General features: G+C 39.4%; 10 protein-coding genes across 11 annotated transcripts in view; 6 read left to right on the top strand and 4 right to left on the bottom strand.

Annotated features, from left to right (window-relative positions):
- The first annotated feature begins 4,462 nt into the window (after positions 1-4,462).
- On the top strand, positions 4,463-9,193 carry vip (vasoactive intestinal peptide). The gene is made up of 6 exons (XM_080869193.1): positions 4,463-4,592; positions 5,457-5,561; positions 6,080-6,184; positions 6,931-7,056; positions 7,811-7,916; positions 8,318-9,193. Coding segments are annotated over exons 1-6 (453 nt in total). The 5' UTR covers positions 4,463-4,590; the 3' UTR covers positions 8,327-9,193.
- A 13,865-nt stretch (positions 9,194-23,058) lies between these two features.
- On the bottom strand, positions 23,059-26,366 carry fbxo5 (F-box protein 5). Its single transcript, XM_080869545.1, has 6 exons — positions 26,130-26,366; positions 25,031-25,596; positions 24,769-24,939; positions 24,519-24,609; positions 23,942-24,163; positions 23,059-23,777 (listed from the first exon to the last, which is right to left on the bottom strand). The coding sequence occupies exons 2-6, from the start codon at positions 25,579-25,581 to the stop codon at positions 23,532-23,534; spliced, it is 1,281 nt and encodes a 426-aa protein (XP_080725671.1). The 5' UTR covers positions 25,582-25,596; positions 26,130-26,366; the 3' UTR covers positions 23,059-23,531.
- Positions 26,367-30,858: 4,492 nt separating this feature from the next.
- Positions 30,859-35,353, top strand: mtrf1l (mitochondrial translational release factor 1-like). Its single transcript, XM_080869544.1, has 8 exons — positions 30,859-31,920; positions 32,034-32,113; positions 32,287-32,391; positions 32,578-32,656; positions 33,720-33,883; positions 34,069-34,186; positions 34,565-34,701; positions 34,930-35,353. Exons 1-8 carry the CDS (start codon positions 31,521-31,523, stop codon positions 35,140-35,142), a joined length of 1,296 nt encoding a protein of 431 aa, XP_080725670.1. The 5' UTR covers positions 30,859-31,520; the 3' UTR covers positions 35,143-35,353.
- Positions 35,354-39,493: 4,140 nt separating this feature from the next.
- desi2 (desumoylating isopeptidase 2) lies at positions 39,494-65,120 on the top strand. The gene is made up of 5 exons (XM_080869423.1): positions 39,494-40,064; positions 54,330-54,402; positions 54,629-54,722; positions 57,106-57,247; positions 62,059-65,120. Exons 1-5 carry the CDS (start codon positions 40,026-40,028, stop codon positions 62,332-62,334), a joined length of 624 nt encoding a protein of 207 aa, XP_080725549.1. The 5' UTR covers positions 39,494-40,025; the 3' UTR covers positions 62,335-65,120.
- An 853-nt stretch (positions 65,121-65,973) lies between these two features.
- Positions 65,974-78,319, top strand: LOC308388687 (cytochrome P450 3A40-like). The gene is made up of 13 exons (XM_080869541.1): positions 65,974-66,119; positions 66,233-66,326; positions 66,498-66,550; positions 67,959-68,058; positions 73,179-73,295; positions 74,072-74,157; positions 74,249-74,391; positions 74,472-74,596; positions 74,703-74,787; positions 76,235-76,395; positions 76,494-76,720; positions 76,899-77,061; positions 77,143-78,319. Exons 1-13 carry the CDS (start codon positions 66,070-66,072, stop codon positions 77,215-77,217), a joined length of 1,479 nt encoding a protein of 492 aa, XP_080725667.1. The 5' UTR covers positions 65,974-66,069; the 3' UTR covers positions 77,218-78,319.
- Positions 78,320-79,155: 836 nt separating this feature from the next.
- LOC308388688 (cytochrome P450 3A40-like) lies at positions 79,156-85,119 on the bottom strand (the record flags this gene model as incomplete). Its single annotated transcript, XM_080869542.1, has 13 exons — positions 79,156-79,291; positions 79,384-79,546; positions 79,938-80,164; positions 80,267-80,427; positions 81,556-81,640; positions 82,438-82,562; positions 82,645-82,787; positions 82,880-82,965; positions 83,195-83,311; positions 84,096-84,195; positions 84,580-84,632; positions 84,805-84,898; positions 85,052-85,119. 13 exons carry the CDS (start codon positions 85,117-85,119, stop codon positions 79,217-79,219), a joined length of 1,497 nt encoding a protein of 498 aa, XP_080725668.1. The 3' UTR covers positions 79,156-79,216.
- A 2,415-nt stretch (positions 85,120-87,534) lies between these two features.
- On the bottom strand, positions 87,535-99,164 carry LOC308388689 (cytochrome P450 3A40-like). The gene is made up of 13 exons (XM_080869543.1): positions 98,842-99,164; positions 98,595-98,688; positions 98,344-98,396; positions 98,014-98,113; positions 92,362-92,478; positions 91,847-91,932; positions 91,612-91,754; positions 91,366-91,490; positions 90,985-91,069; positions 88,447-88,598; positions 88,116-88,342; positions 87,710-87,872; positions 87,535-87,620 (listed from the first exon to the last, which is right to left on the bottom strand). Exons 1-13 carry the CDS (start codon positions 98,907-98,909, stop codon positions 87,546-87,548), a joined length of 1,488 nt encoding a protein of 495 aa, XP_080725669.1. The 5' UTR covers positions 98,910-99,164; the 3' UTR covers positions 87,535-87,545.
- Positions 99,165-112,574: 13,410 nt separating this feature from the next.
- LOC308388794 (uncharacterized protein) lies at positions 112,575-132,344 on the bottom strand (the record flags this gene model as incomplete). The annotated part of the gene is made up of 27 exons (XM_080869721.1): positions 132,298-132,344; positions 131,233-131,409; positions 131,019-131,112; positions 130,817-130,869; positions 130,481-130,580; positions 129,799-129,915; positions 129,486-129,571; positions 129,254-129,396; positions 129,032-129,156; positions 128,522-128,606; positions 128,135-128,295; positions 127,811-128,037; positions 125,497-125,659; positions 125,337-125,407; positions 118,768-118,941; positions 118,521-118,614; positions 118,269-118,321; positions 117,927-118,026; positions 116,814-116,930; positions 115,548-115,633; positions 115,313-115,455; positions 115,068-115,192; positions 114,478-114,562; positions 113,764-113,924; positions 113,434-113,660; positions 112,738-112,900; positions 112,575-112,649 (listed from the first exon to the last, which is right to left on the bottom strand). The coding sequence occupies exons 1-27, from the start codon at positions 132,327-132,329 to the stop codon at positions 112,575-112,577; spliced, it is 3,237 nt and encodes a 1,078-aa protein (XP_080725847.1). The 5' UTR covers positions 132,330-132,344.
- On the top strand, positions 131,778-134,175 carry mrpl57 (mitochondrial ribosomal protein L57). Its single transcript, XM_080869546.1, has 2 exons — positions 131,778-131,935; positions 133,589-134,175. Exon 2 carries the CDS (start codon positions 133,604-133,606, stop codon positions 133,913-133,915), a length of 312 nt encoding a protein of 103 aa, XP_080725672.1. The 5' UTR covers positions 131,778-131,935; positions 133,589-133,603; the 3' UTR covers positions 133,916-134,175.
- Positions 134,176-138,048: 3,873 nt separating this feature from the next.
- The window catches only part of kcnh1a (potassium voltage-gated channel, subfamily H (eag-related), member 1a), a 57,978-nt gene continuing 52,551 nt past the window's right edge, over positions 138,049-143,475 (top strand). The window contains exons 1-3 of one of the 2 annotated variants that reach the window (XM_080868926.1): positions 138,049-138,205; positions 141,519-141,545; positions 143,126-143,249. In XM_080868926.1, coding sequence (XP_080725052.1) covers positions 138,133-138,205; positions 141,519-141,545; positions 143,126-143,249 — 224 coding nt within the window. In that variant the 5' untranslated portion in view covers positions 138,049-138,132. The remainder of the gene's footprint in view (positions 138,206-141,518; positions 141,546-143,125; positions 143,250-143,475) is intronic. The other variant, XM_080868927.1, reaches the window with a different exon arrangement.

The raw sequence follows: 143,475 nt of genomic DNA, 5'->3' as shown, positions 1-143,475 counted from the left end.
ATGAGGCGATATCAAGGACCAGATAGGGGCCAGAGACTTTCTTGTCACAAAGAGGTAAATAAAATTTGCAGTGATCATCAGGTGAACAACCGTAAATGCAAACAAAAATGAATCATATTTTTCACATTTTCCATTCAGACACACTCAGCAAAAATCATGAACCACTCCTTATTTTTTTATATCTTGCTGGGAAAACATGTAAACACACATAAAAATACACCACAAGTCACAAAAACAGAGGTTTTAGAATTCTAACAAGCTTGAAAGTCAACATTTGGTATAATTGCCTTTTATTCTTCATGATAGTGAATTCTTCGAATAGTCTTCAGGAATAGCTCTTCGGGCTTCCAGGAGGGCATAGAAAGATCTTCTTTGAATGCTGGGTGCCTTTATACTGACATTGTCTCTTTATGTGTTTCTCTATCCATGTGTGTTTTTACTGCATTGGCAGTGTACTTATGATTATTCTGATGCTGATCCACAATATCACTGACTGAAATTTTGAGCAGTCAAATTTAGATAATCTCAGAAAAGCACTATATAAATACAGTCCATTTAGGAGGATATGATGATGTAGAACATGTGGTGAAGTAAACAGTGAAGTAAATGCAAAACCATGTATTAAACATTCAATGTCACTCACTGCTAATATAAGTGATGGAAGTTTTATTTTTTTAATACGATAAGATAAATATATAAGAAAAGATCTAATGCTGGGAGTGTCACAATATGCAGAAGCAGACTGTATGTATTGTGAATACTGGACCCAAATGCAGACACAAAGGAATGTGAAACAAAACTTAAATTAACAAAAAGCGAGCCGTTTAACATGACTGATGGAGAAATACAAAGCATAAGGCAAACAAAGACAAGAATAAACAATACCCTAAATTGGGGAAACTAAAAATAAACATGAAAAACCCGAAACGTGAAACTTGGCATGGAGACATGGCGCAAAAGACAAGATCCAGAATGGTGCAAGGGAGAGATGCACAGTGGCCATTAGTGAGCCAAATCTGAACCCCCAATAAGAAACACATGTTTATTTTTGGCATTTCCCCGATTAAATTCTGTTTTGCTTCTGTTCTGCATGTATTTAATGTAATAGGTTGCAGGATTTTCACTCCACTTAACAGTTGGCCCTCAAATCTTTTATATATTTTTTGTGAAATTGAATGCACAGTACCTGTTTTGTGCAACAGATTGTAAACTGAAAACACTCTTATGGCATACTGATTAATAAAACAAGAACTGCACTGTTTTTGATTCATTCCTCAGAGAGTTGATAACTTTAAGTCTCAAAGTTAAACACAGATCATGGAATATGTACAGTAGGACATCATCCAGTCTACTGTTCTGTGACCTGCCCTTGCCTCCTGCCAAATCTGGAGCAGCCACCAATATTTAGCCTTCTCCAAAGATCAGCCTCAGGCCTAAGTTGTTTCTTTTCATTCTTCTGTCATCTTCATTATCAATAACTGTTTATTTGTATTGTGGCTGTGCCCAGATCAAGTTACAGACTCCTGGGCACAAATGTTTGATGGACCCTAACCAACTTGTTTTGATGACTGGGCTTTTTCACCCCTCTCTTTCATAAACTTGTGTCTCTTGAGAACACCAGAGACCTGCTTCTGAATAAGTGCTGAAACAATGAAGCAGAGCTCATTGCATTTTTAGATGTGTCTACTTAGGAAATATAAATCAATAATAATAATATTAATAATGCAAGTAAAATAGAAATAATCCCTGGATTATCCCTGGACCCTTTATAACAACACAGGATGGGAACATATACAAAAATATACAATTATATATACATAAATATCAGCATAAATTACAATTTATTGGCAATTTAAATCAAATGCTAAAAACTGGGAAATATGTTAAACTTTTGAAAGTTATAAGCAAGAAGACATTGAGCGATTTCAGGCACAGGTAAATATTCAACTGCAGGTAAATTCTGAATAAAATTTCTGAGGGCAAAAAGGGTAAAACAAAAAAGGTGAATACTTAAATATTAAAAAGATTTGTTTTTAACATTATTAAAGTTTTTTTAAAAAAAAAAGTAATTAGTCAAACACATTAACTATGAAGAGTCAGTTCAAAGTTGGACTAGGAGCGACGAACAAAGACCAGGGACAAAGTAACACACCGGCCAGAACTATGGAGACTAACAGAGACTATTTGTAGAGTTAGGGCTGATAAGGAACAGACATGGAACAAAACACAACTGAAAGTGATCAAGATGATCAGAAGACCTTTAAATAAGAGCCTAGAAAGAGCCATCTATCAAAGTGAAATAGAAAGCAACCCAGAAGACCCATTACTGAACACAGAGACAAAAAGACTCATGCCAAACATAAAGACAGAGACAAGGGAATACTGGAGGATAAACGTATAAACACAGGAAAACAAGAAAGAGGAAAGAGCAGACGGAAACACAGAGGGAAGCAAATGCATGAGGAATTCATCAAAACAGAAGCTAAATAAACACCAAGTATTCAAAACTATGTCCATAGACTAAACAGCTTGTCCCTGTTTCTACAGCCTGCATTTGGATCCTAATTCTATGCTTCATGACAACAAGAATTAATGCTCAAGATCCCTAAAATGAAAAAAAAAACAAAACAAAAACCTTAGTCTAAATATAATCAAAAACTTAAAAGCTAGACAGCGAAATCAAACAGAATGCACAGAATATTAAATATGAATCCACAAAATGACAAAACCCTAGAGCCAAAACCAGGAGCCATGACACAGATCGAATATTTCATATCTTCAAAACATCTATAAAATTTGTGAAAGTTGACACACAATTGTAACAGGATTGTGTTTATCTGTTTAATTCAACAACAATCCTGTGTATTGTTTCCGTGCTTATTTTTTCAGCTCTACACTCTCACCTAAAGGCAGCACACAGTCACGCTTTCTCTCTCTGTTTCCCATGTCTGAGCCAATCATCTTTTCCCTCTCCGGTGATATTGGCTAAATGGTTCACACTCATTTGGATGGACGGAAAGATGGATGGATGAGGTGCCAGCTGACGTCACAGCTATTTCACTGTGCAATTCCAGCAGAACAAATCAGACTCATCAGGGACACTGTGGGTGGACTCAGGAACACTTCAGTCCTGTATGCTATTCTTTTGTTTAAAGCCCAATACAACCTGAAATAGAAAGCAGCATCACTACTTTGCAAACATCCTGTAACTTTTTTTAGTTTATTGGAGGTGTAATCTGCAATATCCACGGTATTTTCTTTTCAGCACTATCAATGATGCTCAGCACTCACTTTAGATTTAAACAAGAAGGTATAAATAGCAGCGATAGAGGATTTTTTTGGTAGCATTGTTGTGGAATTACTGTTTGTGTCAATGATTAAATAAATGGAAATAAAAATAAGCAAGAACACGTCTTCTTCTTCTACACTTTGCATACATTTATAACTTTTGAACACTTTTAAACTCTGGTTGACAGAGATGGAACGGTAAAACCTCGGATATGCTGAATAAAAGTGAAGAAAACATTTGGCTATCACATGCACATGTATACACTAATTAAAATGATTTATTATCAGAGTGTCTCAACATTCAAAGGCCAATGGAAATTGTGTAAAACATCCCATGTCACACTCCACTAGTTATCAGAAATTTTCATCAGACAATGAAATGCACACTGAAATGTTTGAGAGATGTGTTGGCATTAAAATAAATATGAAGAACATGATGAATGTTTTTAATTATTTTTAATTAAATATTTTAGTTGCTGCAGTGGCTCCATGTTGCATTTTTACTGTTAAATCTACTTTGGTGACATTGTTTCTGAAACCAGGAAGCTTTTAAAAAGCAGCTCATTAAAAGAAAAAAGGTATTAAACAAAAGAGTTCTTGATTTTTTTTAAGGTGTGGCTTAATTTTTGTTCTATATTGACCTTTCGCATGAACGTTTTTATGCTCCAGAAGTTCATGATTTATATTCATCCACAGCTAAAATAATCAAGTCTTTTTAAACTCCATTGCTAATGCACTGTTCAAATGCCCATTTTCAGGATGACAACGAAGGGCTACTATACAATAACATTTATAAAATCATGCTAACATTTGAAATTCACAGCTGTTTTATTCTTATTCTAGTTTCCATCCAGGTCTCAGAGCTTTCGGTTTCATTTCCAGTCCAATTTCCAGTTTTCCCTGACCTGCACTATAGTTTTGCACGATGAGGAGCTCATGGGGAAATGATCAGATGAGTCAACATCAACCCTGGCATATAAGTTAGTTATTCCTGCGTTTAATCAGAAGAAACAGAATAACACTCCCCACTAATTCCACCATAGGCCTCTTTGGTTCCGTGAGCAACACCAATGACGAAAGCAGCGACCCACTGACGTCTCAGGCCCCTGATGAGTCTGATGCTTCTTGAGGAATATCCAGGTGTATAAAACGGCAGCAGAGCTGAAGGTAAACAGAAAGACAAAGGAGAACGAGAGTGAGGAAACATCGGAGCAGCAGTGTGGACATAAAGAAGCGACTCAAGATCAGGAGTCTGGGCAGCACAGCAGAGAGAACCAAACCAGACAACTTTCTCTACCGCACATGTAAGATTTTCATTTGTATCATAGTAATTCTGGGGTTCCTTTGAGAATTTGTGTTTGTTTTCGTATTTGGTGGGGTTTTAGTTTTGGTGTTATGCCCGCTTCCATCGGCTTTTGGAAACGCTTTACTAATAACTGAAAGTTGAGTTTTACATTGAATAAACTACTTGTTTTGGTTTAAACAGCAATTAGAGGCATTACACTTCTTGACGAAGGGTAATAAGACTCCTCGACATATCCGCGCTGTGCACAATTACGCATGGGACCGCGCCAGATGTTTTTCTTTCCTGACAAAAGTAACAGTGTTTCGTAACGGTTATATCCCTGACAGCCTTTCGAAGATAAACGCTTTTATTTCGTTTCTTCAGTCAACATCGAACTCTCACTGCACTGAGAGTCACGGAACTGAGTAGTTAAAAAGAAATTTTGAAGCAGAAAGTTACTGATAAAGATATTTAGACTTCCGGTGATAAATTTACTCGTGGTATTTTGATGGAGATCGCAAGCGTTTTCTCAATAACTCTTTTGAATTATACATTTCAATACCACGTCAGATTGTGCCAACACAGTCAAAGTATGTGGTATGTGGAATTATATCTTTAGTCCTACCCTGTGACGGCGACGCGCGCAATTGCGCATTGGATTCCGATGGCTTCTTGTCTTCTCTATGTCAAGATCGGCACCAAAGGGGAAATTAGTTAGAGTTCGTTCCACAAATAGTCCTCTCTTCTCTGCATTTGCCTCGAGAAACTGAACTGGACTGTTGCGCGTAATTCCGGATAAAGGATATCCTTCCCCTGTTGGCACGATCAGATATACTTTCTGTGTTCCAGAATGAGCATAACCCTTCACCATTTCCATCTTCAGGTATAAAGCGATGGTACAACGAACCGGCCCCCACCTGCTTCTCCTAATAGCCCTGTGCAGTGTGTTGTACTCCCGGACCCTAAGTCTACCGCACACAACCATAAGGTAAGGGCAAACACGTGTTATTTACAAAAAAAAAAAAAATGTATAGAGAAGGAAATGTACCCAACACTGTATGGTAGGACGAACAGCTTTGTCTTTCGACTCTGGAGCCGAAACTTTTATGTTCTTGAGTAAATTGTTTAACTTATTGGTTTTGCTGAGCGCAGATGACATGGATATGAAACTGAAAGAGTGGGGAAAGTTTCCTCGGTAATAAATACAATGAGGTATGCGATTAACTGCATTAGCTGAATGAACCGTTCATTAAATGTAAGCATCGGACTTCTACAATAGCGACCACTTTGGAACTATTTAAGAAACTTGTTGGGGGTAAAATCTGAGATATTTGATCATTATTTATCATTACACTATCATATTACTGAGAAACTTACATGATTTGTCATACGGCAAAAGCAATAAAAGATTCTGTTACAATCATAAGCACAATGGGTATGTCTCCGGTTTAGTTTGGATTAAAAGTATCCGGGTTTTTAATGTGAATGCCTTGTGAATCTGTGCAGAGCGACGAGACACGCAGACGGTCTGTTTACCAGCGGATATAGCAAACTCCTGGGACAGCTATCAGCACGGAGGTACCTGGAGTCTCTGATTGGAAAGCGGGTCAGGTAGGTGAAATAATCCCCCAAAAAGCATGCTAAATTTCGCTTTTGAGAAAGCAGTGGTTCTTTCTTATGCCCAACCCTGTTCTTTTTATTAAATGTATATAATGATTCGTGTTTAGGCTTAATAAACTCGTGTGTAACTCTGTCAATCCAGACATGAGAAGTATTTAGAGGCGTTTAAAATATTTTCGGATTATATAGAAATGTTAAGTTTTCAGAAAATTCTAAATAAATGAATACATAAACAAAGCTTATTATCTGTAGAAAATTTCTTTGTTCATTGACCAAAACCACAGTCAAGGACCAGTTGTTGACCATAAACCATCAAAATATGGGTGCTAAGGAAAGTAAAGTACAGTTTGTTTGTTTTTTACCTTAAAGCTATAAATTAGGTTGAAAGTTGATTTTTCTCCAAACCCCCAAAGTTCATATTTTATTTCATCGAAAACATTTAGTCATATAATCAAATTAGATACAAATAAAAGAAATGAGTCCAAGAAGACTTCATAGAAATGTTATATTTACTTATATTTACAATTGAAAGAGTTCATGCTTTTTGTAATTGCACATATATTTTAAAGGTTAATCAGTGACATCACATCATGTTTTTTATATATTCTAGAGGAACACACACCCATGCACACACACATGACAACATGAGTCACAGACCATGAGCTGCACTGAGTTTGCATTAAGACCTGCTGCCCTCTGAGCTATGGTATCACTCTGCTGTCATCTCTTCTGTTCAGTGATGAGCTGATGGACGAGCCAGCAAAGCGTCACACAGACGCTATCTTTACAGACAACTACAGCCGCTTCCGCAAACAGATGGCTGTCAAGAAGTACCTGAACTCTGTCTTATCAGGAAAGAGAAGGTAGGAATCAGTCCTTGTGTTCACTTTTTATCTCACTGTATACACAGATAGCTTTCTTAGTTTCTGAAGCTGCTTATGGATGAACAGAAGAATACATTAAGAAAATAATGGAGCTAAAAGCACATTTACTTTGATTACTTCACTCCATTTTGATGGATGCTGGTTTTATTTGATGTATAAATGAGCTTGATGGTTGCAAATCACAATAACCAGTTGGTAAATTGATAAAGTGGCTCTGCTCAAATGTATTTATACATTTTTTATTTGGGTATTGAGTAAAGCAAATTTGCTGAATATTGTGCAAAACATGCAGCATTTGCTTTAAGAAATCCTCATTTTAAGGTTCATTGACTAGACTGTTTGAATTACCTGGACATGTATTTGTAAAGCTACTTTTCTACAAAAACAATAAATACAGAGTCCGTCGGATTCATAAGGGTGATAATTTGTACATTTGATTATGTGAAGAAAAAGACCTTTAGAACCTCAAACGGAATAAAATCAACTTTGGTTAATATATATGTTTGTGCATCTTCAAAACTTTGTCACTTCAATCACTTAATACACAAATAAAAATAGTACACTCATCTAACTAGAAGAAAATACACTGAACAATTGTTATGGTTTGTGAAGAAATATGGAAAGGGATAATGACAAGTCTTTCAGATTATTTAGACCTGTCAGGTGTTTATTTAAAAAAAAAAGTGTGGATCTTGAAACCCTCTTTCCTCCCCGATGTCCTTACACCACACAGCCTAGAAGATCCTGTAACCAGCGAGGAGTCCAGGGATGAACCCAAAACCTTCCAGGAGAGCTACGACGACATAAACGTAGACCATCTCCTAAACAACTATCAGCTGGTAAGTACAGACACATATGCACACTAATACACAGTTACTTGCAGGGGAGAGAGAGCATCAACATCAATGACACCTATTGGTTTCTTTTGACTCAGAATTTTGGAGCCTTAAAACGTGAGGCATGCTAATGCCAGCAAGCGTAGTTAACAGCCTACATTCATAAACTGTACAGCTGCAATGCACAGACATATTACCTGAGAGTCAGTGCTAATTAATTAAAAAGTGCTAAAAGCCACCAAAAGCACAAACAATGTTAAAAGGTCCAGTTTTATGACAAGTATGAAGCTAAATTTCTGAAGTAACTTTTCACACAATTAGTACCTGACTATTAGTCAATGCTGTGTTATGTATTGCAGCTTTTAACCTTCCTCTCTGCCTGTTCTTTGCTGTTCTTTTTGCAGGCACTTTGAGGAGAAGTCCATGCTCGAGTGAATACCTCAAGTCATCCTCATGAAACCATTCATTCAGAAAAAACAACACCGTATTAATCCAAAGGACATTCAAAAGTCAACCAACAATGATGTGTTCTCCAGTGTGGTTATCTAGCTATCTGTTCATCTACACAGTACACATTTTCACTGTATATATACCACATATATATGCACAATGCTAATCGCAAAAGAATTTTCGGGCCGCACTGAGCAACATGCATGTGTCAACAAATGGCAGCAGTGGATAAAAAGGAGGTCGCTCTTGTTCTATTAACCATTTCTGGGGAACAACAGCAGTGTTAAATTTAAGAGAATTGTGTCCCATGAACTTTCAGTTGAAAATTTGAGCCATTGACTATTGATAGAAAAGTGTGTTTTTTTTAATAGCATACCGGTTGATTTACAGTGGATATACTGGCTTTACTGGCCAATATCAAACATTCATTGGAAGATAAACATGATTAATCTGTCACAAACCTTAATTTGTCAGAAAAAGGTTTAACTTCCAGTGGAAAAAAAACAATCCAAAATTTTATCTAAGGATCTTTGGCCCTATCCGCTTTTGGGATTTTAAATGACCCAGTCAAGTTAAACTAAAATAATAACACTCAATCCAATTTCATTTGCACAGAGAACATTCCCAGTAAATTTCATATTCATGACATATTAACTTTGGTTTTAACTAGCCAGCACTTGTCAAATTAACTTTAAATGGAGCATTCAAATCTATGTAATTAAATTCAGACTCATTTCATTAACTGTCAGTGGAGCATTGGTACAGCTGATCTTCAGTGGAACATAAACAGTGTTAACTTTTAGTGAAATTACAGCTTTATGCAAATTTCATCAGGCTACTTGTCACATTTTGATTTTGTGATTACTTTTTTTTTAAATTAATTTTCAATGGATAATTTCCCCTGATTATTCCTAATGGTATAACTTTTCCATTAAATTTAATCAATTAATTGACATGTTGAATGTTAATAAAAACTCCATTGTTTTTAATGTCTTCATTTTTCATTTCAGGGTATCTGTAATCCTCTCAAATTTAAGTAAAGCATTTGTCCACTCAAACTATAAATGAAATGTGATTTATTTGGTTTCCAGCCAGAGGTACCATTTGTAAATTTGTTTATTTAGAAATGTTCAGTTGACCCATTTAATGTCAACAGAACAATAGTCATAAGATTGACAGTGGAAGATTTGATTGATTTCCTTTCAACAGGATAGATAAATTTATTGCTCTTTAATGTACGGTTGTGTTAAATTAAAGTGTTGTCCCAATCATTTTCAGTATTGCAGTCATGATCTGTGCGCACACCAAGTTGTCAGAGAATTCATAAATGTTCTTTTCATGGGGGATTCACAGGCGAGGAGGACACACATTGAATGGACACAGATGCATATAATCACTTTACATTATTCAGTATGTAGAGCAAAGAAGTTATAACTGTGCATAGACCTGCCTTTAGTGTATTTAGTGATGTAAACCAGTCACCAAATAAAAGATTTTGGTTTATTTTTCAAAGCTGATGTGTTTTGTCTGCCTGATTGTTTGATGAGTAGAGAGCTCATTGCCTTCTACACCCAGCTGATTGTAAGTTTGAGGACAAAAGTTTGTTTAGTGGGAATCTAAAGAAAAGTTGGCAAAAGGTTGGGTTTGTTTGTTTGTTTGTTTGTTTGTTTGTTTGTTTGTTTGTTTGTTTGTTTGTTTGTTTGTTTGTTTGTTTGTTTGTTTGTTTGTTTGTTTTTTCATTCTTAAATGTGTTTCAGACAAGGAGGCAAATGTTTTGGGGTCAAAATCAGCATGTGAGTTGTTTTTCCTGAAAGCTGAACATTAAAACAGAATGCTATCTCTCTTACACAATCCTTTTTTCCCCATCAGATTTTAACTGTTTTAAAATATTATTGCTACTCTGGGACAACCAATCTGAATTTCTCAAAACACCATGAACATAACATGTAGATGATAACATGTCGACACATATGAGCATGAAGCACCAAGCGGCCTTTACTTTATCCCTGTGGGTTTCATCTGATTGACATAAAGATTTGTGACAGTGACATAAACAAACTGGATATACCCTGAGTGCATTTCTTTTGCCTCAACCATTTTCGGTGCCCAGAGAAGCAGGTGTTTCTGTGTGGGGATCCTATCAGGATCTGTTTTTAACAAAAGGCAATATGTTGCCAATGGCGATCCACACATCATGTCTCTTTCAGGACAATTATGCCATTTATTTAGAGTCACGGTCGGTCAACCGGAAAACATCTATAGCTTAAAAAAAAAAATTAATAAATCAGTCAGTCAGTAAAAAATACAGACCATGTTGAGATGATCATAAAGAAAACAAAATGAGCATGCCCCCTGTGAAAAATATGTTGACCACACCACATTAAAGAAGTTCAGTCACAAGTTAAAATGAATGTGGCGCATTATAACCTGTGATTCCTCAGTTGTTGTTTCTAAATTACTGTCGGACTACTTATCACATAGAGTCTTGAACTTGTACATTTTCTAGGGGAGAAGAAGATTTGGCAATAAGTAACTCAATTTATTGCTTAAAGACCCTTGGAGACCCTAGAAAACAATAAGGAGGAATTTCAGCACCATGGACAGTGACACTGGGATATTATGAGTTTTACATCTTTTTGTTTTTATTTTATTTTCTGATGTGGTTTTTCCAAATGTTTGCACTGGGAAGGGGCTGGATCCTTGTTTTTTTGTCTTTTGTTATGTCTATTGATATTTTGTATTATTGCATTTGCGGCATTTGGAGTTTTGTATTCTTAATTCTTATCCCTACTTTTATTTTTTTCCATGTCTATTTAAGTGCTATTTATGACACTATGTTTGCACTGAAGCACCGCAGCAATTTCCTAATGTTGTAAACCTGCTCAACATTTGGCAATAAACCCCATTCTGATTCTGATTCTGATCTCTGATTGTAGAATGGGAGGGAGAGCTTTCAGTTTTCAGGCCCCTCTTCTGTGGAACCAGTTTCCAGTTTGGATTCGGGAGACAGACACTATCTCTACTTTTAAGATTAGGCTTAAAACTTTCCTTTTTGCTAAAGCATATAGTTAGGGCTGGATCAGGTGACCCTGAATCCTCCCTTAGTTATGCTGCAATAGACGTAGGTTGCCGGGGGATTCCCATGATGCATTGAGTTTTTCCTTTCCAGTCACCTTTCTCACTCACTATGTGTTAATAGACCTCTCTGCATTGAATCATATCTGTTATTAACCTCTGTCTCTCTTCCACAGCAGGTCTTCTATCCTGTCTCCCCTGGCCCCGCCCCTCCCTGAGCCTGGTTCTGCCGGAGGTTTCTTCCTGTTAAAAGGGAGTTTTTCCTTCCCACTGTCGCCAAAGTGCTTGCTCATAGGGGGTCATATGATTGTTGGGCTTTTCTCTGTATCTATGAAGCGCCTTGAGGTGACTTTTGTTGTGATTTGGCGCTATATAAATAAAATTGAATTGAATTTTACTTTCAGCAGTTATTTGTGGTTGGTTTCTTTATGTTAATATTCTCAGCTTTTTCGGTCTTCTCTTAGCTTTTTCTGTCTTGCCATTTTCTTTATTTTGATAGTCATCTGTCTCTGTTCCCATGTCTTAGTTTATAATTCCCCATGTCATATTTTCGGATTTAGTTCTGCATTGTCTCCCAGGTGTCTCCATTCTGCCCCTATCACCCCTCTGTGCGTTTATAGTCACTGTCTCCCTTTGTTCTTTGTCAGATTGTCATTTACATACTTTACATACTTTACTTAATTACTTTACCCAGTGTTGTGTTCTGTTTCTGTATCTACTTCAAGGTTCAAGGTTGGCTGTAACAAGGTTGTGATGAGGGGTTATTTGAGTTACTGCTGCCATCCTATCAGCTTAAAGCAGTCTAGTCATAGCAAAAAAGGGTGATGATGTGTCTTTCCACTCACTTGAGGCAACACTGAAGATGACACAGGCTTGAAAAGAAAAGCTAAAACCACCTGTAGAGAGGAGAGGAAGGTGTTTGCAACAAGATTGCAATACTAAATGCTGCCCTTTCAAAAGAATTTGCATTCAAGAAGCTGTAACAGAAGAACACGTGATTGTCAGATGTGTTTGTCTCCCTTTATCTTAGTGGATGATACTTTTTTGTTTTTAGAAAGAAAATAAAGAAAAATTTGGTTTAGTAATAGTATAAAATAATTGCTCGAAACTAAAGTTAGTTTGGAAACAAAAATAATATTAAACAATGTCAACTTGATCTCAAATCTTTCTTGACAATAAACCTGATTGGTATGTTTCTTATCATGCTGTAAAGCTAAATCAGGGTTTTCAGTTACACTTGTGTAAACAAACAAACAAACAAACAAACAAAAAACATCTTCTTTCAGCTCTAAGGTTTTGCAAAATTAGGGCATAAAGTAATAAATCTTGTCTTTAACAGGTCTCACCACGTGGTAAATGCAAATGAAATGAAAACACAAAAGTAGTGTTGAATTTTTACTCCAAAAAAGTAATTTACTACAGATTCCTTGTTATTATTCTTAAATGCAATCTAGCATGTTACTTCATTAACTGCCTGAGAAAATAATTTATTACTCTACTCGTTGCATTAGTTTTACATTACTCTGTAACACAGCCTGAAATACATTCTCACATAATTTCCAGTTAACAAAATAAAGCTGAGGTTATAGTCCCGCCCACTGACACAAATCCTAATGAGAACATACAAGATCTTTGTTTTAGTGTTTACCTACACAAACCCGATAACAAAAAGAACATTTTAAAACCCGTTCAAAGAGCCTTTAAAGCCATTCTAGGAACATACAGTTAAAAATGAAGGCTACAATGCTGCAAGCTGTACTGCTCGTCACCACCTTCATTAGCAGATGAAGAAGTAATTAAGGCGTCACTCTGGGTTCTCAGTTATGAATGAATACTTGGAAACCTCAATGTTCATGAGCACTATTGTCAAGAAGAGTGGCCCAAAATTTTTCCACAACAACGCAAGAGATTCATAAACAACAAGATGACAGTTACTTCAGGTTATTGCTGCAGTATGAGGTACAGGTTGGGGCTCCGTAATTCTGCAGTTTGGTTTAGCTTTTGTTAAATAACCAATGTTACAATGCAAAATGTGATGTGCTGTTGCTTATCAGGGGTTGCGTGTAAATAGTTTTAGAAACTGGCAAGTTCAAGATGATTTTTTATTATGTTCAGATACATAAAACCTTGGCATTGACAGATGTGTGTGGTGTACTTTGGTTTTGTTTAGCTTTGTTTTTTACCATGAATGTATGTTTTCAGAAGGAATCAATAAGATTTGGACTGGGTGCTACATAAAGAGCTGATTAGTGGAAAAACCTAAGATGATATGATTTTTTTTTCTTTTTCTTCTTTTTTTTACAAGAAAAAGTCAAAATAGCAGTGCTAATGGCTCACAGACTCGTAACGTCACTCCACAACCACAAATGAATGCATCTTGTTCAGTTGTATAGTTTGCCTATTATAGTTTATTAACACAATTTCTGATATAATCACAATTCAGCTTTTAGAAGTAAGTAAATAAGTATGTTACACCTTTGATTCCTATTTAGTTGGTCTTCACAGTTTTAATGTAAGTGTGTCGCACTAGATAATGGACTGCAGGTCTGTTGTGTCATGTCTAAATGATTGTATCATGACTAAAGGTCTAAATGTAGCTGTGCTTTTATCCATGTCGTCATTCTTCATGCCATTTAGGAGACGTCTCAGTTATCCCACTGTGAGTTTCCACAGCTTTGCTGTGTAATGACTCCCACTGTGGGAGAGAAAGGTTCCCTGAGATGAAGTTCGCGAAGCTTTCTCATTGGTAGCTTTCTCACTGATCAGCAAAGCATCAACTCGGGAATCAAGTAAAGGATCATCACATAAAGATTTCTTTGTTTTTTTACTATAATGTGTTTTGTTTTGTTTTTAACAAACTCTCCGTTTTCCTCTTTCCTCTTGCTAAACTTTTGGCTCTTGAAAGGCTCATCCATGGAGTTTCACAGGCTCCAGTTTTCCCAAAAGCATACTTCTTGATAATTCGGACAAGTTCCAATCATAGTGTCAACCTATGAGGGTAAAAAACCAAGCCCAAGCTGAAGCTCAAGTTTGCTTCTAAATATAAATAGTTTCACCAGTGTTTAGGCACTTGTGATAACTACCCCCAGATTGTATCCCTAAGTGGCTATGTCCATCATTTATGTACAGTCTCTCCTTTGCATGCACAAACCTGTCACGTCTACCTGAAGTAACAACATTTTACACTTTGATATGTAAGTTTTGTTGTCACCATCTGCTGACAAGGAAAGGAAAAAGCTACTGGTTTTCTAGCAATTTTCTTTTGTGATAACTGTCGACTGTTGAGATTGTCTGTGATGTTAGAATTTCTCTAAATCAAGCTGACGAATCAACATGACCTTAGTGGAGAAGAACAAGCTGTCTTTGTTCATGTGTAACAGATAACTCAAAATACTCTGGTTAAATCGAAGGTTAACAGTGAACATGTTAAACAACTCTTCTTCATAGCTCAATGCTAATCTATATTTTGGATTTCTCTTTTAACTGATAATTATGTTATGATTAATTTTTACTGTCCTTTGCCATTTTTACTATAAAGTCCTTAAATAATCCAAAAGGTAAACCATTCTTGCCCCCAAATGACTGAATTCTGGTGTTAGGTAAAAATGTAATTGCTTGCTTTCAGTTGTGACTCACTTTGTTTACAGGTGTCAAAATGGCAGCAGATATTTGACTCATAAATGTCATAAGCAACGTTCTGCAGGGTCGACCCACATGCAACGATCTTATAATTAGCAGGTGTTACTTGTTGTGGGTGAAAAACTTAAATTACTTCGCTGATTCAGTAAAACCAATCACCAATGTCAAACTGTGCTTGTACAGTAACACTTTGAGCTAAATGCTCACAGTGACGATGTTGACATGCTGATGCTTAGCACTCCTTACCATTTTCACTATCGTAGCTCAGTGAGTTAGCCTTGCTAACATTTGTTAATTAATCTGTCATCTTCTGCCACGTTGCCAACCAGAACTGCCTGCAGAGATCATAGAATTAGTTTTTCCTTTAGGAACACATGACAGGAAGTAAAGCAAAAAACATCAGGGATAATGAATTCACTCATTGTCCAGTGCAGTCTTGAAAAAAGACTACTACTCATACCTGCTATCCTCCATTACAACTATCAGTGTGGTCAGTTTACATACAGTCATCATGGGCATGAACCTTCAATGAATGAACAGTCCCAAATACCCAGCAAAATTGGTTTTGGAATGGATAAAGCACACTAGGTTTATGGAATGTGCCAGGAAACCAACTAGTTTAAAGGAAGTCTACCAGTTATGCGCAGATGACTGGTAGACAGATAGAATTATGCCAGAAGTTGCTATAAAAGTGTCTGGTTGAGATGTTGCTTGCTCAGGGACATTTAACCAAATATTAGTAGAGTGGTGTATAGTTCGGCCTACTGGTATACTTTAAACTACGTGTGATTTAAAGTAAATCCAAAATAAATTCAAACCTCTTGCTTTTTAATTTCTTTAGAAAAAATAATGCCACTGTAAATAGAAAAGTCCACTCAAAAGATACACAAGTAACTATGTCCTCTTTTAAGCATGGCAGTAGTGTATACCTTATATACTTTATACAAATATATACATAAAGTTTTTAAAGTGTGCATGGTTTTAAACACATGCAATAGCTTACACATCAATATTGTGAGGATATGTGATTGTGTGTGTGTGTCTGTGATTACTGCCTGCTTTGTCGAGGGGCTTCACTCATTAACTATCATCACTGCTGATCTTAATGGACCAAAACAGAGTAAAAATAGACGGAGAGATAGGGCTGCAGCCTTTTAACACCGAGCACTGTGGGTGGGTGTTTGCGTCCTTGTGAACGTGTGCGCTTGCTAAAGCTCAACTGCTCCTTCTACGATTCTGCTGAGGACACTCGTGCATCCACAGAGTCATAAATCCAGCATGCTGCTCAACTTCGCACCTTGTTGTTGTTTTTTTTCTCTCAGCACTGTTGACTGATAACACAAGACTTGGTTGCAAACCTTTAGTAAGTTCATGTTGTCTCCACTTAGCTCATACAACAAACAGCAGAAATTATTTAATATCAGCTCGTTAGGCGAAAAGGCAGCTTTGCACACAAAACCTGGGTCAAACAGAAATGAAAGCCCTTTTGATATTTGTACAGGTCCATTTATCAGCTGCCCTGGAGCTTTTGAAATTGATTTTGCAGTCTAGTCTCACAGCAATTTTTGCAACGGTGGGTTTCACAAACTGTTTGCGTGCACAGACACATTTGCAAGGCTATCAAAAATGAAACAAACAAAATCAGAAAACCCCAAAACAAATGTAGATGAAGTAAATTCCCTGTGGTATCCAATTTCTAATGTTTCCAGCGTTAATTCTCCGTCATCATGTTTAGTGTTAGTCTTCATGCAACAGTTTTACTTTTTCTCATGTGCTCTTATTCCTTTCACCCGCTTGTGTTTAGTATTTTCTCAATTCTCTAATGTGTGCCTCTTAAGATAAGATATCTTATCTTGTCTCCTCTGTCATCTTTCATCAGTTGCATTTTAGGAAATGAGACAACCTTCAGCATGGCATACTGAGAAGGATTTTAGGGTCAGAGACAGGAGAGAAGAGGTTTACCAGAGGAAATATAATTGATGCACAGGTGTATCCTTTGTGAGAATATTCCTTCAGTGTATAAAAGAGGTGTGACACTGTTGGAATATGCACCACTGTGAGAGGAGGATTCTTTAAATAACAAGTCCTTTCATATTCATAAGTTGTTTGCATTATTTAAGGTCAAGGTTTAAGGTTCAGTTAAGTATTAAAAGTCAATGACATGCTGAAGTGCAGGCTTTTAGCTTTAATAATTGGACAGACTAAGATCACTTTAAATATGAGGACTGTTATTAACCCACTAACACCAGTGGGATTAGTGGGTTGAAGACTATAGGTTAAAAGCTTCCATGAAAGAGCACAAACCAAGCCATGAAGTCCAGGATTTTATCGAGGCACAAATCTGGGAAAGAGTGCAGAAAGATTTTGTCAGCATTTTACTCTATGCCTATCAATCCTGTTGCCCTACTGTTTTCTATCATGTTAAGGAATAGGAATCTAAGGGCGGCAGTTAGCACTGTTGCCTCACAGCAAGAAGATCCTGAGTTGGATTTCAGGGTCTTTCTGTGTGGACTTTGCATGGTCTCCTCATGTTTGAGTGGGTTCGCCCTGGGTACACACACACACACACACACACACACACACACACACACACACACACACACACACACACACACACACACAAGACCCCTGAACAACAGCTGAAGCCAGATTATCTAAATCCCTTAATTTAGGTGTAAATATGAAAGCCACCATGTATTCTAATAGCAACTGGTTCCACAATTGTGTTTATTATTCAAGGCTGGATTACCAGCCCCCCATGTGGCCAAGACCTTCAAAGCCCCAAAATATGTACAACTAATGCACAATCGTGACTTGAATTATTAGGGATCTGTTTGCCTGATGTGGAGGGTCCGTGTGTTTATCTATAATATCAATATTATTTCTGTACACATTATACTTTGTACATGCACAATGATAAATAAATTTGAACATTAAAAAAAAATCACAAGCCACATCACGGGTGGTAGGTAAGCAAACTAGAAAAGGCCACCATAGCTCATTTTGCCTCTGTGGTGCCCAGTGGGTCAATCTGGTACATCACTTGTTTCCCAAAGGATGATTTGGGTGTGATTTGGCTGACCATTGAAATAAATTTGTTTATCATGAGACTTGGTAAGTACAGATATACAATAAAGTATTGTCTCAATACATCAGCTACAGCTGCTTAAAGGGTACAGGACAAATATTTCCCACCAAAACGTATAAAACATATGAAGCTGGATGTTTCTCAAAGGGAGATAGCAAACTTTCTCTCATGGATTAAGGTTACAAAATATTTGAGCCTGCTTGCAGCACAGCAGTGAACTTGGTTTGTTTGTTGTGCTCCATTCTTGATTCACTTCCTGTTTCATTCTTGCTGTGCTGGAGGCGCTCGAATGACAGCTTAATTTCAGGGCTTTTACAGTTCAACTTTGGTGACACATGGCCAATTGACCTGTGGAAGTCACTGCACATCAGGATCATCAACCTGAAAAACACACAGCTCACATGGTCCGGATGTTGCCTTGACATACACCAACCCCCGCACCCTCTGTCCTTGGGCTAAAATGAGCTATTTATGCAAAAAAGCAGAAAAAGAGTGAACTTCAAAAGAGGCAGATAAAACACCAAAAATAGTGACAGGAGAAACGCAAGAGGGATGACGGCAGAAACAAAGACATGGATTTCACCATGCGGTGACGCTTTATGTCATCAGGAGCTTTCAGGTCCAAACCTGCACGCTGTGATTAAGTAACCATGGAGTCTGCTAAACACCTGTTTATTAACACACATAGTAAAGCACGCACACACACACACAGAGGTGGAAGCCAAGCCTAATGACTTTTACAATAAGCAGCATCAGGTCTGATTGTGTTGGAGATGTGTCTCGCTGCGGCAGGCGATCAATAAACCCGCGGGATAAATGAGCCTTGGTTGCAGGGGGAGCAAAAGGCCACAGCACAGATTAATCAGCAGCCGCTGCAACAGCTCCATCAGCAGCTCTCACGTTTTACAAAATCGTCCATTTAGTTCCATCATCATGACATTTTCTTACATGTCAGGTGTACAGCTGCTGCTCTTCTCTCTATCAGCGCATCTCTGGCTCCTCAATTACTTTCAAGCCAAATCACTGTCTTTGCATTTGGTCATTTGTGGTCATTTGGCTCACACTGTGTTGGAAAAAGAAGACACGTTTTATTTTAATATGTAAAAATAAATATTACTGGCTCATTCATTCGTTAAGCAAACATATTTAATTAGGGTCTGCGATTTGCAGAGTGGCACCTTCCATAACTCAAATGATTAGAGATCAAGTTGTGGTGAGATAATATTTTTTAAAATACCTCAAGTATATTTCTTACATTTTTCTCTGTATGCTTACACAAATATAAAACACATCAGTCAGGCTGTGATTAAAACTGTGAGGTTCCTAAACAAAAAACAAGAATTAGGTCAGTCCAGTGTTTTCAGTTTTCATGCCAAGATAAGCAACCTGTTTGTTTTCAGTATAAAACTGTTTCATTATATAAGATGGACACTTATTGGTTCATTGTAAACTTCATTTATCACTGGCTGACATTAATAGTCATACATCCCAAAAGAACCCAGAAAAATAGTCATAAAATGCAACAATCGCCTTTGCTTTTGATTTAAAAGCGCCAATGTTTTTGTCTCCACTGACAGCGTTCAGGCCTGGTGGCTCATCTTAAATTTGGACACAATAACAGGCTTCAGGCGTAACTAATAAAATCAATAAGGATGATTTTGTTGAGTCCTAAACACTGGAAAGACAGCAAATGCAAAACTTCTAGGTACTCTCGTTGGCCTATCCTCCCGAGAACCGAGGGAAAAAGAATCTTCGCATTGAACGTTTTTTGTGATTTCGTTCCTCTTTGGAGCTAAAAGAGGCTACCCAAACACATGCGATATCAATGGAAAACCCCGGATGTCCTCTATTTAATACATCAGGACTTAGTAGGATAGCTCAAATAAGTCTCCTGGTTCTCAGGAGGCTATTGTTAAGATTACTGTTATGTTGTTTTTTTATTTTCTCTTAGGTTTCTCACATAACATGTCCACCTGGATAGAGGAAACCATTTCTAATAAGATGTGTTTTTTTACGAGGCCAAAATCAAAGAAACTTAACTGTAAACCTCAAATGTACACCAGCTATTTCACAGTGACCTCTGACAAGTGCACACCTGTGGTGCACCGAGGCTTTTCTGAGAACCACGTCACAGCTCCATCTTGCTAAACAGAAATCATTTCCATGCAAGAGCTAAATGAATGCTGGCTTGTGTTTTTATGCGTCATCCCAACAAACCACACACACACACACACACACAGCAAGTCAGCGAAAAGCGAGCGAGGTATAGATAAAGAGAGGGAGAGAGAGAAAGAGGTGAGAGACAAATGGGCTGTTCTCCAAATGTCAGAGGCAATCATGTAATGTCAGTGATGCTATTTGCGGCTTCATAACTCTTCTAAACAAACGATGACTGATGCAAGCAAAGATTTTTAAGAGGAAACTGAAGACAGATATTTTCATTCCAGGAGGAACTTTTCAAATGCTTGTGAGGGTTTATTTTAAAAGCGGATTTTCCAAGAGCACAAGGTCAGACTCACAGGGATAAAAAATAAAATGCATTTAAATGCTAACGTTAAAAAGGCACTTCAGGTTTTGCAGGCACTTTATCAAAAAGCAGAACTGAGTTTATGATGGGTATTGGAAAATTATTAATATAATAACTTTGATAAATGTAACACACTTCTAAAACTTCTGTCCAGAATCTCCAATCTTTTTGTAAAACATTAAAAACTGGGGTGTTCACGAGATACCCAAGAATGCTACAGCAAGGGCTTCTTCAGGTTCACTGTGGTGTTATTAAGACCTCATTGAACATCATGTAACACTCCAACATGAGCACGCAACCCCAAATTATTATAGTGGAACACCGCTGAGGAAAATGTAGTCAAGGATCTTCCCCAGCGTAACAACATGTAGCAGAAAATGTATGGATGCTTGAAAGCACCACCTCCCTCACTAACTACATGTTAATCCCTTCAGCAAAGAAAGGTGCACATTAATCTTCAGTGGTGATTCACCACTGAAGATTAATGTGCACACGAGAGTCGCATGACAGTCGCATCTTTGCTGAAGCTTGGAGGAAATGCGCCTCCAAGGCAGCTCCTTTATGAGGTGATCAAGGAGCCAGGTGGGGCCTTGAGTTTCACAGGACTGTGGCTACATGATGATCGTACAGCAAGATAAAGAAGATTAAGACTGGCGAACAAAAATAATTTATTTTGAATCTTCACTGTAATAAAAGGATGTTGGACCATGAAATTTTGAGGAAAATTATGTAAATATGTGATTAATGTCAACACTCTCCTCTGGCCTGAATTTGCAAGACTGGGCCCAGTGCTGTACTCATGAGTATAAAGGCAAAAGAGGAAGTGAAAACTATACTTTTTCATGTTTGTCCTAAGCATGAGTCACCATGCTAGCCTGCCACAATGAATTGTGAACTATTTTTTTAGTTTTTTTCCCCAAAACTGACCCCTGTGTAAGAAGATGTACATGGTAGGTATATACACTGCAGGTACACCTCATGAAACATGAGACCGGATTATACATTTTCTGGGCTTAAATGTGTTTTTTTCTTTTAATACTCTGTAAAAATGGGCTCTCCATAATTCATCTGTTTTATTTAAAGTGTTAACATAAATCTGTACAAGCATACATGACCAGTTATCCTATAATCCACAGTATCTTGCAGAAAGATACTGCAAGATCACTTCAGTTCATTTAAATGTCCTGTATTTTCCATGTGAAGAGCAAAATAACAGTCAAGTTTCATAAGTTGACAAATGGTCAAAAAAATACAGAAAAGCTGAATTGTCCTTGTGAATTAGTCTGTGTGTCTGTATATGGGATTTTTATCTTTTAGGTAAAATTGCCTGTTTATGTGATTTCCCGGACCTTTCCTCATAGTTTGTTGCTGTTTATACAGCTTGAAATGCTTTTACAATCAGGCTTTAATTCGTCGTATTAAAAGAATTTAAATATTTCACAAGAGAGCTTTGGCACTGAGAGGTTTTTTTTCATTTAAGTCATAGTCGCAGTTATAGATTACTTCAGTGGACAGGAGATGGAGAGGCAGCAAGCAACACTGCCCTCTGCTGTAATAAAAGCTGGCAGATAGAATTGAAAAGAAATTGTTCACATCTGATGCCAATGATGCCACTGGGGCTGCATGTTGACTACAGCGGCTCTGTGGGAAATTATTAAAAAGAAATACTTTGGAGCTTTAAATGCAGTAGTTGGTGTTATACTCAAAGTTTTTCTGAGGTTTCTGCAGTCCAGCCTGAAAGTAGTCATCAAGCATTAAAGTTTAATAGTCATATTATTTAGTATTACATATTTAAAAAAAATCTTGTATAGTATTAACCCAATAAGGTGCTTTGTTTACAGGCTGCATGTTTGTCATTTCAGAGTTTGAGAAAGCAGAAAAGGAGAAAGAGCCTTCAGCTATCAAACCACTTGCGTAGAACCAGCTCCCAGTTTTGATCAGGGAACAGACCATCTGCACTTTTAAGTGAACGCTTCACTTTCCTTTTTGATAAAAGCAGGATCAGGAGACCTTAAATCCTTTAGTTATGTTGCCGTAGGATTTCCCATGAAGCAGAGCTTTTCCTTTCATGCTTGCCATTAATTTAAATGCCACTACGGTCTTCTATAGGTAATGAACCAGGCTTAGCTGAATTGGTACCATATAAATAAAACCGACTTAAGTATCATTTAAACTAAACTGCGAAAATTTAAATTGTTTGTGATTTAGCAGTTTAAATATACAGAATTCAAACTTCAAAGCAGTGTTAAACTGATGGCAAAGGCACATCACTTCTTATTGCAAACTAAACTGATGAGCGCAGAAGCTTTACTCAGCTTCCCTGAGATAAATGTTGTGTTTTTAAAAATAAGTAGAATAACACAAGGTAAGGTTTTAAAGAAACAATGTATTTACAGGAAATACCATACCATACAGTACAATACAATAAACTTTAATACTTATTCATATTTCCTGAGTATCAAAAATTTATTTAAAACTACTAAACAATTTACATTATCTAAAAGTTACATTACAATATATTTACATACATTTCATTTAAAATAAAATAAAAGCCTTTATTTTGGGTTTTTTGGCATCGTCTTCTCACAATCAGGATATATTTTTTGTTCGATTGTGTCAGTTTTCTTTGAGTGTTTCACTCAGTGTTGACTTCCGTATACAGGTTTTGGGAAAAGTACGTGCAGTGAAGCCTTGCATTTTCAGGTCGAGCTTATATAAAAACTTCCACTCTTGTCCGAGGTTTGGACAGTGCTAGTGGAAACACTGCTGGCTCAGAGGTTAGCTGCTTTAAAAAAAAAAAAAAAAAAAAAAATCTGAATAAAATTCCACAAAGCTTCCATCACAGTCGCCTGATGTTCTTCTTGCTGCGAGCGCTCCCCGGTGACGTCTTAGAGAAGTTGGCTCGGGGAGTCACGGTTCTGCAGGGGGTCGAGCCGTGGAAAGACTCCTGACAGCGAGTGCAGAAGGTGAAGAGACAACTAAGGCGAGTGCACGTAGCTTTCTGAACCTCATTCAGATGTGTCGCTGGTGAGCCGCAGCGTTTGCAGGCACGAAGAGACTCGTGTTGCTTCAGAGTGCTGGCAGCCTGGAGATAGAAAGAATGAAACATGGAGGTTTGTTAAAAACAAGGCTATAAGGAACATTTATGCATTTCCTACAGTGAAAACATCATTTGGAAAATTAATCTTGGCCATGAGGTTGTTTTTCAGTTCTGTTGCATCAGAGTGAATTGTTGAAAACGATGCTCACCTGGATGTACTCGTTGAAGCGTGAGCATCGGGAGGTGGGTGTGCTGCCTCTCTGAGAGGAAGCAGCCCGTCTGGTGGTCATGCAGCTGGGGGTGGACGAGGAGGATGATGAAGATGGAGTCTTTGAGGAAGCCGTGGTCTGCATGCAGGACAGCACCATCCTGGAGACGGCCACATCTCTTGTCAAACCAATACCCCTCTGTCTCAGAGAGTTTCTTGACTCCTAAAAATGAATTAATCAAATGATTAGAACATTTGCAGCTTTAGCAGTATACTGTTATTCATATTGTTGCAAGAAAAAACAAAATAAAGACTCAAAACTAAATATTCTTATTCAGGTTGCCTTATAGAAAGAATGACATGAATTGTGAATGCGTCATCCTTTCTTATAGCTCTAACAACCACCCGTTGCATGTTTTCCTTACATGTGCAACTGTTCTTTTAAATAACTTGTAAGAAGACCTGTACGGTAAGTTGTGGTCTTTCTTACTATGTAACTACTTGATAAGAATCACACTGATGGCCTGAAGCACAAAAGCATTGTCTGAATCAGTGTCATGTTGTGCGAGTTTCCTCACCCTGAGTTCCTGCTCAGCTCGCTGACACCGCCTCAGAGCTGCTGCATCTTCACAGATGATTTTCCTCCAAGTCCTGCTCACTTTCTTACAACTGTGAAGTTGAAAAAGGAAATGTAACATGCGATTAATAAGAGCACAAAATTAACAGTTACAAAGATTCAAAAATTAATTCTGATATCACCTAAATTCAAATTTCCTTACTGCCAAATACATTTATCCAGATAGGACAAAGTGAAGGTTTGTAGCTTACCTAATGAGGTCCAAGTCTTCCAGAAAGGCCAGGATCTTTGTCAGGATACATCTCATGTTTCTGGCCAGCAGAGACTGAAAGATATCGCTGTACTCCAAGCCCATCTGACGTCCAATCACCCGATCCAAAAGAAAATTCTCTGCAACTTTTGTGACAATGCTCCAGTCGTACCTAACACACATAGAAAGACAACATTTTATAGCTGCCCAAGCGTAAACCAATCTAGATGAACACCCAGTCAAACAAGATGTCAAAATCTTACCTCTTATTCTTCTCATAGCTCTTAGCAAGTTCTTCACACACAACCCGCTGGAAGTTCAGTATAGGCAGGTGGCTGTGATGGCCGGATGGGGTGGACGACGAGTATGCCGCAGTTCTCCTCTGGGGACGAACCACAGGAGTGCAGACTGCCTCCAGTTGAATAGGGGTGCTCCTTACTTGACATTTGGAAGGAGAATTATGTGGCATTCCTTGATTTGTAGCAGTAGACGACACTACTGTGGACTTTCCCAGGATGTGGACATCCTCTTCGTTCTCATGGTGATATTCAATCTGACTGTTTTGCAGAGAGAGATAACCACTATCCTCAAACTCCAGAGTCCTGTCATGCGCCATGCCAGTGCTGTTTTCCTTGTCGTGGATTGCACTGGTGTTGTTTTTGGAAGAGAACAACACCGTGGTCACCTTTACAGGGGAACACTGAGGTTTGATGGGGATGGGCTCTTTTACTGGGGAAGCTTTGGCCTCCACGGCAGAGGCTCTTGGAGATTCGCACGCGGCAAACTTCATGATGATTCCGTTAGAATGAGACATTCACTTTGCAGATTTCTAAGTACAGGAGAGAAATAACAAGATTGTGTTAGGTTAGGTTTTACGGAGTGTACGGGACTGAACGCAACACAGCTTCCCAAATGCAAGCTAACCAGGCCACATTAAACATCAAATGTAAGCTATGAGTGGCTAGACAGGGAATAAAGCTATAATATAAACACTGTTGTTTAAAAGGGGAAATAAGGTTGGAAACTTTTCAATAAGATAGTTTTCCAAAGTCTTGATTTTGGCGCGATGCAAATTTGGCGGAAATGTAGCGATGACGTGAAGCTACTCGGTTTTCGCCCATTTATGCTGTCTTTGGTCAAACGTATGTCAAATAACATGAACTGGACATTAATGAGAGTGATGGGCGTTAAATAAAATCCTGTTATAATACCGAGCTACATTTGCGTGGTCTTAGATGATAATATGGTAAGTAGTTTGCAACTAAGAAGCGACTTATGACAAACTCCTCATACCGCGAACAGAATAACATTCCGCTAAAGAGAACTCTTAAAAGTTTAGAAAAGGTACGTAACTCCTCTTACCTTACTGTTGTTATATCGTTATCCACAGAAGAGTCCTAGTAGCTGGTCAAGTATCTTCTCGACTGTCGCCCGCTCTTCCCAGATTAAATACTCCTCAACTGAAAATCCGCCAGTTGCAGCCACTCTTTTGAAATCGGTGCGCAAATGGCGCAAACCAATCACAGTACAAGGGGAGGTTGTCTCTTTAAAACGTCAACAAATGAAAGCTGGCTTCAGTTTCGGTGACGTCACCGCGCAGTGAACGTGTTCCCACTGCAAAACTGTCGTGAAAAAAACATGGCCTTTCTGAGCGCCATTCAGCGTTTGAAGCTAATGTAAACAGATATATCTCACGCACTTAAACGTAAGAAGTTTCTAAACGTTAGCCGATTTGAAAATCGTGGCATCCTCCGGAACTTAGCATATTTTGCAGACCGCAAATATGCAAAAAACAAAATAATATTTCCAAATCCTATATTTTGAATATGGCACTTCATAGGCGAAATAAGCCTTTTAACCTCCTAGGACCTGGCGTCCACATATGTGGACATCACATTTTGGGTTATTTAGACCAAAATACTCAATTTTGCTCTACAAGGGCCTGATATCCACTTACGAGGACATTATACTGCTACAGTTTTATCAAAGTTTTAAACGAATATCCTCGTATGTGGCTCTTATTTTTCTTAAAAACAAAAGTAAGGTTTAAAAAAAATCTGGTACTTATTTGTTTTTACATTCATCGGGCCCCAATGTGACCAAATATCAAAGAGAAATTAAAAATGCATGCCGTGAAAGAGTTTGGGTCTTAGAGGAGGTTAAAGTCTTTTTTTAAAGTTGGTATGTTCGGAATCTTTAATGCAGCTTGAAATTAGAGTTACTATTGAATAATTCTGTGTTGTTAACACTAGAAAAAATAAAATTATGCATGCACTAATTGGGATATTTTGGGTGAAAATCGATACTACTGTTTAAATAGAATTTATTATTAAAAATCTTTAGCACACAACCTTTAACCAATTAGGCATACGATAAACATCAGCCATTGCTTGGTAAATACTGGTAAATTCAATTACCAATTAATTATTTGCAGGGTTTCTGAAAAGTTTGAAAGGCCCACGGATGTTTAATCAGTGTACCTGATTAATATTTATGACTGAAACTAACACTCCCGTTTCAGGATGCTTCAAACATTTAAACATTTAAACAACAATTTTCATCACTGGGTTTTATTGAGCCTGTTCTTACATGGAAAACATGAATAAGAGACTCTTTCCTGCCATGATTCCCACTGCTTGACAAACAAAAGCTCTACAATGCAGATAATGTACAGGATGGTTAAGTTCACACCCTGCCTGGAATGTGTTAAGTAGCTCTTTCACTGAAACCAGTGGGGGAAGCTGGGGGATGTAATGTAGGTTTATTTCCAGACACTGTCTCAGCTTTTTTCTCTAACACTTTTCTGTTATTTAAGTCATAAAAAACATAATCAGGATCTCTGTATAATTTAATATTTACAGGACAGTGAAATGGGAATTGTTGATCAACTGGGAGAAAACATGAGAGAGGGTCACTGAAGATGTATGTGACGGCTCATTTTGCATACTGGAGTCCACCCTGATAAGTTTAGTCTCTTGATCCTGTTGTCAAACTCTAATTTACAAGTTTAGTCGTTCTGGTTGAAAGCTGTCCCAGATACATTTCAAAGCAGCTTAAAGTCAATAAAATGCTCAGGTGACCAAATCGTTTTTGTAAAAGCCACAAAGGCCATTCTTTGCTATTTAGCTTACAGTTTCTGCAAGCTAAAGGTGTATATGCAATAATGTTATTTAACAGTCTGTTGTATACGACTTTAAACTTTAACAGTTTAAAGTGGGGAAACTGTGTGCTATTTTTCCTGGTGTCTATTTTGAGCGCTGAACAATCTACTGTGGTCCAGAGCAAGCAGTAAAGTATGCAAAGTATGTACCAAGCAAAATTATGTGTTTGTATTGATGTGTTGATGCTGATATTAGAGAGTTTTGTTCATGCATGTGTGCCAATGAATTATTGTTTCCAGATTTAAGACAGAACACAGTGAAATACCTGCACCCCAGACCACATATCGTTAGCTTCATAGCATAAGTGCCTAAGTCATTGACTTAGTCAAATGACTTAGGCAATTATGCTATGAAGCTAACGATATGGTCCCTGCTCATCCTCTTGATTGCCAATTACTTCCAGTATAATATGGGTTTCAGCGATATATTCAAGTGGCCTGTTAATTAATCCTAATGATTCACACCATGCCCAAGCAGTGGGGGGTCTACAATTCACATGCAATATCATTGACTCCAAATGCCATGAGAGGCCACTCGAAACCCCCCACCCCACAGTTAATTAAAAACAAAGCAGCCTTGTTAATTAGTAGCAGCAAGATTGTGCAAGACTGATTAGTATAATTATATATGGAAGGATATGTTTATCTTGGGGGTCAGGGATTTATTAACATTACACATTTGCACATCCAATAGGCTAAATTCATTCAAATGTATTTCTAAAATATAATTTATGACAGTATATCTGATATTTGTCTTTTCCTTGTCTGTTCAAGTAGCATTTACAGTGTGGATTTTGTTGACAAGTTCATCAAGGATGGGAAGCTTACTGAATTTAGTATTCATTTATATCATTAGCTCAAAGAAGAAGGTGTGCTCATATCTAAGGTTAGTTTCAATAAGTTTGGTCAAAGAATAACATGGGGGTCATTCCATCTTAAATTCTTTTTTTAGAAGTCTAGGGAGATTGGAAGGAAACAAATTGGACTTTAAGTTATATGAAGACGGTTCACCTCTCATCTGAGAGGCTTCTTCAGTTGTGACAGTTTCTGAAGGGTAAATAGTTATATCCTTCAGAAATGGGTAATAAACATGTTGAATGACATGAAATTCTTAGTCACAAATATGAAGAAAATGCCATTTTTATTCAACTTTCATGCCGGTTTGAGAATTTATGATAAATTATACCATAAAAAACAAAAACATCAGTATGTAGTCTAATTTGAATTAGACTATCTCTTCCAAGTTAACAAATTGGTAGTCAGAAATTAGAAGTAAATATGAAATTACAGTCAAACTGAAGCTGGAAGCCTCCGTTCTTCGTACCTCGCTAAGTAAGTTAGCTGGATTTGATTGTTGACGATTTCGCGTGATCTTGGATCGTTCGGTTCTCCGAAGCTCATCCGGGACTTGCTGTCATAGCAACAGATCCGTAAGCGTAAACCTGCTCGGGAGCAGGCTTACTTTATGTAAACAAGATTAGATCGCGGCCACTCAGGTATGTCCGAAAGCAACAGCGATATTTTACCACTGTTTTACCATAAATAAATATTATCAATGTAACTAAAGTTAATGCAGTACTTGATCCTTTTATTGATTCCATACAGATACATACAGGTCATTTCCTAAAAAAAGGGAAATGTACTATTAATCATTCTATTTCATGTATTTGATTATTTCCGATGTAATTCATATTGTAGAGTAGTAAGAGTAAATTACTTCGTGTAATCAAGATGAGAGACCACGGCTATAAAAGCGAAGGTGGATTTGGGAAGTCTGTCGCAGCCATGTCCTGTCCGTATACGCGAGCCACCCATTGCGGAAGGTGCAAGATTGATAAGGAGAGTTTTCAGAACTCAGCGTATATTGCGGGATAGACAGGATCCTTTAGCTCAGCGCGACAGTGTGCTCATAGAGAGATATCGATTTTCCCGTGAGGGTATTATTTACTTAACCAACTTGTTGACGAGGGGGTGCAGGACCACCACCTGTCTTTTTTTGCTCTGCCCTTTTCTTGGTTGCTGTTATAAACAAACAAACAGATTATTTCAGGGTCTCTTTCTTAGAGAATAAAAGCAATATAAGTGATAAATATTACCATTCTGTAGGATATTCTTATATTTCACTTTTACTTGTTCCCATGTTCTAGTGGGTCCTGTTGTGGCTCTAATGTGAAAGAGGATATAATGTAATATAATATAATATGATATAATGTAATATAATATAATAAATTTACCCTACCGCCTACTGGTGTTGGCCAGAGGGGCCGATGGCGCGATATGGCAGCCTGGCTTCTGTCAGTCTGCCCCAGGGCAGCTGTGGCTACAACTGTAGCTTGCCTCCACCAGTGTGTGAATGTGAGAGTGAATGAATAGTGGTATTGTAAAGCGCTTTGGGTGCCTTGAAAAGCGCTATATAAATCCAATCCATTATTATTATTATTATTAAATTACTTACGAGTTTAATTTGTCAGCAACTTTCTGCCAGCCCTCTCTCCTTGCTTTTGCAGCCTTTGCAGTGTTCCCTTGCGTTTTAATTAAACTCTGAAACTCCTGAAATCCCTCAATCAAGAGTTCTTGCTCTGCTGCCGAAAAATACCGAGCGCGCTCCTTCGACATTTTCGCCGACCAATCAAAGGGTTGCCGATCAATGTTTCTACTATCGATGCGTAGCCCCTGTTAAGCCACCCAGTGATCTCACATTACTTCATCCAGCTATACTAATCGTCAACAACAGGTGTGTTCGGAGAACCGGAATAGCGATGATTTGATCTTGGATGTAGTAAGCGAGGTACGAAGAACGGACCCATGTGTGGTAACCCATTCTTTAGTTTCTCATTGTGGCCAGGTGCAGTACACAGCACCATCCAGGAGGTGGCAGCAGTGAACTGTAAAGCTGTTTCCCAACCGCAAGAAATATGAAAAAAAGAAGAAAATGTTCAATATGTCTGCGCCCTTTAGCAAGGTGGTAACGACGCAAGCTGTTTGTAAATGATGTTAATAGGACGTTTCTAGACAATGTTTAAAGAATTAATGACTGGAGCCTGTTCCGATATAGACACCGCTAACTGGAAAAATGGAGTAAAGCATTCGGCAGCTTGACATTTGATTTCATGATCACGTTGAGCTAGCAGGGAACCTTCAGTGAGTTGTTTACCTCCTCAGATATTCATATCATGTTTTTGTAGATTAGTTCAGGCTTAATAGTAAAAACCCCGCCCATCAGCCATGTTTTGTCAAAGATTTTCTAAATCCAAAAGAATAATCTGTTGTTGGTTGTAGTATTCCGCATTATAGCTGCTCACCACTGACTTGAACCTGTTACAAAATTTTAAAAAAGTAAAATTATCACTACCGTGTTATATTTACGCCAAGTTGAAGAATTTTTCTTCACTATATAGGCTGTATCGTAACCCTTGTGTTGTGCTCGGGTCAAAAATGGTCCCTAGCATCTGGGAGTAATTTATTTGTGTTAAAACATAAATAAATACCAACTTTTGTATTTTTGAATGAGATTTGGCTAAATGGACTAGAGACCGACAAAAATCAAGTCTGTTTACTACGCAGTGAATATTTCAGCCACATCTACATGTAAAATGGCTTACAGAAGACTTGTAAACCTTCTGCCCAGAGTAAAAGAGTCTGCCTATAACCTATGGATACCTCACTTTCAAAAACCACCATATGTCTTAAACCAAAGTGTTGAAAATAGAGCTAAAAGAACTCTTTACACCAGCACACCACTGATGGTGAAGTTGCTGTCAGTGGATGAGATTTTTGCCAGGAAGTCTCTGCAGGAGCACCTGAGGAAGACTGAGGCACAGTACAGCGAATGTTTACAAGCCATCAGTGGTAATTTGGGAGAGGAGCAGTGCAGTGAGGATGAACTGAAGGCCAAGAGGACCAAAGTGTCCCTTCTGGCTCCTCTTATCCAGACCATCAGAGAGCTGGACACCAAGCAAAAAGAGATTGCAGAGACTGAGACGCTTCTGAAAGGTTTGTGGAGAAAGATCTCTAATTAATAAGCCACAGTTGGCTCTCACTTTGTGAGAGTAGAATCACTCTCAGATTATGGTAAAAATTGTATTTGTGTCTGTTTTTCCTCAAAGATGAAGACCCATCTTTGCGGGAACTGGCAGAGGTGGAGAGAGCAGGCTGTTTGGAAGATATTCAAACTCTTAGACAAAAGGTAGAAACTTGATTTTTTCACTTTGTGATATCAAGGTCTCAACCGAGCTGTTGGTAAATCTTATTGAGCGCGCTGACAGCGTTTCTCTTTGCATTTTCAGTGTTGTTATACTTGTCGCACAGCTGACACATTATCACATTTCTCTTGTTAATCAACATGCATCATCAAATCAGATTCTGGATCTATTGATTCCAGAGGAGGAGACTGATCTGAGTGACCTCGTCCTGGAGGTCACCGCTGGCGTTGGTGGTCAAGAAGCCATGCTGTTCACTGCTGAGGTCAGGAAGTACATATGTGTATTAGTTATTTTAAATTGAATATTGCTATTGCAGCAGGCCAAAAACGGGATGCTCACAGACACAATTGCCATCTGCAATAAAGAATAAAGAAAGAATAAAAAAAATAAAGAATTAAGCGAAAGGTTTTTTTTCTGTATTTACATGCCAACTTCCTCTCCCCTTAAGGTGTTTGACATGTACCAGGGCTTTGCTCATCACCACAGCTGGTCCTTTGACATCCTGGAGCACACAACCAGTGAGCTAGGTCAGTCGACACATACATTTCTATTACAAAATCTTCCACAAATGTATTTTTGCCATCATATCATTGTTACACCTTTTAAGAAAACTATCATTACAGTTGTTTTTAAAAAAAAATAGATTCCCTTAATTTATTTATTGGATTTCCAAATGAAGGAAAGAAATTAAAATAGATCTGTTCAGTTAAAGACACAAGCTCAGCATCATATATATGAAATCATGTAGTTTACAGAAGCCAAATTTCGAATTACTATATTTAGTCATAGCAAAGTAATAATCCTAAAAGACAAAAGAAAGCACAAACAAAAATAATGCCATGCACTAAGAAAACTTCACAGAAAACAGAAATGCTTGTTTAACAAATTTGAGAGAAGAATCAAATTGGTCTCAGTCACGTGGTCACTCTTACGCTTTTACGGATTTTCTCGTTTAGTATCTGTCAGAATCAGAGTGAACTCAATTTTATGTGTCCTTTCCACATGGAAAAGACAGTGTTTGGCAATTTTTCAGCTAGTGACTGAAATTTAGGTTATGAGGTGATGTCTAATTAAAAAAAGAAGAAAAAGTAGATTCGTAAAATATGTGTTTACAAAAAACAGCAAAGGCCTGAAGCTTTGATTTGGTAAAATTGTAATAACTTATATCAAGCACAAGAGGGAGCCCTTGTGTCACAGAAATGCTGAATGTTTGGCAGCATGGATTCAAATAGTGCCAGTAAACAGTGGGCAAAGGTTCATTTTTAAACTTGTAATCTAAAAACATGCACCAAAACAAATACTTTATTCATGGTCACATTAAAAGACTCAATTCATACCTAATTTTTTCCATCTGTTTTTGTATTAGAGTAGTGACATTTTAGCGGTTGTTATAATAAAACAACATCAGGGAAATCAGCTTTTTTATGCTACAGTGCTTAACAAATTCCTTAGACCACCTATTGTAAAAAAACAAAAACAAAACAAAAATAAGAATACACAAATATTAAATTTATTTATGTTAATCTATGTTAATTATTTGCCAAATAAAAAACTGAATTCACATTTTTTTCACTGCTCACATATGAACAGGTGGACTACGTCACGCCTCAGCTAGTATCAGCGGCCCTCAGAGCTACAAAAGGATGAAGTTTGAGGCAGGAGTTCATCGCGTTCAGAGGGTTCCCAAGACTGAAAAACAGGGCCGGATGCACACCAGCACCATGACTGTGGCTGTGCTGCCCCAGCCCACTGAGGTACAGCTGCACACGATAGATGGATGTATCCAAATAACAAGGATGCTGTTAAAACAGCTCAGTTTGCTTAAATGAATCCTCAATAAACTTACAAAGTTTCCAGAGTGTTTTGTTGTGTTTAGCTGCTGCTTATCTAAATATATGTAGTATGTGTAATTTGTAGTGTTTGTGTGTGTTCTTGTCAGATCTCTTTCACAATAAACCCAAAGGATCTCAGGATAGACACTAAGAGGGCGAGTGGAGCTGGAGGTCAACATGTCAACACCACAGACAGCGCTGTCAGGATAGTTCATCTTCCTACAGGTAAAAACTGTACAAACTGAATGCAATACATGGCAAACAAGTTTCGGGCATCTTTTATTCTTTCCACTAATGGGGAAAATGGACTGTTTTTCATAGATTATTAATGAAAGGAGATGACAGTGCTGTTTAAAGTGGTTGAAAAGAGCTAGGTTAATTGGTGATTGTAAGCTGACTGTAGGTGTGATAGTGAGCGTGAATGGTTGTTTGTGCATATGTATTAGCACTGCGACAGACTGGCAACCTATCCAGGCTGTACCCTGTATCTTATCCAGTAGATAGCCTCCAGATCCCCCACGACCCTGAATTAGATAAGGGGAAGAAAATGTAAGGATGGATAAATGCAGTAAAGTAGATCTTTATTGTGTGTTTGTTGGGCAGGTGTGGTCGCGGAATGCCAGCAGGAGCGATCCCAACTGAAGAACAGGGAGAAAGCCATGAAGTCCCTGAGAGCAAAACTGTACAGCATGAAGCTGGAAGAGGAGACCAGCAAACGCTACAACCAGCGGAAAATACAGGTGGGACACAGTGAGATACAAAGGACAGTTAAAGGTAAACCACAGGTGGAAACCATAAAATACAACATAAAATACAGATGTGATGCTTTGTCTCTAAAACTCTGACATGATGTTGAATTTGACTGGTGTGAAAATATAATGAAAACACAGGTAAGATATTAGTGGTTTTGTTGCTAGAAGTAACAAACATTGCTAAATTCAGTGCTTCTCCTCTTCCTTGTCCTCCAGATCGGCACTAAAGGACGATCAGAGAAGATTCGGACCTACAACTTTTCCCAAGATCGCATAACAGACCACCGGATCAGCTTGACTCTGCACGATTTAAAAAGCTTCCTGCTGGGAGAGGATCTTCTGGATGAAATGAACTCTTCACTTAAGGAGTTTTCCAACCAGGAGATTCTCATGGAACTGCTGGGAGAAAACAGTCAGGACAGCTCATGACTTTGTCTCTTACAGAATGTGCATTTATTTCAAATAGTAATGTAATGCTGGTCATTCCTAGACTGTAAAAACTGTGTGGGGAAGAAGAAGATGATGCATTGAAAGTGGGCACAAATCTCAGCAGTGCCTGATACGAGATGCGTATCTGAAGGTGATAAGCAGCGTCACAACAAACCAAAAAAAGTGGTAAATAAAATGTATGAGCTGCACAGTGATCACAAAGTCGTATGTTTTGGTAACTCGTGAGTTGAAGAAAGAGAAATTCAAAAATTTGATTCTAACACGTTTCATGCAACAGAAATGAAAATGAACACAGCAGATTCTTCATCTGTTTTCATTATAATAGCAGATGGATTCTCCAGTGATTGTCTCATGCTGGGCAGCCTTCAAAAAATGCTGCCAGATGTGTAACAAGTATTAACTGGACAGGACAAGGCAGGAATCTGCTGCCAGGAAAGTCTGAGCTTTTCTGCAGGGGGTGTGTTGAGATGGAGGGCAAAGTGGCCCTAGCCTCTCCTGATCTATTACCCAACCCCAATAAGCCAAATCACCGAATCACACATGTGAAGCTACCCACTCACTGTGGTGACTCACTGTGACCAAGGGAGGAGCTGAAAAAAACTTTAGGTGATTTTTTTATGTTAAATGTTCATACTGCTTAAGCAGGATTATAAATTTTCTCTGCTTCCTTACTACCCAAGAGGTCATCACAGCAGATGGATCTATATATTTGATTTGGCACAGATGTGACACCAGATGCCTTTCTACAACCCTCCTGTTTATTCAGGGTTATAACCTCTGGTCTCAAACTAGGGATGTTTTTAGGCAAACATGTTAACCACTAGACTATGGAAACACTTCAGTAAAAACTTTAAAAACTTGTTCCACCAAAATGCAAAACAGTTATTCAGTACAACATGCTATTTAATCTCTTGCACAGTGCTATTAATCATATACTGTCATCTATATTGGAGCATGGGGGTGGGAAAAAAAAAGTCTGAAAATCAAGCCCAGTGATTTACAGTGCTTAATAAATTTATCAGACCATCTGTCCTAAAACCAAGGAAACACGAATATTTTAGAAATCTTTTAAAAACTTGTTTAAAAGTTATATTTTTATTTATTATTTAAATAGCAAACTGAATTCACGTTTGTATACCTCAATTTGAGGTCACTCACTGGTTACAAATGAATCAAGCATAACTAATTTTTCTGCTCAGGAATGCAAGTGGATTACTTTAATTTGGCATCTTAATAAAAAAATAACATGCTTTACTGTTTTACAAAAAAACAGAAAAAATAGTAGATTCGTGGACCAGAACAATAATTAGATTTTAGCATTAAAAATACAATTTTGATTAAAGAGCTTGCACATACTGGTGAATTAACCATTACAGAAGCACATAAAATAATTTTGGTAACTACCAATACTGGTAATTTAAGGCAGCTGTGGCATAAACTTTAGATTGAATGGTAGTATAATACATTTGTTAAGAACTGTACCGGTATATACCATTCTTGTTGAACTGAATCTGATCAGATATTCTGAATTTAAATTTCCAGTGGACCCCCTTAGCAACCTACTTTTATTTATTTATTTTTAAGTCTTTGAGTCACCCTGTTTCTTGTGGGATCTTGCTCTAATTCAACCAAAATGACCTAATTACTGTTCTCTCTCTGTCTCTCTTTGTTTTTAAGATATGGGGTATTGTGCTTTATTTTTATATGGATGGAAAATACATTAAAAGAACCACCCTAAACCACATTTGCACTTTCTGTATTAAATAGTGTAAACTCTACTTTTTTTATTTAGAAGATACACTGCTCAAAAAGAAAATACAGGGAACACAAAAATAAGACATCCCAGATCTGAATGAATGAAATATTCTTATTAAATACTTTGTTTTTTACATAGATGAATGTACTGAAAATAACATTACACAAAAATTATTAATAGAAATCAAATTTAGCAACCATGAAGATCTGGATTTGGAGTCACACTCAAAATTAAAGTGGAAAAACACACTACAGGCTGATTGAGCGAGACAAGATGTTCCAGATGTGCTCAATTGGATTTCAGGTCTGGGGAATCTTGCAGGAACTGCTGATAAACTCCAGCAATATGAGGTCTAGCATTGTCTTGCATTAGGAGGAATCCAGGGCCAACCGCATCAGCATATGGTCTCACAAGGGGTCTGAGGATCTCATCTCGGTACCTAATGGCAGTCAGGCTACCTCTGGCAAGCACATGTGGCTGTGCAGCCCCGAAAGAAATGCCACCCCACACCATTACTGACCCACTGCCAAACCGGTCATGCTGGAGGATGTTGCAGGCAGCAGTCTCCACGGCATCTCCAGACTCTGTCACGTCTGTCACATGTGCTCAGTGTCAACCTGCTTTCATCTGTGAAGAGCACAGGGCACCAGTGGCGAAGTTGCCAATCTTGGTGTTATCTGGCAAATGCCAAACGTCCTGCACGATGTTGGGCTGTAAGCACAACCCCCACCTGTAGATGTCGGGCTCTCATGCCACCCTCATGGAGTCTGTTTCTGACCGTTTGAGCAGACACATGCACATTTATGGCCTGCTGGAGGTCATTTTGCAGGGCTCTGGCAGTGCTCCTCCTGTTCCTCCTTGCACAAAGGCGGAGGTAGCGGTCCTGCTGCTTGGTTGTTGCCCTCCTATGGCCTCCTCCACGTCTCCTGATGTACTGACCTGTCTCCCCCATGCTCTGGACACTACGCTGACAGACACAAAAAAAATCTTCTTGCCACAACTTGCATTGATGTGCCATCCTGGATGAGCTGCACTACATGAGCAAATTGTGTGGGTTGTAGACTCCGTCTCATGCTACCACTAGAGTGAAATTTTCTCCATCAACTCCCCACGCTGCCACCTACAGAAGTTCTCTGATGACTCTGCCATAGTCGGCCTCATCACAGGTGAGGACAACTCAGAGTACAGACAGTGGACTCTGGACTTTGTTGACTGGTGTCAGCAGAACCACCTGTTGATCAACGCTGGGAAAACCAAGGAGTTGGTGGTGGACTTCCGGAGACGCAGACCCACCACACTGACACCGGTGAACATCCAGGGAGTGGACATTGAGATAGTGGACTCTTATAGGTACCTGGGTGTTCACCTGAATAATAAACTGGACTGGAGCCACAACACTGATGCTCTTTACAGGAAGGGTCAGAGCAGACTCTACCTGCTGAGGCGGCTGAGGTCATTTGGAGTACAGGGAGCGCTTTTAAAGACCTTCTATGACTCTGTGGTGGCATCTGTCATTTTTTACAGTGTTGTATGTTGGAGCAGCGGTTTATCGGCAGCTGAGAGGAAGAGGTTGGATAAGCTCATCAGGAAGGCCAGCTCTGTTCTGGGATGCACCCTGGACCCAGTGCAGGTGGTGGGAGACAGAAGGACTCTGGCCAAAATAACATCTCTGATGGACAGAGTCTCCCACCCCATGCATGTAAATGTTGCTGAACTGCAGAGCTCCTTCAGTGACAGACTGCTCCATCCTAGATGCATGAAGGAGCGTTTCCGCAGGTCCTTCCTCCCTGCAGCTGTCAGACTGTACAATCAGAACTGCTCCCAACAAACATAGACGTTTACATCTGCGCTGTAACTGCAATAAGTTAATTAACCGATTCGCACTACAAGCTGGTTTGCCTCTTATCTGTAGTTATTTTTATTTAATTTAATAACTGTACAGTACTCTCTGTATATAGTAACCACGGTCCTTAATCTAAATATGTAAGAAAACTTGTGTATGTTTCTGTTCTGTGTCCTGTGTCCTGTTTGTTTGTATATGTGTCTTTTTGGCTGCTGTTACAACCAAATTTCCCCTTGTGTGACAATTAAAGGATTATTCTATTCTATTCTATTCTATTCTATTCTATTCTAAATCACTGCCAGCATTCAAAAGTGACCAAAAAATCATCCAGAAAGCATAGGTATTGAGATCTGTGGTCACCAAATGAAAAACCCTTCCTTTATTGGGGATGTCTTGCTAATTGCCCATAATTTCCACCAGTTGTCTATTTCATTTTCACAACAGCAAGTGAAATTGATTGTCAGTCAGTGTTGCTTCCTAAGTGGATAGTTTGATTTCACAGAAGTGCGCATGACTTGGAGTTACATTGTGTTGTTTAAGTGTTCCCTTTACTTATTTATTTATTTATTTATTTATTTATTTATTTATTTATTTATTTATTTATTTATTAGCAGTGTAGTTTGGTTGGGCGCTCGTTTTCCTTATGAACTACATCACCCATAATGCTCAGTGCGCTAAGGGAGCTTAATAGAGTGATGGGCTCATCGGTCTACTCCTCAACATCGTCCAATTTCTCCCAGCAGTCGCATCCTGCCTGCAGCTTCATTGCTACCGTTAGCCGGGGCTAATAAGGGAGTAGCAAGTCGTTTTTTACACAGGGAATTTCATTTTCATGTACCTACATTATGTTATTTAACTAAGCAGTTTGTTTGGGAAAATGAATTTGACTTTTTTCCGCGGCGCGGCGTCTTCTGGAAGAGAAAATTCTCCCTGTAAAGTCAGTGTTTTTTCGCGGCGACCTCGGTAGCCGACCGGGTTTAGCAAGTCAGTTTTGGTAACCGATAGATTCATCTGTCCGCCTCTGCTGCTGCTCTGTCGGGGGACAAAATCAGTCAGATGTTGGACGGTGAAAACATCATCGGAACTCTAACATTTTTACACCGAGTTGCGAAGTTGAATTACCAAGGTGAACATCTTTCGAGAAAGAGCCAGCAATAATAATAATAATAAGAGGAGGAGAGCGAGAGTTTGGATCTCGCACCGAAGGAAGAGAACCCGGAGAGAAGAAGGGACGCTAGGGGAAGAAAATCCTGATGCCCAGTGATGGCAAACGAGCCGATTATCCTAAATGTCTATGATATGGTAAGTGGAAGCGGAAACGTGAACGTTTTCTTGCTTATTTGTTATCACTTGATCTAAGAAGTATGTTTGAGAGGAGTATTATTTATCCAGGACACAACGCTGAAGCGCGTTATAAAAATGCGATTTTAATTCCTCGTTGGTTATCAGCACTTGTACAATAATGGAAGAAAAACACTCAAAAGCATTTTCGCGTAATTACGAACCACTCTTCAATTCGGCATACTCACACAACACCAAAGCAATTGCAGTTTAATGCAGTTCCATCTTTAGTAATTAGTTTGCTTATTCCCCCTCAGTTGTTTTCTTGCAAAACACAGTGAGTCAGGGTTGCAAGCAGTTGAACCAATTCATGTACGCTTTATTGTCGTATGATCCTTTTCGAAAGGTTTTTGTCTATTTGTATTAGATCCAACATTGTTTTGGTGTCTGTTCAGTGCAAACAAAATAAGCCGGTTTACAAATGGCGACAGGAAAAGCAGTGTGAAAAGAATCAAGAACGAAAATTAAGCAACTTGGAACCCACAGCTGATTTGCTAGTCCATATATTAAATCTCCGTTTGTTCTGGCTATCTTTTATGTATCTTCCATGATAGGACTGCCAGAAAACTGGTCCACTGTGGACTACAGACAAAAAACAAAGCAAAAAAAACTAGTAAAAGTTTAGGCTTTACAGGAAGTCACTATTTAACTAAGCCTAGTTTTGCATCTTAAGGATTTCAGTTCACTCTAAACACCAAACCAAAAGCAGATGTGAAAGTCGCATGGTAATTTCTACTGCATAGAACGTGCTATCGACTCTTTGTTATAGCATTAGTCTGAGGTTCAGTAATTTGAGTCACTATGTTGTCACCATGCTGGGATGAGTCAGTGGGGATGGGTTCTGGAAATTGATGTATTGATGAATCAGTGATTAATATGGCTGAAGATTACATTTAAAGTGGGTCTTGCTTGAGGTTATAAAACAGATCGGGGTAGTGCTCTGGGACAGTGTGCATGAACTCCTGGCTGGAAAACCACAACATCCTTTGTATGTACACTTGGCTTTGTGACCTGTGCATCGTAAATCATGACGGTCTTCCTTACTTGAACATGTTACTCCCTGGTAAAATATAAATGGCCTTTTTTAGGACTCGATTCTTTTCTTCTTGGTCCTGCTTTTGTTCTATTTATTGATGTCCCTCTGCAGCTGCTGGTCAATATATCTGCAGAGGTTTGGGGTCACATGGGTTGAAATGGATTAACACTGAAAGCCAGAGAGTCATTAAACAGACCTTTGAGAGTCAGTAGAAAGAGTAGTGTGTTGCACGATTACAAATTATATACATTGGTATGTATTCATTCCTTTCTTCCTTAGTTTCTTATTCTTTATTCCCCTTTTTCTCTCTTCCTGTTCTCTTCATTACTTTCTTTCACTTTCTCTTGCTTTCCACATGACTTGCATTCTCTGTAAAGTCTGAAGAGCTTTTATTTCTGTCTTGCTTCCATTCATGTGAATAGCTGCAGGGGCCGTTGCTTTAAGAAGCTACTCATACACATCTAAAAGACACATGTGTAAGATCTTTAGAGTATATTTGAGAATCGACAGTAGAGACGGAAGGACATATTTTCCATACAGAAGAAACTGTGTGTTTTTTGCTTCTGCCTAACGATCCGCTCTGAACCATGCATATTTGCGATGTTTGTGTGGAAACTGGTGCCGCGGCAAACATTCACTGTGGCAGGAGTCCAGTCCTTCATTCCAGCACTTTTTAAAGGCTTCCTCTTTCTTTTAATCAGCCAGTTCAGACCTAAGTACTGTAGGAGGGGTGACCTGCTAGTGGCATGATCACTAACTGGTGGGTACATTTTGCTGTCTGCTGGTTGTTAATTGGCTTCGTTTCCTTCACTTTTGACAGTTGACCTAAATAAAAATCAGTTTTGCTTTGTACATGCATTGACAGTACAGCAGAACTAATGGTTTTGCACCTCGGTTTGAGTGTAAGTATACAGTACTGTGCAAAAGTTTTTGGCAGGTGTGAAAAAATGCTGTAAACAAAGAATGCTTTCAAAAACAGAAGTGCTAATCATTTATTTTCATCAAGCAACAAAATGGAGTGAATAAACAAAAGAGAAATCTGAATCAAATCAATATTTAGTGTGACCACCCTTTGCCTTCAAAAAGGCATCAATTCTTCTAGGCACACTTGCACACAGTTTTTGAAGGAACTCGTCTGGTAGGTTGTTCCAAACATCTTGGAGAACTAACCACAGATCTTCTGTGGACGTAGGCTTCCTCACATCCTTTTGTCTCTTCATGTAATCTCAGACACACTTGACTTCCAGTACTACTTGTTCTTCTTTACGTGAAAGCTAGTTCTTAATGACTTTGGCTGTATATTTGGGGTCGTTGTCCTGCTGCAGAATAAATTTGGGCCCAATCGTATGCCTCTCTGATGGTATTGCATAATGGATGAGTATCTTTCTATATTTCTCAGCATTGAGAACACCATTAATCCTGACTGAATCTCCAACTCCATTTGCAGGAATGCAGCCTCAAACATTCAAGGAACCTCCACCATGCTTCACTGTTTCCTGCACACAACCATTATGGTACCGCTTTCCAGCCCTTCGATGAACAAACTGCCTTGTGCTACTGCCAAATATTTCAAATTTTGACTCATCAGTCCAGAGCACCTGCTGCCATTTTTCTGTACCCCAATTTCTATGTTTTTGTGTATACTTGAGTCGCTTGGCCTCGTTTCCACGTCGGAGGTATCGCTTTTTGGTTGTAGCTCTTCCATGAAGACCACTTCTGGCTAGTCTTCTCCGGACAATAGCTGAGTGTACTTGGGTCCCACTGGTTTCTGCCAGCTCTGAGCTGATGGCACTACTGGACGACATCTAATTTTGAAAGGTAACAAGCTTGATGTTCTTTCATCTGCTGCACTAAGTTTCCTTGGCCAACCACTGCGTCTACGATCCTCAGTGTTGCCAGTTTCTTTGTGCTTCTTCAAAAGAGCTTGAACAGAACATCTTGAAACCCCAGTCTGCTTTGAAATCTTTGTCTGGGAGAGACCTTACTGATGCAGTAAACTATCTTGTGCTTGTTGATGTGCTCACTCTTGCCATGAAATGAAACTCTTTCACCTCACCTTCGTAGCAGAGGCTGTTCCTCACCCAGTTTTAAGCCTCCGACACAGCTGCTTCTGTTTCAGTTAATGACTGTTTCAACCTGCGTGCGACATTGATGATCATTAGCACCTGTTTGGTATAATTGGTTGATCATACCTCTGACTATGATCCTACAAAATCCCTGACTTTGTGCAAGTGTACCTATAGGAATCGATGCTGGTAGTAACACCAAATATTGATTTAAAAAAAAATATTATTATATTTCTGGAACCATTCTTTGTCTACCACCATTTTTTTCACACCTGCCTAAAACTGTGCATAATACTTCACTTGTATGGAAGTTCTGTGTAAATGTGTTTTGCATTCAAGGAAAAAACATCAATTTTGCTCTACTGCACCGTAGATCAATTCCAGTGAGTGTTGTTTGACTGATTTGCTTGGAGGCTGGTTGAGTCACTTGGTGGGGGATCATCAGTTTATAGATTGAGTCACTGTTACTGGTGGCCCAGTAACAGGGTTTTCTTTTATTTGTGTTCTATGCATATTTTAGCCATGAATCTTTACCAGTACCAAGTACCAGTCCACATTGGAAAGATACAAGTAGAAGTTATCTGTGGAGCTTTTTCCCCTCCATTATATGCTAGCTTGTCTGCCACTGATGTTGCATTAAGTAAAAAGAGAACAACATGAACTGAAGTGAGTGGATCGAACAGCGGATTGACTCATCACATACCAGTCCATTGTATTTCCACAATAACTCTCTTTGAGCTGGAATAAAATGTTAATATTTTAGTTAAATAAAAAAATTAAAATTTGATTTCTATGAGGCTATTTCTATAAGTTTTAGCTTACAAAATATAATCTTGGATTTAAGGAAACTGGAGAATAACAGAGCACTGATAGATGAGGACATGCTTCTTTTACTAACTTGGACTCATGTTGTACTGTTTTTTTCTGATGTTCCCAAATTCCAGTTGGAATATTTTACCATCCAAAATATTCTTTAAGGACCAAAAAAAAAGTCAAAACACTTTAAGGACAGAAGAGATGGCTCTGTTGTTTTGCTCTTGTGAGTAGGGATGGGTATCGTTTAGGTTTTATTCGATACCAGAAATGGTGCCAGTGCTTAAACGGTGCTCGAACCGGTGCTTAAAGAATGGAAAACACAAACTTTGTCCAAAAACCTCTCATGTTTAGCTGTTTTGTTTTTTTTTTCTAAAAAGATAACAATGTTAGCCTTTTCTGCAGCTATAGGGGAATTTATGGTATCACTCTTGGCTGGAAGCAGTGCTTAATCAATGAGGGGGAAAAAAACACCAACTTTGTCCAAAAACCTCTCATGTTTAGCTGTTTCCCACTTTTTCTCTGGTCATTTTAGCCTTTTTGGCCAGGGTGAAGGGAGTATCTGCCATCAAACAAGAAGACAGCTGCATGTAACTACGATGGTGTTTGCTAGTTCACCTTACATGCGTTAATTTAATAATGTGGTTAGCCTATTCAGCGTAAATTACACACGAACAACATTAAGCTACTGACCCAGAGAAGAACGGCTGTTGCTGCCATCATCATCCGTCATCATTTCTGCTACACTGGCAGGGCTAGGGGCCAGGACTCTACTCTTCGGGTTTTGGGGGGGATGTTGCTAACTCCAAGACCGATAACAGGCACCACACCCGCAGTAGATGTGCTCGATGTGAGGTCTTGCAGCAAGCTATCAAATACGGTGAATTTCTCGGCTTTTAAAAAAACGCTAAGTGTCGCCAGGTGTTTCATCAGATTTGAGGTGTTACCTCCTTTGCACAGTGTCAGCTTAAAGCACTTGTTGCAGGCTGCTGAGTTTGCATCTTTTGCTGTGAAATACAGCCAGACTTTGACCGCTTCGCCTTGGGCGTTTTTAATCTGTAGCTCTGCTCTAAAAGAACGTACGTACCTGGGCCCGCCTACTACGCTTGCAAAGTTAAAATGATTGGCTGGAATCCAAAGTGTATGACATCTCAGGGAAAAAAAGCACCGAAATAAAGCACTGAAATCTGCGCTGCTTTTCGGTCTGGTTACTACCGTTTATGTCAGACCCGGTGCCATCATGGCACTGGATACCGGTACCCATCCCTACTTGTGAGGCCACTTTACAACTGTAGAAATTCTAAAGGCTTCTCAGAAAATGTTATACGTCACCTCAGGAATAATGTCTGCATTCATTAAACCTTAACAACATTAAAATGTCAGTGGGACAACAAAACAGTTTCATTTTTTTAAAGTTTTTAAACCCCCAAAGTGGTATCAGATTAAAAAAAGTCTGAACAGCAGTTGTAAATCAGGAAATATTTAGATGACTTTGATTAATTTGTCACTTTAAACCAGTTTCCTAATTTATAGGTTGTTTCTTCTTAGTCATCCACTTGAGCAAACAGCTCTAATTTCCTGCGATTATGTTCTCATAGAAGTGAATAAGGAGGCTGTTTTGTCATGCAGTTTATTTGATGGTCTCAATGGGGCCTGTTTTATTGGGAGGTGTAAGCTTAGGGCTAACATTTAATGTAAAAGAAGGTGAGAAAACAGCAAAGATCAGATGATTGCCGAGGTCAAGACAGTTGGGTAACAACTCAGGATCCTTACCTCAATCTCAAGAGCATCACCATTTATGCAGTGTGTGTGAGTCTGCCTGCTCTGTTGTTCTTCTTGGAGCACAACTGAGCATCTACTCAAAAAGATTGATAACAAGTCCCCATTGAGGATCGATAATGTCACGTGACTGTCAAGAGTGTATGTACAGACATGATTACAGGCGCCCCCTCAGCCCCAAACCACTGCTTTTTCCCAATTCCCATTCTGTCAGGTCCTCCCCACAGTCCTGCTCACATCTCAGCTAAGTGGATTTCCTGGACAGCTCTGAGTGGTTTAGTGCACTGCTCTAATGAGACAGCATTATCTGCACACCACCTGTCTGCCTGCCAGCCAGCACCACGGGTTTCTTTGTCTCAGAGCGCGTAAGAGGACATGTTAGGATATTAGGTTTAACTGTGTAATGGAGCCTGATACTCAGCCGAGCAGGCTATGTGTTGGCTGCAGTGTCTTTGTGTGGATCAATTAAGGACATGCAGCAGTCATGATTCCTCCTCTTCTTTTTTGCCACCTAGTTTACAAGGTAACGTGGCCCAAAACAAAAGAAGTTGGGAGTGTACTGTGTTGCTACAGCCACATAAATCTCTGCTAGTGGAATATAGTGCAGCATTTCTAATGGAAGAAATCTAAACCAATTAAAATAGTACTATAGCTTGGGTGTGTGGTCAAGGTTATCATTCATTAAACATTGCAATGATGGCAGCTTTCACCTCTGTTTTATTATGTAATTGTAGACAATCCGAGTTTGGAACCAGACCTAATTTACTGTACTTCTCAGTTTTTTTAATTAGAGCTAACAGCTGATATAAAACTGGAGATTTTATTTCCATAATAAACAGTCTCTTAATACAAGTTCCTCACATTTGATTCACTCACTCAGTATTCACTTTATTATATACAAACATAAAAACTAATACAATGCAATCTAAAGCTATCAGTAATGGAAACAATATCTGAACTCTGAAATCCTTTGTGTGTAAGGCAAATGTCTTAATGCTGCACCACAGGTTATGGGAATGTCAAAATTGCTCATTTGTGTTAATCAGATCAACAGACAGCAGTACAAAGAGCTCACAGGAATCAGTAACTCGAATCAGCAGTGATCTTATTATTATTATTTTTTTGTTAATCAATTGCCTAGTTCAGTGTAAACTTGCTGAGTGTTTAAAAAAATAAATAAAAATGTAACACACTTTGCATGGGAGATTTAAGATAACTTTGTGGGTAAAACTAGAGCAAACTATTGTTGCAGATGAAGGTAAAATTCACCAGAACCCATCTTGTGGCTGGTAGTAGCTTCCTTCCATCGATTTCTGTTTTGAGCTTAGTTTCAGTCAGCTTGTTTCCGCTACACTTTCAAATCAGCGGTGTACATCTTAACTTAAAAACAGAAGAAAACTACAGAGCAAACTACAGCAAGCATTCATCCACCTCTCTGTCTCCTGTTCCTTTCATTATCTTTTAATTCATTCATAAACGCTCAGCCTGTTCTCTACAGCACACAGCTTTTAACAAGCTTTGAAGTAATGAGGTCTGAGATAAGAGTCTTATTTCACCACCGACAGGGGCGAGGAGTAGCAGCGTAACAGACTATTTGTCTTTGTTACTCCTGTTAACGGAGTGGGAGACAGTCATTTTGCATTTCGATGCAGATTAGTTTTCTTAACATAACTCCTACACACGTTCTACAAGGACATATTGGCACATACTACGCTGCCATTGGGTGTTAGTTCACCAACCTGCTATTTATGTTTCGCCTTATATAAAGTCAGTTAAGGAAGTTTTTTTTGGGGGGGTGTCTGTTTATTTTTAGCAGCTCAAATGCTGATGTGTGTTCACGTTTTCTAGACTGGCTTCTGTCACCATTACTGTAACAGAAATGTAGATAATGTTTTAAAAAGGAGCCAGCAGCCAAGGCTTCTTAGTCAGTGAGAACCAGCTGGTGCACACACAGATGGCTGCTGTTCCTGGGCTCAAAGAAACCACTTCAGAACTGATACAGACATGATTTCATATCCGTAGGAGATCAGCTGATGTGAGAAACTCTTTGGTGGGAAAAACCCCACCAGAAGTAATGTTAGGAAATGGAAAAATGAGATGCTTTATTGTGTTAGTTTTTGGACTCAATGTTGGTCCTTTATTACTGACCTTTAACAAAATCAAAAAGGTCTCTATAGTGAGAGATACGTCTACAAGCTCTAAATGCACAAGCTGTAGCTGGACTCTGATAAAATGGGGATATGCAGTGGCATTTTTGCTTCTTCAAACAAAACTACTGACACGCATGCTGTGGCTTTCTTTGTGCAACATTTGCCCCATATATAGTTCAGGAAACAGAAACCCAGCAGCATGACAAGTTTGAAATGTGGGTTTGAAAAAACAAAAGTTGTGCCAAAGCCTCAGCAAATGTTGTATTTGATCAGAATGCAGATTCTGTTTTAAAGTCAGTTCCCTCAATAAAGTTTAAGGGTGTAAAATTGTGTGTGTGTGTGTGTGTGTGTGTGTGTGTGTGTGTACACACACAGTGGAACCCAACTTACAAAATTAATTCGTTCCAAAGGGTCTTTCGTAAGTCGAAGCACCCATTGCGCCTTTTGAGTGAATGATAGGCTAATTGCTAACTACAACTACAATACGTCCAAGTGGAACAGCGAAGCGCAAGTACGAAAGCCAAGGGGGTTGTCACAGGATTCGGAAGGCATTATGGGCATTGTAGGCATTCTGGGCTCAGCCAATCAGAGCCAGCGAATTTCGTTACGCGGGCATTTTGCCATAACACGAGCAGAAATATTGCCGTTAAGTGCCTTCGTAACTTGAATTTTTCGTTAAATGGGGTATTCATAAGTCGGGGTTCCACTGTATATTTTTTCCCGCATATACTGTTACAATGGTGGGTGTGCATATTTAACATGGCTGGCTCTGTGCAAGTTATCCTATAAGCCTAAAGCTTAGGTTTCAGCTTGGTTTCATGCATTTGGATGCTCTTGGCTCGGTATGATGTCAGTGAGAGGATATCCTAGTATGGTCATCTCAATCACAGAGCTCTGGCTGTGAACACGCAGCCCCAACCATCTGAATTCAAATAAGGAAAAATTGAAAGAAGCACATCAGATAGTGGATAAAGCGTTTAAGGTGCACTGTAACTGTTTTAGATATTCTAGTAGAGTTGAAGAATACATCCAGTTTACTCCTAGTTCTTTTTTTCCATTCCCAAGACTGGAAAAACAGGGAGCATTGCATTTGGAAGGGCATCCAGCAGGTAGCATCCGCAAAGCCTTTGTGATCAGTTGGTGTTTAAACTCTTACATTCCACAGAGGTTATATTTTGCATTGCAGATGTGGCGGAGACCAGCAGCTCTGCCACAAGTGACTTTAAGCAGCTACATAATGTATTTGCATAATGACAGACGGGAAATGTGATAACTGTTTTAAATAGCAAGCTGTCTTCTGTGATACCTGATAACTGTAGTTTGCATTGGAAGCTGTTTTTATGTCAAGAAGGAAAGCCTCTGTGTGTACACACTAATAAAATATGTCATTTTCAAGTAATTAAGTTGTTTATTGTCACTCTGGTTAAACACATTTAATGCCTCAAATATGTAAGATGGAAAGCTCTAATATAATATACAAATCCAAATAATACTTAAAATCAATTTAAACAGATTCCTTTTTTTTTTTTTTTTTTTTCTTTTTGCCTGTCCCGTTTGGCTCTTTTGCCATCAGAATTGTTGTCTAAAGGCAAAGAAAGATGCCCAACGGATTTACTTTACCAAACTGACCATCCCAGCCTTGCCGTAATGGTCCATTTGATTCACCTTTTATTGTTTATTTTATTTTCACTTACTGAATACGGGACAGACTTGACTGGGGGAAAGAAGGGGAGAAAGAAAGAGGGAAAGAGAAACAGCTGAGAAGAGGGACGGGGGAGAAGGGCAAAAGACAAAAACCAACAGAACGGGCAGAGAAAAAAAAAATGCATATATCAATCACCTGGATCACCTGCTGAGAAAGAAAAAAGAAAGCAAGCAGAAGAGAACAAGAGTAATAGAATAAACAACATCACAATGATATATGGGAATATGACAGTAAATACTAAATGTTAAACATTATTGTGCAGCACATAAGATCAACAGAACACAGTGTGCTTTGAGGTAGGAGCCAAAAAGGGTGTAGTTTGTGGGTGTGATCACCCGTGTGTACACCTGTGAGCATGGACGCGCTTGTTTTTTAAAAGGTTCCTTCATGTAATAATCTGCTAGAGGGTGTGGGGGGGCCACAGCCCCGTCCTCCAGGGCATGAAGCAGGTATGGAGGAGATCAAAACTCCAGACATCCAGAGGCCCCCAGAACACAAGAGACCAAGGAAGACCACCAGAGGGGCAGCTGCGCCACTGTCCCGGAAAGAGCTGAGGAGAGTCCCAGATGAGGGCTCACTCAGCAGCCGCGGAGCAGAAGCCAGGGGGAGTTGCAGTGACGCGCCCGTGAGCTCCGCCGGCAGCCAGCTGCGCCTGAGTGACCGAGCCCCAGGCCGAGAGGCCGGGGGCACCCCACCTCCGAAGTGGCCCGAGCGAGCCCCAGGCTCCAGGCCCCGATAAGCGGCCGCCAAGGAGTGAGCCGGTGTGTACCTGGATGCCCATCCCCGGACACAAAGAACCACCAACGCACCGATGTCTGAGGGGGTCTGCCACTGGCAGGGGAAGTGGTGGTAGGGGGAGATAGGCCTCCAAACCTTGGAGGGCCTGAGATGTCCCCAGAGAGGTGGCGCCTGACACCCAACCTGACATATAGACACAGACATACAGGCACACACAGATACAAACATCCATTCCCACCCTCATGCTCTCATATGCACTTACTCCACACTCAACCAACGTGGAGACAGACATAAAGAGACGCTGTACACACGATCACACTCCCCAAGCGTACTCTACAAACCGGGTCTAGGTGCCCCCGCCCCTGGAGGGGGGAACTGCACCCAGACCCAGGTGGTGTTTCCCTTTTCCCTGCGGTGGGGGGAGGCAGACCGCCCCGACTCCGCAGCAGGAGGAAGGCCCCACACTCCAGACCGCAGTCGGACGGCCAACTCCTCCTACTAGCCCCCCTGCTCCAGCAGGTCGCAGAGAATGGGGGTGAGAGAAGACTCCAAACCTCCCTCCACCCGCTCATTGTAGTGTTGATGCATGTGTGTTCTAAGGTGCATTTAAAACCCAGGAGGGCATAGAGCTACCTGCCAGAGAGCAGCAGGTAAGCACATGGTCCCTCCTGCTAGCCCTCAATGTCTACGTGTATTTAAAATTGAGAGGTGGGCAACGATGCCAGGGGTGGGGTGTATACCCTGATGGTACTTTGGACTCCGTGTATCGTGCCCACCCCCAAGATCCTATATGTATGTGTAATGAGAGTGTGAGTAATGTGAATGTCTAAGTTGTGGGATAAAATTGAGGCAGAGGCAGCCAGAAGGGGACAGAGGGGGGGGTAGCCTCCTCTGCACCCTGGTGACATACCCCTACTCCAAGGCCCTGCATGTGTGGGTGGTTGTGGTGGAGCGGGAAGAGGGAGGCAGCTGGAGATGGGGAGGGAAGGAAGGGAGGGGCAAGTGACCCCTCCCTGGGGCCAGCTCCCCCGCTGACCCCAGTAGGCACCCCCATACTCCGCGACCCGCCAGGGAAAGGGGGCCCCGCCAGGGAAAGGGCTCATTTTCAAGTAATTAAGTTGTTTATTGTCACTCTGGTTAAACACATTTAATGCCTCAAATATGTAAGATGGAAAGCTCTAATATAATATACAAATCCAAATAATACTTAAAATCAATTTAAATAGATTCCTAATGTCAGAATTAATGTCTTTAAATGGTCAGCATAACACAGAGCTCAAAGAAACTGTAAAAACTCCAAGTGCTACATCTCAGACTCTGCAGGCCTCAGTTAACTGTTAAAGGTCATGGCAGTACAGTTAGAAAAAAGACATGTATGGCTTTTTTGGAAGTGTTACCAGGAGCAAGCTGCCAAGCATGGTGTCACAGGGGTGATTATTTGGGCTTATTTGGCAGCTGTAAGATCTGGGAATCAGCGAGTTGACCACAAATTCCTCTGTATACCAAAGTATTCTAGAATCAAATGTGAGCCCATTTGTCCAGCAGCTAAAGCTCAGCCAAAACTAAGTCATGCAACAGGATAGGGCTGCCACAATTAGTTGACTAGTCACGATTACGTCGACTATCAAAATCGTCGACTACCAATTTAATAGTCGATGCGTCGTTTGAAGCTTTGTAACATCCAAAACACGCAGGAATAAGTAGCAGGATTTAAGCGTGTAATAACGGACTGAAACAGTAGATGACAGCACTGCATGTACAAGGATGCCAGCTGCCCTTAAACCCCGAAGAAGAAGAAGAAGCTGTGTCCCAGAATTCATAGCGCGGCCCAGCTAAGTTTCCAACAATGGTGGCAGCTAGTTAGTTTTAATATTACTCTTATTATTCTTTCTGGGTCACAAAATAAACGTTTAACATATTTTCAGGCGAGAAGGTAGCTGTGTAAACCTCAAATATCTGCTCAGTTTATCAAGACACCACATATTTTCAAAAGCGCTCCGACGTTTTCGGATATGTCTGTTACGCACCAGCTCAATATCTAGCCCGGGTTCAAGGCTCACTAGAGTCGGTGAGAACACCGGACTCCCGGCAAACCCATCGCCGTCTTTCGCTACTCAGGTTAAACATGATATATAAGTCACTTAAATAACTTAAAATATTATTGTTTGGCTTTTTTCAGTATTTTATTTGTTCCTGAGTAAATCGGTTTGGCTGAGATTAAAGTTATAGTTTTTACACAGCTGAATAAACGTCAAGCAGACAACTGATCATCAGAAGTGTGAGATCAGAATCAGAATACTTTATTGATCCCTAGGGGAAATTATTTTGCTGGAGAATATACTCCGGTGTGCTGTTATATTTTAGATAGCAAGGAGCAGATGGCTGAGTTTCTTAAACTTCACCGAAACAATCTGCAAATTTCATTAAAATTTAATAAACTATCATCTTGTCTTTTTTTTTTTTTAGTTAGCACATACCTTAAACACTTAAGGCTGTAAGCTAATGATAGTTATACAAGAGCAGATGCATGCTGGTGCAATAAGCTGTACGTTGTACGTCCAATTGATGCATGATCTGATTAGTCGACTAGTCGCAAAAATAATCTGTGACTAGTCGACTATCAAAATAATCGTTTGTGGCGGCCCTACAACAGGACAACGATCCCAAACACAACAGCAAATCTGCAACATAATGGCTGAAAAAAAGAATCAGAATTAGTTTTTCACAGGACTATGTAGGTGTATATTTTTTGTAGACTTTGTCTACAAAAAAAATTGTCTCAGATTTGCATGGTAAGAAATCTGTCACCTTTGTTACAGTGCACTGGCAGAAAGGAACTGCTCTTGGTAAATTTGGCATGTTTTAATCATGCTGATCAGCACTTGATTTGGTTTGAAGAAACGTCAACAACATCAAACTTTAAAATTGATCAGGTCCAAGACAATAATCAATTAACTGATGACGTGGCACAGTGAAGCAGTAGGAAGATGTTTGAGGTATGAACAAATATTAGATTTAGAGATTATTATTCAGCTTCCTGAGATGCTTCACCAACACTCTTCTCTGCTCCATCTTTTGTGATAAAATAATGTTTTTGAGTGAAAATTCTGCCTAGCAACAGTCTGCCCAATCACCTTGTAGACACAATGTTTAGCAGACATACTACAGAAAAGATGGATAGCAGTTTCAAAGATTAGTGCAGCAGTTATTGATTTATTTCTGTGCAGCTTGACTGTCATTGTCTGCATGCAAAGAAATCTTGTGTAAGCATCAGGGATAACATCTGCACTGTGGTCATAAATTCCCACAGAAAAGTCTGTAAATGTGTTCTGTAGCTGAATTTGATTATTCTGATATGAAGACTGGATAAATGCCAAGGTACAATAGGACAATGACAATTCAGTAATAAGGTTTGCATAGCTGCAGGATGTCAAACATATTGCCTTTTCAGCTGCCGTTTGTGGGTTTATTGCAGTGGGGGCTACATTTTGAAGGAATTTCCCGTCTTTCAGAGGTCAAAAAAATTGAACTATCACTTGTAGTTATGCAATGATTCACTGTCTGTCTGTAACAGCAAGGATTTAGAGATGCCCTGGAGCTGTCTGTGCATACTCCTCATTCCTTCTTTCTACCTCAGTGAGGGGGAGGTTTTGTCTTCTTCCTGAAGAATATCCATATAAATTTGATATTACATTGTTTTATCACATATTTTAATTTGATTCTTGTTGCTTTTTCTTTCACTTTACTATGATATGTTTACATTTTGAACAGTTTAACAAGAAAAGCTTTCATGTTGGGAAGTTGTGATGGATTGTTTTTGTTGACATTTTGTAGACTAAAAATTTAAATATATTAAATCAATAGGTGTAGAAAACATGCATTATTATTTTACTGTAATTTAACAAACGTGTTATTCTGTGTTTCTCCTTCTGCCTTCAGTACTGGATCAATGAGTTCACCAGCTCTCTGGGCATCGGAGTCTTTCACTCAGGGATTGAGATCTATGGAAGAGGTAAGGTTGCCCAGAAATAAGACTCCGCCTACATCAAGTCATTTGCCTAAGGATAGTGTTACAGAGAAGATGCTTTTTTTTATAGCTCAGGATATATACACACACCACTGTTTTCCATTCCGGGCATGTCTAAACATACTTATATATAGTGTATATATAAAACTGTATGTTATCTGCTAATGGCTTTTGTTACATCAGCAGCTCAAATTTGTTCTTGTGTGTTTAGAGTTTGCCTATGGCGGACACCCGTACCCATTCTCAGGGATCTTTGAGATTACACCAGGTGATGCAACTGAGCTTGGCGAGACCTTTAAGTTCAAGTAAGTGTGGGATAATTGGTGTTTATATGAGACATACAAGTACAGATATGCATGTGTTCTGTTTTGCTAAATATCTTTCGCAACAGCCTAGGCAGCTCGCAACATGCTTGATGGAGTTTTTACGGTGAAAGAGTTGGCCTGTTTAATGTAGAATGTTAATCAAATGGCGAGTCAGTCAGGTTACCGCTCAAAAGTTTGTTAGTCTATTAGCTATTAAACTCAGTAGTGACGAGAGGACAGTCGTTCACGCGCCAAGGGCTGGGTAGTAAAATAATGGCAATGAGGAATGTATCATAAATCTATCTGGGTCCACCCTTATCTGCGCAGTTACCTCAGTAGGTTGAAGCAACACAGGATCTTTGGAAAAATGAGTAACTGCAAGGGTTGCCAGCTGGCACACAAGGGAGGGGAAGTTATTGGGAATCTGTAGAAATGGTTCTAAACATGGAAAAATAGAAAATCTGTGCTGCAAGATGTTCCAGCAACCCACAACAACAAAGACAAACACAGCCATCCTTTGTTCCTATGGGGCTGAACTTCAAGGCACAACTGAGACCACTTTGAAGTTTATGCTAGAACATTTTCTAGTTAAGAGTGCCAGGTTCTGCCCCAAAGGCATGATGCAGGCACCTATCTAAACAGCTATTAGAAGTCACTTAACATTACTTACTTGGTGTAGGTTTTAATAACCGTTAACAGCCTTTTAGGTTGTTTGCTGTGCAAGGACAATATCAGTTCAGTCCATTCTGCTCATTAGATGCCCGATTGTTCAGGTCATTCTTCCCCAATAAGATTATGTGTAGAGCAGAGTGATCAGTTTGGAAAGTCAGACAATGTGTCAAATGTCTTTTGACTACTGATAGTAGTTTGGTTTAGGTGGAGATGCTGGTAGGTTCTGGGTAGCGCATACAGTACGCGTGTATAGTGACTGTTTTGGTCAATCAGCCATCGGCCAAGTTAGAAAGCACTGATTTGTTCCCTAGATAAGTTAGAGCTTCATGTGCATGTTCTTTATACCCATTTGATCAGTTGGTCAGCTGTTAGTTGAGCTGTTTAATGAATTTTGGTATTTCTCCTACAGTAAAGCGAGCTCCTGTACATGATGTGTCAAACATTTTAATGCCTTTTTGTAACAGTTCATGGCCTATGGTCTTGGTCAAAGACTGAATAAAACAGAAGATTGAGATTTGAAAAAAGCTCAATTTATCTTGAACTGAAACTGCAAGTTTTCTCCTTTACTTTATTTTGAGGAACGAGCTGAAGCTGAAAAAGTAACACTAACAAACTGCAGGCTGCAGTTCCTTTTATGGTCACTCAAGAAAAAAATAAATATTACTGCTGGAAAGTTGGACATTTTTCTTTATGGATCATTTATACTTTAATGACATCTGAGGGGGGGGGGCAATAATATTTTATTTAACTCACCAGGCTAAATTGCGTTTAGGCTTGAACACAGTGTTTGGCTGTAATAAAATTAAATAAAATTCATAATTGTTGATGTACTTTTCAAGTATAGTCTAATAATTTGAGTTTTGCAAATACACTGCAAACCAGTGCAGCTTTTTACCATATTACCAGCTGTCTTTTAAAAGCTGTTTTTGTAGTGGACTGCAGCAAAATGTGTAGTGTTTCTGATTTGTTTTTGTTTTTTTTTCCATCCTGCAAAAGATCAACATGATGCTCTTTAGGAATGTGGAATCCAAATGTACAAAACACGACAACTGATTTCAGCAAATCAGTTCAGTATGTTTGTGTGCTTGTCTACTCAGACCTACTCTGCTGAGTATTACTTCTGCTCTAGTTGATTTGCCCTGTGGCTTTAGACAGACTCCGCCTGTCACACACATGCACACACAGTAACTGTCTCCAAGCAGGCCACTAAACCAAATATGGATCATCTGTGACAAATGCCTGCTTATTATCCACAAAGCTGAGGCCTATCCCAGTGAATAAAGCACTCTCTCATACTAAAATCATAATAATTTCATTTTAATTTCATTTGATGTTAAAGCCAAAAACTCAGATCACCTTTAAAATGTTCTCAAAGTTAACTACTTATTTTTTGGCTGAAGGCAAATCACAAAATATGTCAACGTTTTCTTCAAAAAATGTGCAACATGGTTGTACCGGATAGAATGTTTAAAAAATCAGTGTGTTTTAAATGCACACAGTGTTGAACATTTTTCACTATTTTATCTGCTGTCAGACAGCTTTTTCCAACACGAAGTGAAATAGTCGCCCTCAGCCAGACTCACTGACAGAAACAGTAAAGAATATATCAGTAAATGAAAATGGTAAAAAGTAGAATTGGATTAGAAACATTTCTTTCCCAGAAGATGCTCTTTCAGTAACATCAGTACCTTCTGCCTGTTTGTCTCTGCAGAGAAGCTATTGTCCTAGGAAGCACAGACTTCACAGAAGAGGATGTGGAGCGGATCGTGGAAGAGATGGGGAAGGAGTACAAAGGCAACGCCTACCACCTCATGCACAAGAACTGCAACCACTTCTCCTCAGCACTGTCGGAGGTGGGTTAAAAAACACACATCATTTCATTGCACATTACTCTGAGCTGCGCTGAGTTTAAAGGCCAAGTCTTACGGTGATTTCGCACCTATAGTTTGTTTACTGTGGTTGAAATCAGTTGATGAGTTTGTAAACTTGTAGCTTTCCCCATTATTTGGTTTGTTTTCAGACAGAGAAACATTCAAGTAAACGCCAAGCGAACCAAAATGCATCACTCAAAAAACCATGTGAGACTGTTCGCTCATTGGCCAGATGTGTGTGTGTGTGTGTGTGTGTGTGTGTGTGTGTGTGTGTGTGTGTGTGTGTGTGGGGCGGGAGCAACAACAGTAAATACAGGAAGAAGGTGCTGTGTAAGAACAGCGTGCGTGCGTGCGTGCACGTTGTTTCAATCAGCTTATCCTGGTGTGACTAATGAGCAGGGAGTTTTCCAGTTAGCATCTAATGCTGAGTTGGGGATTAGGACACTGATACGAGCCCAGACATGCAGAGCCAGCTGGCGCGCACACACACACACACACACACACACACACACACACACACACACGCGCGTAGAAACACAGACAAATAATAAAAGACACATCCTTACAACATACCATGGTATTTTCTAAACCTTAAATGCAGACAGTACTTCACGTCAGTGCAATACAATAAAATTCAGACATGTACATGGAAATAAAATCAAGCACACATGCAGGTTTACCATTGAGAGTCATCCATCTTCCATCTCAGGATTTGATTTTTTTTTTATGCTTACTCTAACCGCATTACCTTGAGAGGCTGACTCAAAGCGACAGAGTAAAAAATGGCAGGACACATTGATTGTTGTTGCAGGAATGCAGGATGCTTGAAAGATCAAGCATAAAAATTAAATCTTCAGAAAGAATGTTTGATGTGTACGACTTAGATGTCAGATTTCTTTTTGAAAAATCAATACTGTACTCCCTGCAGACCACTGAACTCTAACAGTAGATCAGTAGAAATTCCTAATAACCTTTCAGTATATTGTAGTCCTAGTAGTCTGACAGAAAACTAGATCTATAAACCTTTACTTGCCTCTGTTTTATAAAATGTTGGCCACAATGTGGGGCTCTAGCCAATTGGAAGACTGTTTGTTTCAAAGAAAGGTTGTTACTCGAAACACGGTGACCTAATGTATGATAAGAATCATTAAACGTGAATTTCAAAGTTACAGTCATGCCTGACTTATTTCTCATTTAAAATCGATTTCTCGTGAACCAGCGGACCACAGGGAGCACTTCTGCTCTTTTTAGGTCATCTGTAGAAATCCCATCCTTTAGCATGCATGCGATTTCACCACAGATGCTAAACTTGCACAGAGTGTAAAACTGACTGTCTCAGGCTTTTGAAAACTAAGCTGCAACCAACTGGTTCCAATTAAATAATGATGAATGTCCAAGGGCAAAGATGAAGCCAAACCAGAGGCATGTTCATCATTTATTTTTTTATATTTATTTATTTATTTGTTTGTAAGATGTCCCATCCTGTAACTTCATCCTCTACCTGAAAATAAAAGATCAGGTTGAAGGATCACCTTTTTTGACACATTGGGGGTCTAGCTCTTGTGACAGAGAGATAAGTGCATTGAATACAAAAATATAAAAATAAATGTAGGAGTACAGTGGTCCCTTGTTTATCGCGTCCTAAAAATAATCCGTGATAGGTGAAATCCGCAAAGTAGCCAACTTTATTTTTTACAATTATTATAGATGTTTTAAGGCTGTAAAACCCCTCACTACACACTTTATACATTTTTCTCACACAGGCATGAATATGTTCACACTTTTCTCTCTTGTTTAAACACTCTAAAAGTTCAAACCTACATAGAAAAATAAGTTCAGTATTACAGAATGAAACCAAAGGCTCCCGCGGGTGTCTTTGACGGTGCAAAACGTTTTGTCGACATTGTTGTGTTTGTTGGGGAGAAAACTTACAAACATACAGTACAGCGCTTCAGAGTCACGCTGCTAGCGATCGAAGATTTATGTAAATTTGACAAGCTGAAGGCATTCTGTACTGTACAGAAGGCACGGGGCGAGATTGATTGACAGTGATCTACAGCTAATCAGGATGCAGAACACAATGCGCTGTTTAAAAAAAACAACAAACGTGCAATATTGCACACAAAAATCTGCAAAACAGCGAGGACCACTGTATAGGAATTAATTGTAAATGAGGAAACAAGGAATACCTACACAGACTTTCAGTGTACATAAAACTGCTTTATCATCTAAAATCCCAAACAGACTAGTAGCATCAGTCTCTCAGTCAACATCTAAACTGGATAAAATGAAAGAATATTTATTTTCATTGAGGCTTTCTTCGTCAAATAAAATTGTGCTAACAATCTGTACGGATGAGCTGCTCGGCTGGGAAAGAGTAGCAGCAGTGCTTGTGGTGCACATACATACACATAGTGTCAAATACATGGCATAGAAAAATGTTTCTGTTGCTGATGTTTCCAACCCATTTCAACCGTTTTATATTGGATGAATATTGCCTATTGTTGATCTGAAGGCTTACTTTATTATTGCAAAGGAATATTTCATGACAGTAGTGTGAATTGCTACAGTTTATTATATATCAGCCACATGTCAGCCAAACACTAAAGAGATGATATTTAAGGATTTTGGTGAATGTAGGCCACCTCCTCTTCTTCTGCAAGGAGCAGTTCTTGCTGAGTCTCTGAAGAAATGGAAGAACCTCATCGCTGGAGCCTAAACAACCTATGCAATCTAGTATCATCAGCAAAAATCAGCCACTTTGTAAGAATTTTTTTGTAGATAAAAGCAAACCCACTGTCTCTGTCTCCTTACACGTCTGTAAAAGCAGCTCGTCAGCAGCTTCAATAAATGTTCTGATCAAAGCATAATTAAGCCCTTTTACTAGGAAAACACTTTGAGTTTCTTGGAAGCCACTTTTCCCATTATGCTGTAACAACCTCTAATAGCACTGAGTAATCATAATTAGCCATAACATAGACTGTGTCTGCCTGTGCAAGCATGTTAGTTGTTAAGGAAGATTGTGAGAGAGAAATGTCAACCACAGACCGAAAAAGGTCCAACTAGACGTACTCGTGAACTAACTGTTACAGTAGGTTGAGAAATCACTAGCACAGAGTCATATTACAGATTTATTTATGGCATAGAAAGTCAGGAAATCTGATTCAGTTTCCTGGAAGTTCAAGACACAGGCAGGATGTAATTTCTGGTTATGCAGTCATTGTTTCAGATTAATTTCCTCCACAGCATTCTCACAACACTGACAAGTTCTCTTATGGAGAACAAACTAACCAGGAAGTGACAAAGTGACTTATTGAATATAATTTAATACTTATTACTGCTCTTTATCTCCCTAAGTGTTGGCATAGTCAGTTATTTTATATAAGCTCTAGCTCTTCACTTGCCTAATGACACAACTCACTGGTGATATGGAAATTCAGAAAATACTATAATATAATATGTGGAAGTAAACTTTGCAACTTTTTATTTGTTAGCTCTTTTCTCTCTCCTCGTGTCCCTCACTCTCTTCCCCGTGGAAGCTTATTTCCACCGCTGAAACAAAAGCCCTACATAATCTTGCCAGTCAAAAGTTTGACTTGACTTGCAATTTCAACTTATTCTTTTCAATTTCCAGTTATTTTACCAGACGTTTAAGTTTATAAGTTGACATTTTTAGATACTTAACTCAAATTTTAAGATGATCTAAATGTTCTGGATAACATCCTGAAATTTTGACTTAAGGATGGCAAAAATGTGTTTTTCAGTGGCAGAAGCTCCCATACTTCCCTCTCAAGGTATTTTCCTGTTAAAAGGACTTCGGTTCATTCTTTCTTCTATAATGTAAAGCTATTAGAGTCCGATTTTGTTTTGAACTGGGGCTTCATACATAAGTTGAATTTAAGTAAACCTTTGATTTTTCTGTCAGTCTAGTAACTAATGATTTGTATTGGTATTGTATTGCCCAGCGATCCCCAACCCCCGGGCCATGGACCGGTAGTGGGCTGCAAGAGTTGAGCGGGTGTGAAATGTATGGTTTTCGGGATAATAGGTTCATTTTTTTTATCGGTGTTATCTTTAACTTGATTTCCCTGGGTCTTTTCATGTTGTTATGAATAAATCTTTTTTTGGTACCGGTACTGGTTTTATTTTGTGTTTATCCGCAACACCTTAAAGGCCCGTCCATGAAAATATTGTCAGACATAAACCGGTCCTTTGCGCAAAAAAGGTTAGGGACCAGTGGTATTGACTACTAATTAAAATACACCAGTTATGGTCAGTTATTTGTAGTCTTAGATATAAAAATAGTAGGGTTGCATGACTCGCAGATCAGTTTAACCCTCGTTTGTCATGTACTGGGTCTTTGTGCAGATCCTCAGTTCATCTTCTGTCTGAGAGGAGTCATTGTAGTTCCCTTCCACCTCCCTTTAAGCAAACTTTATTCTGTCCCTAACAATAAAAAGACTTCAATAGTAGGTGGATAGAGCTTTTGTCTCTGAAATGACTTCTTTGATTTAATTTTATTGTACTTTGTATCATTTGCCTTTGTGGCTGTATTGCATGGCTTGATGACGTTGCAGAAAGGGGTCTGCGCTGTTTTTGTGTGAATATAGTTCATTACGTACCACAAACCTGCAAACCATAACAAAACATGTAAATGAGGGGCACTAAACACGAGTGATTACTTTTTCCCTTAATTTTGACGACTAGCATAAAAAGAATATACATTTGCTTTAAGGAGTCACTTCTTGTGTACTGAACTTATTAAAACGTTCCCTTCTTGTCTTTCTTCTCAGATCCTGTGTGGCAGGGAGATCCCTCGCTGGGTCAATCGCCTGGCCTACTTCAGCTCCTGCGTGCCATTCCTCCAGAGCTGCCTGCCCAAAGAGTGGCTGACCCCAGCTGCCTTACAGTCCAGTGTGAGCCAGGAGCTCCACGGAGGCGAACTGGAGGAGGCAGAGGATGCCGCCGCCACAGCCTCCCTGGCCTCCATGTCACCCTGCTCACCTTCTTCGTCCTCCAGCCCATCCTCCTCCTTGCCTCGTCACTCTCGCCACCAGCCCCGCAGGTAGAGGCTGCATGGCATGCTGAGAAACTCTGGGCTGGACTTGTTACATTGGCAGCCAGGTAACAGAAAACCTGCTACAGTTGATGGATCTATCTACAGCCAAAGGTCCTGTCAGACTTATCCTCGCGCATGGTCGGGTGTCAGCCAAACACTTGAAGAAATCCTGAGCAGTGAAATGTTTTTTTTCCTGCCGAAGAAAGGAGCTCTTATTGCTGACAAAGACGGGAAACCTGTGGTCATCGCTCTCATCAATCTGAGATTTTAACTTTTTCACATCGAATATGTTTTCATTATTTTACCTGCCAAATTCCTTCATGTGTTTACCAGCCACATCCAAACTATACCAGTGCTTTATTTATCAGTGGTGTTGATCCTCACCAAAAGGGTATGATTTAGGTTTGTTAAGGCTTATGGCTGTGTTAAAAATGTCAGAGGACTGCTACAAGAATTAAAAGTGCTGGATGCTCTGCCTTATACTTTTAAGTACAGCAGGTCTGTGAGGGGATTTTATTGTCTTGAGCGACCTCCCAGTTATTGGTGGTTTTAAATGTCCAGGAGCTGAGCGCTGATATCATTTGATCTGTGGCTGGTAAATGTTTCCACTGCCGCCTGCTGTGTTTCAGATCTGGTCTGGGACAGGTGGCTGCTACAATCTTGAAAGTAACAGGTGGATTTTGGGAATTCTTACCCTTTGCCTCAAATTGCTGGATCCTCTGCCTTTTATTTTTTATTACAGCAGGCTGTAGGTTTGTAAACAGCCTAAACCAGAACTACAATCAGCTGCATAGACAAGAACAAACAGATCCAGAACCACTGTCAATCCATAAGACTTTCTTAGCTTCACAGAGACCCCCGCCTTTCTTCTATGATGTCAGATCCTCCCTCCCATCCTTAATAACCTCACATGCTTTGATTAAAGCAAACTAATGAAGTGGATTTACTTAATAATTATGAAGTAGCAACAAGTATTTCACCACCAATAATGTAAAATGTTTCTAAATCATTTCGTAGTTAGGTTCTAGTGAAGGGGGGATTGATTTAAGATGGGAAACATTTCTTTCTCAGTAGCAGCTGCCAAGGTGCCTTAGAGCACCCACAAGTGTTCTGTTGGTCAACTGTAGAAGACTCCCAGTAGTTTAAAAGCATAAAGCAAAACGTTTTATCCGAAAAAATCGAGGTCCACGCTCACACTTAGGACACAATGTCAGTCTGCAATGTATACAAATGTGTCTGAAGAAGAAGCGAAGGCAGACGAGCTCTTCTTTAACTGACCTCTCTTCAGCCTGCACTTCTCACAGTCTTTTTCTTCACACTGTGTCCAGTTAGGAGCGACACAACGTGGTGCCGTTTTGAAACATCGCTGCACAGTTTAGTTAAGTTTGATTATCGGAAGGTTATTGGTGGGGAAAACTTCATGATTTACTCAGACAAATATATATCCTGTTAACAAGGAGACATATGCTGCATATTGTGTATTGTCCCAAACAAGAGCCATGGATGTTCTGAAAACATGTTATGAAGACTAACTGATCTTGGATACCCTTTTTTTTTTTTTTCTCTTTAAATCCTTATAGTATTTCTACAAAATAAAGACTCTGGCCTTTTTGTCTGTTTTGCCATTAAACTCAGGACTCTAAAAGGCTTTGTAACATATGATCTTTTAAACTTTTTTATCCCACATGCTCATTTGCGTTGTCGCTGTTGCTTTTCTAATGCAGTTGTCACTCCATAGAGCTTTTCGGCAGCACGCTGTGGCAGTGCAGTTTTCTACTCTTCGCTCAGATTTAAAGAAAAAGCTATTGTTTACATCCTGTATGCTTGTTTGCGAGCCTGCACACTTTTCCTTTTTCTTTTCTTCTCCTGTCTGTGCATGAATGTAGGAGCGTGTGCCCCCACTTACAGTATAAGCGGTTTCAACGAGCTACCAACTGGGCCAAATTTACCACACATCTCTCACACACGGCAAAGAAATATCAATCTTAACAAATGTAGCACTGTTTTCAGGGTGTATTTACAAATGCGTCTGCATCTTTAAGAGATTAGTTGTATTCTTTTTGTGCTCACGCTAATTTTTAGCAACATTTTGTGGCAGTGTCAACCATCGGGTAAAAATGTTGTTTTTGGGACTTTCTAACAAAACTGAAGCAGTTTTACAGGAATCATGTAAAAGACACAAAAACCAGCATATTTTATCTGATTTGAAGTGAAAGGATTTAATTTTTAAAAGTTATTTTCATGTTTCACTAAATAAACTTTATAATGCACACTCACACGTACTGTTGACGACGCCCTCTGCTGGCTGTTATTTGTACTGTTACTGAGGTTTCCTGTAACCTTCATAGCTTCAGGTGGTTTTCAGCTGTGATACAATCATCTGTCTGTCGACAAATACACAATAAATCGTTAAACACTAATCATCAACAAACTTAGTTATTACTTTACTTGTGATTGCCAAATTTAAGGTATAGTAAATTAAAATGACCAAAGATGGCTGTAACGTCACTTTCTTCTTCTTCTTTTGTTTCTTTTTACGTTGGCAGCCTATGAATTGTAATCACCCTCATTTCTTGTGTGCATTTATTTTCTCAGAGGAGTAAATATCCTTTAAAGAGATAGCTTGTGAGATTTTGCGCCACCTTTGTGAGCTATGAATGCAGATCGGGAAACCTCAATCATTCAAAACACAGAAAAACTGACTTCAGCCGTTTCACAGTGAACTTGCAGAGACTTTAGATGGAGCCGAACACATTTGTATCTGTTGGAAAGTTATTAAAGAAAATATACAATCTGTGACTGTGTTTGTGTCATGGCGAATTAGTTTTATGGCTATAGATTTTGTTCTAGTAATGTGATTAAAGATTCCCCTTGTTTTAGGTTTAAATGTGTTATTTGTTAGTAGATTGTTTTCTTTAGGGTTTAAACATTTATTTCATGGGTCAATATTTGTTTTAGGAGGGCTTTGCAAACTTTCAGAACTAAGCTGCAGTACAGAGTGACTTGGAGGGTTGACACTACTTTCTACAGAGAATTAAACCCACCTATGAGTAATCTTTCTCACTGGCAGATCGGCAGCAGAAGTTGGTTATATGCAACTAAATGCAACTCGGCAAACTCCCAAATCTCTGCTTTCATAGAGGTGCTCACATGTGTTGACAGTCATTTAATCAACTCTCGTAAGGACTTTTTGTTAAATAATAAGATGGGATAAAAACTCATGTTTGAGTTGTTTGAGGTTTTATTTACTCATTTTTATTTACCTCATTTTAAGGCCTGCTAAAGAACGGATTACTTTTATTTTATCCTGCTGTGTAAAATCTTATGAGTATATACTGCAAGTGAAGTTACCTGAAAAGAAAGTTAAAATCTGAAATGACACTCAAAAAATATATCTCAAAACATGTCTTTTTATTAATTGTATTTTAAATTCATCAAATCATTTGGGATCACACTTTTTTTTTAACATGAATAAAGTAATAAATAAACTATCTGGTGCATATTTGTTACTAATAAGCCAAAAATAAGTGCATATAATTAAAAAGTGTGAGTAGTAGCAGAGTGCCTTTTGATGCCGTAAAAGTTTATTACACACTGATGATCATGTGATAACCTGTGTCACTGATGTTTGATCAGTAGCTTTATCTCTTTGGGCCTCCTGGGTTATTGTGTAAAATGAAAATAGGTCACTTGTTTTCCAGCTCGCAGCCACATTTCCTCTCCTGTTTGTTGGAACAAAGTTAAAATGTTTTTCACCTGGACTTTGCTGGCCCTGCTTTTTACGTTGATTTTACTGTGAGTATTCCTCCAAAGCAATAGCTGGGTGTCATCCTGGCAGAGTTTTTTATTTTTTTATTTTTTACTGTCCAACTGATGATCCCATTTTTTTTCCTTTTTTTGTAATACAGATATGGAATATGGCCATATCGGTTCTTCAAAAAGTTGGGGATACCTGGACCTCGGCCCCTGCCTTTTATTGGAACGATGCTGGGCATGAGGAAGGTACGCACAGAAACCAAACTCACCTTAGAGACTGGGATATGAAGAGCTGACTGATTTGATCCTTGAGAATTCGAGATGAATGAGCTCTCTGTATACTTTAGATGTCCTATTCAGTGGTTGGTTTTGTTTTTTTTTTGACACTAAAACAGATTTTCTTGTAACTTCTTGTAGGGATTTCTTGCTTTTGACAGAGAGTGCCATGCCAAGTATGGGGACATCTGGGGGTGAGTTCTTGCTTCATCAGTATACATACAAGAAATCACCAGGAGGTCTGTTGATATCAAATTCTGTCTGTGAGCCATGATCACTGCCATGATCACTGGGACAGGGTGGAAAAATATTCACTGGCTCACATTTTTCATGAAGCCATTTCTCTTTTTGGCCTGAAGCAGATCTCTTTTGGTGGAAGCATAGCATCCAATTTTCTTTATTTTAGGGATAAAAGGGGAAAAAGTTTGGGGACAGTTCTTTACAACACAAGGCGAAGTTTCTGAAATGCATATATCCTACTATATCTACACTAGGTTCACAAACAGGTTCACAGTATAAGTATGTCAAAATTCCTTTATCAATATTTAGATTAAAATTTATATAAAATGATTAATAGAAGATTTGAAAAGCAGTTATTTCACTTCAGCTTTAAATTTGTTCATCCTTTTTCTAGAGGTGGGAATCACCATACATCCCACGATACGATATTATCACAATACTTAACGCACGATACGATATTATTGCAATTTTTAAAAATATTTTGTGATATTCAGATTCTGAACATAAAGGTAAACTTTATCAATATTAATTTTATCTAATATCAAAGTCTCGCACTCAGTCATTCTCTCATTTCAGTCAGTTTTATTGTTGACAAACTGAACGGTTTGTATTACAGTCTAGTCCAACTTAACTGAATGCAACCATCTGGTACAATTATAGCTATTCTGAACTATGCAATTTATGAAAACTATGCAGCCCATTCAGCAACTGAAGAATTTGAAAGTAAATTAAAACAAAATATAATTTTGCATTAAATAAAAAAGTTTTACACTTAATTAAAGTAAAACATGTCTTAAATTAAAAGAAGTAAACTGTCATGTTTATTGCTGCCAAAAAAAAGTTAAACACATTTGGATAGTGAAGGAATGTCAGGATTCTTGCTCAGAAAAAGGATCAACATGCTCTGAAGTCAGAGTTCCAGTCCACAAAAACTTTTTTTGTAACAAAATATCGATTTCTGCTGTCCCTGTATCGATACATTATTAGCAAACAAAATATCACGATACTACACAGTATCGATTTTTTCCCCCACCCCTACCTTTTCCCCTCTTTTTTGCCAAATGAATTCCAGTCAAAGTATGAGTTCAGGGAATGTGAAGTGAGAAACATATGAAAACCTACAAAAATAAACTCTATAAAATTTCTTATTCCATTGTCATGTATTTATTTAATAATAATAGGACCGTGATATCCCATTTGTAGCATCACGTGTAATCGATGTGTAATTTTACTACCTGCACAGATGAAAAAACCTCTTTGATCTGAAGGTGCTTTACATATCCAGATGCTTAATAATGCCTTAAATGATTTGCTGTGATTTAAGATTTAAGATACTGTGAAAGGCTCTTTCCTTTTCTGCAGGTTGTACGATGGACATACGCCGGTGTTAATGGTGACCGACCCTGAGATTGTTAAAACTGTGATGGTAAAAGAGTGCTACTCTTTATTTACCAACCGCAGGGTAAGAGGCTCCGCTTTCTATCGTACAGTAGAATGGAAATTCAGCAAATCATGAAACCTTTGGATGTCCTGTCAGTGCAACACTCCCCAAAAGAGTTTTATCTTTTGCTTTTTTTTGAAAGCTAAACTGAAATATGTTCCCCCCTAGATATATCATTAACATGGGGTAAAAGGGCAGGTTAATAATTACGTTTTACTCAGGCCTGTCCAAACTGTTCTAATTCCATATACATTGATCTGTCCAAACAAAGTACTACATGAAAATGCATAATTGTGTGGATGCCTTAATAGGCATCCACACTATTGAGTTCCTGTTTCTCTTTATTCTTTATTATTCCGGGTGTTTCCGTACACTTTTCGCCGTGGATCTACTTCCACAATTTTTGTGCTATTTTCACCGTTCAAACTCTAAACTGTTCTGCTCTTTCTGCTTATGCCGGCTATGACTTTTGGTGTTAATTACTATTATACTTTTTAAAATATTACACTTTTTTCCTTTAATTTGTCCCATTGAAATGAATGGGAAACTTCCACAATTCTGCTAAAACTTTCTTGTCTTTGAAACTTAACTACTGCCTCATACTTTCACCTAGAAACTCCATTCAAACTTTAAAACGTTCTCAAATGATTGGGCTATTCCTGTGTGATTCAGCTTTTTCAGATCTTCTACCGTTTTCATCTTATCTCTCTTTAAGTCTTCAGTTGCAAAATTGTGATTTTTCAGAAAATACATGCGTTGCTATGGTTGCTATGCAATTAACTCAGAGGGGACAGTGAAACTGTTTGAATTTTCTCTTCATGTCCAAACAACTTCTTGCTACTCGCTCAATTTCCACTCAAGCCGCACAAATTATACATCAAAACATAGGTATTTTTGCTGGCTTTCAGAAAATGTCCCTATCATTGTTGTGGGACTCATAGATATTTTGCAAATCTCCTCAGAGTAACACAAAGTGTGAAAACTCTCCATATAAACTCAATGGAGAGTTTGTTCAAAATCACCGCTGGATTTCTGTAATGAGAGGCATTTTCAAATTGTCATATCTCCTTAATAAAGCGAAGTTAAGACATAAGGCTTGTCCCGATATATCTTCAGACACTCCTGATGCTCACAATTCAAGAATTATTTTCTCACCTATTACCGTTCTGAGATGAGTTAGACTTGTTTGAGGGTAGGGAATTTGTCCCTCGCTCAGATTTCATCAGATTTCAAATTCTGGAAATGAGGCACTTTTTTCTCTCATCATATCTTTTTGATGGATTTCCACAGAGCCCTGAAAATTTCCATGACTGTTCACCAAAGCCTGCTGTTTCTTACGGTGAAAGAATGATTTTGATGCTCCATATAGATTTAGAGTTACCAAAGGTTGTTTGAGAGCAAGTCAAGGCAGTTTTTGCTTCGCCTCTACTCAGTTACAGTGTATTACAAGTCATATATCTTTAATAATTTATATTTTATCTCTGAATTATGAAGACCTGAAGATTCCCCCATCTCTTCTGAATAAAATGATGCCTGAATGACCGTTCTAGCCTCTACGGTTAGGAAATTATGGCCATTTGTTCGAGGGGAATCCTGAATGTCAGAAATACACTGAAGAAAACTCACACCTCTCTCTGTGTCTGTGTGTGTAAGGGCTGACTACAGCAGGTGCAGCTAATTTAACTGACCTACATATACCAAGCCCAGACTCTCAACAGCTCCTGTTCCCTTTACTCTCTGTGTATGTGTGTCTGTGTATCAATATTTCTCCTATGTTTAAGTATTACTCCTCAATCATAGTATTTCTGCTAAAGCAAAGTACTTCTGCTACATCTTAGTACTTCTGCTAATTCATAGTATTTCTGCTAATTCATAGTATTTTTGCAAAATCATGGTATTTATGCAAAATCATTGTTTTGAGGCCAAATCATAATATTTCTGTTATTTTATAATATATGTGCTGAATATATTATATGTGCCAAATCATAGTATTTATCCCAAATTATAGTATTTATGCCAAATTACAGTATTTCTGCTAAAAAGCAGAAATAGTCCTTTTTAGCAGGAATTTCTGCCAAAGTATTTATGTTAAAACATAGTATTTCTGCTAAATCAGAGTATTCCTGCCAAATCATAGTATTTGTACTGAAACATAGTACTTCTGCCCAATCATAGTATTTGTACTAAATGATAGTACTTGTGCCAAATCATAGTATTTGTGCCAAAGCATCGTATTTGTAAGGAGTCATAGTATTTCTTCTAAATCATAGTATTTCAATCAAATCTCAGTAGTTGTTGTTAAAACGCAGTATTATTGCCAAATCATAGTATTTGTACCCAATCATAATATTTCTGCTAAATCATAGCATTTGTGCCAAATCATGGTATTTGTGCAAAAACATAGTATGTCTGCAAAACCATAGTATATCTCTTATGTTATAGTATTACTACTAAGGCATAGTATTTCTGCCAAATCATAGTATTTGTACTAAATCATAGTACTTGTGCCAAATCATAGTATTTGTTGCACATCATAGTATTGGAACCAAAACATAGTATTTGTCCCAAAGCATCGTATTTGTAAGGAGTCATAGTATTTCTTCTAAATCATAGTATTTCAATCAAATCTCAGTAGTTGTTGTTAAAACGCAGTATTATTGCCAAATCATAGTATTTGTACCCAATCATAGTATTTCTGCTAAATCATAGCATTTGTGCCAAATCATGGTATTTGTGCAAAAACATAGTATGTCTGCAAAACCATAGTATATCTCTTATGTTATAGTATTACTACTAAGTCATAGAATATCTGTTATGTTATAGTGTATCTGCGGAATATAGTATGTGTGCCAAATCGTAGTATTTATACCAAATCACAGTATTTGTGCTAAAACATAGTATTTCTGCCATATTGTGGTATTTGTGCAAGAACATTGAACTGTTATGTTATAGTATTACTACTAAGTCATAGTATTTCTGCGTTGTTATAGTATTTGTGCTAAAACGTAGTATCTCTGCCAAGTCATAGAATTACTGCAATTTCATAGTTTTTTTAGGAAATCTGTTATGTTATAGTATTACTACTAAGTCATAGTATTTCTGCCAAATCATAGTATTTGTGTGAATTTGTATATTGTAATATCACTGTATTATGTAGTGGCTAAGTAGGGGCTGTTTACAGTGTAAATAGGTCATCTCTTACTTTGGAGTGCCCTCTTGTGGCACCTTTTGGGTAGTGCCTTAGTAAACGTGAACCCTGTAAGAAGTGGTATCAGACTGATTTGTAGTGGAGGAATTTGTTGCCAGTTTTCTTAATCTTTAATCTGTATGCATGTTGTAATGCATACCCTGTTCTTAATCATAGAAACCACACCATATCACCTCTCCACATCCTCCTACTGTATGCCATACCTCCCTGTACCATCCATCTGACCGCCAATAAACTCCACCTGTGGTAATCTAATCCCTGGATGTCAGCCTCTCCTTCTGACCGAGGATAGTTACTATTGCAGCACCACCCAGCATTAAACTGACGTACACCATTCTGTACAATAGTATTTGTGCTAAAAAGTAGTATTTCTGCCAAATCATAGTATTACTGCTATTTCATACTATTTAAGCGAAATTACAGTGTTTCTGCAAAAACATGTTTGAGGGGTGGAAATCTGTCCTCTCATTTTTCAAACTCCGAAAATGAAGCCGTTTCTTCTCTAGTCATATCTCCGCGACGGAGATACGAAGAGCTATGGAAATCACAGTCAAAGTACACCAAAGTCCGCTGATTCACCCAGTGCAAGAATTATGCTTCTATCCCACCTAGTTTTTGAGTTACACGACGTTTTGTAACTCCAAAAAATGACGTTTTTCACCTCTCTCCGCGATCAAATTCTGACTGCTGATCACCCTGCTTTTTAAGGCGCCCCGCCCCCTTTCCAGGTGGCGCGATTGGTAATGACACGGCTCTTCAGACCAAAGGTCGTGGGTTCGATTCCACCTTGGCCCACATGTTTTTTTTTAACTACAAATTTATATACTATCACAGACCGGTAATTCATATTGATAATTTATTACAATTCTACAAAGTTTTATGATTTTAGCAGCTTTTCTAATATGGACCTCAGATTCTTGTTAACAGTCTATGGCAGAAATACATACAAGTACACAGCCTGATGAAGCAGACAGAAGCAGTACCTCTGATTGGTTCAGCATTTTCACCTCTTATCAGCACAAATCTCAGCCTCTTCTGCTGTTTTCATTAGAATTTTAAGCTTTTCCACCTTTTTTCAGTTACGTGAGAACCAGTTTGGCTCAATGAGTAGCTGAAAAATATCAGCCTCTTCTGCTGTTTTAGCAGGATTTCAGAGTTCAGCTTTTTCTCTTGTTTTAAGCACAAATTTCAGTTTCTTTACCTCATTTCACAACAAAGTTCTTCCTCTTCACCTCTTTTCTGCTAATTTGAGCTTCTGCTCCACAGTGCACATTTTCCCTCTCATCATATGTGACCAGAACTCATTTGGCTCAGCGTGTAGGGCAGCTGCCGTGAGACCCGGTGGCAGAGGTTCGAATCATGTTCCCTGCTTGCATGCTCTCTGCTTTCTTGACACTCTCCAGTGTGTCATTACACATACAGCCATCTTCAGCAAGCACTTCTGCTTCTACACCTCTTTTCAGCTCATCTTTTTGCTTCTTTACCTCTTTTCAGCAGAAATTCTTCTGATTCACCTCTTTTCTGCCAAATGTTTAGCCTTTTCACCTCTTATCAGCACAATTCTAAGCAGCTTCTGCTAATTTCACCAGAATTGTCAGTCTCTCCACCTCTTCTTTGTGCGAATGAGTTTGGTGCAGTGAGGTGAGTCGCCGCCTTTAGACCATAAGGGCCAGGTTCGAATCCTGCTCAGGGCAATGTTTTTTCAGCTTTTTTCAGCCGACATCTTCAACGTTAAGGCATCCACACAGCATTTTCGCAGGAAATGCAAATTTTTCTAGTATAGAGCTATCACAGAAATGATGCTACAAGATATTACAAATGATATTACATTATCTGAGCAAACTACACGTGTCGTTAGGGGACTGGAAGATGTTGGTGGAAGCAAACTGTAAACACTAAGAGTAGTTTTTCCTTGTCGTTTTCCTTTTCAAAGGATTCTGGTTTCTTCAGCGAACCTCTGGATGATGCAGTGGCAGCAGTGAAAGACAAACGGTGGAAACGGATTCGCAACACTCTGTCTCCATGCTTCACCAGTGGAAGACTGAAACAGGTCGATATCATATGTGGGTTTATTAACCACGTCTGTGTTTAATGTGCGCTTACAACAAAAGTAATAGATTTATTTCTTGTTCAAATGTCATCACTTTGTATTGGGTTTTTTTCCTCAAACTACTTAAACAGGCATCATTAAAAAGTTTTGGCACCTTTACACATAATATATAAAATCACTAACATTTAGCTGTTTCTTTGGATAATACTGACATAAAGGTACACAGTAATTTGAGGTATTTCAGGAAATCACTAACATAAGGCACTATTTGTAGCTCCTAATAGCCTTATTCCACTATTTCCACTTTAATTTAAAGTGAATTGTGTTCTGGTACTTGCCGTTCCTTTTTTAAGTTCCCAAAGTGTGCAAATAATTATAGCTACATGTTGTCCACGGCTCAAAATATAACCACATAACAGACACTTTTGGCTGCCCCCTTATTCAAAAGGTGTCATTACACCTATTACATTTAGCAGATTGTTATACTAAATTTCTGTCTTCTCCTGGTACCAAACCAGTGAGTTTTTGCTTGTTTGGCAATTGTGAAAACCACCTTATTATGGAGCTACCAAACATACCACTAGTTATTATTATTATTATTGGATATCACTAATTATTTCTAAATCCTCAGAGAAATCAGTAATTTTCAGAATAAACAAGAATTTGACTCTTTTATTGCTCTTTTATTGTTTTATTTTGTGGCAAACATGGGTATATCTCTCCAAAATAAAATAAATATAATATAATTCTCTTATTTTGTCTTTTATTCCTTTAAGATTTTTCCCCTCGTTGCTCGCTATGCAGAACGACTTGTTGCAAAACTTGAGGAAACGAATTTGGATGAACCCATCAATGTCAAACAGTATGTTGTTAATCTGTAAAATGCCAGCACATTACACTGTTCATCCTAAAATAACTGAAGCATTCACCACATGTATTTTCAAATCTTATAGGTTTGTAGCTCCTTACAGTTTGGACACTGTGACCAGTGCTTCTTTCAGTGTGGAGACAGACTCCATAAACAATCCAAACGACCCTATTAATGTTCAAATTATGAAGGTCCTTAAAGTCAACACTGGGCTTTTCTTTTTGCTAAGTATGACCTTACTTTTACTCTTTTACACAAACTCCATTTGATCATATCCTTTTGTTAACCACTCTTTACTCTTCTTTCAGTGGCATTTCCCCTCAGTCGTTGTCTGTTAAAGCAGCTCAAAATTGAGATCATGCCCAAAGAAAACATAAACTTTTTCCTCAACATTATCAAGCGATTTAAAGATGAGCATCATGAAGCCAAATCTGTAAGCATTATATCTGTAAAGGAAGACCAACATTATCTAGTCTGTATGCACTTACCTCTGGGTCATTTTCAAGTCCTGCTCTGAATGCTTGTCTGCTTTAAACCAGACACGACCAGACTTCCTGCATGTGTTGATTCAAAGTGAGATCCCAGAAAAGAACTATAAGAACAATGAAGAACAGCCAAGTAAAGGTATGTTTTTATCGGAGAAGTAACCAAGCCCAAGTTAGCCTCCAGTCTCAAATATGAGGTCTCCGATATATGATGGAGTCTTAAGAGCTTTGTATTTGAGAATGAGGATTTTAAATTCAATTCTGTATAGCTGTATACTGATCATTTATTTTAACAGTTAATGTCAAAATACATATTTTAAGAGGGAAGAATACAGGGCAGAGCTCACGAATGTAGTTGAGACAAGCTCTGGGTGATAGTGAAGAGTTTTGAGTGTTTTTAAGTGTTGAGGGGAAACTGCCAAGAATGTGTTTGGTGTATCCTCTGGATAGAGGAAAGAGGAAATGGAGAAGTACAAGAAAGTATTCAAACGTAGAGGTTAGCGAAGAAAATGTGAACTAGGGAGATGAAGACAGTACACAGGAGAACTGCTCTTGCTTTCACAATGTTAATGGACACGTTGACAGATGACCTCAGGCAGTGCTGTTCACCGATGATTTGTAGTGAGCGAAGGGAGCAGGTGGAAGAAAGCCTGAAGAGATGGAGGTATACTTTGGAAAGAAGAGGGAGGAAAGTCAGTAGATGCAAGATAGAATACATGTGTCTGGATGAGAGGGAGACAGATGCTACAGAGATACTGAAGCTATAGGAGTTTAATAGACTTGTAGTCAAGACCGCATAAACCGTGACCAAGACAAGACCAAGACCAAAGGGTATCGAGACCAAGACCGAGACAAAAAAAGTCTTTAAACTGAAAAATTGGCTTTTGAAAAAATGACCCGGGCTTAAGCCCAGTAAGCCACCCACCCCCGGCTCCGCCAGTGGTTGACTCCAAATCTCCCGAACACTATTTCAATCTGAGAAGTAAGACAGAGACAAGACCAAGACCAAAAGTCCGTTGAGACCAAGTCAAGACCAAGACCACATAAAAGTGGTCTCGAGACATCCAACTCTAGAGTTACTTGGGGTCAACCATCCAAAGCAACAGATAGTCCAGAAGAGAGTGGACTGGACATAGAGTGAAGTGGGTGTATATAAGTGTGAGGGGGGAAAGCTAACAAGAATGTAGTTGTGCCTACATGTAAGGTTTAGAGATGGTGACCCTAGAAAAGGCTGAGCTGGAGGTGGAAAGCTCAGGTTGAGCACTTTAACGATAAGGTTAGAGAACGAAGGCTGAGATAGTTTGTACATGTCCAGAGGACGGATAGTAGATATGTTAGGTAAAGGGTGTTGAAAATGGAGCTGCCAGGAGGGAGGAAAAGGGAAAGACTCAGAGGAAGCTCATCTATGTAGTAAAGAAGGACACGCAGAGCGTTAGTGTGACAGAGGAAGATGCTAGCGACAGTGTGAGATGGAGAAAGATGATCTGCTGTGGTGACCCCTACAGGGGGCAGCTGAAAGAAGATCAACAGTATTTGGTCCCTGCTCCACTTTTTATTACCATAAAATCTTTTGTTTTTTGTTTTAGGTTTGACTGAACATGAGATACTTTCCCAGGCCTTCGTCTTCACCCTTGGAGGCTACGACACCACTAGTAACACTGTTACTCACATCCTTTATAATCTGGCTACAAACCCTGATGTGTTGCAGACCTTACACAAAGAAATCGATGATAACCTGAAGGAAGATGTACAGTAATTCTTTACATAATTTTCTGTCATCTTTGTTTGAATAATGGACAACAATTAATTTTCTTTTTGTGCTTGCCACCTCCATTATTTGTCTAGGCGCCCATTTTATACGAGGAGCTGACCAGTCTAAAGTACTTGGACCAAGTTTTACTTGAATCAATGCGACTGTTTCCCGTTGCCCCTCGCCTCGACAGGGTGTGCAAAAAAACTGTCAAAGTGAATGGCCTCACCATCCCTGAGGGAACTGTGGTTGGAATTCCTGTGTGGGTGTTGCACAAAGACCCACACTACTGGAACTCACCTGAGCTTTTCAGACCAGAGAGGTAAATGTGTGCCATTACAAACTTATTGAAAACTCATCCACTGGGACATAATTCTTAAAGAAAATGTTGTATTTGTGCAGAGTAACCCAGCCATATCTCTCTTTTTACACACCTGTTATGTTATTTTTTAATGTTTCAAATAGCAGAATAAATGTAAAAGTCTCATCTGTATCTGCAGGTTCAGTAAAGACAGCGGGGAGGAGGTGAACCCATACACGTACATGCCATTTGGACTCGGCCCTCGTAACTGCGTTGGGAGGCGCTACGGCCTACTCACCACGAAGATGGTTATTGTCCGTCTCTTGCAGAAGTACACTTTGGAAACATGCAAAGAGACCATGGTAATAGCAGCACTCTGCCACATTCAGACTGTCATACAACTATGCTGTCATGTTCCTGATTTTCTTTTCTTTTTCTTTTAGATTCCACTTCAGTTTGACTGGAAGTTTCAGCCAGTTCAGCCTGTAAAACTCAAGTTTGTTCTCAGAAAAGAGTAATCTAAGAGGGAACGTCTCCAAATCCCATCAAACATGTTTTTATATCTGCTGCCAAGATAAATTCACTGAGTTGATATTTTCAACTATTTTAAAATGTTATTGAATGAGAGCAGGTTAAACATCTGATTTTGCTGTGTTGATCTCTTTTAATTACTTTTATTTAAATTGTGTTGAAAAATTGATCTATTTTGTGTCCAAAAGTTACACCAGTCGGTGTCTTAAATGGACCTTACACTTTTGACTTTAGCGTTTATACATTTTTAAATTGTAATTGCATTTATTAAATCATAAGGCTACTGCTTGTGCAATACACCTCTCATTGATGACTGTAGTTTTGTTATTGGTGGTATCTGTCTCCATCTAGCTTCAACAGCTGGCAACAAGAGTTTGATTTGTTCTAAACTTTGACGACTGTCCATTGCTGGTTATATAGAAAGAAATTTCAGATTGTGTCATCAAATGCAAATACTTGCATTGCCTGTTTACCGTCAGTGTCTTTCATGTTTTCACAATAAAATATGTCCAAAATCCAAAGTTCCAGCATATGTTTCCAGAACTGAGCCTCTGTGCTTCTTCTTCTATGCTGACAATTTGGACAAATTTCGTTTTCCAGAAGGAATAGTTCCACATCCTCCTTCTTTTATTATTTTTAACAGTGGTATGTTGAACAAATGCAGTACTGAGTAAAAATCTGTAAAAAACTGTAAAGTTTGCCTGTTTTTACAGTGACAGGAATGCTTTCATGTCAACAGCATCAGCCAAAAGATCAGATTATGATCCTTCATTTTCAGGACCCTCATCACATGCACTGAACATTAACTTTTTACTCCTAAGTGGATTTCACTGGAAAGGATTTCAAAGGTGATACAAAGTTTCCTAGTAAATTTTATACCATTTCATCAATTTTAAAACAACAAATAGGTTTAAAATAAGCTAAATGGAACTATTATGCTTTTAATAATTTTAACTCATATAAGTTGCAATGCTGATGGTTAACAAGTTTCAAATAATAAAGTCCGAACGTGTAAAATCCCTAGAAGGCTCACTGAGCTCCACCCACTTTGTTTAAATCATCCCTTTAGAGGGTTAAAATGGCTTGTTTCATAGACAGGATAAACTGGGGAGCTGAATAAAGCAGCGGTCCTAAACCTTTTTTGCAACACAGACCGGTTTATGCCCAACAATATTTTCACGGACCAGACTTTAAGGTGTTGCGGATAAATACAACAAAATAAAACCGGTACCAAAAAAAAAAAAAGATTTATTCATAACACATGCAAAAAGGCCCAGGGAAACAGAGTTAACGATAAAAACGATTAAAAAAGTCATAAAAAATTATGAAAACCATAAATTTCCCATCCAAACCTCAACTCTCACGGCTCGATACTGGTCCGTGGCTCGGGGGTTGGCAACCACTGGAATAAAGCATATGATAAGTAGGACAGCTTGAGCTACTCTGGAGTCCAAGTATACAAATATAGAACAGGAATTCAGCATAACTGGTCCGTTTTAATTAGTGAGCAATACAAAACATTGATTTTTGGACTGTCAGAAAACCACGATCAAACCTGTGAGTCCAGAATGAGCCCCACTAGCTGTTGAAAAATGGGTGGAGACAGAAACCACCAACAATAGGGCTACAGCCATCACTGAGACATGCATCACTGCCAGCAGCATATTTAATGCACATGAAAGATTTTAAAAAGACTGTCTCTAGACTGTGTAGACTGTATTTATTTTATATTTATTTACTTTGTACTTATTAACCCATGAAACGCATACACAAAGAGAAATCAAAAGTAATCAAACAATGATGAAAAGCAAATTTAAAGCAGAAGTGTCACAAAATAATGTTTGCACAAATCCAAAGTCATTAAAATTTATTAATGCTGCAAGAAAATTCAAGTGTTTACACTGCACTGACTTGATAACCTTTTAAATTTAGCAGTAGAAAAAAAATGCACAATGAACGTCATCATGCTAGCAGCTCCCTCTTAGACTACTGATTTCTGGGAACAAACTTGAGTTTTACAGGCTGAACTGGCTGAAACTTCCAGTCAAACTGAAGTGGAATCTAAAAAAAAGAAAAAAGAAATGGATGTAAAAATCAGTGACAGGACAGCAGAGTACCATGACAGTTTGAATGTGGAGGAGTGTTGCTATTACCATGGTCTCTTTGCATGTTTCCAAAGTGTACTTCTGCAAGAGACGGACAATAACCATTTTCATAACAAGGATGGCGTAGCGCATCCCAACGCAGTTACGAGGGCCGAGTCCAAATGGCATGAACGCGTATGGGTTCACCTCTTCCATGTTGTCTTTACTGAACCTGCAGATACAGATCAAACAAACCTTTAAAAATGTAGATATGTAGAGTCCTATAATTCACTGTATTTAACCACGATGTTCAGGCAACCTTCAACATAAAGAGTAGTAGGGCGTAGTTCAGGGCAAAAATACACTGTTACTTCTAAAGCTTTGAGGAGCTCTCGGGCCTGATTGAGGACAAGTCAGATCAAAACCAGCTCCACACTGCAGCACCCTCAGTCTAGGGGAACAGTTCAGCTTCCAGAACAACAATGACTCAAAGCAGACAGCTGCAGAGGTTTTGGGATGAAAAAGATAAAGCAAACGTCCCAGATTTCACTAATTATTCTCTCTTGTGGAGAGCGACAGGGTTCTTCATAACCTTGTGATGACACACCTACATGCACATTTACCTCTCTGGTCTAAAAAGCTCAGGTGAGTTCCAGTAGCGTGGGTCTTTGTGCAACACCCACGCAGGAACCCCAACTATGGTTCCCTCGGGGATGGTGAGGCCATGCACCTGCACAGTTTTTTTGCATGTCCTGTCAATTCGAGGGGCAGTGGGAATCAAACGCATTGATTCAAGTATAACTTGGTCCAGGTACTGTAGACCAGTCAGCTCCTCGTATGAAATGGGTGCCTAGACAAATAAAGGCAGCAAACACAAAAAAAAAGACAATATGTAAATGATGTCCACTACTAAATCAGTGATGGAAACACATCATGGGACGAATTACTGTACATCTTCCTTCAGGTTAGCATCAATTTCTTTGTGTAAGGTCTGCAACGCATCAGGGTTGGTGGCCAGATTATAAAGGATGTTAGTTAGAGTGGTACTGGTGGTCTCGTAGCCTCCAAAGATGAAGATCAAGGCCTGGGAAAGCATCTCATGTTCAGTCAAACCTACAGAAAAAACAAAATCAAAGTCCGTTTATAATTAATATAATAACCCTAAAGTAATCAGTAACTAGTACTGAGCCAATCTCACACTGAAACTGACAACTGATCAAAAAGAAAAATGCCAGAGACAGTTTCCTAAATCTGAAGGTGATGTGAAGAACCACATAATGTTTGACACTCCTGAGGAATTACTTTAATAGCTAACAGATAGTTAACTGAAGGTAAGACAAACTAATTATTGCAAGTGTTTTGTGACATGGATGCAGTGTTTTGAGCTTGTGTGTTCTCTATTTTGTGTCTCTAGGTTAATTATAGCTGACTTTTGTCCGTTCCCTTTTGTGCCTGTATTGTGAAGACAGTCATGTCTCTGTATTCGTTACCTGTGTCAAGTCCTCTCGTCTCCCTCTCAGTGTAATTTCCTGTTTTATTGTGATAGTCTCGTCTCAGGTGCTTTGTGTTCAGTTCAACTTCCCTTGTCTTGTTATTCCTGATTTGCTCCCGGTGTATTTCCCAACTGTTTCCCATCTCCCCTCATTACCTGCTGTTTATTTATTGTCTGTCTCTCCTTGTTCTTTGTGATGTAGTCTTCTCATGCTGTGTGTCTTCTCCTGTGTGTTAAATTTCTCCAGTAGTTTCCAAGTTCCAATAGCTCTAAAATGCTGTATATAGAAGTGGTAACACCAACGAGAAATAGATATCCCATTTCTCCTGGCTACTCTTCCATGGCTCCCTCATCTTGAAATACAAAGCCCTTAATGCTCCACAATATCTCATACACCTCACAGTGCCTCATAGGGCCTGTTACAGTCCAGGCTCACTTTGACATCTCTCACATACAATTTAAAACACTTAGCCAGGCTGGCTATATAAATACTTACAGGGATATTACAGAGGTATGTACAGCCCTTCATTTAATTATCACCCAGGTCCTGATTTATAACATGTAACACTGGCAGGTCTCTTGTACATGAGACATATGAGCAGATTGATGTCATGAGAAAAAATTGTGTGTAAAACCCCTGATCCTGAGTGGTCTGCAGTACATGTGACATGAGTGACTTGAAAGTGGACAACAAGCTGAGCCCTACACTTTGCCCTACTCGCCCTGATACTTCTGTGGTAAAAACATACCTTTACTTGGCTGTTCTTCATAATCCTTATACGTCTTTTCTGGGATCTCACTCTGAATCAACACCTGCAGAAAGTCTGCTCGGTCCTAGATAAGAAAAGAAAACATTCATCGTTAACAACAATTCCAGAAACCATGTATGAAATTGAATATTCCAAAGTTAAAACAATACTAGAGTAGCACACACAAGTTAATACAGGTAAAATTTATATAGCGCCAAATCAGAACAACAGTCGCCTCAAGGCACATGTTGTACGGCTTTTTGCCGCACACACCTCATGGATGAAAACAGGCGTCACTGGTGTTCTTGTCCAAAACTACATCCAAGAACAAACAAACAAACAAAAACAAAACAAAAAAAACGCAGAAGTTTCTCTAAAGTTTTTCCCTGAAGTAATTTTTCCTAATGGTCACCAGGGGGTGACTACTCTTGTTTCAAAGCTACATAAAACAACACTTTAGCTACATTGTGTCAGTAAACACTTTCCTGATGAGGTGATTGGCTCTGCAACTAGTTTCATTTCCTTTTAAATTCAACAATACATTTGCTTTGTAAATTATGGTGCCATTAGAATGACACAGCAAGAAAAGGCATGGGATGTTTTACTATGTGATTGAGAAGTTGCAGGTGAGGATAGAGCTGCTCATTGTTTGGCATGTTGAGTTTAAAACATCAGGATGGGGACACTGAAAAGACTCAGCACAACTATAGTACTGCTATACTATTTTTGTACAGTATTATAGCCAAGAATATGTACAGTCCCTCGCAGCATCTTCCTTTTCGACCCCACATAACATGAAGCTACAGCTACATGACAATGACCCAAAGGTTAGTGCATACAGACAAGACAATGTTGATCTTCCGTTTTAAATTGAATGCTTACAGATTTCTCTTCATGATGCTGATCTTTAAATCTCTTGATGATGTTGTAGAAAAAGTCAATGCTGTCCTTGGGCACAATATCAATTTTCAGGAGCTCTGCCAGACGTCCACCAAAGGGAAATGCCACTGAAAAGAGAGCAAAGAGTTGTTAACCTAAAGCTAAAGATAGCATATTACCAAATGGTGTTTGCATAAAAGGAGGGCATACTTAGTAAGAATAAAAGCCAAATTTTCATCTTAAGTAGTTTCTGGACTTGAACATTAACTGGATCATTTGGATTGTTTATGGAGTCTGTCTCCACACTGAAAGAAGCACTGGTCACAGTGTCTAAACTGTAAGGAGCCACAAACCTATGAGAGTTGGAAAAGACAAATGGTCAGTGCATTATTTATTTTAGGACGAACAGTATAATATGTTTGCATTTTACAGATGAACAACATACTGTTTGACAGTGATGGGTTCATCCAAATTCATTTCCTCAAGTTTTGCAACAAGTCGTTCTGCATAGCGAGCAACGAGGGGAGAAACCTTTTTTTTTTTTAGTAATGGAAACAAAATAAGAGAATTATGTTTATAATTTTTTTTAATCTAGTCTAGGTCAATATTTTTTGTCCATGATTTTTTTTAAGTGTAAAGGTACCAACAGTTTTAGCCATGCCTGGGAGTTGTTCTCCCAACATATTTTAGCAAGTAAAAAAATGCACTTCATATACATGTTAACACACAAGTGGTTAATGAACTCAGATGTGATATCAACCTGTTTCAGTCTTCCACTTGTGAAGCATGGAGACAGGCTGTTGCGAATTCGTTTCCACCTTTCATCTTTGACTACTGTAATGGCGTCATCCATAGGTCCACTGACAAAACTGGTATCCTGTGAAAAGGAAATAACTTTACTGTTGCTTCCACCCTGTCACACAGAAACTCAAAGTTTCCTCAGATAGTGTAATGTCTTCTAACACCATTTTCGCCAAAGCGCAAGCGCTTATGTTTTCATTACAACATGACGTCAACCTGCGTTTATAGCAGATTGCTGATGTCTGACCTTTGACCCCTGGCCTTGAAGCATTACATACTAAAATTTTATGACCAATATGATTTTATTACCCTTACGATAGGAACCAACGATTGTTGGCTGAAATCTTTGGCTTCTAATATCTGAGATCTTAAGACATTCACGCAGTGAGATACAGCTCTCTCCAAGTCCTTCTATATAATATATTATAATGCAGACCTTCCCAAAGTGTGGGGCCCGCCCCCTTTGTAAAAGTATCTCTGATTCTGCTATACAGAGCAAGAAAGATAACATCTATCGTTCATCTCTAGGTGGCTACAAAACAGTGAAGTGTGTTGCTTGGTTTACTTCATGTGTCTCAGCTCCTGTGTACGTGTGAGCTGATGTAACCCTTGAGTATAAATGTGTAACTCTTGGTGAAAGTCCAATCTGCCAGATTTGAACATTACTTCATTTATATATAATACCAGTTTGTCCCTGTAGTTATTGTGTTATTACACACGTCAGCCTCAGACTGTAGCGCCACTGAAAGCAAACTTGGAAAAATAATAAAGTAAAAAACAATGTTTAGTTAGCAGACTCTATGTTACATGGAGAGTGTTGCACTGACATACACTGATATACAACAAGATGAACCTCTTACCCTGCGGTTGGTAAATGCAGAGTAGCACTCCTTCACCATCACAGTTTTAACAATCTCAGGGTCAGCAATCATCAACACTGGCGTTCGTCCATCGTACAACCTAAAAAAAGAAAAGAGTCTTTCACAATTCTTTTTTTTTTGTACTATTACACATCTAGATATGTAAGCTGATTCTTGCACTTATCCCTAAAGAGAAAATGGTTTGTTATGTTTCCACCGAAAGATATTTGTTTACCATCTCATATTTAAACTATTTTATCAGATCAAGCTCCAAAGTAAGAACAACTTCATAAAAAGAGGAAGCCAGTAGAAAACTTTTTTCATTATTCCATCCTGTCACAGAGTTGACCTCACAACCACAGTCATAATATGTTACATTTTTAACATACTGTGAGTTTGGCTCCCAGAGATATTTTGGTATGAGTGGATATCAGTGGTGGTTTTGAATGCGTCTTCTATCAGTCATGATGAATTAACAACTCACCCCCAGACGTCCCCATACTTGGCATGGCACTCTAGGTCAAAAGCAAGAAATCCCTGCAAAAAGGTAGACAGGAAAAAAAAATGTGTATTAGTGTCAAAAAGCCACTGAATTGGACGTGAGCACAGACAGGTTCATCAAGCAAATCCCGATCTCTAAATCTCAATGATTAAATCAGTCTGCTCCTCGTATCCCAGTCGCTAAGGTGAGTTTAGTGTATGTACGTACCTTCTTCATGCCCAGCATCGTTCCAATAAAAGGCAGGGGTCTCGGTCCAGGTATCCCCAGCTTTTTGAATAACCGATATGGCCATATTCCGTACCTGTGTTGCAAAAAGAGAGCGAGGATAGGAGCCAGTTGGACAATAAAACAAACAGCAAGCCTGACACCCAACTGTTGCTTTCGAGGTAATTAAGAAGAAACAAGATTCCAGGTGCGGTGGCTTGACCGCAGTGAACAGTCGAGGAATACTCACAGTAATATCAACGTGAAAAGGAGGGCAAGCAAAGTCCAGGTGGTTGCTGAAAACAGCGTGAAAAACATTTTTGACCTCGTTCCGACAAAAGCGTAGGTGTAGCTGAAGGCTGGAAAACCAGCGAACCTAAGAAGACGTCATGTGGTGGGAGGAGAGCGTATGAGACAAAAATGTGTTTACGTAATAAGGTGTAAAAAGGGTCAGACGCTTTTAAAACGTTTTTGGTTTTGCGTAAGTCTGAATAAAATACTTTAACCATCAACGATTTCTAATGTGTCTGCTATTTCTGCTGCATGAAATGATCCGCTTTAGGGTGTCCTTGGTTTGTAAATCAACTTTCGTTTTGATCTGTTTTAATACTTCCCTGTAATAACGAAGTTCTCCATTATCCCCCCAATAATTATTTTCTCACTTTCCACGGTTGCCGTCCGGTCTAGTTTGTCTCCAATCGACTTTTAACATATGAGTCTTGTGAATATTTCTACGGGGCTATTACTCCTGCGCATGCTCAGCAGTTGTTTGAGACCCACCTTTTTTCTACAAAAACCAAGGAGGCCCTGCAGAAGCTGATAATGTCCCTGACACAGGCTGCTGTAATTCTTCTCTCACAGCTTTGTGGAAGTGTGCAAGCATTACTCTCTTCAGTACTTTTCTTGTGTTTTACTTAACATGTTTATCGCTCTGATGACGTGATCCATACTAATTGCAGTGAGATTTATCTAATTCTACTATGCATTAGAGTTTTGCTGGCGTGTTATTGTCCAAACTAAAGAACGATATCTCCTAGAGAGATTAGCAAAGGAGTAGGCACAGGGTTTGCGACTTTAATTACATTGAAATGTGTAAACATTTCCAATTCTGGGTAACATGTCTGTTTTTCTTGTTTGGCCAGCGAGTTGAGAATCCAGCATGACATACAATGACCCCAGCTTGAATCTGGTCTTAGTTTCTCAGTTAATTTCTATGCTTTCATCATCAAATAAATATTATTTTCCCAGCTTCTCAGTTGGTTTCTTAGCCAAGTCTCTCCCTGCACTACAACCTAATTCTGAAGTTATCCAGAAACATTTCACAGTATTCATCATTAAGTAATTGTTCCTGCTTTGAGATTATTAATTAAATCATTTCTTTTATTTTAAAATTTACACCAATTTAATTCAATTTCATTTATAAAGCGTCAAATCACAACAACAGCTGCCTCAAGGTGCTTTATATTGTAAGGTAATGACCCTAAAAAATACAAAGAAAAGCGAGAAAACCTCAATAATCATACGACCAAGCCCTGAGGAAGTACTTTGGAGACGGTGGGAACGAAAAACTCCCTCTTAACAGGGCGGATCCTACCATATTTTGTTTCGGATGTTTGTTGCACTTAAATGTTTCAGATCATCAAACAAATGTAAATATTAGACAAAGATAATAAAATTAAACACAACATGTATACAAAACGTCTAAATTAAGGTGTTTATTATTAAGGGTGGAAAAAATCCAAACCTAAAAGGTCCTACATATTCCATATGTTTGTAGAATGATCCCCGTCTTACCTGGCCACACCCAACAACTTATGCATAAAACATCTGTGCTCGTGGAAATCACTGATAGTTTAATTATAACATTCTCCAGGTGGCCCTAGAGCTGGAGAGAGTCTCTCACTGAGACAACCAAGATTACAACATAACCAAACATTCTCTATTGTATCTTGACTGTCTCTCCACTCTGTTAACTCTTTAAGACACCCCAAGAGGTGGTGGAGCAGCCCAATATTCTGACCACAACACTGTAAAAACTGTAAAAACCATTAATGAATGTGTATATTTACATGCTAACTAGGTCCGGGCTTTGTAAAATGTGAGCATTCATGCCTGAAAGCCAGAGAGGCTATCGGTCTACAAGACTCAAGACTGGATGCAGGAGGGAAAATGGAGTGTCCGCTCTGACTAGCCCACAAGACCCTATGCCTTTGGAAACCTGGCTAGCTGTGATGGTAAAACCAATAATAAGACTACAGCCATCAATGAGACGTGTATAGCTGCCAGCAGCTTATTTCATGGACTTAACTGTCCCAAGAGATATTCTGATAAGTCTCTAGATTTCAAACTGTAATTTTATTTATTCATTTGTATAAAGCTCATGCATGACAGAAAACAAGACAAAATTAACAAAGGCAAACCTAAAGATCAAGTGTCACAGAATAATATGTTTGCACAAATCAAAGATGGTTATCAGGAAATTCATACAGTAAACCATTAGTAAAGTTAGCTTTTTGAAAAAAGTTCAACACAATTTAAAGAAAAGTAATTAAAATACATTTGATTTATTAATATTGCAAGAAAATTCAAATATTTACACTGCACTGATTTAACATTTTACAGTTAAGCAGCAGAAAAAGGATGAATACCCTTATGGCAGCACTTGCCTCACATTAAAAGAAAATTATACAATAAAATGTTTGATAGGATTTTTTTTTGATAGGATGGAGATGTTCCCTCTTAGACTACTGATTTCTGGGAACAAACTTGAGTTTTACAGGCTGAACTGGCTGAACCTTCCAGTCAAACTGAAGTGGAATCTAAAAAAAAGAAAAGAAATGGATGTAACATCAGTGACAGGACAGCAGAGTACCATGACAGTCTAAATGTGGAGGATTGCTGCTCTTACCATTGTCTCTTTGCATGTTTCCAAAGTGTACTTCTGCAAGAGACGGACAATAACCATCTTCATGACGAGGAGGGCGTAGTGCATCCCAACGCAGTTACGAGGGCCGAGTCCAAATGGCATGAACGCGTATGGGTTCACCTCCTTCATGTTGTCTTTACTGAACCTGCAGATACAGATCAAACAAACTTTAAAAATGTAGATATGTATAATCAAATAATTTTCATTGTATTGAGCCATGATTTTTAGGCAGTCTGTAGACCTACAACGTAAAGATGCCAAACCATCTAAGCAGGGATTAGGGACCCATTGGCCAGTTAGATCTTACAGCAGGGAAAAACCTATGATCAAAGCAGTACTTAGGTGGAAGCTATAATGGATAAAACATTCGAAAGATCTAGCAAAGATCTGGTCTGGTCTGAAAAGCTCAGGTGAGTCCCAGTAGCGTGGGTCTTTGTGCAACACCCACGCAGGAATCCTAATTGTGGTTCCTTCGGGGATGGTGAGTCCATTCACTTGCACAGTTTTTTTGCATGTCCTGTCAATTCGAGGGGCAGTGGGAAACAGTCGCATTGATTCAAGTATAACTTGGTCCAGGTACTGTAGACCGGTCAGCTCCTCGTATGAAATGGGTGCCTAGACAAAATATAAAGAAGAAGGCAAACATAAAAACAAAATATGCAAATGGTGTCCACCATTGAATCGAGAATGGCAACAAATTATGTGATGAATTACTGTACATCTTTCTTCAGCTTAGCATCAATTTCTTTGTGTAAGGTCTGCAACACATCAGGGTTGGTGGCCAGGATGTTAGTTAGAGTGGTACTGGTGGTCTCGTAGCCTCCAAAGATGAAGACCAAGGCCTGGGAAAGGATCTCATGTTCAGTCAAACCTATGAAAAAACATAATTAATTATCTTATTTAAGCGTAATCAGTAGCTAGTACTTTCTCGCCCCTGCGGGCAGTTAGAGTTAGGGTTAGGGTTAAAGCTGGTGCTACTAATTCCTACAGGCATTCTGAATTTTCTGGAGTCTTGGAACACACTGTGGTACCATACCCTCATGAGCATCAGTTTAACAGTGTTGTACTGCAGAAAGTAGTGTGTTACTACAAAAATGGCAAGAAAAAGGCAATTAAGATGGAAGAGAGACAGACTATCATAACACTTAAAAATGTAGGTGCTTTTTTACAGAGAAATTGTAAACAAAGTCAGACCCAAAGAAACGACTGAATTCGAGGACAAGTTTCTGAGAGTTAACAGCTTGCATGATAGGCAGCTCACAGGAACACAGCTTAATAGTGGTTGTAGTTATTAGGAGTTGGGATGGTGTGTGTTGTTGCTGTCCTGTCATTTCCCTTTTTCAGTGCAGACGGGCAGGACTGTGATCTATTGGATTCCCTGGCATACCTGCAGGGCATCAGGCATCATCAGCTGGGGCTATTTGAGGAGCAGCGCAGCTGCTGTCTGGTGTCAGAGTATTGCCTCATCCAGAAGTGGTAACGTGTTGGTCTCTTTCTGAATATTGGTCACCCTCATCAGCCTGCACCATCACCAGCCCGCACTCTATTAGCCTAATCCACCAGCTCCTCACACCCCCTGGCCCAGCCTGTCACCAAACTTGTGGCAAGTAAGCTCTCCAACTCTCTCACCTCACATAGTCCTCGTCTTCCTCTCACCGTGTCTATTCTCTAATCTCTGCTCCCTTGCCTTCCCATAGACTGTTTGAGTCCTCCACCAGTTATGACGGCAATCCCAGAACTGTGTTATTGTAAAGAAATTATTTACGCTCTAGCTTAAAGTGTCTGTGTGATCTGCTACCTGGGTCCACGCGGGTTGACCCTAACAGCAGTAAGCAAGTCTCAGTTTCAAATGTACAGAGAAGACTTCAAGCTGCAGGCATGACAGGGCGAGTTGAAGCAAGACGCTAAGTCGCTAAGATGTTGGAACAAGACAAAGAGGCTTGCCTGGGTCATGAAACACCACCACTATTTGAAGACTGGAAGAAGGTATGGACTGATGAATCCAAATTTGAAATCTTCAGTTCATCATGCAGGACATTTGTACACCATCAAGAAGGCGAATTTTTGGTTCCACAGTGTGTGGCATCAACTGTCAAACATGGAGGAGGAAGAGTGATGGTCTGGGGCTGTTTTGCTGGATCCAGGTTCGGTGACTTGTACAGAGGGAGAGGCACCCTGAACCAAAACAACTACCACAACATTCTGCAGCGGCATGCAACACCCTCTGGTATGAACCTAGTTGGTCAGGGGTTCATCCTACAGCAAGGTAATGACTCAAAACATAAGTCCAAGCATTGCCAGACTGCCTCAGGAAAAAAAGAACAAGATGTAACCTTGAAATCAGGAAGTGGGCAACACAGTCTTCCGACTCAAACCTTTGGTTTGGGTTGGACTGGGCAGAAGAATTTTTTGTTTTATTGTAGAAAGAATGCCATGGGTGTGTCCAGCTGTTATATCTGTCAAAGGTGGCTGCTTTGATGATTCAAAAGTTTAGAATACATTTTGGTTCATAAATTGATTCCATGATTTCTTTTTTTTAAACTCCAACTGTATATTTGTAATATTCATTCATTTCATTTCAGAGTGCAATGACACATTAAACTGCATCATTTTTAATAAAAAGATACAAGAACAGACTATGCTTTTAAGATTAATACTAAAACTTTCTGTGATGGAGTGTGGTTTGTGGCTCAGCTGCAGGGGAAGGGTGTAGCAGCAGGTTAAGGGTGTGGTGTCAGAGGCTGCACACACCTGAGCTCCATCATCCAGTCATGGCTCCCCGATAAAGGATGTGCTAGGACCTGAGGTAGGAGGTGTGTGTGCTACAGGGCAGCTGAAAAGTTGCTCAGTGAAACTGTACATTTAGTTAAGGGTGTGCATTGGTGCCAATGCACACCCTTAACCTTGATTCTTGTCTTCTGTAGTTTACATTCTGGCTGAAGGGGTACATGTTGACCTGAGATCCAACTTGGTTAATGTAATTTTTTATAGCCAGATTATCAAAAATGTTACAATAGCTAGGATGGCTCTATAAATATTTACAGGGATGTCGTCGTGATGTGTAGAGCCCTTCAGCTATTTATCATCAAGCTCCTGGTTTATAATATATGATACTGACTGACTGGTCTTTTGAGACATATGAGCAGATTGATGTCATGAGAAAAATGTGTGTGTTAAACCCTTGATCCTGAGTTGTCTAAAGTAAATGTGACATAGGTGACTGGATATTGTGGATTACTTCTGTGGTAAACACATACCTTTACTTGGCTGTTCTTCATCATTCTTATACGTCTTTTCTGGGATCTCACTCTGGATCAACACCTGCAGGAAGTCTGCTCGAGCCTACATCAGAAAAGACAATATTCAAATGTGCTCACATGTGGATGATTGAGAGTCAACAGCAGAAGAAAAATATCAATAATGTTTGCGGTGTGCATAGACTGTATATAAAAAATGGCAAATGATTCCAGGTATTGCCCTAAATTATTTTCCTGTAGCTTACAGGGAGCAAGTCCTGTGGTTTCAAAGCTAGATGTATATGGAAAACAACCTTCTCTTGTCTCTCATGTCTATAAAGATTTCTGATGAGCTGATGGCCTCTGCGACTAGTTTCATGTCCTTGTCAATTTAATGCTTACAGATTTGTCTTCATGATGCTGGTTTTTAAATTTCTTGAGGATGTTGTAGAAAAAGTCAACACTGTCCTTGGGTGTGATTTCCATGTTCAGGAACTTTGCCAGACGTCCACCAAAGGGAACTGCCACTGAAATGAGACCAGACTGAATACCGGTAAGCAAAATTTGACATCCTGCAGATACTATTGAGTTTGCTTTCTGAAAACAAATCAATTAAATGAGTTTTTAAAAGTCAAAAGAAGGACATACTTATGAATAAGAAAAGCCACATTTTGAATTTAAGGAACTTTTGGACTTGAACATTAACTGGATCATTCTGATTGTTTATGGAGTCTGTCTCCACACTGAAAGAAGCACTGGTCACAGTGTCTAAACTGTAAGGAGCCACAAACCTATTAGAGTTTGAAAAGACAAGTGATCAGTGCATTATTTATTTTAGGACGAACAATTTAATATGTTTGCATATTTCAGATTAACAACATACTGTTTGACAGTGATGGGTTCATCCAAATTCATTTCCTCAAGTTTTGCAACAAGTCGTTCTGCATAGCGAGCAACGAGGGGAAAAACCTTTTTTATATAATGGAGACAAAATAAGAAAATTATGTTATTAATATTCTGTAGATGTTAAATGTCTGTCAGATATGTAGAAAGAAAACAGATCAAAACACACTGATGATGTTTTTACATTTTATTTGTAAACTCGTTTTCTCTATTTTAAAAAGTTTAACAATGTCTTTACAGTGTCTGTGAAATAAATAAGAACATATAATGGGAATTGCTGGCTTTTATTTTTGTACTTCATTTTGTATATAGTTTAATCACATTAGTGGTTATGTCTTGATGCATACTCAATCATCCAGGTATTGAAATCCAGAAACGTTGATTCTTTTTTTCTGGACGTAGCGTTTTCAGTGGGGGAAATGTTTCATCACCTTTCACCCATTGAAAAAGAAACTTTTTGGGATATAAGTGGTTAATGAACTTAGATATATCAACCTGTTTCAGTCTTCCACTGGTGAAGCATGGAGACACGCTGTTGCGAATTCGTTTCCACCTTTCATCTTTGACTACTACAAGAGCGTCATCCATAGGTCCAGTGAAAAAACCAGTATCCTGTGAAAAGGAAATAATAACTCTCAATGTTTGCTTACATTTCCAACATTGGTTTGCACATATAATGTAATGCAATTGGAATCTTCTCTGTGTTGGCTCTATGTTGATTATTCATATAGAACTTCCTTTGGCTAGATCGACGCACATGGGTACATGCAAAAGTGGAAAGTAAACAAACGACAAATACCAACATCACCATAAATAAGTACTACAGTGTAAAGAGGTTCGAGTAAAATGTAATCAGTAACCCGTCATATTTATCCAGGTTCGTTTGATAATATAGATGTGGGGAAACATGTGATATTTGTTAAAAATATCTCAACTACTACCAGTGCTTATTGATGATTGATTAAATAAGCACATGTCAGAAAACTGTTTCAAAGTACACCACTCACTAGTACAATGCTGATAATTTATATTATTTATATATTATATAACATATTTATATATTGTTTCTGTCCTAGAAACAATAATGTGATGATTTCAATTGGTTTAAATTAGGGCTGTCAAAATTAACGCGTTAACGCAAATTAATCTGCCATCGCGGTCAACGAGATTAAAATTTTTAATGCAATTAACGCATCTGGAGTGCAGAATGACCCAAAATCCCTGAAATGTTTCTGTTAGGCATTTCGAGCAGTTTGTCCAAGTAGAGTTACCTTCACACATGCACAAATGGGCAGTTGATCTGGTAGTGACGGGCACTGAACCAATCAACTCAATATGGAAGATGATAAACGCACATTGGCCTTCTAGATAGGAAATTTGAGTAGTAAAAGAATAATAAGCAGGGGCGGATCTAGAAGGGTGGCATGGGGTGGCAAGTGCCACCATAAAATGATCCCGTGCCACCCCAGTTTTGCATATGACATTGTTGTTTATTAAAATAAGATAGCATTAACAGTTTGAGCATAGTTACAGTCAACAGTGAATATAAATGCTAAAACTGAATATATTGCATAGTGCCCCCCCCCCCCCCCCCCCCCCCCCATTAACAAATGGTTCAGCCCATAGCAGGATGGCTTTTTTCTTGTTTTCAGTAGCAAGCGACGTTTATGATTGTGCCAGACCACATTTTGAACAACACCATGGGAATTTCGGATTTTACACAGGTGGTTGGATGTTACACTCTGTAAATGGAAGGAAAGTGAGTGTTATTAACCCTCTGTGGTCCACGGACATGCTGCGCCTCCAAATCACATTACTGATTTAAGTTAGCAAAAAGCTGCAGCCACGCGGAGTCTCTCTTTCAGCCCACATTGAAAGTTCGGACTTCAAAGTTTATAAATTTTAATTACAGGCCAGTAAATCCAGAGTTATGATAATATATATAAGCCATGCTTTTTTCTAAATACTGTCATCACGTTTGTGTGTGTGTTTTAAGCGTTTTCTAAGGACATCGCGAAAACAGTAAAGAAAGGAAAAAAAGCCACATGTTTCCTATCGGTGGAAAAATGTACCATGTCGACCAATTAAAAAAAAAAATCAACACTGAGATTTGGTTGTTTAGGAAGAGGGGAGAGTTTTGGGAGTGACAGTAACAACAGCGAGACAGAGCGAGCGAGTGTGTGTGTGAGAGAGAGAGAGAGAGAGAGAGAGAGAAAGAGCGTTTTTAGATGTGGGAGATTTGTGATGGTTAGTGTGGAGTGTATACTTAGTGTAACAGGGCGGCCCTTAGCGGCTGGAAACACAGTGAGATGGACCAAGGCAAGTGTAGTGGAACAAAGTATTTATTTGCTATACAGCTGTCCTTACAACAATTAACTTGTCGAGCTTCTTCACAGCACAAAAATCCACCCTCTGATGACAACTGGCAGCCTTAAATATGTTCAGCTGTCACAGACTAAACCATTATTCCACTCTCAGGTAAATTCTTAAATCCCAACCTTCCACCACAGTATACAATATATCAATAAGAATAAATAAATACATAAATACATTTTCACATTTACATATTAATAAATATTTCACACTTAATGTTACACCAAACCCAATATTATAAAAACCCAGAAACCCAAGCACAAGATTCACCACACTCTCTTTACCAATGGTCTCTCCCGGAACCTTTAAATGGTGTCTGGACCCCCAGGGAAACATTTGCCCAAACACCTTGAAGAGGACACAGGCAAGAAAGGTGAGTAATCATTATCTTACAAACACCTATTTGCACCACTTTTATCCCTAGATTTCACACATTTGCATTAGTTTTCCTTACTGGTAAACCTTAATCACAATCTCAATCACCATTCTTCTCTCCTGACAGACAACCACCACATTCCTTGACGAGGAGCAGCTGTGCAGGATCTGAAACAAGGCTACCAACTGATTTTAAAATTCCCAATAAATAGTCAATAAATATTTAAACTTCTTGTGTGCAAATCCATGCTCAAAGTGCAACGCTAAATAAAGTGCTTGATAAGGTGCTTTTAATAAAGTGAAAGGTGTGCTCTAAAGTGCTATACAGATAATATAAATAAATTTAGTAAGAGAGTCCTCTTCCTTACACTTAGTGTGTTGTGTTGCCTTGTGTAGTTCTGTTGTCGTTTTGCCTTGTGTGTCAGTGAGGTCACTAATGAACACAAAGGCACATTTGCAATGTAAAAACTGTCACTAAGTGATACCCCTCCTGTTGTCAGGCCTGCAGGTTTATCCCTGTGCTGTTCTGTCTTTTGGTGGACAAACTTTTTTTTTTTTTTTACTGTCACACATCATTTGTGGGGCATCTTATTGCGAAACCTGATTGTTCTCTCATTTTAGTTTTAGTAATATTTTTAAATGGTTGTGCAAAATTTAAAAACTCAGCAGATGTATTGGCTGCATTTTTAGATAAATAGTTGCATATGTTTACAAAATGTACAATTATATTATATTTGCATTTCAAGTTATAAAAATTTACTCAACATGTCTGTGTTTTTTTTTTTTTACAGTAAAAAAATACTACTAGGATTTTAAGTTCTTTGTGTGATTTCAGATCAGTAATACTAATGCAGTATGTCAGTGAAAAAACAACTAAATTCAGTTGAGCTAAAAAAAAAGGAATGATACCAAGCAAGGCAAGGGGAAAAAATAAAATAAAACAATTTGAGGGTGAAATACAAACGTAAACTCAAAAGGAGTTTGTTGTATTTCAGTGGGTTAATCCAACAAATGATGAAAAATTAGGTTTAAATTTTTGTTCATGACAGTGCAGATTTCTGACATTTTGTGCAATTTAAGCATGTAACAATGTGATAGTTTTCTAACAAAAAAAGTGTGAAACTTAATTTAGACTTGTGTTTGTAAATGAACTGCCCCATGCTGTGTAGCTTTGTGGATTTTATACTTATTGGGCTACATATTTATTTATCACACAGGCTATACAGTACATAAAATAAAAACTCAAATGTAAATGCAAATGTAAGTGCGTAATTATGTGGGCTACAGACAATAATTAAGTTATAGACTATATTTATATGAAAAACATACTTACTGCATTTGAATCATTTTAACCATATGTAACCACCTGCATATGTGTTTGGAAAAAAAAAATGCTTTGATTTTGCCACCCCATTTGATTTCTTTGCCACCCTCATGCCACCCTAAGAAAATTTCTCTAGATCCGCCCCTGATAACAAGACGGAACAGTCGACCGACATAAAGTATTATTGCACGCTGTGCAAGAATGAATTTTCTTTTCATCAAAGCACTTCCAGCTTAAATTATCACATTGACACGAACCATACGTTAGCCAGGGGTGCTGCAAGCACTTTGACTAACGCGTCACCCAACTTGCAGCAAACCACTCACGGCGCATCGGGGGCTCAGTAAGTCGGCCTAGGAAATATTGACTGACACAGTTTCCAAGAGGATTGCAACAAACTGCAGACCTGTTACTATCGTTTAGAAGATACGCTTTACATAGCTTTGGTTCCTCGTTTCAAGGACTTGAAGTGACTCTCAAGAGTTACAGAGAGAGTTGATAAATGTTTACTGAGTTTTTGTTAACATGAATGTTCAAGATGTTCAATAAACATGTTAGATGCGTATATTTTCCCTTTTTTCGCGAGTCTGTTTGCTCATGCAAAATGAAATGCGATTAATATAGAAAAAAAAAAGAATGATATTTAGTCGTGATTAATCAAAATTAATCCACAGTAACCCTGTGATAAATCAAATTAAACATTTTAACTGTTGACAGAACTAATATATATTGTTATGTTATATATTAGTGTATACTTAACTATTAGTATATAGTTTTTTTTAAGTTGTATTTCACAGGAGAGAACCTGTGTTCAGAGATTGAAGAAAACTATTCAAATTCTCTTTGAATTTAAGCACACATTCTTTGTGTTTATTCTGCATTTACTTCATTATATTGCATAAATGTCAGTTACAAGCTTAACTAAAAGTTTAAATAAAGTTTTAAAAAAGTAATATCAACCAGGCTATTGACCAAGTAATTGTGATTAATTATGATTAATTACAGAAAGTTGTGAGATTAATTAGATAATTTTTAATATATTGATAGCACTAGTTTAAATACATAAACCCTTCGTGCAATTAGCTTTGATTCTGTTATACACAGTAAGATAGATAACATCTGTTTTTGTTCTCTAGTTTTTATGTGAAACAGTGAAGTGTGTTTCCTGGTTTGCTTCATGTTCTTCAGCTGCTGTGTTGGCTGATGTAACCCTTGAGTAATAAAAGTGTAACTCTTTGTGTAAAGCACAGAGAACTGCTGCAAGTTCAGCCTCTTGGATTTTAATATTACTTCATTTACATTTCATGTGGTAACAGTCTTTCCCAGTAGTGCTGCTGTTGTTTTCCTAAACACATCAGCCTGACACTATAAACTACAGCATTTCCCAAGTTGCTTTTGAAATCACTGCTAGCAATTTTGTTAATGTAAAAAAGTGAAAAAGCATTTGTTTTGCTACCATTTTACGTTCTATGGAGAGTGGCAGGACGTCCAAAGGTTTTGTAAAGATCCAGTTTTGTTTATTGATCTAAGCCTGAACAGCTACGCGTAGTGTCCAGTAGAGGGCTCTGTTGCTTAGTTAGTGGCAAGCTGCACTTCCAGCTCAGACCGGTTTTGTGGCGCACATGTCCCAGTAGGCAGCTCTCAATGAAGCGTGAAACAGCGTGATACCGGACTCTAGCGAAATTAACAATTTGCAGCCCTTGGAATGCGGAGCGAGGTACATGTTTTAAGTTGTATTTGATTGCTTATTTGATATTTTGTTGTATTTTCTGCTTTATTTGAGTTCATATTTGTAATAAGCGTCTAAGAAAATGTATTTTGTGTTTCTGTTTAGTTTTCACGGTGCATTGGCGCACCTCAGCACTGTTAGACTCTGAATGAATCTCAAAGTAAAAATTACTGCACCCGTCGAGGCTCTCTCTATTTCTTCCTTGGTCCGTGGGACTGCTACAGGTTTCATGAAATCTAATAAATTATGCAACTTGACAGAAATCTGAGAGCAGATGTCAGCATTGTACTACATCTGATTTGCTGAACTTTCACTTTGGTATGTGATAGAAAGAGGAGCTTCTTACCCTGCGGTTGGTGAACACAGAGTAGCACTCCTTCACCATCACGGTTTTAACAATCTCAGGGTCGGCCACCATTAACAACGGCGTTCGTCCATCGTACAACCTGCAAAAAAGACAACAGCCTTTTATTTTACAATGACACAATGACTAATTGTTTAACACATTTTTTGTTTTTTGTTTTGCTTTAGATCGCAGCATTATTGACAATGAATTCAGAATTGTTGTATTTTATTTCTTTTTAAAATTTTATTTCTTCTTCTTTTTTGGAGGGTATTGCATGGCTGACAAACATATTTTAACATGAGTGAACTTCCTGGTTGATGAAGTAAATACCCCCAGATGTCACCATACTTGGCATGACACTCTAGGTCAAAACCAAGAATTCCCTGCAAAAAGTTATAGGAAAATGTGTTTTAGTGTCAATATGCCACTGAGTAGGACATGTGCATTCAAAATACAGAGAAGTCAGGCAGGTCAGTGACGATTGATAAGGACATTAAATATGTCCTTCTCACTTCTTCAAGATCAAATCAGTCAGCTCCTCGTATCCCAGTCTCTAAGGTGAGTTTGGTTTCTGTGCGTACCTTTCTTATGCCCAGCATCGTTCCAATATAAGGCAGGGGCCTCGGTCCAGGTATCCCCAGCTTTTTGAAGAACCGATATGGCCATAATCCGTACCTGTGTCACAAAACAGAGAAAATCTGAAATCGTCAGTTGGACATTAAAACAAAGGGAACACAAGAGAAACAAAACTCCACGTACGGGTGGTTTGAACGCGACATAAGATAAGGGCTCGATTGTCTTGCAAAACAGTAGTCGAGGAATACTCACAGTAATATCAGCGTGAAAAGCAGGACCAGCAAAGTCCAGGTGGTTGCTGAAAACAGCGTGAAAAACATTCCGACTTCTTTCCGACAAAAAGCTACAGGTGAGGAAGAAGGCTGGAAAATCTGTGTTTTTAAAACATCTGCCTCTGTGTGGTGGGAGGAGTCTATGAGACAGAAATGTGATTACGTAATAAGCTCCATAAAGGGTCAGAGGCGGGTCAGAAGCTTTTAAACCTTTTTTCTTCGCATTCTTATTCAGTTGTTGCACAAACACAGTGAGAAGAAAAGACACTTTAGCCTTCACACTGAACACCACTGCCTGCAAAATATGGCTTCTCCAAGAAAATCAAGAAAAATAAAGTTTTATTTAAGCTAAAACATTAAATTTCTTTTTTGGCTGTTCTTATTAAACGCATTTCTGATATGTTTTCATCTTGTCGGATATTCAGTTGCATTCAGGGTAGAAGGTCAACTAAAAGACAAAAATATTTCTGCCGTGAGTGTGAAATTGCTCTGTAAATTAGCTTTCGTTTTGAAGCATTTTAGTATTTCTTCACGGTTATAATAAAGCAGTTAGAATCTGAAGTTCTTCATTATCCCCATAATAGTTATTTTTCCACCTTCCACGGCTGCTACGTGATGTAGTTGGTCTGTGATTTACTTTTGACATAAAAGTCTTGTTATCTGATTCTCTTTTTTTATGATGTTTGTGTGAAACGTCATCGGAGCACGCTCACCCGAGGCTGCTTTATTGGTCGCCATGGAACTTTGCCCCACCGATGCCAGCTTCTTCAGCGCCCCCAGGTTGTGTGGGAGGGGAGGCAGGGTAGCCTCTATCATCAAAGACTGTTTTAAATGCAAACAGAAAGTCCTGGTGTTTTTACCTCATTTGAGTCCCAACTTCTGACTTTAGGCTGTCCCGTGGTTCTAATTATAGTCATCTATCGTTCACCTAAATATGACTTGTTTATTTCGGAATTTTCAGACTTCTTGACATGTTTTATCACTCACTATGAAAGGATTCTTATAGTGGGGGACTTTAATATTCATCTGTGTTGTGAGGATAAACCCCTGCTCAAAGATTTCTTAAATGTAATTGATTCCTTAAACTTCACACAATTTGTGTCTGGGCCACACCCTAGACCTTGTCTTAGGCTACGGGCTGAATGTATCAATTACTGAAAATTGCGTTTTACCTATTCTAGACCACTCCGCAATTTTATTTGATATTTTAATCCCTAAATCTCCAGCTTCTGTGAGGGGAAAGTTCCCCTCAGATCATCTCGTTATATTAGCCCTGAAGCATTGCTTGGAGTTAAATTACATCTACCTGATGTGTTGGACCCTATTTTTACCCAGGAGTTATGTGTGGACACCTTGACTGCGAATCTTAATAATACACTTCTTGAACTACTGGACTCTGTTGCTCCCGTAAGGAAGTTGAAATGTCAAAAAAGGAACCCTATGCCTTGGTTAAATGAGGAGCTCTTGAACCTGAGAAGAAATTGTAGAAAAGCAGAGCATCACTAGAGATCTTCCAGACTAGAAGTATTTCTCCAGGCTTGAAGGACTCATTGTCTTGTCTTCAATCAGCGATGTCGACAGCGAAAGCAAATTATTTCTCAAATCTCATCATGAGCCATAAACATAACTCAAAACTCCTTTTCAACACAGTGTTGCAACTTACAGAGAGTAAGTCAACTCTGCTGTTCTAATTTGATAGCTCATGACTTTCTTACATTTTTCAGAGACAGGGCTGAAACACTTAGAAATCATATTACTCCCTCCTAAAGCAGTTCACTAGACTATTCGGCTGCTTTTCCTGTTGGTGCTGATAAACTGTTCCGTGACTTCAAGGTTATTTCTCTGTCTGGATTAACTAAGGTTGTAAAAGCAGCTCGATGTACAACCTGTTCTTTGGATCCTCTACCAGCCTGGGTGTGGCGTGGGTGTGGTCTCTGGCCAGCTGCAGAGGAGGGGTGACGCAGTGAGCTCCCGGGGCGGCGCAGGGGCGGGGTGCACAGGTGTGCTGGGATCTGACAGTGATTGTGTCTCTTTATATGTTGGCAGTGACAGGCGGAGGAGGAGAGCGGACGTGACAGCAGAGAGAGCGGGAGTGTCTGTGTCCCAGTAAACAAACCACAGTGTCGAATAAAAGTTCTGCTGTCATCATATTCGCTCCAGCGTATGTTTCTCGGGTCCAACATTACACTGGGTTATAAAGGAACTGTGGTCAGTATTAGGACCCTACATTCTGTTTCTTTTAAATACTTCATTGATGACTGGAGTCTTTCCTGAATGTTTTAAATCAGCTGTGGTAGTGCCGATCTTGAAAAAGCCTGGACTGGATGTTGACATGGTCGCAAACTATAGACCCATCTCACATCTGTCTTTTTTATCTAAAATCTTTGAAAAAGTGGTTTTTAAGCAGCTCACTGAGCACTTGTCAACAAGCAATCTGTATGAACCATTTCAGTCTGCTTTTAGACCAAATCACTCCACAGAAACAGCTTTAGTCAAAGTGGTAAATGATCTGCTGGTAAATGCAGACAATGATCGCACTTCAGTTTTATTACTGCTGGATCTAAGTGCTGCGTTTGACACTGTGGATCACTGCATTTTATTGGATAGGCTTGAACATTTTATTGGAATTACAGGAAAAGTTTTATCATGGCTGAGATCTTACCTGCTTGGGAGGTCTCAGACTGTTAGTTTTAAAAATGATCTCTCCGAGACTTGTGCAGTGAGGCATGGGGTCCCCCTTTACGTTCTTTTAATGTAACCTTTCATTGTTACGCTGATGACCTGCAGCTTTATGTTCCTTTAACCATTGGAAATTGTGCTGAAGTATCCAAAGTAGAATGTTGTTTATCTGCAATTAAGGGCTGGTTATCAGATAATTTCTTGCTCTTAAATACTGATAAGACAGAGTTGATGGTCATTGGGCCATACAAATTTCAGCACTTGTCCCAAAATTTCATCTTGAAAATTGATGACAGAGCCATAAATTGCAGGAACAAAGTAAAAAACTTGGGTGTGTGGTTCGATATGGTGCTCTCCTTTGAATCTCATGTAAAAGAGATAACAAAGACCGCCTTTTACCATTTGAGGAACATAGCCAGAATCAGACAAGTTTTGTCAAGCGACACTGCAGAGGTTCTTGTCCATGCATTTGTGTCTTCCCGTATTGATTATTGCAATGCTCTTCTTTCTGGCCTACCAAAGAAAAGTTTTAGAGGTCTACAGATGGTGCAAAATGCAGCTGCTCGCATTTTAACAAGAACTGCTAAATTTGAGCACATTACCCCTGTTCTGAGATCTCTGCATTGGCTACCTTGTCAGGTTCGAGCAGATTTTAAGGTCCTGCTGCTCACCTGGCTTTAAACGGATTGGCACCTACATACCTCTCCGACCTTTTACACCTTTATGTTCCATCTCGTGCTCTATGATCTCAGGACTCTGGCCTTCTAAAAGTTCCTAGAGCCAGAAAAAAGACAATTGGAGAGTGTGCTTTTTCTTTTCGTGCCCCGTTTCTGTGGAACAACCTCCCTCAAGATATTCGGCAGGCATGCTCTGTGGAGGTTTTTAAAACTAAGTTGAAGACACATTTGTTCACCTTATCCTTAATTCTATGGCTTTTAGTTTTTAAATTTTTATTGTTTTTTTTAACTTGTATTGTGTCTCTTACCTGTATTGCTATGTATCGCTTTTATTTTATTTATAAAATAAATATATTCTTTAGTTGTACAGCACTTTGTTTGAAAGCGCTTTATAAATAAAGTTGTTGTTGTTATTACTATTATTATTATTATTATTATTATTATAAAAATGCTGGTGTAAAGTTAGTGATATTGGTCACATGTATCAGATTTTTTAGTGCAAGTTTGCATGCTTTTTTTTTACGTCACATTGTGTCCTGCGTCCTGATCGCTGCAAACGATCTCCTCCGTGACGTCTCTCCTGTACAGTACAGAATCGCTGCATCGATCGCTAGCAGTGTGACTCTGAAGTGCAGTACTGTATGTCCACGATGTCCACGAAACGTTTTGCACCGTCAAAAAATAAAATTGGCTACTTGATTTCACCTATCGCTGGTTATTTTTAGAACATAACACCCGCGATAAACGAGGGACAGCTGAGAAATATAACATTTGAATCCCTTTTCTCTTTTGCTCTGGGGCGCGGGGGAAAAATATCGACAAGTCGATGAACATCATTTACAGATATATTGGGTAAATACCCAAGACATCTATAGAAATGTAAATCACCGCTTGATTCATTCATTTGCTTAACTTGTTTTGGACCGTAAACCAGGCGCTAATAGGACACCGGAAACAAAGCTCCCCACAGGAGTTTCCGCACCGGAAGTAGCATATGCTAATGTGCACATAGTCAATATATGTGAATCCCTGCAACGCCTAATATTGTTATTTCAGAAACAGCAGCTCCACCCACCTGCTGTTCAACTCTCAGCTTTGAGGGACAGCCAAGTAGAAGAAAGTTTGATAGGTGGAAGGTTTAGTATTATTGTTAGGAATTTCTTGCATTTAAGAATTCAATCAAAAGATCTCAAAGACAGGATTCAAATTTATCTTGTGACTCTTTGGTGTGTCTCTATTTGGACGATCTGATATCCTCGTGTTGCCGTTGTTCCCACATCATCATAATTAATGTTGTTCCAGGGTCCACATTACAAGTAACCAATCACCTTCTTGTGACGTCATACTTTTGCGACTTCGAAAAATACCCGCCTTAAAAAAACAAATTCGAGAAACCGCCTTTTGTCCGCCGATCCAGCAATTTCAACCTTTTGTCTGCCGATCCAGCAATTTCAATTCCTCTCAGGATACTTTTCTTTAATAAACGGTAAGCATAATACATATGTTTTCCTTGAAATGGATAGCTGTTTGTTTGCTAGTGATAGGCTACTTGCGAACCAGTGTTCTCCAGACAGAGAATTGCGTGTCAATGTATTATGATTTATTATGAAAGTACAGGTGAATATAGCTCTCCCGTCAATATATTATGATATATAATAAATGTACAGGTGAATATAGCTGTCATAACAATGTCGGGCAAAATTGCAGTAGCTTTCCTGATCATTTTACAAACATAAGTGAAGAGAATCTGGACTAAAAGGCCTAGACTTATGGTTGTGTGCTGAATCTATGAATCAAACTATCACCTGGAAACATAATTAACTGGTCCATAGCTGTGAAACAGGACATGAGTTCTTGATTCTATGGAGATTAACAGTAATCCAGAAATTTTTTTTTTTTTTTGCCTGTCCCATTTGGTTCTTTAGCCATCAGAATTGTTGTCTGAAGACCAACAAGGATACCCAATGGATTTACTTTGCCAAATGGATCATCGTGGCATTGCCGTATTGGTCCATTTGGTCGATCTTTGTTTTTATTATTTATTATATTTTATTTTCAGATGTTACAGGCGGGACAGACATGAGTGAGGGATAGGAAAGGGAGAAAGAAAGAGGAAGGAAAGGAAAAACAGAAGGGGAGAGGGACAGTGAGAAAGGGGGGGAGAAAAAAAATAAAAATCTCCTGGATCACCTGTTGAGAGAAGAATAGAAAACAAGCAGAAAAAAAAACCAAAGCAACATACTAAACACAACACCATCGCATTAATCTAGCTAAGTGTAAACAGCAGTAAATACTAAATATTCAATGTTGTTGTGCAGCACGCAGGACAGATGTGCTTCGAAGTAGCAGCCAAGAAAGGTGTAATTTGGGTCTACGAGCAGTGAACACCCGTGTGCATACCTGTGTGGATCCGCGCGCTTGCATTCCAAAGGTTTCTCCATGTAATGATCTGCTAGGGAGTGTGTGGGGGGGCCACAGCCCCGTCCTCCAGGGTGTGAAGCGGGTATGGAGGAGATCAAAACTCCAGACATCCAGAGGCCCCCAGAACACAAGAGACCATGGAAGACCAACAGAGGGGCAGCCGCGCCACTGTTCCAGTAAGAGCTGAGGAGAGTCCCAGATGAGGGCTCGCCCAGCAGCCGCGGAGCAGAAGTCAGGGGGAGTTGCAGTGACGCGCCCGTGAGCTCCGCCGGCCCCCAGCTGTGCCTGAGTGACCGAGCCCCAGGCCGAGAGGCCGGGGGCACCCCACCTCCAAAGGGGCCCGAGCGAGCCCCAGGCCCCAGGCCCCGACAAGCGGCCGCCAAGGAGTGAGCCGGTGTGTACCCGGACGCCCACCCCCAGACACAGCTAGAGCAGTTTCAAATGGAGGTCAGTCCACTGCTGCCACCTGTGGCCAAATACCATAGCCCACTACTAGATTAACCTGTGACACATCTTCACCTGCTGCTATGATGACATTGAGTAGAGGCTGAGTGGCTGCACTTACCCCTGGTACATCCAAATCTACCCACAAACATGTTGAAAGATGCAATGGCAGCAATGTGGATTGTCAACACTAAAAACAATCAGTAAGCAAAGACAACAGGGATCACTTTTTACTGTTTATTTAGCACCCACAACATTTGTAGTCGCCTTCTGCACAGGGAAAGTCCACACACACTGTGTGGTACCACTTTCCACAGAAGGTGCATTCAGTCTGCAAGATTGAATGAGATTGTCAGAGTCATTGTCTGACTGTTTATTACTATTCACCTGCGGTACATTCACAGTAACTGCCATCTCCTTACAAATGTTTATTAGATTAACCACACTTATACAGACTGTATATAACAACCAACTCTAAAATGTTTTTTCTCAGAAAAGACACAGACAGACTATGCTAACTGTAATGTTCTACCTCAAACTTATGAATAAGTGTTCATAATCTGCTTCGTGTGCCACCATTCTCTTTATTGCCGCTCGTTCAGTTCAACATAAAACACACCCACTTTCGTGAAAACAAACACTCCCCGTTGCCACTACGGTGGACCACAAGGGACAGGAAGCACGGAGTGCAAACATTATAAGCAATACAACATCTCCCTTTTTTTTTTTAAATGTCCGCCAGTGACACAGCTGGTATACATTTCAAAATAGAACATCCTGAACATGAGGATAAGGAACAATTTTTCAACACTGCCATGTGTAAAATTACTGGGCATAAAACTAACACCAACAATGCAATGCGGGATATGCACTCATTAGTACATGGACATTTGACATGTTTCCTTTTTTTTTTTTTTTTTTTTTTTAGGGCAGCGATCCGCCTACACCCTTTACAATCACAGGTCAAGAATAACCCTCGGTTTGACCACTCGTCCTGATCTGGTGGTCAGTGCAGGGCTAGTGTCCATGGTTGGTGTTTTAGTGTCTCTAGATGGCGACAGGGGCTCTGCTTGTTGCTGAGCTGTACTATCTGGCTGGGTGACCAGATCGGATGTTGGTGTTGAAGGTGCCGGTGACGCCTTGGCGCCTCTCAGATGCCGTCGGTTACGCCGTATAGTCTGTCCCTCGCCAGTGCGGATCACGAAAGAGCGGGCAGTTTCTGCAGGTCGGATGATGACAGCCGGTTTCCAGGCTCCGGACTCGTGCTGAAAGCGAATGTGGTCCCCCTGCTGCAGCCTCGGTAGTGGTGTGGCGCTGCGATTATAGTAACGCCTCTGATGCTCTTGTCTTTCCATCCGTGTTTTTTGCACAACCGTCGGGCTTATGATGCGAGGTACCAGGTGGCATCCGGTAATGGGAAGCACTGAGCGTAGACGTCGACTCATGAGGAGCTGCGCGGGTGACCTGAAGCCATCGACTGGCGTGTTCTTTTGCTCCAATAGGGACAGGTAGGGATCTACTCCCTGAGCATGAGCTTTATCCAGAACTGATTTGGCCGTTTTGACTGTTCTTTCGGCAAGGCCGTTGCTTTGCGGGTACAAAGGACTTGAGGTCGCGTGGACAAAGTCCCATGTGACTGCAAAATCCTTAAACTCTCGAGAGCTGTACTGTGGGCCGTTATCTGAGATAAGCTTCTCTGGTATACCATGTCTGGCGAATATGGCCTTGAGCTTTTTGATGACGGACCCTGCAGTGGTACAGAATAGCCTTTCGACCTCAAAGTAGCGGCTGTAATAGTCCACAACTACCAAGTAGTCCCGTCCACGCCATGTGAAGAGATCTGAGGCCACTGCCTGCCATGGTCTCTCAGGGATCTGGTGTGGGATGAGAGGTTCTTTGGGATTCGCCGCGCGCCTCTCCTGACATATGGAACAGTTTTCCACCGTGGCAGCTATGTCCTTGCCCATGCCTGGCCAGAAGAGGGCGTCCCTTGCTCTCTGCTTACTCCTCTCAATCCCCATGTGCCCAGTGTGGATTCTCTCCAGCATGTTGTTTCTTAGGGCTGTTGGCACTATAATTTTGTCACCTTTGAAGATGATGCCATGGAAGTGTGAAATTTCATCTCTGAAATTCCAGAAGTCCAAAAGGGTTTTGGGGCATTTTTTTCTGTCCTCAGGCCAGCCATCCTGCACAATTTGCTTCAGCAGGGTGAGCTGCGGGTCACATCCTGTTGCAGCCTGTATCTCTGAGAGTTTTTTGTCACTTACTGGGAGGCTGTTTATCACTGAGTGGATCTGGTCCTCCATGCCTTCACTCAGTGTGCTGTCTTGGTCGGGCAATGGTTTCCTGGACAGTGTGTCGGCCACAGGTATGTCTTTTCCGGGCCGGTGCACAATCTATATGTCGTATCTCTGCAGCTGTAACAGCATGCGCTGCACACGAGCAGGGGCTACAGAGATTGGTTTCTTCAGTATGTGCTCCAACGGCTTGTGGTCCGACTCGACGATGACTCTCCTGCCGTATATGTAGGTGTGGAAACGCTTGCATCCAAACAGCACTGCAAAGAGCTCTTTTTCGATCTGTGCATAGTTGACTTCTGTTGGGGTCAGTGTCTTTGAAGCATATGCTATTGGGTGTCCGTCCTGCATCAACACAGCTCCCAAACCATACTTCGATGCATCTACCTGTAGCCGTAGCTCCTTGGTCGTGTCGTAGTATGCCAGTATGGGGCCTGGTTCTCTGGTTATGAGATCTTTCATTTGCTGGAAGACTCTGTCGTGGGTCTGATCCCAGATGAACTCCGAATCTTGTTTGAGCAGCTGACGCAGCGGTGCGTTCACCTCTGATAGTCGTGGTGCGAATCTGGACAGGTAGTTCGCCATTCCAAGGATTGTCTCAAGCTCATTCTTATTCTCAGGAGGTGGCATGTCCTTTATGGCCTGCAGTTTCTTTGGGTCTGGCTGGATGCCCTCCCGGGTGAGTTTGTGTCCAAAGTAACTCACTTCTGTGGCGCCTATGACACATTTCTCTGGATTGAGACGTACTCCTCGCTCCCGTGTGCGCTCAAGCATGGCACGAAGGTTCTCGTCGTGTTCCTCCTTTGTCCTGCCAAACACGAGGATGTCATCCATGATGGCTGCCACTCCATTGAGCCCTTCATACGTCTCATCGATTTTCCTTTGGAAAATGTCCTGTGCTGATATTATCCCAAAAGGAAGGCGCAGAAAACGGTACCTGCCAAAGGTCGTGTTGAAGGTGGTGAGGTGCGATGACTTGGTGGTTAGTTGGATGGCCCAATAGCCTGAGCGAGCATCCATGACACTGAAGTACTGTGCTCCTGCCAGCTTTGGTGTGATGTCATCCAATGTTGGAAGCAGGTAATGAGGTCTTTTGATGGCTTTGTTTAATTCGCGAGGATCGAGGCATACTCTGAGCTTCCCAGTACGCTTCTCTGCGACCACCAGTCCATTTACCCATTCTGTGGGTTCTTTTACTTTGACGATTATACCGTTTTTCTCCATGTCATCCAGCTCCCGTTTCAGTCGTTCCCGCAGTGTGAAAGGGATCCTCCGGGGGGGGGCACACAACGGGCATGGCGTCTGGGTCAATGTGTAAGTCGCATTCTCCTGGGAATTTCCCTATGCCCTCGAACACATCGGCAAACTCCTCCATGACGTTTGTGATCTGTACTGACATGACCAGCTTGACTAGGTTTAGATCCAGGCATGCTCTCAACCCTAAGATGGGGGGTGCTGCAGTGTCTACTATGTCAAAAGTCAGCATCTTGTGAATGTCTTTCCACCTGCACTTCAACTGGCATGTGCCTTTGATGTTGAGTTTTTCTCCTCCATAGCCAGATAGTGTGCGTGTGGGCGGTGCCAAGCTAACCTGCTTAAAACACTTCTTAAACAATCGGGCAGGAATGACGTTAGCAGTGGCTCCTGTGTCAAGCTTAAAACTCACGGTGTGATGCAGTGAGCCTACTTCTACGTCAGCGTAAGCCTGTTCATCGGCCTCCCCTTCGTTGCACTTTGTTATGGAATCTATGAATAGCTCCGCTTCATCGCTTGGAGTGTCAGGGTTAATAGAGTACACTGGGTTGGGTTGGTGTGGTGCTTGTGAACGGCATGCTTTGGCAAAGTGGTTCATTTTATTGCACTTTTTGCACCTCTTCCCTTTTGCAGGACACTCCTCCTTCTGGCTGTGTGCTCGTGCACATCTTCCACACACTTTTCCCATCTTATTATAATGAGATGCCCTCCTATCTTTTTGCTGCGTACTCTGGCGCTTAGCGGATACTGCATGCGCGGGCGCTGCTCCCTGCAGGCTAGTGTGTGGGTCAACCATGGCTTTCAATTGCTCTCGTGCGATCTCATAGGAGCGTGCAATGTCTATGGCTTTTTCTAGAGTCAAATCTGACCCTTGGCTCAGCAGCTTTTCTCTGACTTGTGGGAAACTGGTTGCGAAGACAATCCTGTCTCGGACCATTTCGTCACTGTTAACGTAGCCACACTGCTTGACGAGTAACTTTAACTCGGTCACAAAGTGTTCAAATGACTCCCCTTCACCTTGGAGTCTTTCATTAAACTTGTATCTGGCGAAAATGGTGTTTGTTTTCGGCATGAGGTACTGTTCAAACCTGTCGAGATATGTGGTCAGCTTTTTAGCTTCTTCATCAGATAGCTGCCATGTGTTATAAATGTACCTGCCTCTTTCTCCTACCCACAGAAGAAGATAGCTGCACTGGGTCTCCTCGGGCTTGCCGCTTAGCGGGCCGCTAAACATTAGCTTCACATGTTGTACGAACCTCCGCCAGGCATCGGGAAGATTGGCTGAATCCCAGTCCATCCGTGGTGCAGGAACTCCCGACGAATCCATTTCGCTCTGTCAGTGGGCGTTTAGGTCGATTTACTCTGACACCATGTAATGTTCTACCTCAAACTTATGAATAAGTGTTCATAATGTGCTTCGTGAGCCACCATTCTCTTTATTGCCGCTCATTCAGTTCAACATAAAACACACCCACTTTCGTGAAAACAAACACTCCCCGTTGCCACTACGGTGGACCACAAGGGACAGGAAGCACGGAGTGCAAACATTATAAGCAATACAACACTAACGACATGTGATCTTACAACACTAGTGAAATATTGGTGTCATTTCATTCTTTTCAAAGGTTTATTTGCATGACGCACAAACAGACACAATTGAAAGGTACAAATGTGTTGTGCAAGAAACGAAATCAAACGTGGTGCAGATGTGTGTCACAGGTTGATCTGGCTGTAGGCTGTGGCACTTGGCCAGAGGTGGCGCTGGTTGACTCGAGTCCATGTTAGTGCACACAAAGTAAACTGCTCGCTTTAGTTGTGAAGCAAAAACGCTGAAACCGGAGAAATAAACCGTGCGAGGGGAACGATAACGACGACAAGAGTCTCCCGATCGTTTACTCTTGCTGTCCTGTGAACAACATCGGCGTGGTGTTAATTGTTTGCTGTTTTCGCGATCGCGTCGCGAATGAGGATATCACCAGGTAAACTCGCCACATTTTAAACATTTTGTTGTTCAACAGCATCAAGACTGACGGAGTGTGTTTGAGATAACCTCACAAGTGTCACAGATGACACATTTGGCGTTTTTTTTGCTGGTTTGTCGGTAGCAGCTCCTGAAACGCAAGACTGCCACACATCTGTTCGACCAACGCCAGTTGATCTAAACGCCAGTAGATCTGGAACACCGGGCCACGAAACACCCAAAAAGTTGGGGAACGCTGGTCTAGAGAACACTGGTTAGCTAATGCTGTCGTCAAGTAGCCTATCACTAGCAAACAAACAGCAAGCCAAGTGAGGAACATATGTATAATGCTTACCGTTTATTAAAGAAAAGTATCCTAAATTGACTTCAAATTCGGCGGACAGGCTGCGGTTTCTCGCTTCTTCACTTGTATTTCTAAATACTCGAAGGCGGGTATTTCGAAATCGCAAAGGAATGACGTCACAATGTTGAACCTGGAACAACATTAATTATGATGATGTGGGAACAACGCCTACACCAGGATATCAGATCGTCCGTCTCTATTTGGAGACTAAAGAATTAACTAGAAACCACCTGTACCGGTATAAATATTAGGCTATGTTAGACACTCCACACTGAGGGCATTTTAATTTAATAGCATCAGTAAACTTTATGAGTACTGTTTCTTTATTTTTCTGTGATGACTGATGAAAGGCTTGAGCTGGGTCTGACAGAGAAGAAGTTTCCTCCAGTCTTCCAGTTAGTATTCTGCTTACTTAGATTTTTGTGGATAAATTCAGTTTTGTGGAGGAGTATTGGTGAACTTTATGGTTTCCTTTTTGTCTATAACTGTGAAATTGATGTTTTCTAGAACATTTTCCCACCACTTCATAAATCCTGCTCAATTACTTTAGGTGGACACATTAAGACAGACTTAAAAATGCTTCTGGTGACAACGTGCAAAGAATGATGTCATGAAAGGTTACCTCACACCTGAAGGTGAGGGCTTGAGCTTTTCAGACTGGATGCCTAGAATGAAAACTAGCAGGGTTCCCTGTGCTGCAGAGACACTGTGGTTAGGGGGGTTTTGTGCTACTGTGGCGGACCACCAGGTGGCTCCACTCACACCCAAGTTGAAGGGAACTGCTGGGGTGGAAATTTTGGCGCTTACTGTATGTGAAGTTCTGAGAGTGAGTTAATAAAGTTGCAGTGAGACACTGAGACCTCTCCTGTCGTTATTACATACCTCCACACTACACCAATTGAAAAGGTGGAAAACACAGGAGCAACGACTCCAGATTATCTTCTTATATTACTGTCAGTTACACTTTAACCCATCATGTAGCATCTGCAGGCTCTATGCCATGTATGCACACAAGATGAAAGTGTTTATGCTCACTGTCTCACCTTTACTGCTGATAAATTCTCATTGGGGTGGGTAAATCAACCTGGTGTCAGTGGCTCCATTTAAAAGTAGATGCTTTCAAGGTCACTGTTTATTTAGTTACAACCTACTGCAATATTTCCTTAAAAGGTTGTGATAATCAGGTCACCTGCTGGCTCTTCCCCTAGATACTATTGGCACCGATGACTGAGCACAATGTTGAGCTCACCTGTATACTTCATAGCTTCAGGTGGTTTTCAGACAACAACATCAGTCAACTCAATTATTGTGCTGTATTCACGCTGCCAAGTTTAAGGTATAAAAAATAAATTACAAAAGATAACTCTAACTTCATTTTGTTTTTATGCCACTTTATTTCTTCAAATGATCACCGTCATTATTATTTGTGTACATTTAAGAAAACTCAGATTAAACATTCAACACAATAAAAAATGAATTAAAATACATTTGATTTATCACAAAGCAGCTGAAAAAAGAAATTACATGGTCAATGTCATCCTGGCAGCAGTTCCCTCACATTAAAGGAAAATCATAAAATAACATGTTTGATCAGATTTGGAGATGTTCCCTCTTAGACTACTTATTTCTGGGAACAATCTTGAGTTTTACAGGCTGAACTGGCTGAAACTTCCAGTCAAACCGAAGTGGAATCTAAAAAAAGAAAAGAAATGGATGTAACATCAGTGACAGGACAGCAGAGTACCATGACAGTCTAAATGTGGAGGTTTGCTGCTCTTACCATTGTCTCTTTGCATGTTTCCAAAGTGTACTTCTGCAAGAGACGGACAATAACCATCTTCATGACGAGGAGGGCGTAGCGCATCCCAACGCAGTTACGAGGGCCGAGTCCAAATGGTATGTACGCGTATGGGTTCACCTCCTCCATGTTGTCTTTACTGAACCTGCAGATACAGATCAAACAAACTTGTAGATATGTAAAGTGAAATAATTATTTTTGTATTGAGCCATGATTTTTAGGCAGTCTGTAGACCTACAACGTAAAGAGTACGGGGGCATAGATCAGGGCAAAAGTATTCTATTACTTCTAAAGCTTTGTTCGGGGATTAGGGACCCATTGGCCAGTCCCCTTACAGCAGGGAAAAACCTATGATCAAAGCAGTACTTAGGTGGAAGCTACACTAGATAAAAAGCATTGAAGAAAACCAGTCCCACAGTGCAGCACTCTCAGTCTCAGGGAACCAGCCAGCTTCCAGAATAATAATGACTCAAAACAGCTGCAGACAACACTGCAGAGGTTTTGGGATGCGTAACTGGCTGTCTCTCAATTGAACCACTGAGAACATCAGTGAAGGGACCTACATATGGCACCTCATTGATCTACCAAAGATAAAGCAAAGCATAATGTCCCAGGTTTCACTAATTACAGGATGACCAGGTCCTTCATAACCTTGTGATGACACACCTACACATTTACCTCTCTGGTCTGAAAAGCTCAGGTGAGTCCCAGTAGCGTGGGTCTTTGTGCAACACCCACGCAGGAATCCCAATTGTGGTTCCTTCAGGGATGGTGAGTCCATTCACTTGCACAGTTTTTTTGCACACCCTTTCAATTCGAGGGGCAGTGGGAATCAGTCGCATTGATTCAAGTATAACTTGGTCCAGGTACTGTAGACCGGTCAGCTCTTCATATGAAATGGGTGCCTAGGCAAAATATAAAGAAGAAGGCAAACATAAAAACAAATACGCAAATGGTGTCCACCATTGAATCGAGAATGGCAACAAATTATGTGATGAATTACTGTACATCTTTCTTCAGCTTAGCATCAATTTCTTTGTGTAAGGTCTGCAACGCATCAGGGTTGGTGGCCAGATTATAAAGGATGTTAGTTAGAGTGGTACTGGTGGTGTCGTAGCCTCCAAAGATGAAGACCAAGGCCTGGGAAAGGATCTCATGTTCAGTCAAACCTATGGAAAGAACATTTCATGATCTTACTTAAGAGAAATCAGTATCTAGTACTTATAACTTTCTTGCCCCTGTGGGTGGTCAAGCTCCATCAACCTCGGGTCCTCGTGTGTGTGTGTGTGGGTGGGGGGTGGGGTGGGGGGTCCTACAGGGCTCAGTTCTAGGCCCCCTCCTCTTCTCTTTATATCTGCTTCCTCTTGGTTGTATACTGAGAAAGCACGGCATTGCATTCCACTTTTATGCTGATGACTGTCAGATCTATGTACCTCTAAAGAAAGAAGGCACATACTCCACACAGCCATAACTTCAGTGTCTTGATGACATTAAGGCTTGGATGTCTCTTAACTTTTTAAAATTCAATGATAAAAAGACTGAGGTCATGGTTTTTGGTACCCCCACTGAGACCCCCAATGTGTATTTAGATACCTTGGCCAAGTGTGTTAAACCAGCTGTCACAAACCTGGGGGTCAAAGTGGACTGTGATCTGAAGTTTGACAATTAGATTAAGGCAGTGGTAAAATCTAGCTTCAGCTTACTTCTGTGGTAAACACATACCTTTACTTGGCTGTTCTTCATCGTTCTTATACGTCCTTTCTGGGATCTCACTCTGGATAAACACCTGCAGGAAGTCTGCTCGAGCCTACATCAGAAAAGACAATATTCAAATATGCTCACATGTGGATGATTGAGAGTCAACAGCAGAAGAAAATGATCAATAATGTTTGCGGTGTGCATAGACTGTATATAAAAGATGGCAAATGATTTCAGGGTTTGCCCTAAATTATTTTCCCGTAGCTTACAGGGAGCGAGTCCTGTGGTTTCAAAGCTAGATGTATGTGGAAAACCTATACATCTAGCTTTGTCTCTCATGTCTGTAAACATTTCTGATGAGCTGATGGCCTCTGTGACTAGTTTCATGTCCTTTTCAATCAACAATAGGTTTACTTTTTAAATTATGGTCCCCAATAGAGTTGTAAAGGAGGATAAAGCATGCTCTACTATGTGAATGACAGGTTGCCAGTGAACATGCAGTATCCCAAAAGCTGCTTCTGGCTTTAAAATAATCAAGATAGAGACATCAAAAAGACAACATGACGTGTATGGACACAACAATGTTGATGTTCCTTTATAAATTTAATACTTACAGATTTGTCTTCATGATGCTGGTTTTTAAATTTCTTGAGGAGGTTGTAGAAAAAGTCAACACTGTCCTTGGGTATGATTTCCATGTTCAGGAACTTTGCCAGACGTCTACCAAACGGAACTGCCACTGAAATGAGACCAGACCGAATACCAGTAAGCAAAATTTGACATCCTGCAGATACTATTGAGTTTGCTTTCTGAAAACAAAACATTGAATGAGTTTTTAAAAGTCAAAAGAAGGACATACTTATGAATAACAAAAGCCACATTTTTAATTTAAAGAGCTTCTGCGCTTGAACATTAACTGGATCATTTGGATTGTTTATGGAGTCTGTCTCCACACTGAAAGAAGCACTGGTCACAGTGTCTAAACTGTAAGGAGCCACAAACCTATTAGAGTTGGAAAAGACAAGTGATCAGCGCATTATTTATTTTAGGATGAACAATTTAATATGTTTGCATATTTCAGATGAACAACATACTGTTTGACAGTGATGGGTTCATCCAAATTCATTTCCTCAAGTTTTGCAACAAGTCGTTCTGCATAGTGAGCAACGAGGGGAAAAACCTTTTTTATATAATGGAGACAAAATAAGAAAATTATGTTATTAATATTCTGTAGATGTTAAATGTCTGTCAGATATGTAGAAAGAAAACAGATCAAAACACACTGATGATGTTGGTACATTTTTTGTAAACTCGTTTTCTCTATTTTACAAACTTTAACAATGTCTGTGAAAAAAATAAGAACATCTCTGGGAACTGCTGGCTTTTTTTATACCATCCATCCATCCATCTTCATCCGCTTTATCCGGGGCCGGGTCGCGGGGGCAGCAGCCTAAGCAAAGAGGCCCAGACCTCCCTCTCCCCAGCCACCTCCTCCAGCTTATCCGGGGGAATACCAAGGCGTTCCCAGGCCAGCCGAGAGTTATAATCTCTCCAGCGTGTCCTGGGTCTGCCCCGGGGCCTCCTCCCGGTGGGACATGCCTGGAACACCTCACCCAGGAGGCGCCCAGGGGGCATCCTTGTCAGATGCCCGAACCACCTCAGCTGGCTCCTTTCGATGTGGAGCAGCAGCTGCTCTACTCTGAGCCCCTCCCGGATGGCCGAACTTCTCACCCTATCTCTAAGGGAGAGGCCAGCCACCCTTCGGAGGAAGCTCATTTCTGCCGCTTGTATCCGCGATCTCGTTCTTTCGGTCACTACCCACAGCTCGTGGCCATAGGTGAGGGTAGGGACGTAGATCGACTGGTAAATTGAGAGCTTCGCTTTTACACTCAGCTCCCTCTTCACCACGACGGACCGGTGTAGCGTCCGCATTACTGCAGCTGCAGCCCCAATCCGTCTGTCGATCTCCGGCTCCCTTCTCCCATCACTCGCGAACAAGACCCCGAGATACTTGAACTCCTCCACTTGGGGCAGGAACTCATCCCCGACCCGGAGTGGGCACTCCACCCTTTTCCGGCTGAGAACCATGGCCTCAGATTTGGAGGTGCTGATCCTCATTCCCGCTGCTTCACACTCGGCTGCGAACCGTTCCAGCTTTTTTTATACTTTTTATATAGTTTAATCACATTAGTGGTTATGTCATGACTCATACTCAATCATCCAGGTAATGAAATCCAGAAAAGTTGATTCTGTTTGTCTGGACGTAGCGTTTTCAGTGGGGGAAATGTTTCATCACCTTTCACCCATTGAAAAAGAAACTTTTTGGGATATAAGTGGTTAATGAACTTAGATATATCAACCTGTTTCAGTCTTCCACTGGTGAAGCATGGAGACACGCTGTTGCGAATTCGTTTCCACCTTTCATCTTTGACTACTACAAGAGCGTCATCCATAGGTCCAGTGAAAAAACCAGCATCCTGTGAAAAGGAAATAATAACTCTCAATGTTTGCTTACATTTCCAACATTGGTTTGCACATATAATGTAATGCAATTGGAATCTTCTCTGTGTTGGCTCTATGTTGATTATTCATATAGAACTTCCTTTGGCTAGATCGACACACATGGGTACATGCAAAAGTGGAAAGTAAACAAACAACAAATACCAACATCACCATAAATAAGTACTACAGTGTAAAGAGGTTCGAGTAAAATGTAATCAAAAAAATATCTTAACTACTACCAGTGCTTATTGATTATTGATTAAATAACATGTCAGAAAACTGCTTCAAAGTACACCACTCACTAGTACAATGCTGATAATTTATATATTGACCAACTCTTTTTAAACTCAGCTGTACAGGAAGCAGTCCCAGAAACAATAATGTGATCATCTGAATTGGTTTAAATACATAAAACCTTCATAAAATTACCTTTGATTCTGTTATACATAGTGAGATAGATCTTAAACATCTGTTTTTGTTCTCTAGTTTTTATGTGAAACAGTGAAGTGTGTTTCCTGGTTTGCTTCATGTTCTTCAGCTGCTGTGTTGGCTGATGTAACCCTTGAGTAATAAAAGTGTAACTCTTTGTGTAAAGCACAGAGAACTACTGCAAGTTCAGCCTCTTGGATTTTAATATTACTTCATTTACATTTCATGTAACAGTCTTTCCCTGTAGTGCTGCTGTTGTTTTCCTAAACACATCGGCCTGACACTATAAACTACAGCATTTCCCAAGTTGCTTTGGAAATCACTGCTAGCAATTTAGTTAATGTAAAAAAGTGAAAAAGTATTTGTACCTATCTTTTGCTAACATTTTACGTTCTATGTAGAGTGGCAGGACGTCCAAAGGTTTCATGAAATCTAATAAGTGATGCAACTTGACAGAAATCTGAGAGCAGATGTCAGCATTGTACTACATCTGATTTGCTGAATTTTCACTCTGGTACATCATAGAAAGAGGAGCTTCTTACCCTGCGGTTGGTGAACACAGAGTAGCACTCCTTCACCATCACGGTTTTAACAATCTCAGGGTCGGCCACCATTAACAACGGCGTTCGTCCATCGTACAACCTGCAAAAAAGACAACAGCCGTTTACAATAACACAATTCATGGCTAATTGTTTAAGGCATTTTCTGTTTTGTTTTTTAGTTGCTTTAGGCCACAGCATTATTGGCATGAATGAATTCAGAATTTTTGTATATTTATTTATTTTGTGTGTGTGTGTGTGTGTGTGTGTGGGGGGGGGGATTGCATGGCTCACAAACATATTTTAACATGAGTGAACTTCCTGGTTGATGAAGTAAATACTCACCCCCAGACGTCCCCATACTTGGCATGACACTCTAGATCAAAACCAGGAAATCCCTGCAAGAAGTAAAATGTTTTTTAGAGTCAATAAGCCACTGAGTAGGACACGTGTTCAAAAACACACAGAAAGCTCAGGCAGGTCAGTGATAGTGACGATTGATAAGGACATTAAATATGTCCTTCTCACTTCTTCAAGATCAAATCAGTCAGCTCCTCGTATCCCAGTCTCTAAGGTGAGTTTGGTTTCTGTGCGTACCTTTCTTATGCCCAGCATCGTTCCAATATAAGGCAGGGGCCTCGGTCCAGGTATCCCCAGCTTTTTGAAGAACCGATATGGCCATAATCCGTACCTGTGTCACAAAACAGAGAAAATCTGAAATCGTCAGTTGGACATTAAAACAAAGGGAACACAAGAGAAACAAAACTCCACGTACGGGTGGTTTGAACGCGACATAAGATAAGGGCTCGATTGTCTTGCAAAACAGTAGTCGAGGAATACTCACAGTAATATCAGCGTGAAAAGCAGGACCAGCAAAGTCCAGGTGGTTGCTGAAAACAGCGTGAAAAACATTCCGACTTCTTTCCGACAAAAAGCTACAGGTGAGGAAGAAGGCTGGAAAATCTGTGTTTTTAAAACATCTGCCTCTGTGTGGTGGGAGGAGTCTATGAGACAGAAATGTGATTACGTAATAAGCTCCATAAAGGGTCAGAGGCGGGTCAGAAGCTTTTAAACTTTTTTTCTTTGCATTCTTACTGTGTTTGCGCAACAACTGAATGAGAAGAAAAGACACTTTAGCCTTCACACTGAACACCACTGCCTGCAACATATGGCAAAATAAAACTAAGCTAAAATGTTTAATTTCTTTATTTCGTTTTTTCTTCTTTCTTTGTTTTGCTATTGTTCTTATTAAACGCATTTCTGATCGTTTTTCATCTTGTTGGGTTATAGAAGGTAAACTTGAACACAAAGGTGTGGTTATCGGTGTTATTTGTGCCGTGAGTGTGAAACGAGCCGCTCACCTTGCTCTGTAAATTAGCTTTCGTTTTGAATCATTTTAATATTTCTTCACGGTTATAAAGCTGTTAGAATCTGAAGTTCTTCGTTATCCCCATAATAGTTATTTTTCCACCTTCCACGGCTGCTACGTGATTTAGTTGGTCCGTGACTGACTTAAAAGTCTTGTTATCCGATCCTCTTTTTTTATGACGTTTGTGTGAAACTGTTACATCTGCGCATGCTCTGCAGTTTTGTGTAACCTTTCCCACAACAACAGAGGAAGAGCAAGGAGATAAAAACGCTGATGTAATGTTAGTGATATTGGTCACATGTATCAGTGTGCCAAGGGTAACTGCTTAGTAAATGCACGACCTATGTAACACTGGGTTTATTAGTACTTTTTGTCTTATTTGATTAGATTTAAACTGTGTAAATGTAATTAGAATTTAAAATACAATTACACACACACATCATTTGAGTATAAAGGTTTCAGTTTCTTTTCAGTTGTATGAAAATCAGATTTCAGGCAAATTCTTCTCTGTAATATTATTTGTGAGGTTTATTTTCACAAATCAAAAAAGATCATTAACTTTATGTGCGAGAAAAGCTTGGGAATGTTAGGCAGCTGAATAGTGTAGTGGTAAAACTATGCACTTTTGCACCGATAGTCACAAGTTTGATTCCCACCAGGTATCCAGCAAGGGTCCTGGCTAAACCCCCTCCCCATGCTAAAACCAAGCCCTGGGATGGCACGGCTATGTCTGAAGTTCGGCTTCTTCAGACACAGCCGAATTTCACTACATGTTGTACTCTGCATAATTGTGTATGTGACAAATAAAGGTTTTTTGTAGAAATGTGCTCACAGTCATTAATTCAGTACAGGCAGCTGCCGAATCAGCTGGATTGATATGCCAGCATTCCCAATTCTAGGAAGCAGCACTGTTCTTCCTGTTACAGTCTATTCTTTCTCTTTTACTGGTGGATGCTTATATTTAACAGTTTCAAATAATCAAGTCAATATATGTGAATCCCTGCAACGCCTAATATCGTTATTTCAGAAACAGCAGCTCCACCCACCTGCTGTTCAACTCTCAGCTTTGAGGGACAGCCAAGTAGAAGAAAGTTTGATAGGTGGAAGGTTTAGTATTATTGTTAGGATTTTCTTGCATTTAAGAATTCAATCAAAAGATCTCAAAGACAGGATTCAAATTTATCTTGTGACTCTTTGGTGTGTCTCTGTTCAGAGACTAAAGAATTGACTAGAAAACACCTGAACCTGTATAAATATTAGGTTATGTTAGACACTCCACACTGAGGGCATCTTTTCGTTTAATAGCATCAGTAAACTTTATGAGTACTGTTTCTTTATTTTTCTGTGATGACTGATGAAAGGCTTGAGCTGGGTCTGACACAGAAAACGTTTCCTCCAGTCTTCCAAGTAGCATTGTGCTTACTTAGATTTTTGAGGATAAATTCAGTTTCGTGGAGCAGTATTGGTGAACTTTATGGTTTCCTTTTTGTCTACAACTGTGAAATTGATTTTCCCACCACTTTATAAATCATGCTCAATTACTTTGGACCCTTAGGTGGACACATTAAAACAGACTAAAAAATGCTTCTGGTGACAACGTGCAAAGAATAATGTCATTAAAGGTTTGCTCACACCTGAAGGTGAGGGCTGGAGGATGACTGGATGACTGGATGGCTAGAATGAAAACCAGCAGTGTTCCCTGGGCTGCAGAGACACTGTGGTTAAGGCTGTTTTGTGCTACACCAATTAAAAAGGTGGAAAATGGCAGAAACTTCCTGCTGTTTTCCTATTTCAGTGTCCTGCACACTGATATAAACACAGGAGCAACGACTCCAGATTATCTTCTTATATTACTGTCAGTTACACTTTAACCCATCATGTAGCATCTGCAGGCTCTATGCCATGTATGCCATGTGTCTATGCTCACTGTCTCACCTTTGCTGCTGATAATTTCTCATTGGGGTGGGTAAATCAACCTGGTGTTAGTAGCTCCATTTAAGGGCAAATGCTTTCTAGGTCACAGTTTATTTAGTTACAACCTACTGCAATATTTCCTTAAAAGGTTGTGATAATCAGGTCACCTGCTGGCTCTTCCCCTAGATACTATTGGCACCGATGACTGATTGTGTAATACAAAAGTGTGTTACCAATGGGTCTTAAAAAGCAAACTTTATAATGCAAACACACGCACCCAAACACATCCAAGAATAGTTTATATATAAACTATTCTTGGATGTGACCTCAAGAACTGTATACAGTTCTTGAGCTCACCTTTATACTTCATAGCTTCAGGTGGTTTTCAGACAACTACATCAGCCAACTCAATTATTGTGCTGTATTCACGTTGCCAAGTTTAAGGTATAAAAATTAAATTACCAAAGATAACTCTAAGTTCATTTTGTTTTTTATCCTTTTATGCCTTCAAATTATCACCATCATCATTATTTTTGTACATTTAATTTGTCAGAGTAGAAAATAGATCACATACAATTTTCACTTGAGTGACATTTTCACTTCATTTGCAAGTTATAATTTTAGATTAGGGAACTTCATTAATTGAAAATCTCAAAAAAAGTGACTTCCGCTATTACCGTCAGTTATATATGTGACTCTGTTTATGTTGCATGACTGTTTGATTGTTTGGATAAATTAATTAAATGTTTATGATTGATTTTACTCCATTAATATAACTAATGACTCCTCCTGTCTGGAAGCAGAGGACTTATTCAAGATCTAAAACAATAGTACTACATTACGGGAAACGTGCTTATTCGTAGTCTTGCAAGTTACAAGAGAAGATACAACTCTTGTACTCATGGACTTATAAATTTATAAAGTCCTGTTAAAAACAGAAGCACTGAAGTTCAGGTTTAGGATTTTGTTCTGGAATTTGGTAAAAATAAATAAATAAATAAAATAAAAAGATTCAGTACATCAAGTACAAATTTATAATTCAAGTGTTTGGATTTGACGACATATTGTAAGATTTCCTTTTGATATAATCAGCAGTGGACAGCTGTCAACGTTTAAAACAAATTATCAGTAGAAGCTGGTTGGCAGCTGTTGACGCTAGGTGGAGACAGATACCATCAATCAGTAGCGGTTTTTGATACGGGTGACACGGGCGGTTGCCCGGGGCGGCATCACGGGCATCGGCAAAAAAATAAAATAAAATTGCTCGAACTCATGCTGCCCCAACATCATGCCAGCGCATATTGGGAATGGCATAGGCACCGATCGGTTTTCTATCGCCCATTTTCTGGGAGTAAGGGTGCCCTCCGTTTGCGAGGCGCGCTTGCTGCTTGCGGCTCAGGGAGGAGAGGGCGGGGCGGCGGGGTATTCTCTGGCTGGCTGGAGCAGCATCTAATAACCAACTCGCAAAATAAAACAAAATAAAAACAAACCAACAAACACGAAAACACCAGACATTATGATACAGACTTATAATTCGAAAAAACATAATTTAATATGTTTTTTCAAAGTTCTATACGCGAAAAGTGAGCGCGAGAGTGCGTCTGCTTGCTGCTGAAGTCAAAGCAAACTTTATTGTCATCTCCGCTACATACAGTACAGTATCTAGAGAGACGAGGCTCCAGTTACAGCAGTGCAAGTAAACAAACAATATACACTCAACAAAAATATAAACGCAACACCTTTGTTACTGCTCCCATTCCCCATGGGATGGACGTAGAGACCTAAAATCCATTCCAGATACACAATATAACCATCCCTCCCAAACAGTGGTCACAAATCAGTCCAAATGTGTGGTAGTGGGCACATCTGCTATATTGAGATAATCCATCCCACCTCACAGGTGTGCCACATCAGGATGCTGATCTGACATCATGAGTAGTGCACAGGTGTACCTCAGACTGCCCACAACAAAAGGCCACCCTGGAATGTGCAGTTTTGTCTCACAGCAAAATGCCACAGATGCCACAAGCAATGAGGGAGCGTGCAATTGGCATGCTGACAGCAGGAATGTCAACCAGATCTGTCGCCCGTGCATTGAATGTTCATTTCTCAACCATAAGCCGTCTCCACAGGCGTTTCAGAGAATATGGCAGCACATCCAACCGGCCTCACAACCGCAGACCTCATGTAACCACACCAGCCCAGGACCTCCACATCCAGCTGGTTCACCTCCAAGATCGTCTGAGACCAGCCACCCAGACAGCTGCTGGAACAATTGGTTTGCACAACCAAACAATTTCTGCACAAACTGTCAGAAACCGTCTCAGGGACGCTCAACTGCATGCCCGTCGTCCTCATCGGGGTCTTGACCTGACTCCAGCTCGTCGCCGTAACAGACTTGTGTGGGCAAATGCTCACATTCGATGGCGTCTGGCACGTTGGAGAGGTGTGCGCTTCACGGATGAATCATGGTTCACATTGTTCAGGGCAGATGGCAGCTGAGAATGTCCCAGTTCTTGCATGGCCAGCATACTCACCGGACATGTCACGCATTGAGCATGTTCGGGATGTGCTTGACCGGCGTATACGACAGCGTGTACCAGTTCCCACGAATATCCAACAACCTCGCACAGCCATTGAAGTGGAGTGGACCAACATTCCACAGGCCACAATTGACAATCTGATAGACTCCATGCGACGATGTGTTGCACTGCATGAGGCAAATGGTGGTCACACCAGATACTGACCGGTTCTGGGTCCCCAGACCCCCAATAGCGCAAAAAACTGCACATTCCAGGGTGGCCTTTTGTTGTGGGCAGTCTGAGGTACACCTGTGCACTACTCATGATGTCAGATCAGCATCCTGATGTGGCACACCTGTGAGGTGGGATGGATTATCTCAATATAGCAGATGAGCCCACTACCACACATTTGGACTGATTTGTGACCACTGTTTGGGAGGGATGGTTATATTGTGTATCTGGAATGAATTTTAGGTCTCTACGTCCATCCCATGGGGAATGGGAGCAGTAACAAAGGTGTTGCGTTTATATTTTTGTTGAGTGTATATAGGAAGAGTAAGAAAATAAATATACACTTTAGGACCAGGGGTAAAGGGATCAATAACAATTTAAAATTTATAATTTACAGTTTGATAATTTAAAGTCTCACACACAACCCGTCGAAAGGGGAGGGGGCCGGCTGCTTCCAAATAGAGCATATTTCAATCGTAATGCTGTAAATCCAAGCCCATTATGTAATCATGATTTGAATCCTGGGTTGTGTGAAATCCCAGAAATAAACCCTAGACAAATCGAATCTGTGAACTAAGGTGTAGGTCTGTTAGGTTATGTTGTGGTGATCCTTGTGTTGGGGGATGGGTGTTCATACTGGAGTGCAAAATTAAAACCAATGGAAGATGGACAAGAAAAGTTCAAAGCCATCAGGTGCTCAGTTTATAAAAATGAGAAAAGAGGAGGAGAAACGAGCAAAAGATACAGGTAAGCAGATGTGTCATTGGATAATGGCAGGCCATCCTGAAACAATCAGAGGGAGTGTTCGCCCAGGGCGCTAAATAGGCTAGGACCGCCACTGCCACCAATAATAAACTACATGCATCAGGGAGATGTGTGTTCACTGCCAGGAGCTTATTTCATGGCCCTGACAGTCTCAAGACAGACTTTCACAAGACTCTGAATTTCTAGTTGTAACTGTATTTATTGCATCACGAAGCTCATACATGAACAGACACCAATTTCTACCAAACTGACACAAAAAAAGAAACCAAACAAGGAAGAAATGTGACCCATAAAGCAGAAGTGTCAAAAGATAATATGCATGTTTGCACTTTTCAGAAGTCACAAGTCCAAGAATGTCATCAAGAAATTCATGCAATTAACCATAAAAGGAGAAATAGCAAAGGTAGATGTGTTTTTTGAACACAGAAAAGTCAGATTAAACATTCAACACAGTAAAAAAAGGGAATTAAAATACATTTGATTCATCAAAATAGCAGCTGAAAAAAGAAATTACATGAACAATGTCATTCCTGGCAGCAGTTCCCTCACGTTAAAGCAAAAGCATAAAATAACATGTTTGATGGGATTTGAAGATGTTCCCTCTTAGATTACTGATTTCTGGGAACAATCTTGAGTTTTACAGGCTGAACTGGCTGAAACTTCCAGTCAAACTGAAGTGGAATCTAAAGAAGAGAAAAGAAATGGATGTAACATCAGGGACAGGACAAAAAAGTAGCATCATAGTCTGAATGTGGAGGAGTGTTGCTCTTACCATGGTCTCTTTGCACGTTTCCAAAGTGTACTTCTGCAAGAGACGGACAATAATCATCTTCATGACGAGGAGGGCGTAGCGCATCCCAACGCAGTTACGAGGGCCAAGTCCAAACGGCATGTACGCATATGGGTTCACCTCCTCTCCGCTGTCTTTACTGAACCTGCAGATACAGATCAAATAAGCCTTTAAAATCATGGAGTTACTACGTAAAAGGAAAAGGCTCTGCATGCTGTTACAGAGGATGCAGTTAATCTAGCTACTCGAAACAGTAGCAAAAAAATCCTCTGTTGAATTCTTTTTTTTTTTTTTACATTAATTTCAGGTGTAGTATTCAGTAAGAATATTTGTAGTTTTAACTTCAGTGCTCTAACACAAAAACAAATACTGTTAACCCTCTACAGCACAGCGTGGCCCCTGGACTACAGAAAGTTTTTGGGTGTCTATAATGAGATAAGATTCGGCGTCTCCTAAATCACATCCTGATGAAGCTTTAACACAGTCTTAAGACACCACTGGATAAGTCTCTGGCTATCCTTGACTAAAAGTAAAGGGACCTAAAACTTTTCATGAAGTCTGCTCGAGAGGATCTGTCAGGATAAATGGGATGAATGGCCCAAAATCCATGTGTGGAACCTGCTGCCAAAGGGACTGTTGCAAACTATCCAATTAAGAGAACCTGAGTGTTACAAATGAGAGATTCAAGTTTTTGATTTTCATTAAATTTTCAAAAATGTCAAAATGTCAACACTTCATTACTTGAAATATTAAGAATAAACTGATGGGAACTATAATTTGTATATATTTAAATAGAAGGAATTATGCAAATACACAGAAATCTAAAAAAGATGAAAAGAAATTGAATCTTTTTATAAATGTATTTAAAATAAATCTATAACTAATTTCGATACAGCCTTGCTTTGTCTTGTTGTGATGATTGTGTAGATGTCTTTGAGTCACTTCTTGTCAGCAAACCCAACGGTATTTCAGCATTTATGTCAGATTTGTTTGTAAGGTTTGCAAAGACAAAGTGATATGAGTGGCTTTTGACTTTTTTGACTTTTCCAGTGCTTTCAACACCATCAGGCCGACCCTCCTGGGTGATAAGTTAGCAGCGATGCAGGTGGATGCTTCTCTGGTGTCCTGGATTGTTGATTACCTGACAGGAAGACCACAATATGTACGTCTCCCACAGTGTGTGTCTGACAAGGTGATCAGCAACACAGGGGCACCACAGGGGACTGTCCTCTCCCCCTTCCTCTTCACCCTCTACACCACAGACTTCAGCCACTGCACAGAGACCTGCCATCTTCAGAAGTTTTCTGATGACTCTGCGGTGGTTGGATGCATCAGCAGGGATGATGAGACAGAGTACCGGGCTGTGGTCGACTCCTTTGTCACGTGGTGTGAGCAGAATCATCTGCAGCTCAACGTGGCAAAGACCAAGGAACTGATCGTGGACTTCAGGAAGACCAGGAAACACTTGACCCCTGTTTCAATCCAGGGGGTCAGTGTTGACATTGTGGAGGACTATAAATACCTTGGAGTACACATTGACAATAAACTGGACTGGGCTAAAAACACCACAGCACTTTACAGGAAGGGCCAGAGTCGTCTCTATTTTTTGAGGCGACTGAGGTCCTTGAACATCTGCCAGAAAATGCTGAGGATTTTCTATGAGTCTGTTGTGGCCAGTGCGATCCTCTATGCTGTTGCATGCTGGGGGAGCAGGCTGAGGGTCGCAGATGCCAACAGACTTAATAAACTGATCCGTAAGGCCAGCAATGTTGTGGGGATGGAGCTGGACTCCCTCAAGGTGGTGTCGGAGAGGCGGATGCTGTCCAAGATAAAGACAATGTTGGATAACACCTCCCACCCACTCCATGACATGCTGGTCAGTCACAGGAGCACGTTCAGTGAGAGACTGAGATTACCGAAAAGCACCACTGAACGACACAGGAAATCTTTCCTGCCTGTGGCCATCTCCCTGTACAACGCATCCACTTAACACTCTGTTTGCTGCTACAGCTACACATGTTTCTTTTTCAGCTATTTATTTATGAGTGACTTATGTATGTATGTATGTATGTATGTATGTATGTATATATTACTATTCTTAGTTAGTGTATTGTCTGTCTTGTCTTAATGTTGGTTTATAATGGAGCACTGTAACAAAAAATAATTTCCCCCAGGGATCAATAAAGTATTCTGATTCTGATTAGTCTATAGAAATAAACCTTGTAAAGCACCCTTTCTTTAGTAATAGTTTCCAAGATTTAACCAAGATTGGTTCTTGATAAGATTGCAGATTTACCTCTCTGGTCTGAAAAGCTCAGGTGAGTTCCAGTAGCGTGGGTCTTTGTGCAACAGCCACACAGGAATCCCAATTACGGTTCCTTCAGGGATGGTGAGGCCATGCACCTGCACAGTTTTTTTGCATGTCCTGTCGAGCCGAGGGCCAGTGGGAATCAAACGCAACGACTCGAGTATAACATGGTCCAGGTATTGCAGGTCGGTCAGCTCCTCATAAGAAATGGGTTCCTAGGCAAAATATGAAAACACACAATCACAAAAAAGGAAAATGTGATAAGACTGTCTGCTACGGTAACAAGACAAATTATGTGAGAAATTACTGTACATCTTTCTTCAGGTTAGCATCGATTTCTTTGTGTAAGGTCTGCAACGCATCAGGGTTGGTGGCCAGATTATAAAGCATGTATGTAAGAGTGGTACTGGTGGTCTCATAGCCTCCCAAGATGAAGACCAAGGCCTGGGAAAGGATCTCATGTTCAGTCAAACCTATCAAAAAGAGAAAAATCCTTGTCAGTTTCAGAATCATATTCAAAGCTAGTGTATTCCTAATGTAATAACTGACTGGTATTGGTTAAACACTGATTTAAAGTCCAACCTTCCTGGTGTACATTTTTGATACTCATAGCCAGCCTGGCTGTCTCTAAATATTTGCAGGGATGTTATAGGGATATAATATCCCTGTTTATGGATTACCTCTCTGGTAAAAACATACCTTTATTTGGCTGTTCTTCATCATTCTTATACTCCTTTTTTGGGATCTCACTCTGAATTAACACCTGCAGGAAGTCTGCTCGGGCCTAGACCAAAAAGACAACATTCAGTGTCAGCAACAAATGCAAACTTGCTCAAAGTCTATTGACTCAAATATGGGTGACTGAAAGACAACAGCAGAAGAAAATTGCAAATATCTGCAATATGGGTAGACTGTATGTAAAAGATGAACACAGTTTTCAATTGTTGACCAGCTAATAGTCAGGTTATTAAACCTGTGGAAAAAAAAACACATTTCTCATCTTTAGTTTTGTTTTTTTAATACAAATTAAAATAAACCAGAACAAAAATTTGTAGATAAAGGGTAGGCAGCTCATTTCCTGTTTTCAAGCTAATATAATGATCTTGATTGCTGCACTTCACAGACATTAATCTTTAAATATAATGTAACAAAATAGAAAGCCTTTGATTTTGTGAAATGTTGAACTTCTTTTATAAATGTTATTCTTACAGATTCATCTTCACGATGCTGGGTTTTAAATCTCTTAATGATGTTGTAGAAAAAGTCAATGCTGTCTTTGGGCATGATTTCAATCTTCAGGAGCTCCAGCAGATGTTTACCAAAGGGAAAAATCACTGAAAGGAGACAAAAGAGCAGTTGAACAAAAATTAAAAACCTAGCAATACTATATGAGCAAATGGAGTTTGAATAAGGGTCAAAAGGAGGTCATACTTAGGAAAAGAATAGGCCAAAATTTGAAGTTAAGGACCTTCTGGACCTGCACATTCACAGGATCATTTGGATTGTTTATGGAGTCTGTCTCCACACTGAAAGAAGCACTGGTCACAGTGTCTAAAGTGTAAGGAGCCACAAACCTATGAGAATTGGAAAAGACAAGTCAGAGCATTATTTACTATAGGATGAACAATGCAATATGCTGGCATATTAAAGATTAACAACATACTGTTTGACATTGATGGGTTCATCCAAATTCGTTTCCTCAAGTTTAGCAACAAGTCGGTCTGCATAGCGAGCAACAAGGGGATAAACCTTAACAAGGAGATAAAGTAGGAGAATTATATTATTTATGTTTTGTTTGGAATGCATGTCAGTGGGTTTACAGAGACAAAAAAAAAAATATGTAGATACTATATACATCAATGTAACTAACGATGTTGGACCAGAAAGACAGAACTTTTCATAAGACATGAGAGAGAATTTCCTTAAGACAGATTAACAAAATTGGAGTTACAACATAACTGATACATTATATCAACCTGTTTCAGTCTTCCACTGGTGAAGCATGGGGACACGGTGTTCCGAATTCTTTTCCACCTCTCGTCTTTGACTACTGAAACTGCATCATCCAGAGGTCCATTCATAAAACCAGAATCCTGTGAAAATTAAATTACACTTAAAGCTTAAATTTAGCTTCCTCCAGCATCTCCATGTCCAACATCAACTTATGAACTTTGCTGAGATAATGTAATGCAACTGTAATGTCTTTACACCTTTATCTCTAGGTTGACTCTATGGTGTGCATATTATTATTATACATAGAAGAAAGTAAAAAAATATATTTTAAAATGTACATATAGAATACATATGGAAATGTATATTGTAATTTTTTTGTCAAATATATAATTATACAACAAGCTGCAACTTATCTTAATTTAGCACAAAGATTAATAACAAACTAGAATAACAAGCACGTCTGTTATGTCTGTAATGCTGTTTTTTAATATGTGCATAAGTGAGTACAAATGACAAATTTGAAGAAAAAAAAATACATTTCCCATGTTTCATTAGTACCCACCCGGCAAAACCAGGCAGGTTGTCAGGCAGTCAAACTATTCCTGCTACTGAATGACGGCTAAATTAACACATTCATGCAAATAAACCCACAAAGGTCCCTTTGCGTAGGTTTCACTTTGCTATGTGATACAAAGGGTCTCTTACCCTGCGGTTGGTAAACACAGTGTAGCACTCCTTCACAGTGACAGTTTTAATAATCTCAGGGTCAGCCACCATTAAAACCGGTGTTCTTGCATCGTACAACCTGCAAAAAGGAGGCATCTAGTCATTTGAGTTAACATTTTGGATCTTCATGCTTCAACCAAAAGAGATTTGCACTTTTTTAAAACTATTTCAGGTCCAAAGGAGGAACACCTTCATAAAAACAGGAAATATTCCCAATCTTAGTCACGCACAGCTTATTTAAAAGACACGTAAGTGCAGCTAAGTGTACTTGGATACATGAGTTGAAAACATCTTTCACATGAAGCAACAACTCACCCCCAGATGTCCCCATACTTCGCATGGCACTCTTGGTCAAAAGCAAGAATTCCCTACAAGAAGATGCAGGAAACTGTGTTTTAGAATAGAATGTATGCATTCAAATTAAATAGAGAAGACAGGTACTCATTGTCAGTCATCAGTCAGCTCCTTTTTACTGTAAGGTGAGGTGTATTACTATGTTGGTGTTTGGTTTCCTTACCTTTTTAAAGCCAAGCCCTGTTCCAACAAAAGGGAGAGGCGATGGTCCAGGTATCCCCAGCTTTTTGAAAAAACGATATGGCCAAATTCCATACCTGTGTTACAAAAAAAGAAGAAAAGCTGAGATCGATATGACATCAGTTATTATAAACAAATAACTATCACAACTAATAACAAAGCTTGACACCCATTTGTTTCCTTCGCAGAATACTCACAGCAAAAGCAGGGTAAACACGATCGCCAGCAACGTCCAAGTGGTTGGTGAAAATAATGTGAAAAACATTTTAGACTTTCTTCCTGAAAGCGCTGGAAAAGGAACTGAGGAAACGCGCTGGGAGCCTGATCTTAAAGCCACTCCATGATGGGAGGAGACTGACAAATTATCAGCGAGGCTGTAAAAAAAAAAAAAAGAAAAGAAAAAAAGAGTTCATTGGTGGGTCAGTTAGCTTTAGTCACCACCTCTGACTCAGCAGGTTTTCCAGGATATCAAACAAAAACTTTGATCAGAAAAAAAGGTTTATATGAATTGCAGTATTTAAATTCACAATAAACAAACAACTTAAATAAAGTAGCAGTTTTTTTTTAACGCTCAGATGCGTAAATTTGCAATGACACGACCTGATAAACAATTTAAATTTCAGAGTATGATACTTTTTTCTAATAATTTCCTAATTACACATTTATAAATAGTTTTAAGCCTTTCTTTAAAAACAAAGAAACAAACGCGTATTTCGGAAGACTTTTGGGCCTTTTTAGGCCCCATAGTTTGCCCGGAAATACAACCAATGACCCGGGAAGTTAGCTGCGGATGCTAGTTATGCGGCTTGTTTTCTGCCTTTTTTGTTCTTTGTATTATAATCAAATTGAGTGAACCTGTCTTCTGGTCAGAGATTCGGCTGCTTTTAACGCAGTTAGAAGGTAAGTTAAAGATTAGATGCGTGGTTTCCCATTGTGTGCTTGCTGTGACTCTGAAATGATCCGTTTTTAAACTGTCCTTGTTCTGCAACGTGAAGCACGGTTGACATTAGCTTTCGTTTAGAGCTTCCATTTACAGCTTTGCATTTAAACCACGCTGAGGTATTTGCTTGTTCCATATTTTTAAATATTTTCCCACCTTTATAACAAAAAGGTTAGACTCTTAATACATTTTATGAATTTTTTCTTTTTATAACGGTTTCTGTGTTAAGGGCATTTACTTGTGGGGCGTCAAGGTTGTTTTTAGTTGATGAATCACATACAGCTTAATCTGACCTCAATAAAACCGTTGGATAAAAACTTACCTTTTATAAATGTTTGATAGTATAATTAACATTTGATATTGGTTCACGAAGCAGATAATTTAGGGGGCAAATGTAGGTTTTGCTAGAAATTTGTCCCATGCCACTCTATTCATGCACATCACCAGGCTCCTCATTTTGCATTATAACCCTAGTTGTTTCCTGTTATATCATATATAATATATTTTATATCCGAGTATCACTACACAATTAACATGACCCCCAAAATTGTATTTATTCTTATTGTATTCTAATTTTTGCCTCATAACTTTTGCACTGTCCACTTCCTGCTGTGACAAAACAAATTTCCCACGTGTGGGACTAATAAAGGTTATCTTATCTTATCTTAAAAATGTACTTTAAGGATGTCATTGCAATATTTATAGTGAATGTTGGAATAAATGAATGATTCAGATGTAAGTCAGATTTATTTTAATTAGCAAGAGGATTAGTATAGGATATTCATAGTGTGCATATTTTATTTATTTATTTATTTTTAATAACTCGCCATTAGTTATAATATTTTGGAGTGCAGTGTAAACATTCCTAAGTCTAGGTAGCTACTCTGTTCTTTCCGTTTGGCCTTTTTAAAAGGAAAATCTGAATGCAGCATGAAGCATGATGGCTTGAATCTGGTCTTTTTATGTTTCATCATTTGCAGCATTTTTTTTTCTTTTTTTACGGGCTGTGGCTCAGGAGGTAGAGTGGGTTGTCTACCAATCGGAAGGCTGGTGGCTTAATCTCTGGCTCTAGTCTGCATGCCGAAGTATCCTTGGGCAAGATACTGAACGCTGAATTGCTCCTGACGCATACTGAGTGTGGCTGTTAGATTAAAGTAAAAAAATAAAGTTTCCCCTAAAATGAAGTTTTATTGGTGAAATAGTGAAGTTTCTCAGTGTACAGTTGGATTCATAGCAGTATGTAGTTAGCATTATGGGAATTGTTTATTGTATGCTTTTTTTCTTTTCTTTTTTTTTTAACAAAACTTGAAAATCCAAACGTCTTAGTAAACTGGTTTGTCAAGCAATTGCCAGTCTGTCCCAACCTTCATTGGATTTAATGGCAGTATAACCTGACAGCTTTCCCTCAATGTACTTTTTATTTTTAGCCCTTTCTCAAAAGAAATCATTTTTCATTTAAAATGTTCAAGTTTGTAATCACTTTGTCTTTTGGTTATTTTCTGCCAGTTTTGAATGTGTCTCTGAAGCCCCGCTATATTTTCACCAAAGCCCTTTTGCTGTCATAAATTGTCACCACAGCAGTCCCTAATTTCAGCTGTTTTTGTCTTTCACAGAAATAATTTGCCATCATGTTCCTCACCCTCACCCTTCTGCGAAAAGGTATTCCTGGAAAGCAGTGGATCGGAAAGTATCGACGGCCTCGACAGATTACTTGGCAAATGAAACGCAACACACTGAAGCAGCTGGAGCGCGAAGCTGAGAACGAGTACTGGATCAGCCGGCCGTACATGACCCAGGAACAGGAGCACGGGCATGCAGCAGAACGCAGAGCCCAGAACTGGCTCAAGCTCAAGGAGGCCAGCTTTGCGAATTTTCCTGAACACAAACGCATCACAGATCACCTGAGTCATCTGAGAATCACTAAGAACTGGTCAAGTTAACGTGTGAAGTGACATGCAAAGACTGTGTTTATAGTATAACAATCTAAAACAGTTAATTTGTCCAAAGAAGCCCTGTTTTTGTTTATTATGGCTTATTATTACTGATTTGCTTATTGTCAACTGAGAAGCCACCTTGAAGTGTTCCCAAAAGACCGTTCTCACTCTCTCTGTTCGCAGATGTTTTGGGTTCGGCTGAAAATGTGACTGGCATTCTTCCTTTCGATGTAGCTTTCTTTGGATAAAATTCTCTTCAAAAGCCACGTTTTATCTGTGCGTCCTTAATTAAGAGCTTAACAACAAAATACACTTTTAAGTTCAGCCTCCCCACTGGTTACAAAAGCTCTTTAACTGAATGAGCTGCACAAGTATATTCCATGAGGAAAACTGAGAAATTATATAGATTATCTGGGGCATTTAGGGCGCAATTATGTAACTTTAACAAACAATTGAACACATTTTAATTTGTTGTGACTGTAAAGCCTTTTTGACCCTTTGAAGTTTTATAAGAGTGGGAGGTAGAGCAGGGCGATATGGCCAAAAATATTTATCACGATATATATTTGAAAATTTGCGATAATGATATAACCGACGATATAATTGATGCGAGACAAAATACAACTCCACAACATTACTAGCGCAAAAAGACAACCTTCCATTTATTTTCACTTAAACAAGAAGCTGGTTTTTATGTACATTAAAGCTTTATAAAAATGTAACAGTGCAAATGCAAATTCCTTGCTGAAAGTTTAACCAAAAGGCATTTCCAGTAGAAATGGGCTGACATATCCTGAGCATAACCATGTATAATATCCACTGAAGTTAAAAATAGGTGCTTTGCAACATTAAACTGCAGTGTGCAGTATGCATTTTTCGGACCGTAAGGTGCACGGGATTATAAGGCACATTAAGCGAAACAAAGCAGTCAGATAAATCAGACTTTATTAAACTCATTCTTCTTGCTTCCTCCACTTCTGTACCATTGTTTCATTAATGTTGAATTCTCTGGCAGCTGCTCTATTCCCATGTTGTTGCAGTATATTAATGACTAACCTCGTATTGTGGATGGATTATCTCAGTTGTTCTCCTGACTGAAGTTTGGTCCGTTTACAGCATCCTGCCATGCGATTGCATTTGTCTCTAACCATGAAGAACCTTCACATTAACTTTTATAAGTGGAAAAGTGTTAGTGTTCGTCCTCCAGCTTCACTGTTTACGTTATGCTAACATAGCTGTGTCGCTAGCGATCACGTAGCACATCATTATATACTAGCTAGCCCAACTTCAGTAACCCTACAAACGTCACTGCTGTTTAGTTTCCTGTCTTCATTTATGTTGGAAGTGATAGCAGAGCTGTACGTTTGATTTTTTTCAGAAATCTCTCAGTCAGAACATGCAATATCCTGCTTAGGTAACTAGCGAAACTAGCGAGCTAACTTCCGCTAGCTTCCTGCTAACTTCTAACTCAGTTAAATGTAATAACTTTTGTTTTCATGGATGCCTGGAAGTTAAACTTTATAGTTACACCTGGTAAAGCAGCAATGCTGATCGTTTTATTAAAGATGAAAGAATTTAGACAGTTTTTAACTCTAAGTGACGCTGCAGTGTTGTTTGACCTGAAGGATACGGAGTTTAGGACCCAGATTACTCCCAGATTTAAGAGCATCTTAGTCCGACAAATATGACAATAACGACGGCCGCTTGCATGTTCTGCAAAAAAAATGTGCTTTGTCGTGTATCTGACGGACAAACACCAAACCAGTTCCACATCACGGAAGTTGCACCATTTTTACAAACCAATTCTGGTTCATCTGTTTCACTCAACAATCGGCCATGTGCGTATGAAAACAAAGGCACTGCGCATGCGCGTTTTACTCCCATTCTATCGCGATATTTCATTTTCCTATCGTTGCCTAACATTATACCGGTATTACCGTGAACGGTATAATATGGCCCAGCCCTAGTGGGAGGAATATTTTTTTTTAATCTAAAGGAAATACTTTGGTTCTATTCACTGATCCTTTTAAGGAATTGTGTTTGTAGGTAATGAGCCTTGTTATTTTATCTACTGCTCTGTAGTCTTGTGATAAGATATGCTTTATGATTCCTGCTATTGCCACAAATCTAAGGCTCTCCAGAGACTCTGGATTATTGGCCCTCATGAAAACTCAGATGCAGCACAACACTGTTGTCTAACAGTGGTTATTGCCATCACATATCAGTAATATTGACAGAACCAATACGTATCTGGAGGAAGAACCTTTTAAGGACATGAAGGAAGGTGTGACCCAAACACAAACTCAAATTACATGCCCTTAAATGGAAACACAGACCTGAGGCAAATTTATCTGTAGTTTACTTTAAGACATCATTCAGTATTTCCAAGCAATAAAGCAGACAATGCATAACACATGCTGTATTGGCCGTGGATATAAGAAATAATTCACTGTATAGTATAAACACTTTTGTTAAAATTCTTTTTTTACAATGAGGGTTTAAAGAAGTGTCACAAACAATAGTATGAGATGCTGATATAGTTTGTGTTCTACATAAATCTGTGTTTTAGTTAATTGATAGCACTAAAGAAGATACTGACTGTCAGTGAGAGCACAACCAATCTGCACACACGCAGCATTACACTGTTGTCTGATAACAGTTATTGCTTTTATGTAATAATTCATAATTATATCACCAGACAGGTGGAAAAGCCAGCAGGTGACCTGATTATTATCCTTTTAAGGAAAGACTGGAGTAAGTTGTGACCAAATAAAAAAAAGAAAAGAAAGAAAAGCAAACACTGACTCGGAAATCATCTGCCCTTAAATGGAGCCATCAGGCTCATGTACCCACCCCAATGAGGGTTTATCGTCAATGACGTCCACATGGTGAGCATAAACACTTTGATTTTGTGTGCATAATGCCTGCAGATGCTACATGAGGGGTTAAAGTGTAACTGCCAATAATATAAGAAGATAATGTGCTCTGGTTGCTCCTGTCTTTCTATCAGTGTGTGCAGGACAGTGAAATAGTAAAACAGCAGGAAGATTCTGCCATTTTCCACCTTTTTAATTGGTGTAGCACAAAACAGCGGTAACCAGAGCTTCTCTGCAGCGCAGGCTGGTTGCTGGTTTCCATAGTAGCCATCCAGTCTGATTTAGACTTGCAACAACAGGCGAGCCCAAACTGTGAGGACAGAAAACCTGAAGCCCTCACCTGCAAACCATTCATGACGTCATTCTTTCCACCTAAACTGTTTTAATTTCGATGGAAATGTCACTGCAGGATTTGTTTTCTTAGCCTGTCTTAGTGTGGCCAACTACGAGTCCGAAATAATTGAGCAAGATTTATGAGGCGATGAAAAAAATGTTCTAGAAAGAGCTCACGGCAGTAAACAAAGAGGAAACCACAAAGTTCAGCATTACTGTTCCTACAAATTAACTGACCAGAATTCTCCTGGGGAGATTTTAGGAAGGTTTTTTCTTAATTTAATAACACCTGCAAACTTATAAGAGAGATTAAACCTCACTGTTTGAGATTTGACTTTTACATCTAAAACCAAAAAAACTGAGGGTCTTTTAAGAAGATTTGCCCTAATTCCCATGGTCTATTGTTGTAGTCTTTGTAAGATTTTGTGTCTATTAATGTATATTTTATGTTAGTTGGGGGGTGGTGTCTGTTTGGAGGTCATTTTCAGTTCTTTGAGGTTATTTTTGAGTCCCTTTGCAGTTGCCTTGGCCTCTGTGTGGATATTTAATTTATTTTCCAAAGAGAAATATGACTTCAAAACGTCTGTCCTAGGGGTTCCATTTCGCCTTTGGCCATCAGAGTTGTGCTTGTTGGGTTCTTTCATTTGCTAATCCCCGCGTGACTTAAACGCTCTTAGTTCCACTACTGCAGTTTGTTGAGAGCAGGAGCCACTGCGAACTTTCAGTGTACGCATAATTATGTCCAGCAGATGGAGCTCCAGGTCCTGTTAGTAACACCAGTCAATAACAGCCAACCCAGAGTCTCTCCTCTCCTGAGAGAAATGATGGAAATGATGGATGATGAGGTGCGTAAGAGGCGCCAACGCACCACACCGGGCTTGGGAGGTAGCTAATGAGCACACCAGACAGCCAGCCTCTGTCCAAGAAATCCGCTCAGAGCCTGAGACACCATGAAAACAAACTGCAGATTGCGGAGTAACGATTCACCTGCAGACGACTGAGTGAAGCGGCAGGATGGCGGGGGGTCGGAGGGGACTTGTGGCCCCTCAGAATACTTTTTTGGAGAATATTGTCAGACGGTCGAACGGTAAGGATGATGCGATTTAAACATTAAAAATGAACTCTACTCTGTTTTGGAAAGCTAGACATAATAAATGCCTCGACACAGTCAACTAGTCTAATTAACTAAATAACGAGGAGGGCTAATTAATTAAGAATCCTTTATTGAGATTTTTTTAAAGTAACATTTTTGTGATCTTTTTACCAGGAGGGGAAAAACTACTGGGTGTTAAACATTCTGATTAATGTTTCTAGTAGGACTGTCAATATCTCACTCATGTATTTAGAGTAAGCATATTCATCTTTAAAATTATTTCATTTTTTCACTTTCACTTTTTCACTGTGTGCATTACAAGCATTAAATGTACTACTGATTACATAAGACCATTGGAAATGTCCAAGGAAAGACTGTATGGCTCAGAAATGTCTGGCATGATACTTATTTCTACAGTTTTCACATAAATAGATTATCAGTATAATATAGAGAGTGAAAAGTCCTGCTTTTGATAGCATTCACTTTAATTTCCCTTTAAGTTACAGGTCAGTTTGAAATTTAGCTGTTGGGATTTTATTATCAACATCTGAGGCATTATTATTTATTAAACTAAATCTAAAAATGTATCCAAAAGTAGTTGACATTTGTCCAAACATAATCCTAATAGTTATTTTTATCATGTTCACTTTTCTTCATGGAGTCTGGAAAGCCTTGCACCATGTTGTAACTGGTGCTATGAATCAGTTAATAAAGAGGATTTAGGCTTTCTGTTATACCATTTTGAGTTACATTTCACTGAAAGAAAACACACAGACCAGACTTCTCAGGAAAAACATGAACTAAAATTAAGATTCTTTCTTTTTTAAACTTATAGAGACAAGTGGGATTTGTTAAGCCAACTGTTCTGGCTTCAGTAAAAACACAGAAAGTAGCTTTTCTGTGTTTTTTAGATCCAACAGGACGTGACAGCACGGACTGGAGAGTTGACAGCTAGCTGTGACAGAGAACCACCTGCGTTTGTTGCCTCTGTCATGAGACACATTTTGGGAAAATTACTGGATACGTACTATCTTTATGTTTTTGTTTTTGTTTTTTTTTTAAATAGGGGTTCACACATGTGAAACCACCATGTTTCTGTGCATGAACTCTCCGCCTCACTGTCAGTCTGCTCCTGCTGCACATATCTACATTTAAATGTGTTATGACAAACAGGGAGCAGCCTGCTCAGAGACAGTGACAGCATCTCTTCACAGTGAGGCTGGCTTTACAGCGTGATGTCTGGATTCCTAAGCTGTATAATATATTTAAGAAAATCCACCCGTTAAAAACAAAAGCAGATACATATGTTTTTCTTATGACCTTAGGCAGCCCATGATGGATTAGTGAGCGGTAAATCTCTCCCAAGCTTGAAACAAAGGAGCCGAGACTATAATCTGCTGGATGCCACTGAGACAGTGGTGGGTGGGCATTCGCAAACAATGAAATATTCCTTTTATGTACCAGTCATTCATTTTTAAATAGCTAGCTTTGTGCTATATTTTGACGACAGTGTTCAAGACAACTTTTTGATTTTCGTGCCCAGCAGTTCACCACCTACTTTGACTTTTAAATTATGCAGATATCTTCTCTTCTCTCACTATACTTACACTCCCCATTTAATAAACCTGTCAAACATTTTTCTCAGCACTTGTCTTAAAAGGAAACGAACAGTCACAAAGAACAGCACTGATGGCTCAATTACACATGTCAGTAACTTAAAAAGGTACATATTATGCTCATTTCCACCTCTGTATTTTTATTCTGGGATTCCACTAGATTAGCTTTGCATGTCTCAAAGTTTAAAAAACGTCTTCGATATACCTGTTTTATATGTTGCCCCTGAGTTCGTCCTCTTGTCCAAAACAATCCCTAGATTTCTTTACTAAAGTCTATTTTCCTCTGATTGGCTGACATCTCGAAGCCTGCCGAGGGGCAGCACTGAGAGTTCTACGTGCTGCCCCTGTAGAAGACGACTGTATAGAAACATCACATGGAAAAAAACAGACTGAAGCCTGAGATTCTGGCTCATAGAGATTAGAAATCATTGTTTGAAACTTTTTCTCCCAAAATTTGGTTCATAGTAACAACCTGCATACGTCTGTTTACTTGTCTTTTCAAATGACAGTATACTAACAAAAAAATATAAGATAGGCATGGTTGAAGAAACATCTGAAACAACGTCAGATTACATTGATATTAGTGTTATATTTGATACTGTAATATAAACTTACCTTGTCTTTTGTAGAACATAGTCATGTTAGCTATACAATTTATTTTGTATTTATGTTTTTCTGTAGCAGTGTTGTAGAAGAGTGTATGTAGTCCAGGCATTTTAAGAGCACTGAGCAACACTGATAATGTTACACTATATTTGCAACTCATCCAGTTATGTGCAAATGCAATGCTGGCATTACTTTAGGTGCTTTTACGGTTGGTCCCACATAAAATAGGGTAAAGCACAACAGGTCGCTTTTATTTGTTTCGAGTAAAGGTGCCACAAAAGTGTCCTGGAAACCTCGAAAACTGTTACAATGCATCTCAGAAATTAGTATAATTATAACCAATCAACAAAAACAGAATGCTACCAGTTCAGGCCCAGCTGATGATCAGCTGTTAGAATGATTATTCAGCTGCTGAAACAGCTGCTGTTGTTTATGGTAGTGCACTGTCAGGTTATGCAGTTGCCATTCTGTTACACATTTTCCACATTTTATCAAATTAAACCAAAATGCTTATTTTTAGGACCTCCATCAAGACCTGCAGCACATTTGACTCTAACGACCTTACCACATTTAAAGTCACTTAAATTACCTTTCTTTCCCATTTCGATGTTCAGATTGAGCTTTGTCAGGTCATCTTGACCATGGCTGCATTCCTACATATGTCAAGTTGCTGCCGATTGGCTGATTGGATATTTTTGTTAATGAGCAGTTGAACAAGTGTAGCTACTGAGCGGGGCAATGGGTGTATAAGTGAAGCTGATGTTAGCTGAAGAAAGTTGAATCCATTAGCAGCTAAAGTGGCAAATATTTCTCTCAGAAGTTATTAAAGATGAAATCAAAGCTTAAAAAAATTGATCACAGGGTTATAAATGTGATTAAGTTTGCATGCTTGTTTCTGTTTTTATCTGCACTCATGTGGCCACTAATGTGTTAACTTAATCAGAATAGTTTTTTTTCAGATAGTTGCTTTAAATGTCTATCAGCAGCTACTCAAGTTAAACACAAGCGTGTCTCTGTTTGTTTGACATTCAGTGCATGTTTCTCTCTGTAATCTGTTAACCCTCTTTTCTTTTCAAACATTTCAGTTTGGACACTGTCACATAGGCAGACAGGTACTATGAAGTTTAATTTGGCGTGCTGCTCATATTCCCCCCGTCAGTGTCTCTCTTTTTGTAATGTAACACTTAATGTTCTAGACCAAATGCTGTTAATTTACAAAGCTCAGATCTGAAATGTTTGCTGCAACCCATTAGTGAGTTAACAGATGCCTCCTTTTATGCCTCCTTCCTCCCAGGATCCCAACATTAACATGTGTTCACTGCAAAATAACATGTTGGCATGAAATGTTCTGTGCATCGTCCCCATGCTTTTAGTGATTATTCATGTGTTTTTGTGTTTAGATGTGATATATAAACTGTGTTTTGTGACCCAGTGTTTTGAATTCCTTCCCTCCTGCTCCTTTACCTCAGTGTTGTGACATTGTTATAGTCTATGCCTGTATGTTTAGTTTTTCATCTTAGCTAAAATCACTATGTCCACTACTACATAGTATGTTTTATTTTATTATGTTATCCATAAAAATCACCAAAATCTTCCTTTGTTTTTGATCCCTGTAGAACATTGTGTCATTGTGTGAGCTAGCTTGCAGGCATTATATGCGTAATGTTTTTCCTCATTTTAAATATCAAAATGTGCATATGCACAAGTTATTTCATTTGTCATTTAAATGCAAATGTTATTTGTAAAAGTGACACATATTCATGTTAAAATTTGTCTGAGTTTTTCAAAGTTTCCCAGAAAAACCCACTGCAGTCATTTGCACAATGTAGTACTTTATCTCGGTTTTTTAAAATGTCCCCTAAAATAAAAAAAATAGCAAATCTATCTGTTTATTTAATGTATTACGACATGAGTAACAGCTTGAGTAGGCTAATTATATAACTGCTGACAGGTTGAAAAAAGGATGGAAGCAAGTACGCATGCGAGTCTGGTTATTTAAGCTTATTAACATTTAGCCACAAATACGTTTTGCTCTGAATAATTCAAAATATGCCACATGATAACAAATGTGTTCTATTCTCCATAAAGGGTAGATACAGATATTTACAGTTTTCTATATCTATAAATTAATGGCAAACATAACTACTTTTTCACACACACACACACACACACACACACACACACACACACACACACACACACACACACACACACACACACACACACACACACACACATTAAGCAGCCAATTAGGCCTGTTACAAACTCTACATAGGTAAATATAAAAAAGCAATAAAAACCTGTTTTTGCACTGCCAAGAAGCAAGTTAATGAAGCAGATAGTTGGATGCTTTCTGCATAAGCAAAGAGTTTATGTTTGGTTACATTTGTTTACACTTGCCCTGAGTGTTTAATGAGCCGTAGGCGACCGTGGACTCTAATAAAAATCTTTAAACTGCTTTAAGTCACCAATCTTTTTAATGATAGATATTACTAAGATAAACATATGCTTATAAAATAGAAAGAGAGATACAGATATAGATGGATAGTGGTCAATAACTTTTTTACTTTTTCAGTTTAAGATACAGGTCTTTTCCCTTACCCTGTAGTTGAAGTATGTTACACTACAATGCTATTTTTAGGAAATGCTGCGAGTTATTTGCCCTTTTTATTTCCTGTTCACTCTAAAACAGATACCAACTTTGTCCTGGGAAATGCTCAGATAGTGGACTGGCCCATCGTCTACAGCAATGATGGTTTCTGCAAGCTGTCGGGGTATCACAGAGCAGAGGTGATGCAGAAAAGCAGCACCTGCAGGTAGGCAAAAGGGAACTCTATCTATTAATATATTGTACGTTAAAAGCTAAAAACAAGAAACTGTCACACGTATTTAAATTTATTAAGAGAATTTCAAGAACACATCCCAACATAAACATTAGCTTTGTTCATTTTAACAATTATTTGTTAATTACAGAGAAGTAATGAACTAAAAACTAAAAGTTTAACATAGCCTGGCTCTGGGTTGGCAAAACCTAAAACTACA

The sequence above is a fragment of the Rhamphochromis sp. 'chilingali' genome (assembly GCF_963969265.1).
Source record: "Rhamphochromis sp. 'chilingali' genome assembly, chromosome: 20".
Lineage (NCBI taxonomy): Eukaryota > Metazoa > Chordata > Actinopteri > Cichliformes > Cichlidae > Rhamphochromis > Rhamphochromis sp. 'chilingali'.
The sequence above is the reverse complement of the archived record's forward strand: the minus strand, read 5'-3'. Positions and strand labels throughout refer to the sequence as shown.

Excerpts from the sequence above, each read along its gene's own strand:
- vip (XM_080869193.1), top strand. Across the intron at positions 6,185-6,930 it reads CTGATTGGAAAGCGGGTCAG|TGATGAGCTGATGGACGAGC; the intron begins GTAGGTGAAATA and ends TCTTCTGTTCAG. Across the intron at positions 7,057-7,810 it reads GTCTTATCAGGAAAGAGAAG|CCTAGAAGATCCTGTAACCA; the intron begins GTAGGAATCAGT and ends TACACCACACAG.
- fbxo5 (XM_080869545.1), bottom strand. The coding sequence starts at position 25,581 with ATGTCTCATTCTAACGGAATCATCATGAAGTTTGCCGCGTGCGAATCT. Across the intron at positions 24,610-24,768 it reads GAAGACTTGGACCTCATTAG|TTGTAAGAAAGTGAGCAGGA; the intron begins GTAAGCTACAAA and ends TCAACTTCACAG. Across the intron at positions 24,164-24,518 it reads GAGCTGAGCAGGAACTCAGG|GAGTCAAGAAACTCTCTGAG; the intron begins GTGAGGAAACTC and ends ATTCATTTTTAG.
- mtrf1l (XM_080869544.1), top strand. The coding sequence starts at position 31,521 with ATGGCTTACAGAAGACTTGTAAACCTTCTGCCCAGAGTAAAAGAGTCT. Across the intron at positions 32,657-33,719 it reads GCACACAACCAGTGAGCTAG|GTGGACTACGTCACGCCTCA; the intron begins GTCAGTCGACAC and ends ACATATGAACAG. Across the intron at positions 34,187-34,564 it reads GATAGTTCATCTTCCTACAG|GTGTGGTCGCGGAATGCCAG; the intron begins GTAAAAACTGTA and ends TTTGTTGGGCAG.
- desi2 (XM_080869423.1), top strand. The coding sequence starts at position 40,026 with ATGGCAAACGAGCCGATTATCCTAAATGTCTATGATATG. Across the intron at positions 54,403-54,628 it reads GATTGAGATCTATGGAAGAG|AGTTTGCCTATGGCGGACAC; the intron begins GTAAGGTTGCCC and ends TTGTGTGTTTAG. Across the intron at positions 57,248-62,058 it reads TCTCCTCAGCACTGTCGGAG|ATCCTGTGTGGCAGGGAGAT; the intron begins GTGGGTTAAAAA and ends CTTTCTTCTCAG.
- LOC308388687 (XM_080869541.1), top strand. The coding sequence starts at position 66,070 with ATGTTTTTCACCTGGACTTTGCTGGCCCTGCTTTTTACGTTGATTTTA. Across the intron at positions 73,296-74,071 it reads CCAGTGGAAGACTGAAACAG|ATTTTTCCCCTCGTTGCTCG; the intron begins GTCGATATCATA and ends TATTCCTTTAAG. Across the intron at positions 76,396-76,493 it reads ATGATAACCTGAAGGAAGAT|GCGCCCATTTTATACGAGGA; the intron begins GTACAGTAATTC and ends TTATTTGTCTAG.
- LOC308388689 (XM_080869543.1), bottom strand. The coding sequence starts at position 98,909 with ATGTTTTTCACGCTGTTTTCAGCAACCACCTGGACTTTGCTGGTCCTG. Across the intron at positions 87,873-88,115 it reads GAGCTTTTCAGACCAGACCA|GTTCAGTAAAGACAACATGA; the intron begins GATCTTTGCTAG and ends CTGTATCTGCAG. Across the intron at positions 87,621-87,709 it reads AAACATGCAAAGAGACAATG|ATTCCACTTCAGTTTGACTG; the intron begins GTAAGAGCAGCA and ends TCTTTTTTTTAG.
- mrpl57 (XM_080869546.1), top strand. The coding sequence starts at position 133,604 with ATGTTCCTCACCCTCACCCTTCTGCGAAAAGGTATTCCTGGAAAGCAG.